Genomic DNA, 144179 nt, shown 5'->3' with positions numbered 1-144179 from the left:
AATTTGATAGCTGTCTACGTGATAGATATTAATTCTATATATCGTATTTTATTTTTTAACTCTCTTCCTTTTGTAGTTATCGTTTTAAAATATATTCTAGCAGCTGGAGAGTTTGATACAAAGACTGTATACCAAACTTCATCCGTCTAGCTCAAACCGTTTTTAATTTCCCTTTGTCACAGACATACAGACACAATTTCCACAAAGATGTTTTTAGAACTCAAGGAGGTCTAAAACATGGATATTAGTTAAAATCTCCAGCTTGAATTTTTTTATGGTTACAACACTTTCTCTATACTACGTATACCAGAGTGTAAAAATTATTAACAAAAATTTCAGTAAATAATTTAGCATTTTTGATACTTTAATTTAGTATTTTTGAATTATTCAATTTCTTTCAGTTTTATTTAAAATCTGCATTCGAAAATTTTGTTGATTTTTGTTGATCAGTGAAATTTAGAACTATAAGAAACATTTAACTCAACTTTTGAACAAATGCAGAGAAACTTCTAAATCCAGGAGAAAGATTCAAAATGAAGGACTCTACCGCGAAGTCTGGTAACACGAACTAAATTAGGTATCACCTGCTTGCAACAAAATATACGTTATTGCAAAGTCTGCTATTAAGTCTAATTAACAAGTAGGAAAACTTTTCATTTGAAGCGAAGATGCGTTTATTACGGATATTCAGTTGCAATTACAGTTTTCCCGGTGAATAAATTATTTTTGAACGACCTTGTCCTGGAACATTAGATTTTCAAACTCGTTAAATACGCATTTGAACGAAGAAAATTAAAAGAAAGGAATCAATCACAAATGATTTTTTTTCTTTCCTTTTTACTGATTCATAAAGCAATTACCTCATACTAATTGAGTAAAATAACTGATATTCGCATTCAGGTAATTAAGCCCAATTAATAAGAATGTCAGTATATTTAATGACTCATTGATAAAAAGAGTTGATAAGACATAGATTGTTTCTATGACTGTATTTAGAGGCAGTTACCATAGAAGCTGCAGCAAAAGCACAGCTTCTATGGTAGCGATTGCTAATGAGTTTCTATATTCCCTTTCCAGGAAATATTGAAATTAATTGGACCGTTAAGCAGACATATATATATATATATATATATATATATATATATATATATATATATATATATATATATATATATATATATATATATATATATACATCAGTCTACACAAGACTAAAAGGATAAAAAATTTTCCCTTCAGTGATTTTACTGTGAGATTTTGATTGGAATTTCTTTTGGCACGTATAGACTCAGGAAATGTAATCATAGGTATCTTTAAAGAATGTAGTCATAATTTATAGGGATTTTTAATCCTTCACTCGGAGCTTGAGAAAATGCCGAAGTCATTAGCTTCTAGAATGTGTGTAGAGTTAATTAAATAGAAAATTTAGAATTTTATCAGGAAATAACATTTTAGATTGATGTAATATGTGCTAAATTATAATAAAAATCATAAAATGAATTAGGATTTAAATTAAATTAATTAATATCATTGCATGCATATAAAAGGCCACGGTGGTCTGGTAGTAAGGTCTCGGCTCATGTGCCGTAGGGTTTCAGGTTCGAGACCCAATTCCACCGAAGTGCCGTCGTGTAAGGGAGCCTGTTGCACGTTAAATCCGTCGGGGCCTTTGGTGTGGTGTGGCGTGGAGAGGGGTGCGTAAGCTCAGGTGTCGTCCTTACTATATGATCGCTGTTACAAATTACGAGCTCCATCCCAAAATATTCCTAGTGTTGCTTTACAAAGGGGACATTAATATAACTGAACTAAACTAAGCATGAATATAAATAGATATCAGTTTTGCTTAACTAATATTACATGCAAACAATTTTTGCTTAAACTAATGGTACAAGAGTAAGAAAAAACTTGGTGGTCATTGACTAAGCTTTGATAGTCATTTAAATTATCCTTGAAGGAGAATGTTGATTAAAGATAGAAAATTTGTAAGTGCAGATTTTTGTGTTCATATAAACAGGTTACCAACAAATGATACTGCAGTTTCAAGAGCTTTCAAGCATCCAGAACTAAGAAAAATCCCACTAGCTATTCAAGATTTGCTCATTCATTCCTTGAAGTAACATCGGTGAAACTTAATCAAAAATGGCTTCTACACCAAAAAAAAAAAAAAAAAAACCAAGCCTAGCAGTAAACTTGATAGAAAAAAAAATGGAATTGTTAAATAACGAAATAATTAAATAATAAATCTAACGTTATAATAAAACGTTATAATAAAACGTTATAATAAAAAATCTAACGAAATAATAAAATAATAAATCTAACGTTTTTGTTAAATATAGTGGATGATGATTTTTTGCAATTTTTTTACGATTAATCCATAGCATTTGATTTATACACGAGTACTCAAAACTCAAATGTGTATATTAGACCCTTTCTTCCAAACCAATTGAAACCAAAATTTGATACAGAATTACAATTTTTTTCTTAAGATCAGATACTAAATGATATTAATTTAAGTCATTGAGTTATAAAATTATCGTGTTTATATGCATGCGAAAATACAAACTGACAAACGTTCCATCTTTTGATAGTTTTGATCCAATTTTGGTACGAATTTACAATATGGATGTTTAACCAGTGTACCAAATTTTATTAATCTGGCTCCTTATTTTTGTAATTATCGTCTTCTTGGACTGAGAGAGACAAATTTTTTCTAAGTGGATTTCGAAAAAATCTACTAATTTGTTGTGAACAATCATGTACCAAATTTTATTAGTATAGCTCAACGCAATTTTGAGTAGAAAGACTTAGGCATACAATGCCAAAAAATATGCTTTTCTGTCTGGAAGGAAGTCTGAAAAATTCTCGAGATCGAATTTTTCGCTGATTACACTATTTTCTGTTTGTATACATGCACAAAAAGATAAGAATTAACAATAAAAAAATATCGATTCGATTTATTTACCTCCAAATCCATTTGTAATTTGTGGAAAAAAAGGGGAGGGGAATTAAAGGAGGTTCAAACCTCATGTTCCCTAAAGTATAGAGTTTATATCACAATGCATTTTTGAGTAATTTTGGTTAAAAAAAAGGCAAGGACATACAATGCCAAAAAAATATGTTTTTCTGTCTGGAAGGAAGTCCGAAAAATTATCCAGATCGAATTTTTTGCTGATTATACTATTTTTTGTTTGTATACATGGCCAAAAAGATAAAAATTAACAGAAAAAAACAAATGCCGATTCGATTTATTTACCTCCAAATCCAATTGTAATTTGTGGAAAAAAAGGGAGGGGAATTAAAGAAGGTTCAAACCTCATGTTCCCTAAAGCATTGAGTTATATCACAATGCATTTTTGAGTAATTTTGGTTTAAAAAAAAAAGGCAGAGACATACAATGCCAAAAAAAAAAAAAAAAAAAGTGTTTTTCTGTTTGGAAGGAAGTCTAAAAAATTATCGAGATCGAATTTTTTGCTGATTATACTATTTTTTCTTTGTATATATACATGGCCAAAAGGATAAAAATTAACAGAAAAAAACAAATGTCGATTCGATTTATTTATCTCCAAATCCATTTGTAATTTGTGGAAAAAAGGAGAAAAGAATTAAAGGAGGTTCGAACCTCATGTTCCCTAAAATCATAGAGTTATAATGGTTTGGTTCACGAGTTTAGTTAATTTTATGATTTTCCTTTTTTTTTTTTTTTTTTTTTTTTAGAATTTATATTTAAATTTACAGTAGTGATAATGTGCGCAGGAAGAAACACATTTAATATTTTCACAATGTGCATGAATTTGAATCGATCAAAATGTGTAAAACCATGATAAGCGCCATTATAAAATATATTCAAAAATTTATTAAAATTAGAAGAAAAATTATACAGAATAAAGTTATTATAAATGGAAAACTTATTTTCTGAAAATATTTTGAAATAATATGCTTCAAAGCTTTTGGATAAAAAATATTAAAGATCTACCTGACTTTTAATTACTTTTGAAATGTTAGAAAATTCTATTTTAAATTAGCTTCTTCTATCTAATAAATATTAATTAATGTTTATTATTTTGTAGCTCTAGAACAAAGTCCAAGTAGTTCTAGATCTTATCTATAGCATTAATCAGACATTCAGCATCCTACATATTGCAAGCTACAATTTAAGTACATCAAAGAATTTATACTTGTTATCTTTTTTTTAAAAAAATAGCATATATATAAAATAATGGTAGCAGTATTGTCATGACATTTTTGATCTTTTCAGAAAAATTTGAGAAAAAAATTTGTTTAGAAATAAGAAAAATGATAAAAAGGTTTATTTTCTGAATTTCATAAGTGCTATAAAAAGATTTCTTTTGTGTGCAATAATATGTTGCTAAGTTATACAGTAAAAAAAAATATAATGAAACGTTTGAATTTTTTTTTCATTGACATCGATTATTTAATAAGTAAAAATGTATAGTAAAATTTTGTAGCTCTAGAACCAAACCCAAGTAACTGTAGATTTCACAGGTGGCATTCATAAAGCATGTAGCATCATACATATTATAAGACGCAATTTATATATAGTTTGGAATTTACACTAGTTTTCGTGTAGAAAAAGAAACTGGTTTATATAAGTAAAATAATGATCACAATGCTGTCATAATAGCAAGCACTTTTGATCTTTTCAGGGAAGGAGAAATTTTAATGGGAATAAAATTGACATCAATGAAACACGTACAGTACACTCCCGATTATCCGCGGAATTGGGTGGCGCAGGCCGCCGCGGATAACAAAAATCGCGGATAATCCGAAAAAAGCTAAAAACGGGTATAGCAAAAGAGAAAACAGTCATTCCAACTTTGAAAAATCGTTTTATGTACAATAAAACGTAAAATAAACAGCAGGAAATGTTTAACTAACGCTTAATATTTTAGTATATCACTCAAAACTAACCTAAAATGCATTTTGTTAATGAAAACAGAAAAGTGCTTTGTACTTACGAGAGGCGTCAAGGATACACAGATAAATTAATACATATGTACTGTTTTAATACTGTAATGTATTATGTAATTACAAAAGCATAACTGTAAAACTGCACCTTTTTGAAGAAATTAGTCATTTGTATTTGCTTCTTGCTTTGGAAGCATTTTCCCTTTGCTTGGTAGCAAAAAAGAAAACTTAGTGCGTCAGGCGCGGATAATCCGCACCGCGGATAACCCGCCCGCGGATAATCGGGAGTCTACTGTATTTTCTAAATTTTAAAATGGGACAAAAGTCTTTTTCCTTTTTGCAAATGTATATACTTTGTAGTTATTTAGTAAAAGAAGGTTAATATTATGATTAATTTTTAACTTCAAAATAATTAAATTTTGTAATTTTTTTTTCTTAATGCCTTTTTACTGTCTAATAAGAAACTATGTATCAAATTTATCTAAATCCTAATCATACAGTCCTAGATTGTACCTGTAGTTTCAAATCGCAATTTTAATATAGTGTGAAGTCTATAGACATTATTGTATTAAATAACTGGCTTATATTAATAAATGATTATATTGCGATGCTGTCATAATAACATTAATCGTATTGCACACAAAAAATAATAATAATAGCTACCTTTAGTTATTTTTAGCTTTCAAGAAATCAAGGGATATTCTACTCTTTTTAAAAAAAAAATCGAAGATTGGTAGTCAAACATTTTTGGACGTTATGCCTCATATCTGTAGTCTACGCATACGATCTTTTGCAAACAAAAAAAAAATGAATAAACTTGATATCTATAACGTTTTAAAAGAAAGAAAGAAAAATAAAGGTCTGAGAAAAGCGATTAAAAATAGTTTAAATTCAACAAGCTTACAGGCAAGAACTTTTTTTTACCTCACGAACTTTTATATATGGATATTTTAACGACATTCGGCGTTGTTAGAAGACATCAAATTTCCTGCTTGGAATTATTAACTACTAAAACTTAATTCTTCTGTATTCATTATAGTTAAGCCGAAGGCCTTCTTAGCGCGTTAGATGCACACAAATCATTAGAAGACTTTGACGTCTTTACTTGCTCTTATCACATTTCTGTTAGTATTTGACAGAAAGTATAATTTGCGAATTCGTTTTCACAGGTATTTGAATCTCAAGATGTTAAAAGTTATCTTTAACTGTATATTTTTATGGCGTAAGCAGGTGAGCTGGAATTTTTCGGCAGGATAAGAGATAAACATTTTTGCTTTTTGTAATTTATGTGTTTAAATCTGTGAGAAATTGAGATGTCTGTAAAATCAAATCTATTTCTTTCTTTTTTTCTTTCGTTAAAAGTCAGCCGGTTTACATAAATTATAATGGTAGTCATGTAAAACATATTATACTTTTGCTGGTTTAGGTTCAACTTCAGGGGCAGAGGATTCGAAGATTGGTTCCAGTAATGAACCACTATGTAAGAAGATCTAATGTATGTTTACTCCATCGAGACCAAATGTTCTCTCATAAACGTGGATTGAAAGTTTTGAGAGGGAGTATCGGTCAATACCAAAGGGAGTGATCTTTCCTAATTTTCACGCATATTCTTTTATATTGAAGAATTTGTATTTTAGGTGTGTTTGTTCCCAAACGATTGAAACAAAAGTTGACACAAAACTACTATTGTAAACCCAAAATCACGTACCAAATTAGATAAGGCATTAAGTTGTCATAGGGAGTGGCCTGCCCAAAACGTTCATGCATATTCTTTAATATTGAAGAATTTGTATTTTAGACATGTTTGCTCCCAACCGACTGAAACCAAAATTTGACACAAAACTACTAAAGTAAACCCAAAATCACGCACCAAATTAGATAAGTCATTAAGTTGCCATTGCGCTTTTGAGTTACCGCGTTTGCATGCTTCTGAAAGTACAAATCGATAGACATTCAATTCTTTGTTGGATTTCATTCAAAATGTGATAGGTGTCTACACTACAGATGCTAAATCTGTGTACCGAATCTTATCTATCTAGCTCTTTTCGTTTTGTAGTTATAGTGTTAACTTATATTTGATCAACCGGAAATACAGATATTCTCTAAATAGATTTTTACACAAAATGTGATAGAAAGTTTCAAATTTGGTGTAACATTAAACGGAACTACATTTTTAGTCACAAGACAATATAACGAATATCATTGATTATCGCAATACATGCATGAGAAAGCATGGACCGACAGATGGTCAACTACTTTATGGACTTGGTTCAAAATTTGATACGGATATCCATTTGAGATACTAAACCGCAAACAGACAGACAGGTGTGCAGTCGGACCGAGATTTTTCCAAAAACATGTTTTGCGAACTCAAGGTGGTCTAAAATTTAGAGATCAGTCAAAACTTCAAATTTATTTATTTATTTGACGATTACAATACTTTCTCTGTACTATATACACGAGAAAATAATAACTAAGCTACTACTATAGCTACTTTGTTGACTGATTTCCAAGATAGAAATTCATCTTCATCTTATGGTCCACCATCTGTCTTTCTTAGAATTATTTGTCAAATTTGCTGTGAAAGTAATCAACGACAAAAATCCAGTCTCAGTTTACCCCTCAGAATCTAAACGAAATTTCAATCGTTTAGCTCATAGCGTTTTTGAGTGATCTTTCTTTTTTTTTTTTTTTTTTTTCGCAAACAGATAGACGGACAGTGACTTTTCCAAAAACGTGTTTTTTGAACCCAAAGATGGTCTAAAGTTCTAAGATCCGTCAAAACTTCGAATTGGAATTTTTTTGAAGAATAATTTGTATATACTTCGTACACGAGAAAATAATAACTAACCATTTTACATTGTAGCTACTTTGTTGACTGATTTCCAAGATAGAAATTCATCTTCATTTTATAGTCCATCATCTGTCTTTTTTAGAATCATTTGCCACATATACTGTGAAAGTAATCAACGACAAAATCCAGTCTCACTTTACTCCTCAGAATTTAAACGAAATTTCAGTCGTCTAGCTCATAGCGTTTCTTGAGTGATATTTTTCGCAAACAGACAGACAGATGGGCAGTGACTTTTCCAAAAATGTTTTTTTTTAACCCAGTGTAGTCTAAAACTCTAAAATCCGTCAAAATTTCAATTTTTTTTATTTATTATTTATTTATTTATTTATTTTATTTTATTTTATTTTTTTTTTTTTTTTTTTTTTTTTGACGATTGCTTTCTTTATACTTCGCACATGAGAAAATAATAACTAAACATTTTACACTTGTAGCTACTTTTCCGACTGATTTCCAAGATCGTAATTCATATTCCTCTTATGATCCAGCATCTGTCTTTCTTAAAACCATTTGTCACATTTACTGTAAAGTAATCAACGATAAAAATCCAGTCTCACCTTACTGCTCAGAATCTGTGATTTCCTACTTTCTCGTAAATGCTCCCTGCCTACAAAGAAATTAGCAGATCTGGCCATCAGTTCCGAAATACGACTGATTGATTGTTTCAGATCCTCAAACACAGGGCGTGACGCTGTTTTCATACAAGCCCTCTCCTCCCAAGACGACTCCCTCCTCTTCTTTCCTCACCTACTTTCCCCACAACGGCGAGATTGAATCTTCTGATAACTCACCCCCGTTTCTCGGGGCATCCTTTTCGGATCACATTCAACAGGAAGTGACGTCCAGATGAAGGCAGGGACGAAACCTGTATCAGAGTGCCTTTGTTTGTTTAGAGAGATGAAGATCTTGATAAAGCGCACCTGTTCTCCACTCAAGAGCCAGATTTCTGTCTCTCTGTTGTTAATTATCTGTCTTCCCCTCCGTTTTAGATGTTAAGATGATGAAAAAGTGCCCTAGAATGTGATGACTGCAGAGGAGGAACACAAGATATGAGCTTTGTACCGGCTTAATGTCTGTGAGAGATATTTTAAAGAGAATTATTTAGATAGTGTTACATTAATGTGGCTCACTTCTTTGAATGCGTCGTTTTGTTTTTAATTGTTTCTGAGAGAGAAAAAAGACTGTCATCCACTTTCGGATCTTTATGTTGAACTGTATTTAAAACGAGACGATTAGCAGTTCCTCGATTCATGCGATTTATTTTCTAGAAATCATTGTTTTATATTATTAAAAAATGCTGTTATTTATTTTAATATCTCGAATCTTTGAATAAATAATTTTTATTAAGATTTTAAAGATTAAGTATTTTAAGATTTTTTTTTTTTATATAACATGAAGATTTTTTATTACAACGATTTATCTAAATAAGATTTTAAATTTTAGTAGTCCCTACCCTAACCCCCAACCCCTCAAAAAATATCTGTTAGTAAATGTGACTGTTGCGAAACTCTGACAGTAAAATGCTCAGTCTGTTTGTTTCAGAGCTTAAATATTTAAAGCTATTGATAATTTAAAACTTAATTTTCTTATTTCAAAATAAGAATTATTAAAATTTGTACATTTTATATATTTGGTTTTATTCAGATTAATTATTTATTGATTTACAATAAATACATTTTAAAAAATCAGTTTTACTTGATTACTTATGGAATTCTAGTGGACTGTTTTAAATAAAGATATTTTTCTTGTCCTTTATATCCATTGCGAATTTTTGAACCTTATTTAATCACATCTCCAAAATTATTCTTGCTTCAAGTCACGATATTTTGAGACAAAAAAAATATTTAAAAGGTGCGTTTCAACTATAGGAACCAAAAATATTTCTTGGAGTCAATTTTTGGAGGAAGCAATTTTTTACATTTTCAATTTTTTTTAATTTTTTTTTGTTATACTTAATTTAATAGTTCAATGGCTTAAAGTATTTCTTTATTTATATATGCATGCTCAAAAAGTTTTTTTTTTTTTTTTTTTTTTTTTTTTTACAAATTAAGAACTAAGCGATATGTGACCTTGTTCAGTGTGAGCCATTTGCTGTGATTTAATACCTACAGGTTAATACATATGAATATATGTATTGTATCGTTAGATTCATTGTTACAAGAGTCAGATATGGCTATGCTGCGCCAAGTTCAGTATGAGTTCTATACAGCATTAAATTATGGCACAATCACATGAATTATAAACACAAAAAAAAATTGAAAAAAGTGGTTTTAGTAACTAAAAATCCAACTTCCCCTTTTTCCTTTGTAATTTTACATGTCTCAATACCTCAAAATTTTCATGGTACTTTTAAAGTAACCTAATTTACAAGCTTTAATTTCCTTCATAACAGCCTTTCACTGTAACACATTGAAATTGAAATCAAGAAACATTTAAAGCTTGAAATATAAATTTTAAAACATTTTTATGTTTTTAAATTCGCTGGTAGATCATTATGACTTTTTTGTGTAAGTATGCGTGAGTCATTAATTATTCAACTGTAGCAAACTTTACTACTGAGTTAACAGAATACATTAAAAGATTTACGATTAATTCACATTTACTTATTAGTTAATTAATATTTTAGGGGAGATATTGAAACCAATTCTCTTTAAGGTGTACGCATACACTAAAAGATTTTTTTTTTAATTTTAACTTTAAAAATCCAGTTTTTTCACATTAGGTCATTAATATATATTTAAACTCATTTCAGTGAGAAAAAATCATATTACACTAATTATTAATTATTTAAATAATATTTAATGAGCTAATTAGTCTATTTTTTGAAACATGATATCTTAAATTCTAATTTTTATAGACACACAATTCTAGTTGGAAATTATGCCTTATTTTAGTCTTCATGTTGTCTGCCTCAATCAAGTTATAAAAATATATAGTTTTTTTTAAACAATTTTTTCATCAACAATGAATAGAAAAAGCGAGATTTATTCTGTCATTTTAACTTTTAAATAGCTATAAAAAATTTATTTCGCTAAATATAAACTTGATTGAGGCACAAAACATCCGCTATTTCATACAGATTATTTTGATACATAAATAACTGTATTTGGTTCATTTATTGTTGAGTTATGATTGTTTGAATGAAGCAACATAGTGGAAAAATATCATTCTTCGTAAAATGAGTTTTAAAAACACCGTAACTAGAATTTTTAATAAAAGAACCTTAAGAAAAATAATTATAACTCGAGAAATGTTTCGAATATTGACAACATCTTGGTATCGTTTGAAAGCTAAAGCATCAGAAAACGTTTTAAAGCAATAAAAAAATATTCGATATTTTGAACGATTTTCGAAGTTTCAAATGTGTACATACACCTTAAGTTGTTCGCAATTAAAGGTTTTTCTGTCACAGTTTGTAGAAAAATTTCAGTTAAAAACTAATCATAGAGACATTAAGTTCAAATTTATATTTAAAAAATCCGGTTTTAGTAGTTTGAAAGAAGAAAAGATGACCCAATAACTCGCTTTGTCTAATACTCCCTAGTGTTCTTAAAGCTAATTCTTACCCTAAAGTTCTGACTATGTTTAAAGCTAATTTCCAATCTGGCGACGTTTAAAAAGTAATAATTTAAAAACAGAAAAAGAATTGTTTAAAATGTGTCAAAAGTCATCGAATTTAAATTTTAAAAAATCATTTCATCTTAAAAAAGCAATAAAGATTAGAATGGTGTTGTCTTTTTATAAGTTTCTAAAGATTTGAAATTGACAATTAGAAACTATCTGACGATGACGAAAAACAATTGTGCAATCAATAAAAATACTATGCTGAGTAAGACACATATCATAATGAATAAAAGGAATTATTTAAGCAAGGAAAGACTCTTGCGTGTACGATACCTAAGAGAATTATAATGTCATTTTGCTCTAATAGAGCGCAGGTAACATACTAATTGACAATTTCACGAACTGCTGTAACTTTGTCATTAACTGGTTTTCTTTATTGTGTTTTAAGTGGAAACGTCTTAAAATATATATAAAAAAACGCAGCATATTTTAATGATTTTTTATAGAACCTTTTCATCATCACATGAGCGTCTAGTGCGTAGGCTAGATATTACAGCAGCATTATGTCATATTGGCACACAAGGCTGTGCAGCGATTGTTGGCTTCATAAGATGTAATAAACTTGGAATTTGTTCTTAAAATTATCATATCTTTTTAAACAATTTTTTTTATGATGTAATTTTGAAAATGAAAGTAATTTCTTTAATCAGATTTTTACAAAACATGCCATTTTTATGATGTATATTCTCTGGTTAGAAACGGAATTAGTTTGGTTATATTAACATCCCATTTTAAAGTAACTCTATGGCTATTTTGGAGAGGAAATCGTAATTTTGAACCGCAGTCAGATGACAGGAACGATACTCGAGCTGGCATTAAAACACATGTAAATGCAAATATAAAAGTCAGTGTAACTCCCCCTCGCCCCAAAAAATAGAATTAAAAACCAAATTCTAACGATTTTGTAAAGAAACATATTAAAATATTAGGAATATTAAAAAAAATTAACGATTTCCCAAAATAAAAAAATAAAAAAAATTCAAAAACAAGACTACTTTAGAACCAAGAGATATAAATTAAAAATTTGCACACAAAAAGGAAGAAAACACGCATAAACACAACAATATATATATATATATATATATATATATATATATATATATATATATATATATATATATATATATATATATATATATATATATATATATATATATATATATATATATATATATATATATATATATATATATATATATATATATATATATATATATATATATATATATATATATATATATCTTAGGACATATATGCTCTGAGAATCTTTTTTGTTGGCTTTCATACGCTATACTCCTATTTTATGCTTAGATGTAGCCCGTGATAGTTAGATAAAGTAAATAAAATAAAAGTATCTTTAAATACAGTACGGAAAAAAAATAGTTATGTCTTTAGTGATCTCATTTTTCAGCTTTTTCGTCGCCTCACTTTTATAACAGCAAGTTCATCTCACACAACTTTTCTTGTATACATCCTGACAGATAACTAATAACCCAGCGAGCCATTACGCAATAAAAAACCCCTCATGTGACTCGACTGCTTCACTTTCCCCCGAACCGGATACGAACCAGCAGACGTTTCGCGAGATGTCATTCCTTGATAAAACTGTCCAGATAAATAAAAGTGGATGTTTAAAAAGCGAAAGAGTGGAAATGGTCCCCGGCCTATTACACAGCAATTAGGGGGATATTAGCGCACACGCGACACACAGAGCTCACTGTTGCGTTTGCGGGGGCAACCCCCCAGCAATTAATTGCTTCGCCGGTTCGTTTAAATATGATCTATGCGCCGCGTGTACAAATACGCGAGTTGGGCGTTTTATCTCGCAGTCTGATCAAAGGGAAGGGAGAGAGTTGAGCTCCTTTTTGTGCATGGTATTTTCTTCCCGTTCCGGTTAGGGAAATAACAGTTTTGTAGATGAAATGTATATGGTACTTACCAGCAACCTCTCTGTAATAAATAATGAAGTTTCCGATTCGTAATATTTGATTGAACGAGACATTCAACAACGTAACATATATTCTTCCCGTAGAAGTTAGGGAAATAGAGAAAGTATCAATTAGCAATTTTTGATTGAATAAACTTCAGATGAAGATATATATGTTCTGCAGTCCCCGTTTTAGTAGACATTGAAAATATCGATTGGAGGGATTTGATTGAATTGAGAGTTCAGTACTCAAGGTGAAATGTGTATGATGCTTAATACCACTGAGGCGAGTAATGATTTTTTTTATAGTTAATATTTGATTTAACAAGGCATTCGATGATGCCCCACATATTATGTCAGCAACATTTTATGAAATGCTGAAAATGCTGACTAGCAATATTTAATTTAATGAGCATAATAGGAACATGCATATATTTTGTTCAGTCAAGATTGAGTGGACATTGAAAATATCAATGGGTAGTGTCTAATTGAATTATGTCAGTAATCATGTATAAAATGTATATGATACATTTCATCAATCTCGCTTCAACGAAAAATAAGGCATTTGAAGATAATATAAATTTTCTATCCGCATGTTTTAGGGAATACCAAAAGTTTGATTGGTAATAATTGATCAAATGGTTATATATTCTGTCAGCCCTGTATCATGTAGCAATATTTGAAATAGCTGAGATTTTGATATTCATTTATGATATGTATACATGCCTGCCATCAATCGCATTTTATCAAATAATGAAGTATGCGATTGGTAATATTTGATTGAATATATACTTTTGATGATAGGTAATAATACTTCTGTTTTGCTGGCACAGTTTTAGGGAATAGTGAAAGTGTTAATTAACAATATTCGATTGAGCGGGAATTAGATGAAAATGTATATGTGCTGTCAGTCCTTAAATGAAGATATGGATAGGTCGTATTTGATTGAACTTAGACTTTAGTACTCATTGATGAAATGTATATGCCATCAATCCCAGTCTAACAAATTATGAAGTTTCTTATTTGAATGAATTGGGCATTTGAGGATGACATTGCTGCATATATACTGCATGCACTGTTTTAAAGAATACTAAAAATATAGATTGGTAATATTTGATTGAACTGAGATTTCAATATTCACGGATGTTATATAGAAAATATAACATCAAATCACATTTTAGCGCATGATAAAATTCATAATTAAAAATAACATTGAAAGTATCGATTAGTAATATTTGATTGAATGGATATTAACTAAAGTTCTGACCGTTACATTTTGATAAAGATTGAAAATATCGTTTGATAATATTCGATTCATTTGAAATTTCAATATCCATGTTTAATTGAATAAAATGTCTGGAATGGATGAATATGAATTGCCAAATACGCAAGATAGCTACAACAGTGGGGGAGAGTATTTAAACTGTTTTTCTTAAACTGTTAATGGTAATCAAATGTTGGAGCCTCTAGAATAAGGATTTAATTACGTACAGGTTTTAATTTGATTTTTTGTTTTCATTCAGGTGTCATTGTAAGAAAAAAAATCATTTTGACTATTTAAAAGAGATTTAATCTAATTTTTTTAACATTTATTTAAGAATAATTATTGTTTGCACAAATCTCCTTTAGGAATTTTAATATTATATATCTTTTTCTCAAGCGGCAACGTTTGCAAAAATTTGAAATCGCAAAAACAAGGATGTTATTTACACCTGTAAGTTATAGTAATAATTTGAAATCAAATTAATTCAAAGACTAATATTAGTACTTTAGAATATAATAAAGCTCTTGGTAAAATACTAAATAAAGTGCTAATATCTTGAAAAAAAATTATAGAAATTTTTATCGATTCATCTTTGATATAGACTATCTAATAACTAACTTAAAAGTATTTGTATTTGCACAAGTATTTCATATCAGCTTTTTATAAGGATTTAAATAACAATTAATATCGTAAATAGGAATTTATAAATTCAATTTATAATTAAAAGAGTTTATGTTAATGATTTCATTAAAACTTGTAAATTAGCACACGTGACTGTCTTTTACTTCAACATTAAATAAACACAAGTTCCCCCCACCCCCAGTTATATGCTCATAATCAATTTTTAAAAAAATAAAAAAAAACTTTTATGGCTTAGATTTCTTAGATTTAATCGATTAATATTTTTGCATACACATCGGACTCACGAATGAAAAATCTTGATTTAAGATGCTTTAACTTAAGCCGTCCGTTTATAAGCTGAGATTTGCCAATAAGTACAAAATTCATTTTCATAAATGAAAGAAAATATATTTTAAAGTCTGACTAAGACAGTTCGTTATAAGTCGTTACTTACATAAAGCATAAAATCATTTTCACATATAAATGAAGAAAAAAGTTATTTTAAAGTCAAATATGAGTCGTCTTTTTATAATCCCAAACCGAGGGGGGGGGGAAAAAACCCCATAGAATTCATTTTTGCAAATTTAAAAAAAAAAAAAAAAAAAAAAAAAAACATTTTTTCAACCTATCGAGGAAATCACCCCCTAAACAATCAGAGACAGACTATCATCCATACATAGTTATTTTCAAACGGCATTGCCAAATGCTTTGCCATCGGTAATTGACGGTAATTTAGTCTAAAGAGTTTGCAGCCGTCGGCGTGGTTCCCAAACCATGTCTTTCTAGTTCCAAACATAAATCTACGCCAACAGTTGCTTGCCAGCACTTAATAACATCGCGTCTAGAGATCTGAGAAGTGTCAGCAACACGCAGTTGTTAAAACGGTTCCATCCTTTTAATTTGTTACTTCGCGCAAGACAACCATTTAGAAGCAAGTTCCTTTTGAAAGAAAGGAAAGAAAAATACACATAAAAAAATGCTTCTTCTTTAAAAGAGAGCGGCTTTTAAGAGGAGATGAGTGTAATTTGGTACTTAGAAAAAGGAGGTACGGGCAGTTTAAAAGAGTAGTTCAAAAAGGGGGTAGTAGGGTTAAAGGTTGAGCTTCGGAAAGGGCATTTTTGACATAATTGACTTAAACATTGTGATTTTTCCCCCTTTTTTTTTTCAGGGAATGGCTTTTTAAGGATATTTTTAAAAGAAGAGTTGTTGGAAAATGTTTATGTGCCATTAGAGATATTTAAGAATATGTTATGGAGTAGAAATAGGGTAGTGGTTGGTTGAATCTGTGTTCACCATACAGACAGCAGGTAAAGATATTGAAAAGGAAATAGACATAAATTATTGATTGTTTATGCTTTTAAGAAACGTGTTTGGAATGGTTATTTAAATTTAGTTGTGTATTAAACTGGCCATATGTCCTGATTAGCTTGGACAGTTTCGATATTTTTTCCTCAATGAGAAAAATACCCTCAGATCGTTCAAAGTTCCCTTTTTTCATCTCTCGGTAAGGACCAACATTCACAATCATAGTAATAATAATAATAATTAGCTTTTAAGATTATTAAACTTCTGAAAAAATTGTATTCTTGCTTTTTATCAAGCATAAGACATATGTTCGTACTAAAGTGATATATATATATATATATGATAGGAAAGGAATATAGTAGTAATCAGATATTATTTATTCCCTGTCTAATGTCTGCTTTTTTTTCTTCCCTATTTTGATATCTATTTTCACTGTTAACAATGTTCTAATTCTAAATTTATTTATTTTAAATCTTTTTAAAAAATTATTTCCTCTTCATGTTTTCGGTAGTTAATATCGGAAACTTCAATTACGAATTTTAAAAAAAAAATGACCAATGATAAATAGTCTATTAAAAAGGTGAAAGCATAGTAATCCTCCTTCATCCTTTATATATATTTTTTAAAATAATGATTTTTCTACAAAACAATGCTATTTTCTTCTGTTTAAGAAGATTTAATAAACATTACTGGAAGAAAGTTTTTTTTAGTAGCAAATTTCCTTCATTCCTAATTCGATCTTCTTCAAACCTAGGCAACTGCCTAGAGCTGAAGAAGGTCGCAAACATGTCTTTTCAAAAATATTATTATCCTAGCAGACAATTAAATATTTTTTAATTAATTTTTTAAAAAAAATATCAATTGTATGGATTATAAAACATTAGTTCCGCAATATGCGTTGACATTGAATTAATAAAAAACAATGCTAAATACATTGATTAAAGTAAAATTAAATTATATGTTTATAATATATTGGATTATTATTTATTTATTTAACTATTTATTATATTACAATTGACATATTGAGCAAAATAATATTTTCTAAATTTATAATTATTTGATGTTTATTATTTCTATAAAATCTATCACAATAATTAAACGCTTTTATTTATAGATATGGAAAACACTAATCAGTGATTATGATTAAGTTTTAATAATTTTATAACTTAAGTCCTTTATTACATGTATATTAAAAAAAATTAATAAGGCGATTCTATTTTCATAAAGCTACTAAATTAAAAATTTCTTGAAGCAACAAGTAATAACTGCATCATATAGTATTTAAACAAAAGTTAGAAATTCGAGTTCTATCAATTACGGCTCCATAAACTACCCACATCTTTTAACAGCAGCAAATCATTAAGTGACCTTGTTACTACTGCGCTCTTTCATACCTATTACAGGTAATTTGTAGAGAAATAGCGTTTCCCTGAAAATAGCGGCTGTCCCTGGAGCAACAAAACGATGATAAATAATTTGCGGTCTCGCATTTCTGGACAGGTAGGAAAGAGAGGTTGTGTCTTTGTACAGGAATGCAGGCCCCGGTGGGCGTGGTTTCCTGTTTGCGGAACCATAAGGGGCAGTCGAAGATCTTTTGTTGACCTTAGCAACAAAGGAGTGCTCAGGGAAGTTAAATAAGGACTATAAGTTTTTTTAATAGAGGTAAGGAGTTTAGCTTAGTGGTGTGAATGAGAAGTTTAACTTAATGATTGATATAGCTCCCAAATTTGGAGGGAGGGAGCACTTCCGCTCCAAATTAAGAAGTTGCAAGTTTTTCAAAATAAACATCTGATGAAGATTGCTAATACACCCTGGTATATCAGAAGGAAAATACTTCATGATGACTTCCAAATTGAACCTGTTTCGGAATTTATCAAAAGAACATCAATTTATTCTTCGAAAAATTGCAACAAATTCGCAACGAGTTACTTCAACTGCCAGCATATGATCTTGCTGTGCCCAGCTCTTGGAAAAGACCTACAGCTGCAATTGATAATGTTTACTTTAATTTTCTGTCTGTAAAAAGACTTAGAATTCTCTAACTCCGATGCCATTCTGGTGGATTAGTCTTTCAAAATTATTTTTGTTTCGACCTTAGATAACTACGGTGAGCTACAAGTGTGAAATTTTCTGGGTTTTTTTCAAAAATAACTAATCAAAATAGTTAATTAAATCAGTACCCAGAATAAAAGGCACGTGAAAAGGAATTCTATTAAAGCTCTCTATTCCCGCATAAATAATCAAAATATTATTTTTCTACTAATAATTAGATCAAACAAATTAATTCAATAATTCAACTAAATTTCATGACGTTTAAACTAGTTTCAATTAATTTTAATATTTCCCTAAACTAACAAATTATAATCTATTCCAGATTATAAGGACCACTTTGTCAAGAAGCGGAACTCCGAAATATCACGATGTTGCCTTAATGATTTGTGGTCTAAGAATATGAAACATTTTTATACTGGCAAATTATTTTGATTTTACGACAAATTAGTTTGGTTATATGACAAATTCTTTCCTTTCAAAAAATGATTGATGTGCCTTGACATTTTAAACGGAAAAATTCCCAAAACAAGTTAACATTGTGAAATAAAAAAATAAATATTTGATGAAACAATGAAAACGGTTTGAATTTCATTGCAACAATGAAATTTATTATTGAAATGATTCAAATAATTAAAATTTCAAATGCCTCTAAATTAAACAGCACAGCAATTAAATTTATATATCTAAATAAATATTATTTTAAATTTTAAAACGTATTAAAAATAAATTTGTGCTGTTATAGTTTTGGACGAATAATAGTCGGAAAATGTAAACATTTCGCTTTGTTTTTTAAATTTAATAAATTCTAATATATTTTTTTTTAATTTCATCAAGTTGCACATTTTTATCTTCTAAAATATAGTACCTGTGCCGAATTTCGTAGCTCTATAATTAGCAGTCTGCCGTATAAAAGATAAAGAAAAATGTCAGAAGAAAAAACTCTTCATTTCATAGGTATAGATTCAGAAAAAAAAAAGAAAAAAAAACTCAAAATTGCCAAAAATTTTTAACAAATTTACTTCTCAGAAAGAACTTCCTAAATCAGTAAATAAGCTGTAAATTCATTTAGAAATCAGTTTTTTTTTAAAAAAATAAACTTCTTTTAGAATTAACAGATTAATTATTTTTAAAAAAATTAAACTAATGAACTTAAAGTTAATTAATGATTATAATAATAACATTATGCAAAATTTGTTCAAAGTGGTAGCAAAGTAGACTTTCGGATAGAATAATTGTTTTTTAAATAATAGTTGCTTAATAAGAAAGGCTACTTTGAAATAATTTTAAAATTCATTGAATTTTTTTTTTAATTTTTGATAATTTCAGAGGTTATTATTTCTTAAAAGCCATTTTTTTTCCATTTTACAACTTAAAAAAAAAAGAGAAAAAAAATAGTTCTTCGGTCACATTAAATTTATTTCAGAGCAATTTTTTTCTTTAATTAAAAATAATTTAAGCTATTTTTATCTTGAAATAATTCCAGCTTATTTATTGCATTTACACTTCCGCTCATTGCGTCTACAACATATACTTTATCTTTTTGTTGTTGTTGTCGGCTACCACAACTCCATCAACAAGAGCAAATTTTAAAATGAAAATTAACATAGGCAACTTAAGCCAAACCGAAAGTCTAAATTGCCTTTCATCCCCCCCCCCCTTTTCAAGAGAGATTTAAGGTTTGGCAATCAAACCTGACAGTGCAATATAGGGATGGAAACCAGGAGGAGGTTCTAGACCCTTCGGGCGCCAGCCTTAGAGAATGTGAAGAAAAAATAGTAGTTTAAACATTTCGTTTTTGAACCCCAAGTATGAGGCAATGGGGGGGGGGATACTAATAGGCTTTGGACGCCAGCTATCCCTGCTATCCTACTAATTATTCTATTATGGAGTTTCATTATTATTTAATTTTTATTATAGAGTTTTGTAGCCTTAAACTCAATTTCTTTTTACCTGCGACAAATCTGAAACTATATGATGTTAACGCTCTTGTCAAAACTATTAGAAGACTATTTCACTGCAATCGCTTGTATGCTCTTAAATCCATTAAGCGTGAAGCAAAATCAAATCTTTGTAAAAAAGCGCATGCTAATGAACTCAAGCAAAGTGTTAAAAAAAATGCATTCTTCTTTCAAAGTTGAGTGAATGTTTTAATGAAGCGTCTCTAAATAGCGGAGTAATTGAAACAAACGCATAACGGTGCAAACCAATTACCCCGTCAAATGAATGGGTCTTAAACGAAAGGTGAATTCTTTTGAACTTTGCACTGTGGTAATGATTCCTCTAGGGCTTCTGCCATTTCAGCTGTCATTCCCAAGTTGCGAGGGGGTCTTGCAAAGTGTCCAATTATTCTGTCGACTTCTTCTTCCTTCCAGGCTGTAATCTCCTTAAACTCCAAACCAGCGCCTACTTTGAAATTCCTCGTGACTCTTAAAGTTAGAAAGGTTTGTTGCAAATCGATTGGTAACACTTTCACATTAGAGAAATCGAGGAATAAATGAATGATTTATGTGATTTGTTGGCATTTATTCGTAAATTATTTATTTAATAATCATAGAATAGAGCGTTCAGTATCCTGAATCAAAAAAGATCTTTAAACGGTGAAAATTTGAAATTAAAAGGATCGCAAAAGTAATTTTATCCAAAAATTCCGATTTTTTTAAAAATATGATTACAACAAAGAAAAAAAATTCAGTTTCTGATTACAATAAAAATTGAGGATTCTTACACTAAAAAAGCAAATGAAAATTTAGTTTAAGAATTCAATATTTCATTAATAATAAAGATGAATTCATGTGTGTTGGTGTTTCATAGCATGGACTAACCCAAATAAGGGACTATAGAAAAAAAGTACCAAATTAAGCGAGATTTCAAGTTTTACCGAAATAACTTACGAAAATATTATTGCAACAAACTTATTTTTTAAAATCATTTTTAAATATTAAAATATGTCTTTTTTAATGATGTATAATTTATTTGTAAAATTATTTCCTGAACATTGGCAGTTTTTAATAATATTCTTTGCCTAATTTTCAAAAACAGATTTCATTAATAAAGGGAAATTCAAATAATTTTCATTGTTTCGTCAAATATTTAATCGTGGGAATTTTTTTTCCTTTATTAATGTTACGTTTAATATCTATTAATACACATGTTACGTTTTTAATAGCATTATGATGCTATAGGATTTAACTCTATTAGGTTGGTTCATATATAGATAGAATAAAATATATTGAAAACATAAAATAGCAAAATTTTAATGTTTGCCAGCTTTTTATTTCTTGGGGGAAAATCAGGTACATCATTTCTATAAATAAGAGATTTAAATGAAAGTTCATACAATCCGTATTTCCATTGCACTAATTACTCAACAAAAGCAAATAGTAGTTATTAAATAAAGTAATTTTGATAAAACAAAGTGATAATTTTTACAATTACTTTTTTAATAATTTTAAAAGTAAATTCGCTACTTGGATAAATAATTTTTATAAATAAATAATTTACTGCACTTTAAAATATAAAATTGCGCAACTGACATTTATCGTTTTCACTTTTTGTTGATGGTAATATTTTATTGTTTTTTTTTTTTTTTTTTCGATTGGAAAAAAATGTATAAAAGCCAACATTTTTTCTTATCTTTGATTTTTTGAAACAACGATGAAAATCTTTTTCTAATAAATATTAATTTTTTCCAAGATCTTTTCTGCTAATTTTTTTAAAAAGATATTTCAGAACTCAAATTTAATATGTACCTGAAGAAAATCTATAATTTTTTTCCTCAGCAGACAGATAGCAAAAAGATTCATAAAAAATGTCTTTAAAGATTTAAATATCCATATACATAAATCTTACATTTTATTACAGCCCATATTTGATCGAGGATGATAATCAGTTATTTTTGCAAGAATCCTTGAAAAAAATATAATGTAGCTTAAAAATACAAATTATTGTATAACATTTTACCAAGGACTTAAATTAGCAGCTTTAGATTAAAATGTCGCAGAATTGAATTTTAATAAGGACTGTTATTATTTTCAACGAAACTAGCATCAATTTATGAGTGGCAGATAACATAGTATTTAAAGAAATAAAATAACATCTTAATGCATGTCATGCAAATATAAGAACATGTATAATTTCCATTGAACATAGAAACAAATCCAAGCAGTTTTATAAAGAAAACTGTTTAGTAAAAAAGAATTTTGATTTAAAATTTTTTCAATATTTTCATGAAAAATCGGTCTTTCCATTATAAATGTCTCCTAAAATTCGTTAGTTTTCTCGAATTTCTTATATCGAAAAATGAGTGCAAATAATAAAATTGCCGATTGCTCTTTCTTATACTTCAATTATAGCAACACCAATTCTAAAATGAAAATATTAGATTGCATATTTCTAGGCTTTTAATAATTTCTTTACTTATAACAAATACAATACAACAAAAACTTCAAAATAATTTTATATTCAACAGGCAAAAATTCAAAAAAAAAAATCCAAAATTTTTCACTGTTAGTATAGCTACTTATTCAGCACATTAACCTTATCAGATGAATTGTTAAATGCATCTTAAATTAGAAACTTAAGAGATTGAAGATCTAAGTTTCACTAAGCATGCCCCCCCCCCAAAGAAGATGAAACAAAATGTACACTGCATAACTTTTCTTGCATACTATATAACTGTATGATGGAAGCACCGTCTCATCTGCACGTTTTAATTCATTTGATATTTTAAAATTTAAAAAAAGAGGAAATAAATCGCAGAATAAAATAGTTTATTTTTCTCTTGCCTAAATATCCGATGTAAAGAACTTTCATAAAATTATTTTCTTGTACACGAAATATTAAAAAAAAAGGCCCAAAATTGTTCAATATTAATATAGTTACTTTTTCAGTACTTATCCTTATCAGATGGATTATTAAATGAAATTAGAAACTTAACTGATTACAGATCTAAGCTTCACTAAGCACGACCAAAAAAAGGTAAAAAGCAACGGCATAATCTTTATTCAAAATGAATTGGCCTCATGAAGCTCCAGAACCCCTCGGGATCAGCGTGTGTGTGTGCCCCACTTTTCTCAGAATACTTTTCCGACTACTGGCACGTCAGTTATTATTTTAGCTACGCAAAGGCGATTACTTAGCCGCTACGCATTTCGCAAATTACATGGCCTATTAGATCTCATCGGTCCAAATTATACCTCCCCGTAGATAAATTGTAGCAGCTAATTGCAGAATTAACGCTACAATTTATCTACGGGGAAATGGCAAATGCCGGAAAGGTTATTTATTGCATATAGTATATCTGAATGAGACAAGCAACATCTCGTTTGCACGTTTTAGTTCATATAATGCTTTAGAACTGCGAAGGAAGAGGAAATAAACGCAAAGTGAATCATTTTTCTTTTGTATAAATATTCGGCGTCATGCAGAACATCCATATAATTATTCTTTTGTATACAAAATATACAAAGTGAAATAACTGTAATCGTCAAAATACTCGAATTCAAGATTTTGGCGAACCTATGTTTCAATCTTTGAATTTGAAAATTTCATATTTGGAATTAAGTTTCGTCTGCATCACGTTCTGTCTTCTGTTTGTAAACATGATGACTCAAAAATATTTTGATCTAGATGTTGAAATGTGTTACCTTGTTTTACACAAAACTCATGGAATCTTTTAAATCAAATTTTAAACTAAATCTATACAAAGAAAGTACTTTTGTCCGATTTTTCCGAGTGGAAATCAACCTGAAAACTTCATAAATGCGATAAAAGAAATAGCTAAATCTCGAAATAGTTAGATAAATGAAATGCAATTCATAGATTTAATATCGAAAATGTATATATGTATCGAAATCGCAATCATATCTATCAAAAACTGACTATCGTCTCTACTTTTTCCATGCCTGTAAAAACGATAAACCAAACAAAAAAAATTAGCAACTTAGGAAAATGAAATTTATTCATAGTTTTAGCATTTAGAATGAAGATTATTATTAAATTTTAAATAAAATCCGTCAACCATGCAATATTGAAAAATTAGAAAGGAGATGAACCTGGAAATTGTGTTTTTTAACCCTTTGGCTGCATAATTCTGTAAAATCACTATTCAGATGCGATGTTTGCAAATAAGTTCAAATATTTTTCTAAGAAAGTGAACTGTTACTATATGTTACACGATAATAATATCTTAATATATATAAATTACGTGTCACGTTGTTTGTCCGCGATGGACTCCTAAACTACTTAACCGATTTTAATCAAATTTGCACACCGTGTGCAGTTTGATCTAACTTAAAAGATAGGATAGCCCTTTTTTTGAATTTTTAATTAGAATTTTAATTATTAATTAAAAACTGACTTTCCCACCAAAAAAAATCTTTTCATTTTCCCCACCGCCAAATGAGTACGGCTTCAGTTTTTTTTCCCAACAGTCATGAGCCTAGGCTTAAGTTTTTTCGGCTGATTTTTTGAAACGATTCTATTTATTTTCTTAATGTTTCATGCATTTAAAATTAAACATTGTTAATGAATCGATCTTTCAGATTCATTCTTAAGTACTTTTGAATTAAAATAAAACAGAATAAAGGAAATTAAAAATTTCTAATCTGCATAGCGTTACCCCAACTGGCGTAGAAAAACTCACGCATTTGCGCTACCGTAACTGGCGCTGAAAATTCACACATGCGCATTGTGTTCTGAATGTTGACAACGGATTCGGACTTGATTTAAATTATTTTTAGGTTAGTTGCATGTTTTTGTAATTAAATTGTATTTATGTTAGTTATATATTTTTTGTATAAGCTTATAGTTTTAAGTACATCGTTTTTTTAGTTTTTTTTAACCTGTTTTCAACCAATTATTTTAAACGATTCGTTTTATTTTCTTAGTGTTTGATGCATTTAAAATTAAACATTGTTAATTAATCGTTCTGGTCATAATGAATCTGAGAATATTTTGTTGACAAATTCTTGAAATATTACACAAACTAGGAAAGATATTCTTTAGTGTCCATAAAGTTTAAACGCTCAGTGACTGTTTTCAGTAATCATATTACAAAAAAATACTTTGTTTCAGTAAAAAATATTATTATATTAATTGCAGATTAATCCTTTCCACTTTAATTTATAGTATAAATTCTACGGGAACTAACAGAAAATCAGAGAGATACATATTACGTTATGTCTGAAGGCGTTTATAATATTATGAGAAAATTATATGACTATCAAAATTTGAAGTTTTAAAATATTTTGATGAAGAAGCTATTAAAGTAGGAATTGCATAAAATATTTAATTATTAAAATTTTAACGAACATTAAGATTGGCGAACCGGCTGGTCGCCAAAGGCGGCTAGTAATATAATAAAAATCTGTAATCATAAAATTAAGCACTCTAAACTGCGACAAACGCGGGACGCAACAGGAAATGGACTGATTGCTAACTCGTGGAAACATGGAATACTCAACTGGAAGGTAAATAACGCTGTGATGTCATGAAATTGACTCCATTAAAAAGTCCACGTTCATAATAAACAGAACATATAAAAGAAATTAGGATAACGCGCCTTAAAGGCCTGATAGTTTGATGCATAAAGTTATATCGAAACGATTTAAGTGAAATTAAATATAATCAATAATATCCCAAAGGAATCATTTGCTATTTCTCTAGTCCTTTCTCGCAACGAAACAGCGGATTCTATTACAAAAACTGCATCGTTCTTTTTGATACAGGGTCTTCCATATTACGATATTAAAAGGTATTTTATTAATCATATTGTTACAAAATTATTTTTCTATTATAAATACCGCCAATTAATCTTAATGATTCAACGCATTTAATTGCTAATAGTTCATTAGTTCATCAGCTTTCTTGCTATCTCATCCTCTAATTTCTCTTATTTGTCGGCGACTCCGACTCCTCTCTCACACACACAACTCTGACGATACACACGACTTCCTCGTAGCTTCTGAGTGCCCGTCTTTTATAATTCCGGGAGGCGGGGCTAGAATCTTCAGACCAATCAGGGCGTACCTTGATGTTTCTCGGTTCTTAGTGGATGGATCGTGAAAGTTCTCGAACTTTCCAGTATTATCCATTTAGTCGCCAATATCGCCAAATTCGTCGCCAAGTCGCTAAATGGTCGCCAAGCTCTCAGGTCATTGACGTGGCAGCAGCTCAGCACAGATCTTACAACGGTCTTTCTTACGGTGATACTAGCCATGGCCGAGTAGCAAAATTACAGATTTGTAACAATATTCTTTCTATCTGGCAATTGTCATGGGACTATATGATTCAAAATAAATTGCATTTCATTAAGTCTACTAATGATTTGTGGCCTTTCTTCCTATACATGAGGATAACATAAAATTGACTCGCCTCCATATAGTTATACTTACTTTAATCACTGACATCTCATTTTTTTCGAGGCGGTACCAAAGTTCCCAAATTGTAGCGTGGATTTTATTGTAAATCAAATTTTAATTGATTGTTCTTGTTTTAATTCGCATCGTGCTTATATTTTTTCTATCAACGTCCCTTACTTTGTAGGACTTAGTGGATGAGAGATACTACCCGAATATTTTAATTGATTGTTCTTGTTTTAATTCGCATCGTGCTTATATTTTTTCTATCAACGTCCCTTACTTTGTAGGACTTAGTGGATGAGAGATACTACCCGAATATTTTAATTGATTGTTCTTGTTTTAATTCGCATCGTGCTTATATTTTTTCTATCAACGTCCCTTACTTTGTAGGACTTAGTGGATGAGAGATACTACCCGAATATTTTAATTGATTGTTCTTGTTTTAATTCGCATCGTGCTTATATTTTTTCTATCAACGTCCCTTACTTTGTAGGACTTAGTGGATGAGAGATACTACCCGAATATTTTAATTGATTGTTCTTGTTTTAATTCGCATCGTGCTTATATTTTTTCTATCAACGTCCCTTACTTTGTAGGACTTAGTGGATGAGAGATACTACCCGAATATTTTTAACCTTTTAAAATCTGTTAATTTTTATATTTACATTTAGCATTCTAAATATTAGTTTTACTCTGGGGTCATTAGTTTAATGACACTGGTCCACATCACAAATCATTAATTCCCGCTTGTGCTGAAATTTTAAAGTTTTGATCTTTGAATATTGCCTTATTATACTATACACATTTTCATTACTATCTGCCTTTATATTTTAATAAAATTATTTGTTACCATCTACAACTATATCCTACTTTTATGTTTTACCATTTGCTTGGTGTAGCACTGCAAAATATGACTCTTGCGCCAATAAAAATCACACAACTAACCAACCAAGGCGAATCAACTAGTTGTGAACGACGACTAGTGTATTAAACAAATTTTCCTTTTTCATTATAATTATTTTAATTGAAAGAGTTCCTCAAATAAAGCTGTATTTTAAATAAAGAATTCGTCGAATTTTATGAAAGCAATAGAAAAAAGTATTTTTTATCATTATTCTGTAATTCTAACTTAAAATGAAATAAGCTGATTACAGTTTCAAGAATCGATAAAAATATCAGAATAATAGATCATCATTATATCAGCATCATTTTCCGTCACAGCAAGGTTTTTAATACTCTTATTTTTTCCAACGCTAGGTAGCCTTTTTTTAGGTAAAAAAAAAAGAAATTTATTCCTGGCTCTCCTCATTGAGCTTACCTTGTTGCAATACCAAATAGCTAATAGCCTTCTCAAAATACCAATTGCCTTTTCTTTGAAAAAGAGAATATTAAGTGATTGAGTTTTCATTGAATAAAAATATGATCTTTTGAGGGGTGCATAAATCTGTATATCATGTTGCGGTTTTTTTCCCCTCGCACTTTAAATAATGCGGTTGGTAGATCTATTTTTATCAATTACTTTTCACAAGATCATTTATATTCTGATGATATATCTGTCCTCGCGTATTAATCAAAAATATTTCCCAACATTCATGACTCTATTATCAATATTAGTGACGCAGTTCATGTATGGAACTGAAATAGTAATCTGCATAAGGAAGTTTTGAAGAAGCTGAATATATTGTGATAATGAAATGAAAGAAATAAGGTGCTTCAATTGGGGATTCTGGTCGTGCCTCCTGTCTTTAATTCAACCTTGGTAGCATTCCTAAAAGGCAACATATCTCTGGTGTATAATTCATAATATTAAAGTCATAAGTCTAATAATTATTGCAATAATTGCATATATTTTGTGATCAAGTATTTCATCTTTTATATATAATTACATTGCATAAATGAATAACATAGTAACTACAGAAATTTAAATTTTAAAATAAATAGAATTGAAGTGCAATGTTAAAAATATCTGTCACCTCAGAAATGTCTTTCTAAATAATGCAAATACATTTTATAAATATATCAATGCAAATTTAATTAAAATTAAAAATACTTCCTACAGATAGAGAGTAAGAGAAAGAAAAAAAAAACGAGCCTTCATCAGGTCATGAGTTTCCATATGACACAAAGCCTGGCAAAATCGGGCCAGTAGTTGGGGATGGGAGACAGCTTCATTGATTTTCCTTATTGTTTGAACATAAAGATTATTAAAAAATAATTATTAATCATTTTCTAGTTTTCTTAATGTATCTTCCTTTTATTAAAACTTTCTTAAATATATTTGCCCTTTGCAGTTGTCTATTTTCAGTATCTGATAATTCATTCCTGTCTATAGAAACAAAGTGCTTATTTGGGAATTTTTTTTTGTTTTGTTTGTAACCATTATTTATGGCCGATAATTGATGAAATTACATTATTTCATGGAATTGAATACAATTTTTCTTATATATTTGTAATGACTTCAGTAAGAATTTACATTTCAATTTGCCATTTTAAATATCTACATTATAGAATAAGTCATCTCGAATTTGAAATGTTTAAGGCGTCCATTCTAAGATAAGTATAATTTCAATTAATAATCGTATGCATGCATTGCTCACCAGCTTTTGGCATGGTTACAAATTTCTAGCACAAAAAATCTGATTAAATTTCTTAAAATATCAAAAAAAAAAAAAAATATTTATCGAGTTCGTAAGATAAAATTGGCATCAATTCATTCTCACACGTAAGATGCATTAAATTAGTTTCTCAATGAAATCGGCTGAGAATGTTTTTTATTTTAATCCCTTAACTGTTTTGTTTCCTATAAAGACAGATTTCTGAATAGGCAGTTGCCTAAGGCAGGAGGATTGAGAGGAGGTCACAGTTAGGTTCACTTAAAAATTATTACCCTAGTTGTCAAATAAATTTATAAAGATTCGAATTCTGTGAATTATGAAACAAAATTTATTGATATTAAAATGTGTGTTTGCATTGAGTTATTAAACTTACATTTAAGCAAATTATAATATAGTTATTCATTATCTAATATTGTATGTTACATTCCCATAGGCAGATCTTATAAAATAGCATTTTCTATTGTTTGCATATTTCAATTGAACTTTATTATATTCTCAAATTCTAATATAATAACCGAATGCTTTTATTTGTTAGTAAGGAAAATATTGTTACAAATCTGTAATTTTGCTACCCGACACGAATAGTGTCATCTTGGGAAAAGCCGTTGTAGGATCTGTCCTTTGCGTGCTGAGCGGGTGCCGTGTCAATGACCTCAGAGCTTGGCGGCCATTGGGCGATGAATTTGGAGAGTTTGGCGACTAAATGGATAATACTGGAAAGTTCGACAACTTTCACGATCCATCCACAAAGAACCGAGATACACCCAGGTACGCCCTGATTGGTCTGAAGATTCTAGCCCCGCCTCACGGAACTATAAAAGACAGGCACTCGGAAGCTGAAGAAAGTCGTGTGTGAAAGTAGTCGGAGTCGCCGACAAGTAACAGATATTAGAGGATTAGACAGCAAGCAAGCTGCTGAACTAGTGATTAAATGCGCGGCGTTATTACGATTGATTGGCGGTATTTGTAGAAGAAAATTGAAAATTTTGTAACAATATTAATAATTACGACTGGATTTTCAAGAATTTACATTTTTGTCATTTCTTCATAATTTATATTTTTACTAAGTTACGAACATAAAAATTAATTTACAAGCCAAAATAAATTATTAGCATGTTGATTAATTAAAAAGATATGTTGAAATGTGAAACTAAATTGATGAGTTAATAAAAGAGGAACCTCATAAGACCCCACAATGACAGACCGTACAATGCCTTAATCCTTCATTGGTTTTCTCCACAATTTCATTAGAGCTTCCGTTTCGAAAACATAAAATCCTACTTCTTAAACTAAAGTGTTTATATATTACGTGTAATTTTTGAATAAAGTTATAATGTCAACGAATGGTTATATTAGTGATATTTGGATGCATATTCGAAGCACGAGCACAGCAGTCAAGGATTAATAAAATCATAACACAGCAGAATGTTAAAGTGCAATTAAGTGTTATGTAACTATGATTTCGTTCCAATTGCTCTTTATTGTAACATATAACGTATTAATATGATATAAAATTATTCTTCTGAAAATAGTATAGATAAATTAATTTTAAAATTATTGTTTTCTAGTTTGTGAAATAATAAATTACTTCCGATGTATGCAGAGAGGCAATTCTACTTGGCAGATCTTTGGAGCACAAAATTGAACCGACTTCCTTCCAGCAAAATGGCACCAACTTTTAAAGGAATGATTCATTTCAATTTTTAATACGATTTTTTAAAACTGGCATCAAATAATCAGCGAGAGTCATTGCCTTTTAATTTTTAATATAATTTTAAAATATCTACTTTTCATGTCACCTTCATAGTGTATGAAAGGAAACGAATTTTTGTTTTGGAAGCCTTTCTTTCCAATTCCAAAATTTTATAGAGATTCACAATTTTGCTATCATGATTACTTCTAAATTTTACGCAGTATGTGCTTTTTGCGTTAGCTTCGTAAATTAGTAAAGCGAATCTGTTTTGTATTTCGGAAATTTTCGATTTGACTAAATGTTTTTAAAATTTGATATAAACCCATAATTTTATTCTAATGACAAAAAAGTATTCATTTTGCTTACTGTGTTTCTCGTATTAATTTTATGTGCACACGAGCAAATAAAATGAACAGATAATCTGTTCCAGAAAGGATTTTGTCAAATAATTAGATATATATCTATAATTTTGGTGGTAAGATCATATACTAAAATGTATCATTTTACAGCGTTTTTAGTTACTGCATTTACATGTTCAAAAATAGGAATATCGATTGGTGGGCTGTACTTATTCGTGGATCATATTTAAAATTTTGAAACACATATACTTTTATCGATTAAATATCAAGTTTCATCCATTTTGGCCACTAATCCTTTGAGTTAGTTTATTCACTCGCCCATAGATGAACACAGTACCATATTTTATCTTTCCATCAACTACTACAGGATTAAAAGAAATATCTAATACAAAATATCAAATTTTCTCTATCTTGAGGGTTACTTTTTGAATTTGAGTATTTATACGCTCTCGGATAAAGAAACAGTCTCCCATAAAGTAGATTTCGTCCAGAATTTGACAAAAATTTGAAAATTTGTTTTTAAGATTGTGTTCCATATTTTATCCTTCGAGCATCACCTATTAAAGGATTAAACAAAATACCAAATACGGAATATCAAATGTTATCTATTTTGATTATTCTATTATTACTTCTTTGAATTTCAGCACTTATATGCCAACGAATAAAGAGACAATCTTCCAATAAGCAGAATTTGACAAAAATTTGAAAATTTTATCTTAAGACTGTGTACCATATTTCATCCTTCGCGCATCAACTATTAAAGGATTAAGCGAAATACCAAATACGGAATATCCAATTTTATTTATTTTGTGTGTTACGTTTTTGAATTTCATTTTCATCCTTCCAGCATCAACTATTAAAGGATTAAGTAGAATACCAAATACGAAATACCAAATTTTGTCTATTTTGAGCGTTACTTCTTTGAATTTCAGCATTTATATGCCAACGGATAAAGAGACTGACAGTCTTCCATTAAGCAGTATTTGACAAAAACTTGAAAATTTGATCTTAAGATTGTGTACCGTATTTCATCCTTCAAGCGTCAACTATTAAAGGATTAAGCGAAATACCAAATACGGAATATCAAATTTTATTTATTTTGTGTGTTATATTTTTGAATTTCCACATTTGTATACCCATTGATAAAGAGACCAAAAATCTTCCATTAGGCAGATTTCCTTCAGAATTTGACAAAAATTTGCAAATTTGATGTAAATACTGAATATTAATTTTTGTCTTTCCACCATGTAGCATTTTTGAATTACAGTACTTAAAGACAGAGGGACACATTCCAGATTCGAGTTTTTCGAACACAGAAGTCTAATAGATGAAATACTGCTGTACTTCGGGATCGCATTTCTAGCAGATTATAATATATTCTTTTTACAGAATTCTAAGTCAAAACGAAAAACCAAATTCTATATTTTATGTAACATGAAACAACTTTTTATTTACAGTAACCAATGTTCTTACTTAGAAGCACCACTTACAGGCGGTTGAAGAAGACCCAGTAGTAAATACCCCATAATGAAAAGACAAAATTAAGACCACCTCTTTGAGAATGGGTCTTATAATCGGGCCCTGGAGCAACAAATCGTTTACGAGGAATGCCCATTTCTCCGTTTACCTTCCTTACTGTAACTGATACTTCCTACAGACAATTTGTAACAATTTACTGAATTCCATTTGATTGTCTGTCATTTCCACCGGGATGTAAAATTGCCGCTCCAATCACCGCTTGTTATAAATCATCCCCGTCTTTCCGACCGTTTGAGAAATAACTAAAAAATGGATTTTACAAAACAACTTCAGTACTTATGCAGTGTTTCCACTCTCATTAATAACACCCTTAGTTGAATCTAATGGCTATCTTAATGTCTTTAAGAATCTCTTGTTTTTGTGTTTGATGGAGAAAAGGTGATTTTTACAAGACCCGCGGCTCTGTCTTTATGGATTGATGGTAAATAACAAGGCTTTTAAAGTACTTGAAAAGTTTGACCTTTTCTCTGATTCTTTGCGGTAATTTAATGATTTACTAGGAAAGTTTCTCTCATTTTATCTTGTTGTTCGACGGTCTTCTGTGTTTTTCGTGTGCTTTCGCAAATTATGCCATATAATGTGAGTTAACCAACCGTTTATTGAAACCGCAATAGATAATTAAGAAATAGTTTGAGAATTCATATTTAAAAAAAATTAGCTGTGCAATATTTAGTTTTTAAGAGCGCATTATTTTATACACAGTTTAAAGGCCTTCAATTGTAATGAATTTGCAGAGAATAATAATAAAACCAAAGAGAGCAGTCTTGACAAAACTTTCTCGCATACTCTGTAATACCGATGTTACCCAGAAAACGCTTTGTATAGCTTTGGAGTTCGATTTGCATAATAACGAAATATTAACCTTTCACGTTCATACTTGGCGAGTCATTTGGCGATTAATCCCTGGTATGCGGTTAATAAAATCCGAAAATCGAATTTGTATTTTAGATGCGTTTATCTCACCGATTGAAACAAAGTATTGATACAAAACTGCACTTCCAGTCACAAATTCTCATACTAAATGTGATATATTATGTCATTGCGTGTTTCAATAATCGCGTTTACTTGGTTCTGAAAGTACAGACTAACAGGCTTTCAACATATAGTTGGATTTGACTCAAAATTTGACAGGAGTAATTTGACAGTATATAAATGTTGAATCTTTGTACAGAATTTTACATATCTACCTTCTTCGTTTTGTAATTATCGTGTTAACTTATATTAGAACAGCCGGACAGACTGACTTTCTGTGAACAAATTTTACCCAAAATTTGATATAGGTCTGCGAATTTGATGTCAAGACTGTATACCAAATTTCAACTGTCTAGCTTAAAGCGTTTATGAGTTATTTTTGTGACAGACAGACAAATATATATTTTCAAAATATGTGTTCTTCGAACTTGGGAAGGTCTAAAACGTGGAGATGAGTCAAAATTTGGGATTGGAATTTTTTGAAGATTCCTAAACATTTTTTTATATTATGTGCGCAAGAGTGCAGGTGTAAACTATTGTTTTTGAACATATTGGTACAGAAGAGAAAGAATACAACAATTCCAAGCGGGAATTTAAAAATCATTGCTAAATTCAAGTGCCCATGAATCATCGGATGCATTGATAAATCATGTAAATGCTAATTTACTTAACCACTTACCTGCCGAGGATAACTTGCGAGATTCGGTCCCCAGTGCCACGTATATATACGTATATAGTTGCGAGACGTATATATACGCCAGGGGCAGTTAAAACATTGACTTAGGGCAGCGTTTCTTAACCTTTCAGTATTCGTGGCCCAGTTTTTAATGATAATTTTCATCGCGCACCCCCCCCCCCCCCCGCTACAATAAAATGTATACAACAGTAATGTATATTGAGTATTTTGGATTCTGTTTTTAAATTATTTTTGACTAACTACCAAAACAAGAGTAAAAGCGCGCCAACGTTGGCGAGAAACCACATCTGTCATTTTGTCAAGCGGGCGGTGAACAGATGAAGCGAATGAAAGCGGGAAAAAATTTAAATATTATATTTGAAAGGAAAGCCAAACAGGTAAAAAACGTTAAAAGAATATGAAAGTAGAAAAATTCGTTAATGAACGTTAACCTAGATGGGGTGAGCTAAATTTAGAAACTGGGAATACATTTTTTCGAATAATAAAAGAAATAAAACAGAAGCAGGAATAAACAAAAGAGAAAAAAATAAGTAATATTTGTGGAATGGAATCCACACGACCGATGTCGTCTCCAGCATGCGCAGAGCAAATGTTTTCTCATAGGAAGAATGAAAATGTTCGATAACGCAAGTTTCAATTCCAGCCAGTCTCATTTGAGTCGATCCTTCTATCGCTATCGAACTATCGTGAATGTGTATGTTATATATGTTTTCGTGTTAATTGCAATTCACCATATTAAATATTCACGGCAGCAGATTTATGCAGACTCATGGATAAATTTTTAAGCGAAAGTAAGCGAGCATTAGAAGACAGTCAAGCATCAACAAGTACACAGACGAGCGTCGTTCCGAAAATAAAGTCAAGAAAATATTCTCAAGAATGCTTAAATTTTGGGTTTACTAGTACTGAAGTAAATGAAGAAGAAAGGCCCCTGTGTATCATTTGCTCAAAAATGTTGGACGCAGACAGCATGAAACCTAATAAACTTAAACGACATTTGGAAACGCTTCATAGTGAGTACGTCAACAAACTTTGTCTATATAAAAAGCAAAAATTATTTTTTAAAGGAACTTTGTCTGTGAATAAAAAAGCTTTAATTGCATCTTACAAAGTTTCATATAAAATAGCCAGGTGTAAAAAACCTCACACCATTGGTGAAGATCTAATTTTGCCAGCAGCAATTAAGATTGTAGAAACTTTGTTTGGAGATAATTTTTCAAAACAATTGCAGTCTATACCTCTTTCAAATGATACTGTTGCTTGTCAATTGGCAATATAGCTGAAGATGTACAATGTCAGCTTTTCTCCAAGTTGCTTGACAAATTGTTTTCACTACAGCTTGTTGAAGCTATAGATAGTAATAAAGATGCTCATTTAATTGCCTATGTTCGATTTTGTGATAATATGTCAGTAGAAGAACTACTTTTCTGCAAACCAACAGAACTCAAAACAACAGCGCTCGCATTTATTGCTATTTTAAATGATTTTATGAAAGAGGCAAACATATAATGGAAAAATTGCGTCGGAATATGCACCGATGGTATGCCAAGGTATACAGGCACATGTAAAACAAAAATCGCCCAAATGCGTCTAGACACATTTCATGATCCACATAGAAGCTTTGGCTTCGAAAGAAATGAACCCTGGTCTGAATATTGTGTTAACTACGGTTGTAACCGTAGTAAATTATATCAAAATGAAACCCCTGAAATCTAGAATCTTTTCTGCAATTTGTAAAGACATGGGTTCAGTACATTTAGGGTTATATTTTATTGCGAAGCAAGATGGTCATCACGTGGGAAATTTTTGCAACGGGTTTATGAATTAAGAGAAGAAATCTCCATTTTCCTAGAAGAAGAAAACAGACCGGATGCCGAAAATTTTGGCGATAGTTTATTTGTGAGGAAATTGAGGTACTTGGTCGACATATTCGAGAAATTAAATAACTTGAATCTTCAACTCCAAGGAGCAAATACACTTATGTTGGATACGAGTGATAAAGTTAATGCTTTTTGTAGAAATTGTGGAACAGAAATTTAAAGCAAAAAAAAAAAACCTAACAATGTTTGCAAATGTGGATGATTGTATTAAAATTTACAAGGCTGATGAAGAACATGTAAAAGTTGTTTTTGTAATCTTGAAAATTATTTAGCCATGTTGCAAAAGAATTTTAAAAAGTATTTTCTTGCTGACGACAAACTGATAGCAAGTTACGAGAAGGTTAGGGATCCATTTCATAAGACTCCCGAAGGACTCTCAATTGATGAGGAAGAAAAATTCATAGACTTCGCGACGTGGCGAAACTAAAAGAGGATTTAATAATAAATTACTATTTGAATTTTGGGCAGGAATAAGGAGGATTTTTCTGCACTAAAAACAAGTGCATTTCGCATTCTATTACCACTTTCAACACCCTACCTTTGTGAAACTGGATTTTCTCCTGTGGCTTCTTTGAAGACAAAATATAGATCTCGGCTAAATATAGAAAAAGATCTACGAGTGACTATTTCTAACATTAAGCCTTCCTTCGAAAAACTTTGCTCTGCAAGACAGGCCCAAGGAAGTCACTAATAGTTATTATTTTTTTTTAATTTAGTATATTTTGATTAAGTAACTTTTGATTTGGTAAATTGCTTTACTTTACTTACTACTTAAGTTATTAAATATGTCGAAATGTATTTTGTTTTCTATGTGTATGTGTGATTTCCTTTCAGTCAGTTAATCAATTATTTCAAATAATATTCTCTCTTGGATATTCTCGCGCCCCCCTAGGGGGGGCGCGCCCCACAGGTTGAGAATCGCTGACTTAGGGAGACGTATATATACGCCCACTGCAGGCAAGGGGTTAAGGTATCCTACTAGGATAAAAACATCAATTTGGATGAAAATTCCATTTTTTTTTCAATACAAATAAGTACGTTTCTAGTGATATCTTTCTTTTGTCTATATTGTCAATTAGATGCCAAGTTATAGCGAACTATTCACGGGTAAGTGATGCTTATTTATAAGCATTTAAGAACTTTAAATGTATTTTCTGAAAAAAAGATTTTTTCACGAATTTTTTTTCATAATTCTACTGCACAAGTATCGTCATTTCTCAAAAAATAATCAAGATATCTCAATAAAATTTATAATTAGTGTAAATTTATAATTATGTATTTGGTGTTGAATGCTCTAGAAGTGGATTTATGATTGTTAAATGTAAATATTATTGAAAAAATTCCAGAATTTCATAGATAATTTCAGATATTGCACATAGTTTTATTTTTGAATATAATTCTTAGATGATAGTTAGTTACACTCTAAGATACGTTATAAAGAAATATAGAAAACTATAACAAATATTTTCTCTAGAACAATCCTAGTTTTTGTAAATAAGTGCTAAAATTTACATCAAAATATGCTTTTTCTTCCAAAGCTACATATATATTTAAATAATTTCCCTTATATTCAGCATTTTATCCTTATATTAATAGAATAATATCATATAAACACTAAAATATTTGTTCGTTTAAAAAATCTCCACCGAACCAAATAGAATACTATAAGTGCAGTGATTAATTTTTTACGCCATCATTTCAATTTTTTCTTTGCAAAATAATTATTGTTGAATATTTTCAACTGGTGCAATATATCACAAAAGTTATTTATTCCATAGATACATGGATTCATTCCGCTGGAATGGAAAGTAAGTTTAAAAAGTAGTAGATGCTACCACATTTCGCTGTCGGATTTAAGCAAAATTCTCAAGAAAATAATTTTCACACTCAGTATGCGAAAAAAACATATAATTGGAGTGTCATTAAACTTCTTTTCGATTGCAGAGGATATTCAAGAACACAAAAAAAAATTAGTAAGAAATTTGTACTTATTTTCCCCTACTAAATAACTAATTTCCCATACTAATGATTAATGAAAAATCCAATAACACTCAAAGGGTTTTTCAAACACAGTCCCTACCTTTTCTGCTACCCTTGAAATTTAAAAAATGTGTTAAACTGTCAATGAGATAAAATCTGTGATTACTACTAAATCTGGAAAATTCAGCAGAAATCATAGGTTATCCAAGTTTATTACATTACCTGGATTACTACTTGTATCCCAAGTTTGCTCAATAAAAGTATTTATTTTAAACGATCATTTCATAAAAATGAATTAAAGCTTTTATTTTATTTGTATATGTATAATATTTAAACGAATTTAATGACATAAAAACAGAAATTTTTTTGAAAAGCAGTAAATTTTCCCCAAAAAATTGTAAACCAGGAAAAAGTCTATCGTTAAACATTAGGAAATGTTTTTAATCTATATCAGAAATTGGATAAACCGTCTGTATGTAAAAATGATATATGCTTCTCATAACAATTTAAAATTCATTCTATAGCTTAACCATATAACAAAGCATTTAAAATAAGGAAAATGTAAACCTAGATTACTGCTAAATCTAGGAAATTCAGCAGTAATCACAAGTATGTAAAAATGATATATGCTTCTCATAACAATTTAAAATTCATTCTATAGCTTAACCATATAACAAAGCATTTAAAATAAGGAAAATGTAAACCTAGATTACTGCTAAATCTAGGAAATTCAGCAGTAATCACAAGTATGTAAAAATGATATATGCTTCTCATAACAATTTAAAATTCATTCTATAGCTTAACCATATAACAAAGCATTTAAAATAAGGAAAATGTAAACCTAGATTACTGCTAAATCTAGGAAATTCAGCAGTAATCACAAGTATGTAAAAATGATATATGCTTCTCATAACAATTTAAAATTCATTCTATAGCTTAACCATATAACAAAGCATTTAAAATAAGGAAAATGTAAACCTAGATTACTGCTAAATCTAGGAAATTCAGCAGTAATCACAAGTAATCCAATTTTACTGAATTACTCGGTTTACCTACTTGCATCCCTAGTTTACTGAATAAAAGTATTTATTTAAAATTATTAATGCATAAAAATGGATAAAAGCCTTTATTTTCTTTATATATGTATAATATTTAAATGAATTTACTGATTAAATTAATAATTAATTAAATTAATGAAACTGAGGAGTTATTAGAAAGTAGTAAATTTACAAAAAAAAATTGCAAATCAGTAAAGAGTGTATTGCACAACATGAGGATTTTTTTTGTTTATGTCAGTAGTTAGACAAACTGTTTGTAAAAGTGATATATGCTTCCCATAACAGTTTAAAATCCCTTCTAGAGCATTATACGTATAACAACGTATTTAAGGACTACGTTCGGGATGGATTTTTTTGAAAAACATTTGAAAATAGTTATATTTTTTAACATTTGCTGAAAAAAAATTGTAAAAACATCGATGAAATCAAAACATATTAGTTATAACAAAAGTTTTTTAAAAAATGCCCTTTTTTTAAACTAAGAAGAGGTATAAAGCAGTTTTTAGGTTAGAAGTTTAGAGGTCTCTCAAATATTTTGTTTAAAATTTGACAGATAGCTTAATGAACATATAATCTAGTTCCAGAACAAAAGAATAAGCTGTATTTCTACCCATTCTTTAAATATTGGAGTTCAACTGATAAACAACACTGAATTTTAAGTTTTTTTTCACATTATGAAACACGTTTATAGAATATTTCTAAATATTTTATAATATATTTTTTTTAATTTTATATTATATAAATATTTTATTTTATAATTTTATATAATATTATTACTTGTTTTCTAGTTCAAAAACTGCTGAACATATGGAGAGATTATTATATCAAATTTGAACAAAAATGATACATTTAGTTTTGATTTACTAATTTTTCGTAAGAAAACTTTATCAAAGATTAGAATTTGAGAAAATAGCACATGAATATAGCATTAAAACGTGCGTAAATGTAAATATAAAAATAATCGTAATTTCCCAAAAATTAGACTGCGAAACAAAATTCTTTTTTTTTTTTAGCAATACCGGTTAAGAAACATGTTTAAACATTAAGAAAATGAAGTACCAAAACTTTCGTAATTGCGCAAAAAAAATCGACTTTTCTGCGTAATCACCTACCTTAAAATAAGGAAAATGTAAACCAGTTAGTACTGGTTATTAGTATTAGGAAAATGATCCTGATTAGTATAGGAAAATAATAATGCTCGCATGGTTTAAGCAGCCCTAGCAACGTGTTTGCCTTGTCTGGAAAAATTTATGTGAGACCGGTTTGTAAGAAATTGCATTCAATTTAGGCCATCATTCCAAAGAGTTATCTGTAATTTGGTTCCTCAATTTGTATTTAATTAATAGAATTCACTTTTGAAAATTTCCGTTCTCATTTATTTCAGCATATTCACTTAAACACACACCAAGCAGGTATGTTTTGTTTTCGAAATAGTTCGGGAAGATTGATTTGGAGGCTATAGTGTTGCAAGAACCAGATTTATCTATATTGCGTGAATTGTATTGTTAAAATTAAAATAAAAGCATATATATGGGAAATTTAGATTGTGAAATAATTCAATTATAAAAGTTTGGAGTAAACGCCTTTTTTAAAACATAAACTAAAAGTCGCATGCTTTAACTTTTTTAAAAGTAGATTAAAATGTGATGAAGAGATCGATTTACCGTTCGAGAATAGTAAATATTTCGAAAAATTGAAAGAAACGGACGCTTTATTGTTAAATTTACTGAATAAAATACTTGGAAAATGTTGTATTTCTAACTAGGACAAGACTCTAAAGGTAATTTTTAAATACAAATAAAATAAAATAAAATGAAATTACTCACGGTTCGATTTGTCAGTACTTTAAAGTGCATCATAATTTCAAAAAATTAAGGCCGTATAATTGAATGCATGACAACATTTATTTTCTTTTGAATAAACACAGAGACATTTAGTGTCAACTACACAAAGCTTAGTATATTTAACTACACAAAGAATGTTAGTACACAAAACTTAGTATATTTAACTACACAAAGAATGTTAGTAGACAAAACTTAGTATATTTAACTATATAACGAATGTTAGTACACAAAGCTTAATATATTTAACTACACAAAGAAAGTTAGTATTACTTCCACGAACGTGTTAAAAGTAGGGTCGGCCAGAGGATTTGCGAATAGTACGAGTACACAAAGCTGCGTTTTGGAGGACCAGTACTACTATCTGATTCTGCAAAAGGAAAATGCTTCATTTTCTGTATTGTTCTAAATTTTAATCCAAAACTATATAAATTTAAATATTATCACAATATTTTCGAACATTTCACCTGCATCATTCAAAGAAAGTGTTTGATGCTTCGAATCGAACTGTAAGATGTTCAGCAATAATCAAGATTGGTTTAACCTTTCAGATATTTTATGAATCGAATAGGATTAGACAAAAGTAAAAGTGATTTACGGTGATATTGTACTCGAATTGCTATAAAACTAATAAAAAAATTAATCAAAATTTCCGCATTCTAATAAATTGCATATGAAATTATAATCTATAAGTTTTTGAAACAATCCTCTTTATTTTTGATTTATTATCTATTGTTTTTGTGATTGAAAAATTAACTTTATAAAAATAATTTAACTATTTACGATTCCTATGTATTTCTTAAGTCCTCATTGCATCAATTTGTACAGAATAATAAATGGCAAGATGTGTTAAGTTACACTGCCTATAACTGAACTTTGCAGTTATAGGCCGTGTTTAAAGGGTTAAAGCATAGCTAAGAAAAAGCCAAGTTTAATGAATTCTGATTTAAATAAATATTTTCTATTTGAAATCGGGAAACATTTGACCAATAAAATGTGGTCAATTTATATATTTAAAATAATAAGATTAATCAACTAATTAGCCCCAAAATCCAACAATCGGTTCACTTTTTGTTTCATAGAAAAACTTATGATCTCTAGTTATGGTCACCTTAGCTTAAAAGCTTATGATCTCTTGTTATGGTCACCTTAGCTTAAAAGCTTATGATCTCTAGTTACGGTCACCTTAGCTTAAAAGATTATGATCTCATCAATGGTCACCTGTTTCCCTGTACCGCTATTTTCAGGAGAAATTTCTAAATACTACTTTCTTATATATATCATCTAAGTATTGGCAGAGTTACGCAAAATAATTACTCCACTGATTTCAAAAATATATAAATACATGAAAATTCATAGCCCTAAGATGGCTTTTCTATTTTGAGAGAAATTTCGATAATACTACCTTACTGTACTCTATGTTGAGAAAGTCCAACATAATTCTTAAAATAAAATCCGAGAAACCAGATTTTAGCACAATTTTTATTTCATTTGGAAGCTTCTGACGTTTAGATGCGTCATCAATGGTCGCACCATCTTCTTCGCCTTTTATTTTCTAAAAAATCCGCAAAATAAACAACACAACTTACAGCTACCACAACTGGACGCCACTTATGTTAGCTAATTTGATTGTATAGATAACTAATCATACTGCTCAATTTTTTTCGTGCGGCAATAATTTAAAATTTTACTTTCATTTGGACTGATTTGATACAGCTAATCTAAACTGGTTTTGAAATCTCTATGGCTATCTCTACTAATAAAATAAAGAAGAATGCGTGTGTATCTATATGCATGTATTGGCGCTCTATAGGACAGATCTTTTGATCTAGATCTATGAAATCTGGCTCATATTTACTTTAAAGGATGGAAAATACACCTTAGAGTGATGTTTGAAATTTTAATTAGACTTTTAATTAATTAAATTTTTATGGGCTTTTTGGGTTTTTGCAACGTTATATCTCGAGTTTAATTGCTTTCGTTCACAATAATATTTTTATTGTTGTGAAAGAAACCCATTTCGTGTTCTACTAATATTTACTTTTGGTTTTTTTTTTCCTTCCATTATTGAGGATTACGATTCAATTATTTCACCAGATTCAATAGGTTTTTATTTAATATATGTTTTTAATAAATTTTTTGAATACTGCGGAAATTGCAACTAATGTTTGACTTCAGAACTGGACAAAACGTGCAAATTTTAAAACATTTTTATACAATCTCTTTATTTCATATATTCCAAAACTTCAATGTTGAATTATTTTTCTTTCTGTTCTTATATTTTTGACGAATGTGCTTTGATTCAGCAAGCATGCTGTTAGATTAGTTGAATTTTATTTACTTTCGTTTCAAGACTTAACTTCAAATTTTAAAAGAAACGATTGAAAAGTAAAAAACACATTTTAATTAGCACAATAAACATTACTGTATAAGTCTTCTAAAATTCTTTCATGTTAGCATTTTAGAAGACTTTTACAGTTATATTCATCAGTTACATGACCATTAAAAATTGAAATTTAATTACTTTGTAGATTAAGCCATTGGCCTTCTCATTCCTAAGAATATACGTGTTCAGGTTTCTCATAATACTGGAACATCTGAGCTTCTATTTAAAAAAAATGCCTACCCCATCAAAGATCCCATTGATAGTTCATTTTCTTAATGGGTTATATACAAAACGGGATCGTGTTTAACTGAGGGGTTGTTAAGCATATATATATATATATATATATATGTTTGTACATATTTTGAGTATTCTCAAGAAACTTCCCTGACCCTCAAAACCACCTGGACAAGAATCACTAAAAAACGAAGTACGCATCTCGTGTATTTAAACTATCACTTTAATGAAAAAGGGGATGATCGAATTTCATAGTGATACTCAGGCGTCTTTTGCGTTTGGTATAATTTCGCTGATTTGGGCATTAGGGGATCTTCAGTATTGATAGAGTTAAGATTAATTTCTTTCAAGACATTCAATTGAAATTTTATGAAATCAATAATATTGGCGAACTAGCCGATTGTCAGTGACGGCTAACTACTAAATGCTATTAATATGTGAGCAAACAACAAAAAAAAACTATTACAACTATTACTAATTTATTTTCAATTGTTAATTTGAACAATAATTGTTCTTTTGAACCAAACAAAAAGCTCATTTCGTATTATAAGGAATCTTTAACATTTCGCCATTACTTTGCAACCAAAAGAAAAACACACCTGCTTGTGCGCATTCTTTCCTCTCAACAAATCACCCTCACAAACACATAAAAATTTGGTTTCCGACTGTTTAGAGTTGATTGTGACGATTCCGAATGTCTCGCACGTTCCAAGAAATCCCATTTTTGAATCACTGGCGGGAGGTCGCCCACGCAGATTTCCTCGGTAACAAATGGGATGTGGACTCGCTGCAATTCAAGGAGTTCGTTTCCGTCCTTTGTAATTTCTTTGGGGGATGACATGGTACGCAATAAGAACAGAAGTAGTCGTTGTTAAATGCAATAATCGAAAAGAGTAGGATGTGCCGACACTTCTTACGCGGGGCAGTTGCGTGGGCGTACACTTGGAGCCCCCAATCAATTAGAAAGTCAGAGTGGGCAGCTGGAAGTGCCTAGTGTGACAACGATATCGTTCTTCATTTCTTGTGATTGTTAGGGTTATATTATTCATGAAAATGGTTGTTGCGTTGAAGGAGGGCAGATAGCGTGCGCGGGTTCAGCAGAAAAAGCGTTGAAGATGTCAACAAATTATTTATTTGTTTATTCTTAGCGCGCTTGCTTATGTCTTTTTTATGTTCTTTTAATGTTTTTATAACTTAGAATGAGTGTTTTTGCATTGTTAAATAGATTAAAAACATAGCTATAAAAGCATTATTGTTTATCACTTGTGATGCAATTAAATGTTTATAGAATTTAAGAAGGCATGACATGATTGATCCATTAACATAACGAATAAACCATACTGACAATCATCTTGATAAATTCTAAATGCGTCGGATATGTTTTTATGTTTTATGCGCCTTGACCCACAAATCTATTCAATCTCCTAAATAGCATTTCAGAAAGGAGGCACAACAATATTAAATAAAATAATTAATAATTACAAAAAAAATTTTATGACTGCCATCTGCTAATTTTCGAATTTACATTTTTATGTACTCATAAATACTGTCAAGAAAATTGGTTTTATTACGGAAAGATAAGCTTGATTAAGCGGAACAAATTGATATGTTTCTGTATTTAACTTCTTGATGTACGAATTTGTTTCATTTCTTAAATGTAATAATTGTTGGAAAAAGGTAAAAATCTTCATAATTAATAAAAATAACTGAAATAATTTAATTAATAATTTAATATGATTAATTTCTGTTATCTTCCGCTTCCAATCGGAACTACTATTTTCATGTTCTAAAGAATATTGTCGGAAACCAGAAAGAATGGTCCTCCCGACACATAACCATCTTCTTTCTAATAAAGATACTGTGGTGAAAAGCTTATAAGCCAGCTAACAGCTGCGAAACACAGGCAATTACTTTTGTCTTGTGGTCTTGTTACTCGGCTACGAACCACAAGACCCGAGGTTCTATCCTCATTCAGGTAATCCGCAACATTGGTGTCCTCGGACGATGAACCTTCAACCTTCGTACAGCTGTTGTGGCGCCAACTACCCACAGCAAACCAGACTTACTTGACGCAGCAACACAAAAAAGGCAGCAGCAACAAAAAGTCGTCAGACTCACTTGGCGCAACAGCAACCACTCACCCACATACGCTCGCCATAACGCTTGGTGCTACTCTAATGGGTGCAGGCACATTAGACTCAACAGCTAATAAATATATCACCACTCAACAGCCATATTGTTCGTCTCACCTCCGACTCACTGGAGGGAGAATACTGTGGTGAAAAGCTTATAAACCAACTAACAGCTACGAAACACAGGCAATTGCTTTTGTCTTGTGGTCTTGTTACTCGGCTACGATCCCAGATCCCAGGTCCCAGGTTCTATCCTCGCTCATAACAATATTATCCAGAAACCCCTCTTCTTCCTTCTTCTGCATTAAAGTATATACCATGGGCATGATCGTGAACGCCAGATTTTTATATTCAGAGTCCGGCACATGAAAGTTTTGCGCTTTGTAGTGTAGTAAAGAGAAAATTAAATTTTCAATTTGGGAGCCGTTTTTAGGATCGAAGGACGCTAAAATTTGGCACAAGATTGAAAGTTTAATAACAAGATCTTATAATATCGTTTATTTAAGTCCTTGCATTTTTTTAATTATCATTTTTACATGCATAGGAAAGTATAGAATTGATTGAAGAATTAAAAGAATTGATAATAACAGTTTTAACAAACTGTTAAATATATTATATTTGTTAGAAACGTATGTAATTAATTTTTTCCAACCGCGTACAAATTTTCAAAGAAAACATGAACATCGAAATATAAAGCATCGATACTGTAATTAATTTTGTCAATTTAGATACTTCTGAGATTAAATTAAACATTTTTTTTAAAGTTACATCTGTTTGATTTTTTTGTTTGAAAGAAACAACGTTAACTCATAATCCAGATAGAAGGGTGAAATTTTGTGTGTGATATTTTGACTCATGTCAAATTTTGATCCAAGTCAATTTGTCTTCGTTGTGCACTAAATATCTTTCACAATGCCATGAAAATACATGATGAAGGGAATAACACTTGAATGTGTAGAGCATGTTATACATAATGCAAAGGTTGATTTGGTTTCCTGATTGCCAAAATGTTACATTTAATGAATGTCAAAATACTTGAGAGCTTCAATGAAGACTTGAATCGTGTTTGGTTTAAAGAATTTTAATTGCAAATGCTTGAGACAAATAAAAGGAAGACGAAATTTTGGATTGAACAGTGTTAAGTTTTGTCCATAATACAGCGTTGTGGGCTAAATATTTTTATGCATTTTGATAAGACATAGAAAATGTTTTTGACTTTTTTGCGATTAATGCACAAATGCGTCAAAGAAAATTTTAATTTGTGAGGGAAGACTGGTACTTTGATGTCCTGGCGAACAATTAAGGATAAGAGAGCAAATGTATTTACAGATGTTTCTAACTTAAAACTTGTTGTCATTCAAATAGAATGAAAAAGTTATGCACGATTCTAATTTCATTATTTTTCCGCTTTATTATTCGTGTTCATATGAATTATTATATGCATTTTTCATGACTGTGATTATGTGTATCTGTGTTAGAACTGGCAGATAAGAATATATATTAAAAAGTAATTAAAATTTATTATTATTTAAAATTAAAAAAATATTAATTAAAATTTATATATTTATTTTATTTCTAAAATAAAACATAATCAAGAATTACTTCCCTTGCTCGATAACTCTCGCCAATTGCCAGGTAGATTGCTTAGCTATCTCAAGAGTTAGATTTATAGCAATCCTCACAAGTTTATTACTCAGACTCTCCTCATTTCATTCACTACTATAAGGGCACTGTTGACCCTGGCGCAGTTAGTGTAATTATAAAAAAGAGCTTTAACTAAACTTCATTTATTTGATTCTGGTGAATAAACTTAACTCAGACAAATTCAACAATCAATTGAAACCAATAGAAAAAATCTGAGTGTACAAAAAAAAATAGTAAATTAGAGTTCCAATATTTATAAAGTGATTTTTAAAACAAATTATTTAAATTCATTGATAAAATAATTTGCTGTTGATATTTTAGAAAAATTATCAAAAAAAAGACTATATAATAGGTTATTAAAAATTGAAATTTCCTTTGATAATTTTTCCTTTATTAAAGTAGAATATAATTTATTGACTTTGATAAACGAGTTTTTTTATGTAATGAAAGCATTCAGAATAGCAAATTCAACGGGAAATATAACTAAGAAAATTACAAAGCATTAGGGGAGTGATATTACAAAATTTGTAAGATAAAGATCTATTAAATAATTAATAAATTAATACTGCACATAACTGCAGAATTCTTTGAAATTAATGATGTGCATTGAAATAATTAATTTGTTAATTGCAAATTTGCTTATTTTATTTTTCGCTGGATAAGTTACATATATGCGCAAAAAGTTGTGTCACAATATAATTATTTATTAAATTTATTAACTTAAAACAAATTATTTTTGTTTTGAAAATATTTGATATTTTTAAAAAAGGTTATTTTTTAAAATAATCAATAAAATTAATTGAATAAGAAACAAAAGATTGAATAAGTTACAGATAGTTATCATATTCTTTGATACCATTGATGAGGGCCGCAGTGGCCTGGTGGTAAGGTCTCGGATTAGGAACCGGAGGGTTTTCAGGTTCGAGACCCGATTCCACCGAAGAACCGTCGTGTAAGGGGGTCTGTTGCACGTTAAATCCGTCATGACCAAACATCCTCCCGCTGGTGTGGTGTGGAGAGGGGGGTGCCAGCTCAGGTGTTGTAATCGTCATCTGACCGGGGTTCAAATTTACGAAGTCCTTCCCAAAATAGCCCTGGTGTTGCTTCAAACGGGACGTTAATATAACTAAACTAATCTAAAAACTAAACCATTGATGAAAAAATTTTCACTTCATAAACGAAATTATGCAAACACATTGAGCTTTCTCAACAGTTTTAAAATTCAAAATGAAGATTAGTATTAAATTACTTAAATAAAATCCGTCAAATGATTGTCCATCTGTCTATCTGCATAATATCGTGATTACGTTAAAATCGCGATGCTTTAAATAAATGAAATTTATTATGTGATATTATAACTAAAATTGTAGTTCTGTTTCAAATTTTAGTTTCAATTGGCTGGAAATGGCATCCAAAATGTTTACTGATTTTTTGTTCATTCTACGAAGCACAAAACTTTTAATGTATAGAACTCTGAAAATAAAAATTTGAGTATTCTTGGTGTTCAAGACCATATCCAAATCCCATACCTTTAGGTGAAGATCAAAGAGTAACGACATCTTTATTAGAGAATGTGAGCAAAAATTCAGCTGGTTTTAAATGAATTTATATGAATGAATTTCAGCTATACTTTTTGTGGTAATTTGAATCTAAACTCCATTAAATTATTTCACAGTTTGAAAAATAATCACACTTTAAACTTTTGAAATATCCTTTTTGAAAAAAAAAAAAAAAAAAAACTTCTGAATATTTTTCAAATGAAACGCATTTTGAATTCGTTTTCTTTCATTCGTTTCGATGATATTTAGCAAGCAAGCCTGAGATCTATTTTTAATAAATTGGAAAATAATAATCTCTTTGTTTCCATTGGGGAAGAGAAATCAAATGATCCATCAACTTCTGTTGATGTTGCCACATTCTATAGCTAAATAACACGTTTGTTAGCTTCACTCAAGAAATATTTTAAAAGATTTTTCTTCTCGTTTGTGGGAACTAAAGAAAGATACCACATAACTGTCATTGTATAGATAAGTTTTAGAATTTTAAAATGACGATAAAAAAATTTCACATAAAATATTCTTTTAGACGGTTGGATTTGTATTTAAATTGTTATGTTTCACATTTAAATTACGAAATAAAAATGGCTATCTACTATCAGATGAAATTTCAATTTCGTACACTTGAAGTGCTTCTGTATCCAATGTTATTGCATAGATAAAATCAGTTATGTTTACAAATTACAAATTACATATTTATTACGAAAAAGTAGAAGGACGAATATCTTGAATTTCTACATCAACTTTAAAAAAAATAATATCTCTCCAATGTTTTTTTCCCCTTCTTTTCTTTCCAGAAACAAACTGATATGCATGTAGATGGTATCTGTTCCATACGAACGTATCAAAAGAAAGACTGGATTCGTTGATATTTTTGGATTTGCTATACAGTATCACAATTTTCGTTTCATTTTTTTTTTTTAAGTTTCGTTGAGTATGGACGAGGTAACGATATGGTAATGCCATTTTCATGTCATCAGATAAATGCCAGATCTTGACTTGGTTGTAAAGCTGAAGACATCGGGCGACAATAGTATCTGGAAAAAAAAAGAACATTGAACTTTCAAGTTAGTACGAGAATTGGCTGAAAAGTACATAGATTGTTGATAAGATTTACATTAGGCTAAAGACTGTAACTAGAAGTTCTATACGAAACAAGCGGAATCATAAAATGTTTTATCTTTACGATACTCCTAAATACCGGTCTTAAAAATCGTAAAACCTTTGGAAAAGAAAACGAGAAATTTAGAAACTGTTGCCTAAATAAGAATTGATGCTTTAAATTCTATAAAGCTTCTCCATTTTAACTTTTTTTTTAAATTCCATTTCAAGATTTGCACTGAAATAATATTTTGATGAGTTAATATAATGTTATTTTTAAATTTTCATTAGTTTATGTCATCCCTAATCTTGCTTGAAGGCGACCTGCAACTGAGGTTTTATATCTATTTTGAAATTTACAAATTACATTATTCACTTTGGAATTCTAGAGCAGATATTTACTTGTGCCTTCCAGTTTGGACCAATAAACCGATGCAGATTTATATTCAGTTCGTAGTGCGAGTAAATTTACATTTATATCTTTAAAGATGAGAAAAAAAAAGTCACGATAGAGATGTTTCTTTCAGATCTAAATGTGGGAATCAGAGTATCATATATGCATTAATTAAAAACTAGTTTATTCTATTATACAAAATAAAATATCAAAATAATATTTAACCTGCAGAAGCGCGTTGTGAGTCAATGTAAAAACTAGCCTTTTACTAACGTGTTGCCATTCTCTTTGATAAAAGTTCAAGTCATTCTATATTTATAATCAGTCAAATCTGTAGTACTGGCAAAGTTGTGTATATGTATTTGAAATAAGAACCACAACAGAGACGTACCTTTTTAAGTTAAAGCATAATGTTGCATATTCTTGAAGTATGAAATTCATCCATGCATTAGTTAAAAATTAATTGATTCTATTATACAAAATATAAAATCAAAATAAAATTGAACTATCACGATTATGTTAAGAATGCATGGGAAAATTAGCTTTTCCTTAACGTAGCGCCACTGAAATTGATAAAAATTCAAGTTGTATTACATTTATTGTTGATCAAATTAGTAGTATTTGTAAAGATACTCTTATGTGTTTGATTTTGAGAAGAACACGATAGAGACGGTCGTTTTACATCAAAGAGTGTTGTTGCGTGTCATTGGAAACAGAAGGTTACCCATACTTCAACATAAAATTCAAAATAAAATTGAACTATCACGAGTATGTGCATGAGAAAATTAGCTTTTCATTAACGTAGCACCACTGATATTGATAAAAATTCAAGTTGTATTACATTTATTGTTGATCAAATTAGTAGTATTTGTAAAGATACTCTTATGTGTTTGATTTTGAGAAGAACACGATAGAGACGGTCCTTTTACATCAAAGAGTGTTGTTGCGTGTCATTGGAAACAGAAGGTTACCCATGCTTCAACATAAAATTCAAAATAAAATTGAACTATCACGAGTATGTGCATGAGAAAATTAGCTTTTCATTAACGTAGCACCACTGATATTGATAAAAATTCAAGTTGTATTACATTTATTGTTGATCAAATTAGTAGTATTTGTAAAGATACTCTTATGTGTTTGATTTTGAGAAGAACACGATAGAGACGGTCCTTTTACATCAAAGAGTGTTGTTGCGTGTCATTGGAAACAGAAGGTTACCCATGCTTCAACATAAAATTCAAAATAAAATTGAACTATCACGAGTATGTGCATGAGAAAATTAGCTTTTCATTAACGTAGCACCACTGATATTGATAAAAATTCAAGTTGTATTACATTTATTGTTGATCAAATTAGTAGTATTTGTAAAGATACTCTTATGTGTTTGATTTTGAGAAGAACACGATAGAGACGGTCCTTTTACATCAAAGAGTGTTGTTGCGTGTCATTGGAAACAGAAGGTTACCCATGCTTCAACATAAAATTCAAAATAAAATTGAACTATCACGAGTATGTGCATGAGAAAATTAGCTTTTCATTAACGTAGCGCCACTTATATTGATAAAAATTCAAGTTGTATTATATTTATTGTTGATCAAATTAGTAGTATTTGTAAAGATACTCTTATGTGTTTGATTTTGAGAAGAACACGATAGAGACGGTCCTTTTACATCAAAGAGTGTTATTGCGTGTCATTGGAAACAGAAGGTTACCCATGCTTCAACATAAAATTCAAAATAAAATTGAACTATCACGAGTATGTGCATGAGAAAATTAGCTTTTCATTAACGTAGCGCCACTTATATTGATAAAAATTCAAGTTGTATTATATTTATTGTTGATCAAATTAGTAGTATTTGTAAAGATACTCTTATGTGTTTGATTTTGAGAAGAACACGATAGAGACGGTCCTTTTACATCAAAGAGTGTTATTGCGTGTCATTGGAAACAGAAGGTTACCCATGCTTCAACATAAAATTCAAAATAAAATTGAACTATCACGAGTATGTGCATGAGAAAATTAGCTTTTCATTAACGTAGCGCCACTTATATTGATAAAAATTCAAGTTGTATTATATTTATTGTTGATCAAATTAGTAGTATTTGTAAAGATACTCTTATGTGTTTGATTTTGAGAAGAACACGATAGAGACGGTCCTTTTACATCAAAGAGTGTTATTGCGTGTCATTGGAAACAGAAGGTTACCCATGCTTCAACATAAAATTCAAAATAAAATTGAACTATCACGAGTATGTGCATGAGAAAATTAGCTTTTCATTAACGTAGCACCACTGATATTGATAAAAATTCAAGTTGTATTACATTTATTGTTGATCAAATTAGTAGTATTTGTAAAGATACTCTTATGTGTTTGATTTTGAGAACACGATAGAGACGGTCCTTTTACAGCAAAGAGTGTTGTTGCGTGTTGTTGGAGACAGAAGCTCATCCATGCTTCAATATAAAATCAAAATAAATTTAAACTGCAAGAGTTTCTTACGAGTCTCTAATAAAATTAACTTTTTAAGAATGTTGCCACTCATAATGATAAAAGTTCATGCTAAATTTACAATCAGTTACGGATAAAGTTACCTTCATATTATTGGATATTAGAAAAACCCCTATAAAGAATATCCTTTGGATCAAAGCATGATGTTGTGCGTTGTTGAAATATGAAATTTATTTACGCATTAATCAAAATTTAGTGTATTTTATTTTAGAAAATAAAAACCGAAATGAAATCTAGCCAGTTCGAGCGTTTTACGCTTGCACAAGAAAAACTAGCTTTTTATCAACGTAGTGCCATTCATATTAATAAAAGCTCAAATTAAAGCTTGTAGCATGTAAGATTGTATCATTCTTCCTTGGCAAAATGTTAATATCATTTCTAATAATACAATACAAATTATTTAGAATTATAAATTCAGTCAAATAATAAAAGAATTAGTTCATATTTGTATATTTACGAGTTTATTTTTTCTTGCTGAAAGTCCTGCAGAATATGCGCAATGGAGTTCAAACATGCAATTTAATAAGCTGCATATGTTCATTGCTGCATGAAATAAAAAGTTGGCAAAATGCCCATTTTTTTGAAGAACTGCAATCTCTCTATTTCTATCCCCAATAATAATAATGAAGCTAATAATAAATAAGTAGCTCCTGTCTTGTCGATCTAAGCTAAATCATTTAATCTACAGCTAGTAAATTTGATAGCTATATATTTTGGAGGGCCTAATATTCACCTTGGAACGATTTCCAAATTTCTTAATTAATGAAAAGTTAAGTGAGATCTCCATGTTATCCATTATAATATTCAAAAAATATCATAATACAAAATTGTTTTTTTTTTTTTCATTTTGACATTAAAAAAAAATCCCTTTTCAAATCACATTAGGGAATTTTTCAGTAAATTTCTGTTATCTTTTAAAAAATATTTTTTCTACTTTTTTTAAACCTACATTCATTGTTGGAATAAAATTCAAAACCTTTATCATCGCGTCATTTAATTTCCAACCGTGTGACATTCTTCCATTGTGAAAATTGAAAAAGAAAGTCTTTGTTCATTATCTATGGAGTTTACATGCAAAATAAGACAGTAAAGTTGCAGCGCCTCAAAAGAAACGAGCAATTTAAAATAGATTAACTAGACACTTTTTAACACTTAAATGCAAACCGATGTAAATCTGCATCGTATGATTAAAACCTCATATCTCTTTAAGTAGTAATATTTGCATAGTGGTTTTTTTTTAAATTTTACTAAAGCTATTTTATTGTTTCCGAACGCAATTAGAATCTTTGACAGTTTATTTCTTTATCTGTGACAATTTTCATTGTTGGCGCGCTATCTGAGTACTTCATTTCGGCGAGTGTTACGAATTACGATTATTTATATAAAAAGTAATAAAAAACATACAGGAAAAATTGTTTTGGGATAGAAACAAAGTAAAAGTAACGAATAATATTTATATTTTTATATATACTGATAAATTTATTCAGAAAAAATCTAGCTTTTATAGTGACTTAAAAATACATCAAATGCAAAATTGGTTATGCAGAAATTCACTAAACCTAAAGGGTCATCTCAGCCTTTGTCGTTTATGAATGTATAAAATGACGGCGTTGGTCTCTGGCCTATATTTTCAAACGATTGAGGTGTCAAATTCCACTATGTAAAGATACCACATAGTAATCGTGAAGCAAATGCAATGTTCTTTTATGTTTATGTGCTAAAAATAATTCTTTCATGAATTTTCATGTTTTGTAATACCCTGAGGCTTAAAATACCTTCCATGTATTTTTTTTCTACGTTGTAGTTTCCCCAAAGATTAAAATGTATGCGTTGAGGGTTGAAAATTGCCTTTAAATCGTCAGTCATCGTCAGTCATTTTAATTCGTCAGTCATCATTTTCATCACAAAAAGTTCGTCACATATTACATTTATTGAGCCAAAATTCATTGTGGACAACGAATTCTTTTAGGCAATAAACTTGCCATGCTTGGTGTAGGCTCTGTTATACCCAGTTCTGCATGTTTTTAAAATGCATGAGTAAATTCAAATCGAGTGACGGGAGAAACCTCACAGCCATTAATGCCTTAAATGTCACCATCATAAATTTGTATTACCAAATTCTTGAAAGAATCAAGAAATAAGAATGTTCGCAATTGATTCAGGAGTGCACATATTACAGCTAGCAAATGACCATCGGAACTAAAATTTATTTGTTCAAACGTAGTTTATAATGTATTTCTCTGTATTGTAATGAATAAAAATTGATCTTAATTAATATCGATCAACTCCAAGAAACCTCGATCAACTTCAAGAAATCTGTGACATTTCCCGTACTTAAGCATTACAAACTTAAGGCTTGTGAAAAACAAAATATTTCATTTCTGAAGCAGAATGCGTCATCATAGAAGACTACGTCTAATGTCAAGAGATTAAAGTTTTGTCTAAGTAAGATAAGATGATGGACCTTTAAGAAGTATTTTTAAAATCCTATGAAATATTAATGTCCATAAAGCTTTTTTTATTCTGTATAATAGAACAACCTTTGCTGGAAACTTAATATCAGTGGGATTTTATCATTAAGAAAAATAATTATTTCCCGAAAGTTATAAACGAAAAATAAAAAATAAGTCAAAAAATAGATACATCCAATTTTTTTTAAATCTTAATGACATTCACTTGTTTATAAGAACGCAATTCCGTGAAATCCCCTGAAAAAAAAAGCGAATGCGCACACTTCGGATTATTCAAAAAATAAATCGTCCCTCTTAAAAGATAAAGGGTGATATCATTATCACTAATCATTATCATTTGATCAACGAAATGAATATCAAATAATCACCAAGGTTAACAGATTATTGCGAACAAAGAGTTGTCTGGCGGCTATTAGTGTTAGAAAACGTTTAATTTACATTTGCAGCTGCTCTTTGTATATTTTTTCTTGCAGGAAGGGAAAAAATACTAATCATCGGAATGGGCAGGTCTGATTCTATCCCGGACACCGTTTACCAAAACTTAACACGACACCACGATCCCAATTACAGTCTGGCTGAATTTGAGTAGCTCTTTTAGCTATCAAAAATCTGCCCAGTTCTGGCAAACAAATAAGCAAAAAAAAAAAAAAAAAAAAAAAAAACCATTGCAGAAAAGTATGCTGGAATCTACTCAAAAACCGTGAACGGTCACACCTCTATAATGAATCTAATTAAATGCAAATGGTTGATCCTTTCTTCGCGATCGCTACCAGATGCACCATCACAAAAGAAAGGAAAAGGCCTTCTTTGGAGCTTTTTGTTGACTAACCTTGGGTTTTTAGGGATGGAATTTTTAAGTTAAATGACTTGGAAATGAGGAAATAAATAAATAAATATATCGTGGTTGATATTTTCAGGGTAAATGTGTGAATTGCTTCGCTTTCGGAAAATGAAACTTAAAAATTATAATTCACGTCAAAATTGAGAAGGTTTATTATTATTATTTAGGAAAGTCTTAGAATATGAAAGCAAAGCTAGAGGTGATTGTCCCATACATTAAGGGGTAGTCAATGTTCTAGTTTCCTTTGAAACTCTAATAATAACAAGGGAATTTTTTAACATCAACATATTCAAGGTAATTTCGAAAATGATTAGATTAATAAAAATTATTAAATGAATAATGTTTTGATGTTACCGAGCTCGTGAGATAATTCTTTAAATTTTATGGAAGTTTTTGATTTAAAGATTATTAAAATTAATAATAATATTCACAATAAATTTTTATGTTCCTTAGTTTGATTTTGTTAGTTTAAGATTTGGATCGCCACTTCTTACAGAACATGAAAGGCTTTTAGAAACTCATTCATCAGACTATCAAATTAATCTAGTTAGACCATTTAACTAATATAGTTATTTCATTAACCTAGTTGAAAACATAATACATAAGTTCTAATAAAATTGAAAAAATCAGGCTTATTACTTATAGCTTTATCATTTTTACAAAACGCATTTTAGGTTGAAAAAGAACTTGCTTTAAAACACAGTATGGCAAATGCATCAAGGTCTTGCAAATTTTTTTTCTTCCTGAAATTCTTAGCTAAATTAATGAAACTGGATATACAAGCCTATCAGGTGAATAGGTTATTTGAATTAAATATTGGATGATATCTATCAAAAGGGGATGACCAATTGTTGGGCTGTATAATAGCGTGCATGTTTACGTGATCACTCAAAACTGCAATGAATTGGATAAATAAAGCGATATTTAATATTGTAGTTAAAATTGCAGATGTACATGAAATTGTTCTCCACTCGATGGAACAAAAAACATCCGAAGTACGGACTCAAATGGTCATTGGAGGAATCCAATTATACTTAAGGACTGTCATGATCTTCAATTGTTGCCGCCTTCTTTCCTAAACTAACCGCCTGCCCCAAGCATTGGAGGATAAAAGTAGAATAAAACGTAATAAAAGATGATGGGCTATAAAATTAAATTTTAATTGCGCATTTTATGTTTCTCATCTGAACATGAATCGATCACATGATATTAGGGATGCTACTGTGTGACGACACTATATGATCATAGCACATACTGCCTATTGTTTCATTTACATGAAACACTATGAAAAGGCTTGAGTCTTTTCTCTCTCGTGATAAATCTATCATGCAGCATTTGCCATTTTATAGCCATTTTTGCCATAACTATATTTGCCATTTTTTTGGCATCATGTAGCATTTGCCATTTTATAGCCATTTTTGCCATAACTATATTTGACATTTTTTTTGCCATCATGTAGCATTTGCCATTTTATTTATCTCTACTTCCTACAATACTAAACTGATTCAACTCATGAACATTAATTGACTCGATCAGAAACTATTTCCATCTTCAAATACGGTTGATTTTTTTTACTTGTAAACAAAGTCCACGGGATATGGTTAGAATGAAAATGAGTTAAAACGAGAGAAAAAAAAAATGAGTTTTATTGCTGAAGAAAGTAAACACGATAGGAATTTTACAATAACTTTATCTGTATCCAGAAGTTCTATTTTTCGACATGATTACCTCTATAATTTAGATATTTTTTGAAGCGTGATACAAAAATTCCTTTCCTAGAAAGAAATCTGGCCCAACTTAACTTCAAACAAGCAGCAATCTCATAATTTACCTCAGAAAAGGGTCTTCATTTGCAATTAAATTGGTTAAAATTTGTCCATTCTCAAAGATGTTGCACCACTTCGGGATAGCTTGACGTGGCAATGCATTTTCACCATACACTTCATACAACTGCCGATAAATTTCGGTGCAGTATCACCTTTCTATCCTCTGCATCGAAAAAAAACACAAACAAATCATTGCACGCATGTTTAGTTTGGGCCCATAATTTGCAACTGCTGAGACATTACAACGGGTCATCAGTCATATTAAAATGACGCATGAAAGCCACTATGTTACTTGGTACAGACAAATATCTGAAGTGTTGCAATAAAGTTTCATTGAAATAGTTATTCACCAAAGGATTTTAAGAAAAGAGCATATTTAATTTTTTCAATGGTCTACCTATCAGTCATTTAAATAATTGAATAAAAAGAGTGCCGGCACCCTGTCCGAGGAGTAACGCGTCTTCCCCGTAATCTGCGCGTCCCGGGGGTTGTGCAAGCGAATGTGTGAGTGTCATCTTCATATGAGCTAGAAGTCAGACTTCTGCCTTCAGGTCTCGGAGGTCTTTACCCTCAGAAGCTATTACTCCCCCTTTTCCGTGGTAACGCAAGCACAACATAAACATCATCAATAAATAGAGTAGTTTTATGATGGTAATTCATCATTTTTTTTATTTCTTATTTTTGACTCTCAAAAAATATACGATTCCGTCCTCATATGAAATTCTTTTATTTTCAATAATTTAAATGGAAAAATATAGTACGAAAATGTAATACTTTAACTATCAAACGAAAAAACTTGCTTCAAGATGGGGGTTTTTTCCCCCTTTCTTTTTTGGAAAGATCATCTAAATAATCTTGTTTACTTACAAATACTCATTATATTAACATTCTCAATCGTCTTGAATATAAAATATGCAAAGAGAAATTATTATAATTGTTCTCTTCGAGTTCAATTAAAATAACTTTTAACGGAAATTTTTTTGAAGGAGGCGTGCAATTAACTTTTTTTACTGGACTACGCATAACAATCCTAACTGAACAAGTCACTTCATTTTCTTATTTCCTTTAATGGACTTCCAGTTCCTCTGGGAAATTGCTTAATAAACCCACGATAATCGAATAGACTCACTGAATCAAAATCATGTAGCTGAAATTAAGAGTAATAACGCCATTAAAAGTATTGCTACACCATACCGTATTTAACAATCTATGAACTGTTATACCAAACACTTAAAATCAAACTCCAAACAGCCCATCTGTAATCATTAAAGCATAATTGGACAGTGAATAGGTTATTTTTTATCGTTAGGTGTGGCTTTACCAGAATTCTGGGCATCGCTCATTGCCAGAACATTGGATCCGTGGAACTTGTCATATAATTACTGGGAGGAAATTGGTCATTTTAATTTTTGTCTTCGGTTTTCAGTTTATCGGGCCATTATTTTGTCATCTGTCAAAATTTCTCTAATTTTCCTTTGAACAGATCAAGGTTATATCAGATTGAAAAACAAATTCTGCTTGGAATTGCTCAGACGTAAAAAATTCGAAAAAGAATTTCTTACATGTGTATGGCGCTTATTTAAGAAAATGGAATTTATCTGGAAAAAGCAGTAATCATGATTTTGTTGCAAGATGCATTCATTTGGAATTGCAGATCTTTTGCGTACAGTTTTAAATAATGTCTTGCAAAAGAGCTACATGATTTCAGTCATGATCTAGAACACAAATGCAAATAATGCAATGGCTAAGAAAAAAAAAAGAGAATGAGTTTTGCATAAATTCAAAAAAGCAGTTAAAAAAACAGAAACAATAAAATATTCATTATAACAATTTTTTAAAAATAACAAAAAAATTATATCTTGGCTGCCAAAGCGTTCATTAGAGAACTATAAATAGTAGAACCTTTGAATAAAAATGGTGGAAGTAATGTTTTCGATGGAGTCTCAAATGTTTTAGGCATGGAATAAATGGTTGCAATGTTATGGAATGATATATTGGGTCAAATATTTCATTTCCATTATTTTGCAATTTTTAAAAGCCGAATTCAAGAAAAGTATATCCATCATTCAACTTGGAAGTATGTCCTCTTTAAAAATATTCAAACTACATTCACATAAGAGAGCATCTACATATTTTATTGACCTAATTTTTAAACTTCCCAATTTCAATCTTAATTTTTCGTCTTTTAAGTGGTTCTTAATAATAAGAAAATCCACGATATAAAATTTTACACAAAACGGTTCAAAATAACAGAACATACAGTATGCCGTATGTATACATACATACATGTGTGTGTGTAATAAATTCATAATATATAGATAAATTATGAATTTTACCTCGTTAACATTTTTCTTTTACTTTATTTGCTGCTTTCCTTTCTTTCACTCTATTCAATAATGTATATTTTATCTGGTGTATTCCCTTCTGTCACTCTATTCTATCATGTGCATTTTGTCTGGTATATTCCTTTTTTTTCACTTTATTCTATCATGTGCATTTTGTCTGGTGTATTCGCTTCTTTTACTCTATTCCCTAATGTGCATTTTATCTGGTATATTCTTTTCTTTCCCTTTATTCTATTCCTTATATTTCATCTGGTGTATACTTTTCTTTCACTTTATTTGGTTCTAAGAACTTTATCTCATTTTCTTTCAGTTTATACAGTATCGTGTATACTTTATCTGTAGCATTTTTCCCCTTTCATTTTATTGCGTTGCACAATTTATATGCTATAGTCATTTCTTTCACATTAATTCATGCAATCATTTTATTCTCTGCTGTGCATTTTATTCCCTTGTATCTTTTTTTTCCCACTTTATTATTTGATGAATCATTGATCATAAATGATTTTCACTTTATCTGATGAATCCTTTTCTTTCATTTATTTTATTGCCTTTCCCACTATACGGTATATCCATTTTGTTCCTTTTATTGCTTTGTATGCTATAAAGTATATTAATTTTATTCCTTGTTTTCACTTTATATGGTGAATTCTTTCCATTCACTTTATTTCATTACACTTTTCATAAGTTGTATCGAATTCTTTCACTTTATTCTACAACGTACACTTTATCTTGTATATCCTTTCCTTTAGGAAAAAACCCACTCTAATACCACTCTATATGTTTCTATTCTCAAATTCAGTTATACATAATGACTTGTATCGTGCCTGACTTGTCCAGTTGATGTTAAGTCTGTCAAACAATAAAAAAAGAGCTAATAAAAATAGTTAAAATATTCTTTAAATTGGAACTGAATAATTTCTTTAAAGCAAACGTTTATTTAAACATCACAACGAAAGATCTTCAGAAAATGTGTATTGGCAACATGTTATATCTGAGAAGCAAACAATAGCTTTCATGATCATGTCGTCGAAAAAAAGATTTGTAATGCTAATAGCCGTTAAATACGAAGTTTGCACACATGCGTTGCCTACTCCATTTTTGATGCTATCGGACAACTTTAATATTGACCAAAGAGCTTAAAAGATCGTGGATTGAACAATGGTGAGTGTGTCTAACAGAAGCATTGTAAGGAAACAATGCGTAATAATGCAAAGAGGGAAAAAAACGTTTTACTGTTTCACAAGTTCACTTCCTTTCTTGTATATTTATTAGATTTATGCAAAGATATAATAAGTGTTTATAGAATATTAAAGAGAAAAAACAACAAGAAATGTTTATTAAAAATAAGATTTTGATTCTTTTTTGATGAAATTCAGTCTATTCCAAATTATTAATGAGGAATCAGAAAATGAAATTACTTTAAAGAAAAAAAGCAAGTTTGGTTAACGGTTCAATTATATCGGTGCTAGGATGTATCGAGACTTCATTTCTTTAGTAATATTCATTAATATAATAAAAGGAATAGTTATAAGGATTTTAAAATAATACAGCTTTAATGTCACCAGAAGCTATTGAAGCTTAAAAATACTCTGTAAAAGAAATTATGAACATTGAATTAAGAGGTCTGATTGATATAGAGGACACCACTTAGTGCAATTGATCCCATTGGGTCGAAGTCAAAATTATCTAAGATACCCAAAATACTTTCAAAGTAATACAATTCTACAGTTTACAAGGACAACAGAGAAAACAGACCATATAGTTTCATTTGTATTATCCATTCGATTTAATTAGAAGCAAACATATCAATACAACGTACAGATTGAAATATTTATACATATATAATTTTTGTACCTTTTTAAAAGGTTATCGAGACTGTTCGTTGGATAAAATGTTCATTATATCCAGTGTAAGATTCAGCACGATAATGGATTATCTTCTTAAGAGTCGAAACACTTGCGGATGGTGGTTTCTTTTCTTGCTCGATTTTATCGTTCTTGTCGTAATGCTATATGCCGTTATTTCTTTGATTCGTCCACTCATGACATATTCTTTCTCTATACATTTAGTTTTCTTCTAATTTACGTTAACTCTGAGCCAGACCTCACAATCTTCATAGGAAAGCTCTGCTGGAATTTCAATATATCAGGATTATCCTTTTGATTGGTCCTAATAAAACAGCCATGCCGGATCACAGGGGCATAGAAGTTGATCTTTACAAGTGAATTGTTGATCATTAGAACCGACGGAGTTTCTATGTATATAAATATGGGTGATCCATTCTTCGGTATTTTCATCAATATAATCGATTAATCGATACATCCGCTGTCACTACAAGCAGCGACTACTGTATCAAACACACGAACTCTGACATAACGGCTGGTCGCCAAAGGGATAAGGCAAGTAATATTTCTATGCAGATATATAATCCGTTTTTGTAGAATATTAATAAGAAAAATAAATCATAAAGTTTGTTAAAAATAAGATCATCTTTGATATTTTTAAAATAAATAAAATTCATAAATATATCATTGATAAATTAGCAGGATAATTATTTGGAATACATTGTTTTCAAATAATTATCCTGCTAAGTTATAAAAAAACAAAATGCTGCTTTTAAATCTGCTTTGAAATGGAAAAAAAATCAAATAGAAGGGTTTCTAAAATAGGGATGCTAAATGGTGTAATCAATATAGAACACATTGTCCTGAATATTTTTCTGCGATTGGATATTTCAAATATTTTAAAATTTACAAGAAAGTATCTTGATTGTCAAAAAATTAATCAGCTTATTGGGAATAAGAATTTCAGTTCATTTTTGATTAATTTAAACAATTGCTATTTTTCTCAAAACACTTTAAAGTGAAAGTATTTCTCTCTCCCCAAAATGGGAATAACGAACGAAAAACGCCAAACCTTAGTTTTAAATTAAGTACATAAAACTAAGCTAATGCTTAGTTTCATGTACTAATTTAAGATATTTGTGAAAACGTTGCACTTATATATTAAAAAGCTTAGATATTTGCCAATTGAACGACTATAGTAACTAAAATTAAATTTCAAAATATGCAATGAAATTGTTATTTCTGAAATTAGCTTGTAAGCAAGAAATATTTTAAATAAGAAAATGATATGCATATTTATTTTAAATATGTCAATGAAATATTTCAAAATTCAGCAAAATATTTTTAAACTTTAAATTTTTATAGTCATACAATTCTTACTATTATGGAAGCTTTTATCAGTTCTCAATAAATTTGAGCTTTAAATTAAAGGGGAAACGAGTAAACTCCAATTAATGAAGAAATATTTTTTGCTGAAAGCAGGATGTTGTTAAAAAATATATATAAGTAGAGAAAACAGAATTGTTCGGCATTGAAGACTTATGTGCACTGCAGAATAATTTTCATAATTTATGATAACTAATCTAACTTAATAATGCCTAACTAAGAATTAATCAATAAGAAGTTCTCTGATGCATCATAAAATTCAATTTTTAGTTTTACTTTCAAGAAGGATTTAAATAATAATATTTATTTTGTTTCGGTCAATAAATATACAAGTACTTCAAAATATTATGAAGCTGAAATCTTATACAGTTTGTTAAACAATTTTATAGAATCGAAAACTTCAGGGTAACAATGTAAACTATTGTTAAAAATCAAATAATTTTTTTAAACATGTCAAATTACAGTAAAACTTTCCACGAGCATTAAATATGTATCAGGTAAAAGATAATTTTTTTAAATTTTGAAACTATTTAAAATTTACGTTTTTGCGGTAATATTTTCAGAAGTTAACGCGAAAAAAACATCAAAATCTAAATCAATTTTAATTAATTAAAATTTCAAAAAAATTGCTCAGAGATGCACGTTTCTGACCTCCAAGTGTACCAAACTTAATAGCTGTAGGTCAAATGCCTGTAGAACACCAACGCATATACACACGCGCAGATCTTTATATCCGTATACATAGAACTTATTAAATATGATATTCGTCAAATAATAAAAACCTGTAAATGCGTCAAGTAATAAATGTCTGAAATAAAAACCTCTTATCTACTAGTTTGGTAAAACTTCCAACTTTTTATTACAAGTTTTATAGCCTATATTCTCAAACTATTCTAGATAAAATACTCTTTAAACTATCATTAGAAGTGATTATTATTTACGGTTACGGTTACGGGACACTGAAGAATCTGATATAAAATGAAATTTATGTCACACTAGTATATGAATATTAAAATTTTACTATTTTATATCGTACTGTTAATTACATAAATTAATTTCTTGTGAATTCAAAGCATCTAATTTGAATCGTTCATTATTCTTTTTTGCTATATTTTGTAGATGAAAGAAAAAGATTGTAAGGGATGGGATGATGGGACAATGTAAAGCTCTCATTTTATAAATATCATTTATAATCTTCTAATGCCGATTCATCAAAATTTGATGGAATTTACAATCGTAAAATAAACTTCTTTTACCATTTGTGTGTATTCTTGATTACAATTATAAGGTTTTTCTCGTCATTTTTGTGAAATAAGTAATTTTGTACCAAAAATATTTATTGGGGGGGGGGGGGGAAGTGCAACAAAAATGCCACTTTTGTTCCTAAAAAATTGAAAAAAAAATATTACTTTTTACAAAAGACTTTTAGAATTGAAGTTGCTTTTTTATCTGGATTGTTTCCAAGAAAAAAATGCTTGTAAAAAGAGTTCCAAAACTTCAATTTATAAGTCGAGAAAATATTTTTCCCTCTTTATCTAAAATAAGTATTATTAATGAGAAGGAGTATTTAAATCATCCGAATAAAAATAAAACATTTACTTCAGTTAAGATTTTAAAATAAATCAGTGAATGCTTCAAGTAAATGGAAAATATTAAACGTGTGACCTATGTAGTTATAAATAATGCTCTGCCACATTTAGAAAAATACTTCCTATTTCCCGGGTAGCTATTATATGCTAATAATAAAACAAATCTACCAAATTTTAGTTATATATTACAAGAAAATGCAAGGCAAAAAACATCTGCTTGGATTTCTCTCTTATTTATACATTTTTCATTCTTTAGGATAAAAATTTGAAAATATAATTATCTAAATAAAAAAAAAGAAAATAATTGCAAAATTGGTTACTAATTTTCTTGCTTTTTCTAACAAGAACAATAAACAATAACAAGAGAAAATAAAGAAGTCCGAACTCATAGAAAATTATGATTGGAAATGTTTAAAAAATTCTGGTTGTGAAACAAAATAACGAAACCTTTCAACAAAAATAGAACTTTTAACTTCATATCTGGTGCAGTGTGGTATGAAGAGTGGGGTGCCAGCTCAAGTGTCGTCCTCGTCATCTGACCGCAGTTCAAAATTACGAGTCCATCCCAAAATAGCCCTAGTGTTGCTTTACAACGGAAAGTTAATATAACTAAACTAAATTAAACTTTGACTTCATATGTAGGTTTTCGGAGCATTCTTTTTAGTTAAGAATATTTTGCTGCTTACGAATTTCACTTACTGATGGTTAAAAAAGTTCTCTTCACCAAACACTAATAACGCTTGCGCCCAATCGAATTACTGTTCAGTAGCAAAATTATAAGCCATTAGATACAAAAAAAAAGTTTCTACTGGTAGAAATATTCGAACTGATGAAAAAAAAATTATCTTTTATTCTAGTCGCCTTTAGCAAGAAACTTGTTCTCCTGGGATATTTATTATATTTAATTTCATTTAAATCATTTATATATAATTTCATGCCCATTATTCCACCAATTTGACAAATATTAAAACCGTCTTACGTATATTCTTTTTATTATATAAAAGAACCTTTTAGTGGAGTCCAGTTCCTGGCATCACAGCGCTCCTGAAAACGATACTATTAATCTCTTTTCTAACTTCCGCGGTATTGAAAATTCTCTTTTTAATCGTCTGGTAAATTACACAGATATCAAACAGAATCATTATAGCTTAGCTTTCGACAATGGAAGAAATCCCGCTTTAAATATTTGATGAAACAATGAAAATGGTTTGAATATCATGATAAAAATAAATGTGTTGTTGTAAATTATGTAATATAATTTAGATAAGATATTTTAGCGCTATTCAAAACGTAAACATGGGGCACATTTAGCTTCTAAATTTCTTGAATTGCTACTTCGTTCTTTTTTTATCCGTCTTGTAAACTATGCAATTAATAAAAACAATCCTTCTTGTTTAATTTTCAGCAATGAAAAAAAAATCGTGTTTTTTTTTATATTTGCTGACACAAGGAAAACTGTTCGATTTTCAGTAATAAAATGTAATCGATGGTTGGAAGATAGGCAAAGAAATATTTTAAAAAATTATCCTAATTTAAGTTTGAAACAGTCTAAAATTCATTATTGTGCAATTATATTTTTTTGAAATTATCGAGAAACAAACGGCAAAATTTAACTTAAGTTCTAATAAATTAAAATTTTAAAAAATCGCTCCGACATGTGCATTTTCACCATTCCAAGGTAGAAATGTGCCAAATGTGATGCCTGTAGGTCAAACAGTCTGCCCTGTAGAACGGACATACACACTATCATTATTATTAAGACGAGGTAAAGATTGTTTGATTCAATATAGTATATATAGTCTGAATTTTTTTACTAGATCTCAATCTTATGAGGTCACATTCAGTAGAATATTTTTGAATGACATTTCAAACTGAACTATTTTACTGATTTGCTATTAAAATTGATCAATTTATAAAACCCTGAATATCACAATTTTATACCATTTTAATAGCTGTCTCTAGTAATAGTAATAATCTCCTTTCAATAGCTGAATCAAAAGCAAATATTTCCATGTATTGATTTCTAAAGAAAAGGGAAATTTAAAGCCTCATAACTCGTTCAATTTTAGTTACATATTAAAAAGTGACTTCTTTTTTGTTTAAAACATTAGCTAACTAAAAATATTTTATTAAACATACTCTTAGAGCCGAAGGGATAAATAAAAATATAGCAACAGATGTTTATTCGCTCAAACATATAAAATATAATTCTATAGACGATAGAAAATATTTTTTCCCTTACTTGGAAGTATATGCCTGACTCTGATGATTTAGATTATGATAATACGATTAGAAGATTAAACTGATCACTTATCCAGATACAGGAGAATCTAGTCTTATTCTTTATCTCTATTAATAACTATGATGAATGTGTATGCGTTCGTTTTGGCTCTCTGCAAGTCAGATCGATTGCCTATGGCTACCGAATTTGGCATACACACACCCACCCGTATATATATGCCTTGGAGGGTGTTGAATGTGAACCTCGGAGTGATTTCTTTTTTCAAATTTTGTTTGGAGTCTCAATTAAGCTGAATTAAAAAAAAAAAAATGTTTTCAATGTCGCGAAATTTAGAAGTTAAACAAGCCGCACATTTACCTTTTTTTTTAAATAGATTTACACGCTATGTACTTTACGTATTTACATACTTAATGATGTCATGCGACTGGTCTCCATATGTAAGACAGAATAACATGGCTTTTTTGCTTGACATTTGGATGGAATCATGTAGATGGTGTTATATATAAACGACTTTAAATATAGCCAATATCCCCAGAAACTCAACTGGTCTCTAAAAGTAACCAATTATTAATACATTAATACGTCCTTATTGATTATAAAGTGTAAGATAAAAGCATCTTTCTTTTTATATTTGTGTAATATTTTTTTTATATTGCTCAAATCTACAATACTCTTAATTTTTTCTCTGATACTGATTTTATTTATTTGCAGTTTAATTTTAAACATTTCAGTGTAATTTTTTTTCAATCATAAATTTTTCTTTTCGTTTTAATAGATGTATATTAACCACATCACAGCGATGAATAGCCAAACAGCGCATTCTATTAAGCTCTTTCATTATCATTCTCAGTGACGTATAGTTATTAATCAATAAGTATATTTATTAGAAATTAGGCGAAAAAGTTTCGGGAAGACTACTCCTTTTGTCTCTTTAATAACGTCGGAACATATTATTAAAAAAAACCCTCGTTTTTAAAAATTCACTTTTTTAAAATGTCAATAATTAATTTTCAAGCTGCCATAACTCGACCAGTTTTAGTTGCCAATCAGTGTAAATTTTTGTTTAAAGTATTAGTTTTTTCTTTTTTTTTTCCATGAATTTTACTGAAATATTCAAAAATTTTCTAAATATATTTTACTGCAATAATTTTTTTTCAATTACTGGATTAATACTCCTGCATGTAACAACATTATGTATATTTTTGTGTAAATGCTATCATTGTTATATAATTAAGAATATAATTTGAAAAATAATACAAAGTCTTGTAAAGTATAATAAAGTAAACATGCCTAAAGCTGTATAGTACACTAATATTTCATTACTAGAGTGGTTAGTTTGATTTAATTTTTCAGTTTAATTAATTTTCTTTGCATTTACTATTCCTATTTACATTCTTTGTTTTACTATGTTATATCTCTTCAAATTATAAAGGCGGAATTGTACTGTATATGTATTTATGTGTGTGCTTGTTGAAATTTTACCGGACAGATCGTTTGATCCAGAAATATCAAATTTTTTCACAAGTAAACTTTGTAGGGTGGGAATGTACGCATGGGAATGACTTTTTTGAAATTTTAACCAATGTTTTATCGAATTAAAAATTATTGAAGTTTAGTATTTTTCAATAATTAGTCCCAAAAAAATATTGCAAAGAATTTACGTTGGGATTGTTCATAATTATTTTTAATGATAACAATTTAATTCTCGTGCAAATGTTTCCTCAATTATTCACATTATATATAGATATATATCATAATTGAACTTAATTTTCAAATAGTCAGTCCTATGAATTTCTTCTGTTATTATAAGCTAAGGAAGAAGTATTTTATTTATTATCTATGTAGTTCACAAGAGAAATAAGAAAGTGAAGTTAAAATAAAGTGAAAGTTAAAAAATATATTATTCTGGAAGTTACTTTTAGAATAGTACTATGATCTATTACTCTGATCTATGATCTATTACGGTCTTACTCTGTTAGGATAATTCCAATGCCAAATGGACAGAACAGATGTAAAGACTTTAAAATCACTCGATTTAGATGTCTGAAACGGTTTAATTATGAAAATTATTTCCTTGAGAGAATAATGAGCATTAAATCATGTATAATACACTTAATTACAAATGAAAAAAAAATTCCGACGACCTAAGTGGTCGCCAAAGGCTACTAGTCTTTAATAAGGCATCAAATCATGCACCTCTCCCTCAGTAATAGTGTTTAAAGTTTATGCTTTTAGAAACTTTCGAATCTACCTCTTGAATAAATAAAAAGTTATTTTAGTGCTTTGATTTAGGATTTAGTTAAGCTTCTATTTGAGAACTATTTTTTGACGTGCCTTTAAAAAATCTAATTTCTATTGAAGCTGACTGAATGCATGACGTAATATTTTAATTGTATTTAAAACATTATGTACATTTTAAATCCAAATAGAGATCATAGCATTAAATTTGCTATTGCTAATACTATTTTTGTTTTTTAGAAGTCCCTTAAGAATTATTGTTTTACCAAATACGATTAAGTTTTGATTAGTGTATCATATATCACTACTATATACCATTGTCTAAATTTTAAGGTTGTGGTAAAATTTTTAAACTTTAATTTAAAAAATTTATAAAATCTTAAGTTACAATATTTTATATAAAATATCAATTTATTTTATTTTAAATTAATTAATTTTAACTAATTTTTAATTTTAATTAATCATTAATTAAATTTTTAATTAAGTTTAAAAATTATTTTAATTTATAAAATCCAAAAAATAAAATCTATTTATGTTTAGACTCCAAAATATTAACTGTTTTTGCGTACTATCATAAATAAGCTAAATTCTATAATTCTGTTAATTTATTAAATAATAAATCAATATAATAGTAAAAAATTTCAAAGGATTATTTGAAAATTCAAACAGATATAATCATATTCATATCTCAATTAATTACAAAACAGTTACCAAATTTGGTACTTTTGAATAGTATAATTCAAATTTAATATATAGATGGATAAAAATTTAATGAAATTCACTATTTTTATTTCATTTTTAGTGCATTTAAATGTATAATATTTTATTGCATTAATTCAGTGAATTAATTATCAAAAATATTTTAGCATTATATTAGCAAAAAATCCAAGGGAAGAGAAAAATTCGAATTACTGATTACTTGGAATTAATAAGGTCGAATTAACGAAATTTTTCTGTACTTTTGAACAAATTTACAATTTTAAATTTTATTACATGATACAGAGTATGGTTGGTGTAGTATTCAGGAGTTTTAACTGAATATTTTGCGTTCTTTATATTAATATATTGTTACATTTTATTCTAAAAGAACATTCTTAAAGTTGAAATTGCTCAATAAAGATTAATTTATTTTCTGGAATGTCACATTAAAAACCGACGTATCTGTGACATCTCATATTAATTGCATTTTTACGATTCTGCTGAAATGTCCTTGAAGTGGCAATGTTGATAAAAGCAGACCTTATTTGAGATAATTTAAAATCAAAGTATACCTTCAAGGGGAACACAGCAAAAATAATTATACTATGTTGAAAGGATGGCGACAAAAAACAAAAAGAAAAAAAAATTAAGATACCAAGCACAGCAGACGATCCTAAAAGAACAGAAATCATCAAGGAAATTTTGAAAAGCAAACGACATTGCCCAGTCACATAAATTGTTCATAAGTAGGACGAATTTGGGGACAAGCTGTCATAACTGTGACAGTAATGCAATATTTCATATTTTCAGAACGAGAATTAAACATATTCGAATGGTTCGTATTCATTGAGCTTATATAATATATTTTTCTTTCATTTATATATATATATATATATATATATATATATATATATATATATATATATATATATATATATATATATATATATATATATATATATATATATATCAGTTCTGCAGTAATATTCTATACACATACATACATCTCTACTAGCTGTTAAATAATTTAAAAAAAACGATTTTTTAAAATCTAGGAATAAGTTATAAAATAATAAAAAGTTATTTATGGAATAAATTAAATTTTAAATTTTAATCTTTGGATGATAAGTAAGTGATGCAATTTATTGCCCATTTCTATCATGAATATATTCATTACTTATTATTTTTTTTTGTTTTAATTTTTAAAGTATGTTAATATTTGTATAAGTATATCACAAAATTTACTGTTTTACCATGCATTTCCCTTTTTTAAGAATTAAAATATTTTCTTTCAAATGTTCGTTTAATTCTAAAATGCATATTATTGCCAAAAGAAGGCTCTTTATTTTGTCCAATCATCAATAATTTTTTGTGTGATTCTTTTTATTTTTAATATCTCGAGTACAAAATATGCAAAAGAAAAAAGAAAAAGAAAAGAAGGAAATTATAATGGTGAAAAAAATGTTGTCTTGACTTCTTAATAAATCTTCACATTTTTAGTTCACCTCGAGACTTAAAGTACATTTTCGAAATCATGTCGATCTGTGAGAATAATTATTAAAACATAGAAATCAAATTTGATATATTATCTGTACACCAAATTTGACAATTTCCTTCAAATTTTGGACAAAATTGTTTTACGGAAATTTATTTACCACGCGCGATAACCCAAAAATGTAAAAAGATATATAAATGAAATTTTACATATGACTTTTTAACCAAATTTCAAGATATGCATTAATTATGGAATTAATTCTGTATGGATTCGTGTATCTGAATTCTCAACAAACAAGAGCAGGATAATATCTTGTAATATCTAACCGTATATCTGAGAACGCGGTAATTCAGAAACGCTACATGAAGTAGGAAAGAAATTCGATAAGATTTTAACACCAAAATTGTCATTTTATATCGACTGTTGAACGCAGTCAGTCAAAGGGAAGAGATAAAATGCATACTAATTTTTTTTCGTTAAAATATAGAATGAATCATAAAATCCGTAGGAATTCATTGTTATGTAAAATAATTTAATGCGGTAAAATAAGACTATATTGCGATCTGCGATATGCCAAACGATTATTTTAAAACTTCGTTACGTGTTTAAAAAAAAAAAAAAAAAAAAAAAAAAAAAAAAACTAATTTTTTTTTTTTATTGGTTGAATTCTTCATTGAAATTCTCCTCCCGAATATCAAGAATAATTGTATGTCAAGAATAATTGCACTTACTTTAAGAATTTAAATATTTTCCACAAGGATTATGAATGTGGCCTCGAGTGATGTATATTTATTTAAAGGAAACGTAAATTTATGTGTATATTTATCTTTCATTTTCCTCTTAAAATGCAACTCCAAGCAGTAGATAGTTTTGCAAACGATTCTGAAATACGATTGCAGATGTTAATGAACAGTTGATAATACAAAAAAATATTTACTAAAGCAATTTTTTTTTTGTTTATTTTTGTGTTACAAAATTATCGCAATTCGTTTATTGAGAACTGGAAATATTTGAAGAAACAAAATATTCTAAGGAAATATCAATTTTCTGTCGGTTGCACGGTTTTAAAAACTCATGAGATTTTCTAATATTTTTGGAAATAAAAAGCATATTCGTTCTAGGATAAGTTCTGTGAAATTTAAATTGTCATATTTATTTTAAATGATGTAACTTCTAGAGCAAATTCTTATTTTACAATTTAACAGTTTTATTCTGTTAATAATTAATACACCAAGTTGCTTTTCATCTCAGATAATTTGGATCTAAAAAATATATTATATGAAGTATTATAATGCACATAGCCTTCCTAGTCTTTGCAGATTTTTAAAAATTAGAATGAGTATATCCTTAACACTTAACACTACACCACACCTCCGTTTCGAGGATTCATGTGACCCCTTTCTGGTTTGGTATAGATGTAGGTGGACTTTATTTTTTAAAAAATTACGCAGCAATCAATTTGAAAGAAACAAACAAATGACAAAATGCGTTTGCATATAACATAACAAGAAATAATAAATATTAGAATGAAAAATATCTGGATTACAATGAATAAAATGCGAGGTGTAATAAGTGATGCCCTAAAAAGATTGATAGGGTTAATCTAATTGGAACAGTTCTCCATCATCAATTAGAAATCGAATCATGTTTATGATTCTTTTTTTGGAAAATGGATTGTTAAGGACTCTTTTGTACCAAAGACTTTCTAGCGAGGATGAGGGTTTTCGGAGGCGCCGTGAAAGAGTACTCCCGACTTCTCCACAAAAGCAATACTCATTTTCTAATAAATGGAAACAGCGAAGAAAAGAAGGGAATGGACCATGCGTTGTGACAAACAGGATTTTTTCACGAGTCCAGGAAAGTGGTTGCAGTTTCTGTTTTTTGAATGACTTTATAAACAGAATGACCCGTATTTCCGCTACCCCAAAGATTTTGTCATTTTCTTATAAATATTTCCTGGAGACGCTGTTTGAGATGGCACCTGGGTTTTGGAGTTTCCATTGAAACATCTTCGATAAGAATGAGTATACCAACTAAATGGATTTTTATAAAAATAATTCTTAGCATAAATTATTAATAATTTGTGAAGAAAGACAAAAAAAAATAATTCATCATTGCCATGACAAGTCAAAGGCAAATAAATGAAATGATTTCAAAACGTCTCTAATATTTTCAACAATTACGAAAATCAACACTAAGTATAAGTAGCTTTTCTTGAACATGGAAATATAGATTTTGGTTGATAAAGAATTAGCTATTTAATTAATAACTATGGTACCTTCTCTGAAATTCTTTCTTAAATTTCACAGAATTTTAGAGAAAAATTTGAAGATAATTTCTTTAATAGTTTAGATTTCTGCAAACTATTTATGATTTTTCTCTTTTGTTTATTTAGATTATTTCCTATGTCAACTATAACTTTTTTTTTTTTTACTCAATGGATTTTTAGACGTGTTTTTTTACAGCTGAAAAATAATAATAAAAGAAATATTTTTTGACAAAAAAAAAAAGATTAAAATGAAATTCATACAGTGTTTTTAACTTCTTTTTTTAAATCGTTGATGACACTGTATTTGAGCATTCGTATCCCTCTTGCCTGAGACACACTTGTTTAAACGTCTTGTTATACGTTAACTTGTTTATACGTTAACACATTTGTTTTTACGTTATTAAAGAATATACGAGAAAGTTCTTGGAAGACTGTTCTCTCTGATTTCTGAACTAATGATCCGTCTCTATGTGGAAAGATTTCAAGGTGTAAATTTGTTATTTTTAAAATGAATTCTTTTCATATATCTTGCGCATGATGAAAGTAAAAATTAAGTGGGCATTTTTTTCTAAAAGAAAAGGAATAGTGCTACTTTGTTAAGAAGCACTAATGCGTCGCATTTTTTTACAATCCAAAACTAAGCTCTACTTTTTTGAGATAAAAAGAAAACATATCTTAAATTGAAGCGCACATTTTTTCAGACTTGATTAATTGATTCGGACATGAAAGTAATTTTGCATTTAATAGAAGAAATACTTTTAATCGTGTTGATGCTTTCAGTATAGATGAAATTTATAAACTGCGCGATCCAAAAATCGTTTGAAACCATCCATACAACTGACTTGAGGATATGCTGAATTTGTTACGCATTTATCTCTTAAAATATGGATATTCAGTAAGAAACAGATTTTCAAAATTTTATTCAGATGTTAATGAAAAGCTAAACTACAGTTTAATTTTTTCTTTGATAACTTTGGATCTTATTTCTGCACAATTTGAAATGCATACCATTATTATTTGAATAATGCTAGTTTTATTTCGATGATTTTTTTTAATTATAATTTAAAAAATATTTGTAAGCATATTTTACAATTTTTTCATTGTTGATATATGATGCAAAGTTGAAAAATAAATGTTTTAGGGGTGCGGTATCAAAAGTCATAATGATGTATAGCTCATATGATATATGAGGGTTAAAAAAAATGTTTAGTTGCATTGCTTAAGAAAACAAAACAGGATCGAAATTTTGCTATAACTTTACTAGAGAGCTTCGTCCCCTGCTTGCTTTCGCTCTCCAACCCCGATGTTGTCCGATACTGCTTGTGAAGTGGATCAGGAAGTTTTTAAATTCTACTGGCCATTCGTTTACCGCTGGAAGCGTATTCTTTCCGTGAAGAGAACATACATTTTTCCGATCAGCCTACTTCCGATTCAAAATTTAAAGCCCCACAATAAAAACCTCCCTCTCTTATATCTCCAATATCTATTGAATAGTGATAGTAATGAAAATAGTGATGAAATGTTTAAATAACGAAGCTTGAATGCTTAATTAACTAAATGAAAAAAAAACTTGATGTCGGATTCAAAATAAAGAAAAATTGTGAAGGAAAATATTAGCAATAATCTTTAGTGGAGATTTATTGATCTTTTTTAAAAGTTACGGTTTATTTGTATTCAAATAAATTAGTCAGTTTCTTGTTTTAACTATAAAATAAAAAGAAAACTCACAGCTGCAAGACGCCGAAACAAAATAAGATTTTTCATAAGAATTTTGCAAACCAAAGAAATAAGGATATTTTTATCTCTACCAAACATTACAGACGGCATCGGACGATTATATGTAATGATTCTATCCTACGTTGAAAGCATATTTAAGCGTAAATTTTATTAGATTGCCTCCCTGACAGTGATTTAATAATAGCAATAATAATAATTATCTTCAAAGTATTACCAAACTAAACACAAATCTCACCGTATTATGGAGTGTATTTTACATTTATCATGCGTTTGGCGCATCATGAACATGTTTATCTTTTGTACCATTAAAATCCAACTCCATCCAACCGAGTATGGAGTGTATTTCGTCTTATTGTTTACAAATCTCGTTTTATTGTTTAAAGTTGAAGAGAGAATAATCACGCCAGCATTTTTGTATTTAAATATCCCCCTCAGAAATAATGTAAAATTAAAAATAGCAATCAAAATAAAACTTTATAAAGGTACAAAGCAAGATCGTCTTTTGCAGATGCATTTTAACATTTTCGATTTATTTCTAATAATTATTAAAACCTTTTATTTTTGTTTTTATATTTTGAATATCACATCGCCTTTGCATCCAGGTTATTAATTTTCAAATTAGAATTTATGCTCCTAAAGCCATTGTTTGCTATAATCAATTTAAAGTAAGAAAATGATAAGATTTTGTATCATGTAACATTTATAATAGACGCGTTTCAAAAATTTCATCTACTTTCTTTGTTTTTAGCAAAAGCATTTCCTATTAACCGCTAGATTTAGAAGTGCATTTCGTACGGTCTAATTTCTCTTAATGAATTCTAACCTTGAGATCTAAAAACAGCCAAACATATTTTTGAAGATAATATCAATATTGCATATTCACTGTTACACTTGAATTCTGATATATCCGCGCTATTTTTTCCGCAGTAAAATTTTTCTTTTTCTCACCGGGAAATGCCTGTAAAATGTCAAGAATAAAATAAAAAAATTAAACGAGGAATCAGTCTACTTAAAAGGCTTGTAAATCAAAACAATGACTGCTCGTCTCAAGGGCATTTACATCGAAGGTTAACTTCGTGGTGATAATGCTAATGTTGCTCGATTTAAATACATGATAGGAATGGGTGATAATCCATCTGATAAAATGCATTCAAGTTTCACCCCCTTTTTCAACAGATATTAGAAACTTACTTACAAATATAGCAATAATTATAATTTCTAAGTTACACAATAACAAGTTAATGAACAACAAAGCCTTATAAATGGAGTCAAATTTTCAAATGCCGATATCATTTTGTAATTTTTTTTAAGGTGAAAAAATCACTTGACCCGCAATATCGCTCATATTCAGTTTCGCCAGTTTTTGAAGAGTATTGTAAGATTAAGATTTTAACAACCTATAAGGAATAGTTCTGATTTTACTAGCATGAAATTAATAACAATTGATGTTAAATTCACACCAGAAGTGAAAAGAAATGAGAAATATTCCTTATTGTTGAGAAAATCTCAATTGTGTGTGTGTGTGTGTGTGTGTGTGTGTGTGTGTGTGTGTGGCATATGAGGTAGGTGGGACTTTTTTTTAAATTTGCTGTCTTTTTCCTGTTTATAAGCAAAAAATTACTTAGCAAAACTTAACAAACTCAATTTCGCAAATTTTAAAAGGACAATAAACAATTAAATTTTTGGTAAGGTAATATTGCTTCCATTTGTTGTATGTTTATAGAAACATGTTTTTATGCTGTTTTTTGGCAATCTATAATGAATATTTCGGTGACATTAATTCCATTTGGCGATAACCTTTTTTTTTCATTTATAGCATAAAAAATCGTCTTAAGAGTGATTCTTCATATTATATAAGAAAACTCGTAAAAATATTCCTATTTGTTGCCAAAAATTCAGTTTTTCTAAGATTTACAAAACTGAGACATGCGATGGTTTCTCCATTTGATAATTTTTTTTAAATTTCTTTCCAAAGAAAAACTCGTTACTTAATAAGGGACGCACCTGAACAATTTTGCAAATTTTAGAAAAAGAATGAAAATTTGAATTTTTGGGAACCTATAGCGAATTTATTCCATTTGGTGTCCTCTTTCATTTCGTTTCTCTCTGGAAATAATTCTCATAAGATCACATATTCATATCAGGTATGGAAAAAAAACGAAATGTTCAATATATTCACTGAAACAAATTCATATTTTTTTTTTCGTCTTATGAAATTTGCAAAAGTGAGATATATAATGTTGGTTTTATTTGATGATTAGTTTTTCCGTTCATTAAGAGACAATTGTTACTTAATAAGCAATAAATATTTTTATTACATAGCCCTACCTAGCTCCTTGCGATTACTCTGTAGGATAGATAGCCTACTAAATGGATTTTGCGCATAATTTGATAGAAATCTACATATTGTTTTCTAAAATCACAAATTTTATATCCTTCTATCTGAAAGCATTTTTGATTCATGGTGTTCACAAGCAAACAATAGGGGGACTAACGAACAGACAGATATAAATCCAAAAATGTATTTTTTGAAATTAGGAAGATCTGAAAACTGAAGTTTCGACAAAATATCGAATTCAAATTTTATGGCGATGACAATACTTTTTCTATACTTCGCGTATAAGAAATAAATAAAAAGAAAGTTCGAATATGATACTCGCATCTTCTAATACCCAGATTTAATTTGGTATATTATTATTTATGCTGGACTGCATCATTTTACATCAAGATACTTTAATCAGCTAACTGCGTTCAACGTCATTCCATGACTTCATTTTAGTCCGGTCGAAATGTAACTTTTTATCTAATATAAACGTAATCTTATGATGATGATGTTCACAGAAAAACGGATAAACCCTGCACCCCTCGTCAAAAAAAATTAATTTTTTCGTTTAATTTTAAAAAGATTAGAATCATGGAGATTCGTCAAAAACTCGAATTCAAATTTTTCTATGATTACAATATTTTGCCTATACTTTGAATACGAGAAAGTAAATATAGCATTTAAATACCATATTTGTTAGCAGAGCATGTTGGAAACATCATAATAGATATAAAAAAATAAAACATCATAAATAAATAGCAATTTAGTCTGACTTTGTAATATTTTACTACTTATATAACTACAAGAGCAATTTAAATTATCGCAAATATAAAATGTTTCTATAATTAAAAATGTATTTTATCGAAATCTGAAATTAAGGTTTAATAGCTACCGTGCTGCCATCTAGTGTCATATTTAAAAACGAATTTCCCATGCCTTCTTTTTCGAACCTTTTCTTGCCTGGACCCACTGGTTTGCATATAATTGATCTCCATTAAATGAAATTAATGTCAAAATTTTTAATTTCAAAATGTTTATTAATTCATTTTTTAATAATTTTTAATTTTATATTAATGTCAAAATATTTACACCCTTTTTATTTAATTATCTAATAAGATTCACATTTTTTTATTATAGTTATTTTCAATCCAATTTTCCATTAATAGTTTTTATAAATTATTAGAAAAAGCATTTTGCTGAACATACTAATGAAATTCATCCTAATTAGTAAAGAAATAAGCATTACAGTTCTGTCACAATTACAATTGCCCCCAAAAGGGAATACTTTGACATAACACTGACCTTTAGTCGAAATTCATGTATTCTGGATAATATAACCTTCCATAATCGCCCAATGCTAGTCTACCAAATAACTGACTTGGCAGATTTTGGAATATTTTCGTTCGCTATACATTATAATATAAGACGGAATGTCTAGTTGACTTATTAAAAGTTTTAAAAATAAAGTATTGAGTATATTAACTCCGATACTATGACATGACTATATGTTTAATAAGCCCATAGTTAAAAAATATATTATCCAAAGTTTTTTACTGAGAACTTTTTACTGCAATATCTTAATTACATATAACTAGAACTTTACATAATATTTTAGTTAGATTATTCTATATCTATTGTAAGAAAAAGTTGGAGGGAAAACCAATTTTGGAAAGATTTTTTTCCCAATGTTAATTTTTTTTCTTTCTTTTTTCTCTTCTTATATTTCATTTTATGTCGCATGAATACTTGATAATTAAATAAACTTTATACATTCATTTGTTAAAGGAGGTTTACAAAAATTACAACGACAATTTATGAGAAATTTTTATTTAAAAATTTCCTTAAGTGATAAAGAAAAAATTATGTTCTATTAAAGTCGCCAGAGTTTAGATTCATAGTTTGAACCATTGAGGATGAGTACTGATCTCACATATTCAAAAAATACCATATTCCTTCATAGCAAGTAATATTCACAAAAAAGCTATTTATTGCCTAATACGTATATCAAAAGAAAGTTAAATTTCTATATATCGAACTTGAAGGCAATTGGAAGCATTCAAATTTCTATACATCGAACTTCGATGTAAAGAATTTTCGTTATGATACATATTACAAACTTTTAACCATTTGTTTTCACTAAACATAATAATATGTTATGTCTTTTATTCCTTAACACAATAAATAATATGTGTTAAGGATTAAAGAACAAAAGTTAAACTACCAAGTAATGCACAAAAATGTATAGACAGAAAGAAAATATACTAATAAAATGTTATAAGCAAAATTACTGACATTATAATAAAACTATGTTCCCGAACATAGTATGAACCATTAAAAATCATCATTAAAAATATGATGATGAGCAAAGATATCACCAATTCAGAAAATTTCTTATACATTCGTAGCGGGGAAAAATTCACAAAAAAAAGCTATTATTGCTGATTACATTATAAAACTAAGTTCCGTAACAGTTTTCCATGAATTTCGTTTCAATAAGAATCGGCGAGACAAATTTTTTTTCCCATTTAATTTACATTCTTTCTTAAGATCACAATCCATTCAACATATATCTTCCATTCATTGCAATAGATATATGTTAAGTTTTTAAAGGGAAATTTGTATGATATGTAGAAATTTTATTCAATATGCAGAAACTATTTTTCTAATGCAAAATTAATTCATTATATAGAGATTTTCGATACTTGGGAACTTTTTCTATGAAGTTTTAACTATCTTAAAACTTTAAAAGGGCAACTCTTGCTTATAAATTTATTTATTTCGTGTATCTCGGAAGCGGTTCTAATGATCTGGATGAAATATCATATTTAGATAAGGTTTTAATTTTTAAATTTATCTACATAGGTGTCTTTGCTGGAAAAAAACGCGATTTTACACAAAAAATTTTTATAATTAACTATTAGTGGAAGTATAATCAACTTCCGCATCAAAGTGTAGACAGTACAGTATAGTGGTCGGAACAAAATGAATGACGTGTGTACTGAGGGTCCACGGTTCGAGGAGCACATTTGGTCTTGTTTTTTCCTACTTATGTATTTATATTTAGTAATGTTGCTTATTAAATTTTTCTACATATGTGTCTTTCCTGAAAAAAAGCAATTTTACATACACACACACAAATAAAAATATAGCTAACTGTTAGAGCCTTTTTTGGCTCTCATGTTGACAATGTCATATGTCGGATCCGATTTTACCATGGTAAAACGGAATGTAAGTTGAAAAATATATGATAAATAAACTGTAAAATGAATACTGTAATATAGCAGAATGTTTCGAATAACATGTTCAACTAAATGCAATCCTGATTTTTTTTATTAATCAGTTAAAATGCAGGAAAGATTGAAAAATATTCATGTATAGTCTGTATGTGATTCATATTTTCACAAAAAAAAAAAAAAAAAAAAAAAAAAACTGCCTAGCTAAGTTTGATTTTCTAGATATTGCGTTAACTGATATAATATCATTTCAAAATTTTTGGTACAAACTTTAATGTTAGGACAGACAGATGGTTTACTATCAGGATCTATCTTCCTTAGCAATTTGTCATGGGATTAAATATGTAATGAAGCAATGAAAACTGTTTGAATTTCATCTTAACAATGAAATCTATTATTAAAAGTTATCCAACAGATATATATATTTTTTAAATTGTCAAAGGTCAGAAAATTTTTACGACAATCAAAATGGCATCATTAAAATGTCAGCTACTTTTAAAATAGTGTAAAAATCATTTTTATGCAATAATATTTCTAAAATTATACATGAAAATCTCATTAAATCTTTAATTAATTAACATTCAAAATAAAATTTTAAAATATTGTTCTGCGTAACGCATTCCCCATTTCTAAATCTGTGTTAAATTTAGTAACTATAAATAAAATAGTCTATCTTGTAGAGTGCAAGCACATACAAATATTCCAAATATTATACTTTATTTTTACCCTAGATTAAACCAGTATTTAAAACTTATCTAGTGCATCCTTTTCTTTTATTTAACCTGACAGCTAACCTCAAAAATAGTTTGAGGAGGTCTCTGCACGTCATTAGATCAGACACATTCAGCATTTACATTGCTAGTTAATTCGTTAATGAAATACAAGCATTTTTTTCTCCGTGTAGCTATGCATTAACTACCTGTAGTAAAATGCAAAACATGCTGTCTCAGAATGAGTGATAATGGGACACATAATTATTTTTTAATTTTGCTTTCATGTAAATTTCTAAAGTATTTCATAACAAATATTTTTCATATTTATATTCATTCAAAAATGTGTAAAAACTTTTTTGCATAGATATTTATTAATTCTCGAAATGAGATTTGCAAATATTAAAATTATAAGCAATATAATACAATTTCATTTGTGTAATTTCAACAAATACAACATCATCAGCAGGGATTCTTATTAATTTTTCTAATTCTTATCTATATGCTTTTGTTATCAATTATATCATAAACGTTGATTTCATCATGTAGCATTGTTATTATTATAGAATTTATCATCATTACTAATAACAAAGATGGATGCACGTGTTGACATTTCATGGACCAGAAAGTTTTCCTCAACACGATCCATATATTTTGGAGGTTGATAATATGTTTCTCGAAGAAATTATATTCTTTTGGACTTTTAATTTTAATTAATTTCAAATAAAGCTTGGTATTTTTTTATGATTAATTCCAAAAGTACTACAGCAAGTGATTTTTATTTCTTAAAAATTCAGTATATTTTTTCTATTTTTAACCACTATTTAAAAATATTTTACAACAATATATTTCATTATTAAAGCAAATCTGATACTCTTATATTATAAAAACCAATTTTATTAAGATGGTTGAATGAACAGCATGGCGGTTCAGATATTGAATAGATATTAGTCTACTAAATCAACTAATCTATTCAATCAACAAAGCAGATATTAATCTACTAAATTAGTTATGCTTAACTGTTTAGAATAATTTGACACTTAAAAATATTTTCTTAAAGTAATCATGATTTTTAAGTTATGAATAAGTAATTTAATTAAAAGTAAACGCTTCCGAAATCCCCTTCAAATCATCTTGTCTTGAAAGGTAGCTAGTAAAATAAAAATTGGAGAAATGGCTGAAGTAATCGTAGCTGAAGGATATTGTCGAAATGCATCAGGGTGCAGTAGAGAGCGCTGAGTGAAGTATAGTTTTTAGAATTTGTTTCAAAAATGGAGTGGGGGAAAAGAAGGTCGTCATTGATGAGAAATTTAGTCAGCAGTTTTCAGGTAAAATAAAAAATTGGTGAAATCGGATCAGTTGTTGGCGATCATTTGGCAGAATCAATTATTTTAAAAATTTAAAAAAAAGCGATTTTTTTTAAAAAAAAATTAATACTGGAATTCTATTTATGTTTAAACCAACATTAAAATTATAACTAAGCCAAAATATAGTTTTTTAATTTTAAAAATATTTGCTCATCTGGAATAAAAATTATTTCGAAATTAATTATTTCAATCTATATTGTATAACATTTTATGATCGAAACAAAGCGGACAGGAAGATAACATCTTTATTGGAGAGAAGCGAAAAAGTTTCGAAGAGACAACTCGAGCTTGTTTCTTTACTTTCTCGCTCAAAAAACATACAGGCACAAATTGCAATGATAAAAAATAAAAAAAATCGGCAATGACATTTTTGTTTGATGTTGACTCAATGTTTTGTTTTCAAACTTAAACAATGGCATAATGAATTTCAAAAAGTATTTTTGAAATTCATTATGTCATTGTTTATCCTTCTAAAATTGAAATGACTGCTATTCAGTCTTTTAAAATTTTTAATTATCGAATCGATAAATTTCTATCAAATTTTAGATGAAATGCATCTATGAAAAATCCTTTTTTACAGTAAAGCTCATACAGATTCCATTCAAGTCCAGAAAAAGTTTGTCTGTCTGAAGAATTATATATTCATGACTTTTTTACAAGAACAAAAACTCAAAAACTCAAAGAGTAAGATATGTGAATTTTAGTGCACCATTTTTGCGTCAAAACCGTATGCCCAATTTTGTGCAAAATTTGCACCCAAGTAGATTGACTGATTTGAGTATGAATACGATAACTCAAGATTGGTTAACCAAATTGGCGAATGAAATTTAATTTGTGCTCTTCCACTAATATTGTATATTAGACGCCTTTTGAAATCAGTTGGTTCGGTGAGATAAATAGTTGCTGAAAATGTTAACTGTTTTCTAGTAAAATTAAATTTCAAATTTTGATAGACATTTATTTTACATTATTATAAAATGGCAGAATGGCAACACTCACGCTCACACACACGCGTACACGAGCACATATAAACGCACATTCCTTTTTGTTATTTATAAATATAGATATTATCTTTTATAAAATTTTGGACATAGTTGGAGAAAGAAAAGAAGATCAAAGTATGTACTCCATTTTTATAACTGTATTATTAGGCTATTCCATAAAATTCTTTACTGTTTTTACACGAAATTAATATATGATACTTGTTTTTAATGACTGATTTATTGCTATATATGAACCATTTCTATCACCTTTTCCCATGTCTAAGGAAATCTCATCATTCTCTCTTTCCAAACTTTTTGGACCTTACCTGCAAAAAATTATTCTTGGTAAGTTTTTCTTCCCGTATTTAAGGAACCATTTACCGCGGATTTGATTTTTAAATATCAGAGACAGGTAAGATAGTCGGATGAATTAAGATCGGGAGAGTACGGGAGATCTCGCAAAAAGTTCTAATCAAACTATAACAGCTTTTCTCTTACAGCTAATTCAAAATGCATTCTTGCATTGTCGTAAAGAAAACGACACCAAGGTGGTTTACAAATCTTCCCGTTTTGCTGGAACTTTTATTTTATCAAGCTTAATGCAGAATAGATAGTTTCATCTTGAGAAAGGAGCTCATAGTAGACTATACCTTTCCAGTTCCACCAAATGGCAAAAGTACTTTCTTCGAGTAAAGTCCAGGCTTTGAGACAATCGAAGGTCTATTGTCTTTAGATCAAATGCGTTTTAGTGTTTATTTGAATATAAAATCCAAAACTCATTCATTTTGGAAAGCTTCTTTAAGATAAGTTCTTTTTCGTGTCTTTGGAGAAGCAAATCACACATAAAGACGGGACGGTTCCCAGATGTAGTCTAGATTCAACAGATGATGAAATCAAACACTTTGATTGATATATAGTATCCTGATAAAACGATTATGTACCGTTGTTCTAGGAATGAATGTTAACAGCTCTTTTTTTTATATCGCACACATTATTTCACGGATTTCTCATAGTCACGCCTTGATATGGTCTTTATTCATCGTTGCTGGATGACCACAATGATCTTCATCTTTCAACTCCAAATTGCCAAATCTAAATCCTTTAAACAAATTTCGGATGGTCATAAAATAGATACAACGTTCTAGCCTTTATCAAAGAAATGAAGCATAGTATACTGCAAAACCTTTTGCTTGCTATCCATATTGATCTGGGCAGAAAAAAAATTAAATAGATTATGTCACCAACGAGAAGTACTTTAAAAGAGCTCTAGGATGAATTAAACCGATGCCTTAAATTTCAAATCGATAAGTTTGCTTTTTTTATATAAACATAGTTAAATTCAGCGCGAAAGAAATTCATGTGATACCTTAATATGAAAAGAAATTAAAAGATTTTTGTATATCCAAGGCACACATGGTAGCTGAGGTTTGGAGGACGTACCAGATGCATTCAGATAATTTTGAATGATTGAATAATTCATTAGTGCATAATTTGCATTTTATATTTTTGACACAATTAACGAAAGGGTTAAATATGGTTTCTCCTGTTTATCAAAGTAAGAACTTTCAGTATGTGTGGAATGTGCATCTGCAGATTAGATCATTTGAATCAATATCTACCACATTTCGCAAAAATTTAGATTGGAAACAAAAATTTAGAGTGCTGAAATGGGTATTCAGAGTGATTTTTTTAAAGCTTTAATTAAATCTTCAATTAATTAAAATCTAAAATAAGCTTTAAGATTTTGTTCCGACATAACTTCAGAAAATATTATTGCATGAAGATAAAATTTGCATAATTTTAAAACTCAAAGAATTTTATTTTAGTTATTGCAATTAAGTTACTCTGAAATATTTTCTTCAATTTTGTCCATTAAAAAATATTTTTTGCGTAATTTTCAACAGTATATTTCATGGTTGCAATAAAACTGAGATTTTTTTAATGTTTTATCAAATATTTAATTGAGCGATTTTCTTACAATGTTAACTGTTGAGGAAGGATGCACCTCTTTATTTTATACTTAGTTTACGTGTGGAATCATAAATGAAGTACAGAGAAAGACAGCATGCAATCTGAAGATGAATTTTTTGAAGAAATACTCTTTTAACCGTTATGTTGGTATGGGACCAAGAGAAAAAATTAAGAACACAATAAATAGATCAAATATAAACTTAATTTTATAATAACATAGCTCCAACATTCATGAACAAAAAATATCGATATCGGCCCAACTGTTAAAATGAAATCATAGTCTTTCATTTCGCTAAAAACTGGGACGATGAGACAAATTACCGCTATCTAGTGGTCATGAGATTTCATATGAAATAAGTTGCCAGCTCTGTCGTTGTGTTTTTTTTTCCATAAAGAATGTATAGTTAAGTAATGTTTTTTGGTATTTCTTTAGAAAATGGATTGATGGAGAACATGAGACTGCTTATGAGCTATCTAGGCTCCATTAGTTTCATATAAAGAAAAATCGGCGAAATCGGTGCTTTGAATGTGGCTGAGCGACTATATTTTTACCAATTATTTAAAACACATTGATGCTGGGCGAAAGGCTGTTTGTTGAGGGCGGCTAGTTAGATTTTAAATCATATAAAAATAATTAAGATCTCACACACCTCTTCTCGTTCAGCGTCCAACCTCAAGAATCATATAATGACGCTTTTGGAATCACTATGTGATCCCTGTTTAATCTCTCTCTTTCTATGTATGTTTGATAATAATAAGAAATTATGAGTGAATTAATTTCTGAATGTAAATTTAAATTATTTTAAAATTTTCAGATAGTTAAAAGATATTATTTAAATGTTACAAAGACGTCTGAAAGTTAAAATATGTAATTCTATGATGTCTAAAAATCCCATTCACATACATGATTACATTTTACATACATACATTTTCATACATGAATCAGAATTCAATTATTTAAAGCTTCCTGGCTGCGCAACTGAGCATTTTTTTTTCGTACTTAGAGAGGAAATAGTCACCGAAATAAAAGATTTTATTCCTGAAAAAACAGCAAATGACTAAAAACAATCAGCATTGAAACAACGAAATGAACTAGAAATTACTTTTGTCTGAATTTAAATGCCATATTGCTATCAAAAGAAATGAAGTGATCTGTGGGATAAAATATATTTCACCATATGTAATTTGCAATTTGATTACAATTAAATGAATTCCTTTGCACAGACATTTTGTTGGAGTTAAATATTGTATCCTGAATTTAAAGGAAATATATAATGTGAATGAATGTTTAAATCTTTTTTTTTTTTTCCAATAATCTAACTCGAAAAAATTTCATGTAGCGATGAGAACACAGAAAGAAACAATAAAGGCCGTAATTTCCTATTTCTTAAATTAGACGGCTTATTAGGCTTTAGAAATAAGAGATAACAGTCTTTATTGCCTTTACTCATATATACTTATGGTTTCAAAGTACGACATTTTTATTGCCTTTTAGCAAATACTCATCGTTTCAAGAGACAAATTTTTTTTTTGAATTAAGTATAATTTTGCATCCTGATTTTAATTTTAATTTATAATCGAAATTACATTATTTTTTTTTCTCAAACTATCTAACTCGAAAAAAATGTCGTTATATCTTGAAATGATGAGTACATAGAAAGAAGCAATGAAGGCCGTTATTCGCTATTTCTCAAATTATGACGGTATTAGGAAATAAGAGATGACGGTCTTTATTGCCTCTTCTCATATACACTCTCCGTTTCAAGAGAAAAATTTTCGAATTAAAATAGAAATTGAGCCTCAATATTAAAAAAAAAATTCGGAAATAGTAAATAATATTTAAAAAATTTCAAAAATTAGAAAAAAATTATTTAAAGAAATTATGCAAATGGAATTTCACAAAATATGATTGCAAAAAATCCAAAAGGATCGCGGAATTAGAATGCAGGAATTTTAGTTTGAATTCTTAAAATTTTTAAATGACTTTTTTAAAAGCATTTCTCACAAAAATTCAATCAATTATGTCAGGAATTGAAAATGAATATTTTAGAACAATAATTTTTTTTGTTCTTTTTTTACAAAAATTTGAAACTATATTGCAAGCAAATACATGAGAAACACCATCCAAAACCAAACCAAATTTTAAATAGAAATTTTTCTACATTAAATTATGTCAGGAATTGAAAAAGAATTTTTTAGAACGATAATTGTTTGCTATTTTTGCAAGTACAAACATTATTTTTCAGTCATCTAGAACCATATTACTAGTAAATACATGAGAAAAACCATCCGAAACTGAACCAAACTTTAAGTAGAAAACTTTTTATATTAAATTATGTCAGGAATTAAAAAAGAGTTTTTAGAAGGATTATTGTTTAATCTTTTTTGCAGTGCAGACATTATTTACAACAATCTGAAACCATATTGCAAGCAAATACATAAGAAACATCTTCCAAAACTAAACCAAACTTTAATAGAAATTGAAAAAGATTTTTTTACAATGATCATTGTTTGCTCTTTTTTTTAATTCATACATTTTTTTTTACAAACCTTATTGAAAGGAAACCATATTAACACATTTTTATGAAACTATTTTACAGGGAAACCATATTGATACATTTTTCTGAAACCATATTGCAAGGAAATCATATTGATACATTTTTCTGAAATTATATTGCAAGGAAATCATATTAATACATTTTTTCTGAAACCATATTGCAAGGAATCCATATTAATACATTTTTCTGAAACTCTATTGCAAGCAAATACATGAGAAACATCATCCAAAACTAAACCAAACTTTTTAAAAAAATTTCTACATTAAATTTCAATTTTCATTTTAATTACCTGTATATCAAATGTCATAGTCTAAATGTGGTAGCTTTGTCTAAACATTACAGATACATACGGACAAAAACACTGCCTTAATTAGTATTAATAAGTAGATATGTGCGATTGTTTGTGGAGAAAGATGGGTACTTAGTTGACAAGAATTATGAACTAAGAAATGCTGTAATTCCCTTGAGAGTTAATTATAGCGACGGAGCTTTGCTTAATTCAGCTTTTTATTATGCAGGGTGTGCAGGATTTCGGGAGTTTATCAGATAGGAGACCGAAATTTATGAGAAATATTTCCGACAAAATGAAAGCAACAGGTGGTAAGATGAAGAAAAGGAAATCTCATCGCATAAAACCTGTACGGTGTTTGTTTTATTCATTCATTTATAAAATGCATTTATTTAATTTTTTTTTATGAAAATGGTATTTCGTTATCGATTTTGTACTCGTTACTTGATATGGAAAAGTTCTGAAATGCAATGCACGCATGCATGGTTTATGGCAATATTTTGAAGATTTAACTATCAGCTTATTGATTGATTTAATCAAACTTCGATTCCGTCATCTATTGTTGAATTTCCGAAAAAAAAATAAAGATTTGGGGGCTCCATAGATCCCCCGTTGTTCTACTTTTTAACCACAGAATAAATAACAGAAAATAATTAGAATAAAATAATTACTTTTTGAGCATTTTTACATTATAGAAATGTGTCTTTAAAAACTGTTTTTAATATTTTTTCAAACATAATCAGAATTTTAATTTTGTACAGTTTGATTCTGTCAAATTTTCGAGCATTTTATAAATTGTAGTTATATAAATAAATACTGCATAACAACAAATTATGTAGTAATTAATATTACAAAATATAACTGGAAATTTGAACGGTGACCTACCATTTACTTCGCCTTAAAATCACTGATAGAAATTAATGTTGAGTAACATTTTTCTTAAAATCTAAAAGATTTATTCCAGCATATTTAGAATCACATTTAAAACCCAATATCGTATGCTATTTTTCTAGTAAACCGACATTTTCAAATAGGTGAACAAGAAAAAAGAGATATAAAGGGAAATTAAATCACTGACTGTCAATATCAGTGATCTTGAGACGATGTAAATGTAATCTATATCTGAAAGTTTGAATTATATTTGTAATATTTATTAATTATATTTATAATAATCGTCTTTAACGATCAAATGATACGCTAAGAATATTGATTATGTCTAAATGTTCAACAAATTGTCACATATTTGACTTGCAAAGTAATTAAGTTGAAATCAAACTTAACCTATACTTCTAAGAAATTACAAAAAGTATCTTCAAACTTTCCATGCAAAAATTATTTATTATGAAGATATGATAATATTTTTAATTTCAATTACATTTTTTTAATCAAAATTGTCTTTATAAATAATAATAATCTATATCCCCGTCTATATAAACACTTTTACCTTCTGAAGAATTTTTTTATTGTTATTTTTAACTTTTTTTCATCTTTCTAAAAAAAAGTATTCGAAATTGCTTTAAACCTCGTGTTCACAATGCAAGAGGAGTAAAACTTTGTATGTCACTGACGAAGTTTAAATTTGATATTTTATAAAATGCCTAAGCATTCTTATACAAAATTACAAATTATTTACATTTCACATATTTTCTAAATATTTTATATAGCTTCAAATGACAAACCGACAAAGTAACGATTCATAAACGATTCATTTTTTTTTTATATAGCTTTCACTTATCTTCCCTTATTTTAAACTAGCAGATATTGACGACCGGGTAGGTTTACCGGAATTAATGGTTGCTAAAAAATTTAATTAAATATCGCATACAACGTCTTAATAGATTAATCAACAAAATATATAAATTTTAAATTTTGTAAACATGTAACTCATATTATCCCAGAAGTCTTACACTATTCTGTGCATGGTGTTATGCATTTCCTTAATTTTTTTAATCCATTTTCATTCTTTTTCTATCTATAATAGTGCTTAGCAGCGTTTCAAAATAGATGCATTTTAAAAAGTTTTCACTAATGCTTAATTCTGAGGTTCAACTTTAATTGCAAGAACAGCAAAGTTTCAAATTTTTATTAAAAGTATATTTTATGCTGAAATCTTCTCAGCATGATAAAATTAGCCAAATCTTCATTTCCTGATGGAAAAAAGTCTGGCTGAAATATTAGTAGAAATAATGAAAAAGATTTGAATTTCACTTCAAATGTATAATATATCGTTGTAAGATATTCGCAAAATATTTTTTTAAAAATTGTTTAAAAAAAGGATAAATATTAAAAAGCAAAAAATGGCATCTTTAAAAATGTGTGTGTTTTTTAATGTTAAGATGATGTAGAAGTCATTTTTTGTGCTGTAATATTTTTGAAAAGTTATCATAGGAAACGGTAAAAAAATCGCTTAATTTTTTATTAATTAAAATATTAATTAAATTTTCGAAGAATTGTTCCGTTTGTTTTCCAAGGTGTTCGTTTTCACTTTTCAAAGTCTATATTTGCCAAGTTTGGTCGTTTTAAGACAAATAGCCATGTACAGAGAGAGGCACCACATACAGAGAACATTCTCTCTTTTTTTTATCAGTAGAAATAAAAGATTTTTGATAGATCTAAGCATTTGTACTAAGCATTTTATCTGAGCATTTGTACTCCTATAAAACGAATGTGTTTTAAATAAAAGCTTTATCATGCCCTTCTCTTCAGACGTTGCCTAAATAAAAGTGTCGGAAAGAAGCATATGTAATAATGTCCAGGAAAATATATCGGAAAAGTGTAAAACATATGTTAAAGATTCAGATATTTCACAAAGCCGCCTTTATACACTGCCGGGAATATAAACATTCAGTGACTAAAATATTAGGAACAGTTTCCTTCTAAAGTGTTCCTGAGATGTTCTAAGAAGTTAGTGTTTCTTCCAATCTTTTTCTAACCGGATCGTAACCTCGGTTCATGATGACAGCAGATATTCTTCCAGTCATAGATTCTACACGCTGTAGAAACATTTGAGGCCGAATATTAACTCATGATAATAAATTGGTAATCCTTAATTCCACCAGAGAAGATTTTGGAGTTTTAAATCTATGAAATAATGAAATCTGTCCGCCCTGCGATTAGAATGGTGAAGGAATCTGGATCATTAGACAAGATAGCTTTTTTCCACTCATCATGTGAATGTATGCATATCTCCAGTCACTTTTTTTCTTGTTTCGAAGCAAAGTCAAAGAAATCTTTGATGGTCACATGCCATTGAAATGAAATTTTTTTTGTAAAATTCTTCATGTAGAGGTCATGGATATGCTTTAATATGATCCTTAGTTTTTTTCAGCTGATATTTTTAAGTGTTTTAGTTTTGACAGCCACCACAGTGTCCTGGGGATAATGTATGAGCTTTGAGGTCCTTGAATTCCTTTAATTTCAAAACTCCATTCTGTTAAAGAATCGTTGTACTGTATTAGTACATGCCAAATCCTTCAGGATAGGATGTCCTCGGTTTGTGAAAGGAGGAGCTTGGAGATGGGTACGCCAGTTTTGGTGCCGCCTTAGGTGTCATCTAACAACTATACAAAATTATTTTGCTTGTTCCGAAATAGTTCTACTACAATCCCTCTATCTCCCCCTCCATCCTCACCCTACATTTCAGCTAATATTTACTATTACTTCAAAATAAAAATTTTAAAAAAAATTATAATTAAAGCACCAAAATGTGCTGACTGTGCTGTTGTTCCGTATAAAGAATTTGAGTCATCTGGCTTCGCTTGCCTCAACACATGATCTTTGTTCATGATTTGGGAATCGGGGTGGGGTGTCTCTGAAGACTTCACTATTTTACAAGAAACGTAAAAATTAAAAAAAATATTAATGATTTCTAAAATAACAATAACAGCCTTTTTGGAATTTGTAACAATAACAGCCTTTTGTGATTGTAGATTCCAGAAGTTCTATTTCCAAAAGGAAAGTTTCTTTTTCAGAAAGAAAGGAAAACTTTGTTCTAAATCATTAAAATGCATTTTCTTTAAGCAGACGAATTGAAAATTAAGGGATATTTATTAGACAAAGAAAGAGCTTTCTATTTGCGAATTCAGTTTATAATACCAGCGCATAAACAGTGGAACAGTTTCGAATTTCAGAGCAGACATTTTCTGCAAGTCCCGTCAAGAGAAACACAAGAGTAGGTAGTAGCCCTGCAAGGCATAAAAATGCTCTAATCAAATAAATCAGAATCTATTCATCATTCCAATAGAGATTGGCTATCATAAACCAGCGGAAATAGTCTGCCCGAAACTTTCTATCATTCCATTCTCTTTAATAAAGATATCCCTGAGAAAGTTTTACATGGCATTGTGATTCAACAGCTAAGAAATATTAACCTTTGGCATGAGTTCAGCATTTTTATTGAATGTATTGTGTGGTCTTTGACGAGTTTTTAGCGATTAATCCCTGCCATGAGCTTAATAGAACATGAAAATCGTATTTGTGCTTTAGGCGAGCTTTTTCCAACAAATTGAAACACACAACATTTAACACAGAACTAGTAGTCACAAACTCACATACCAAATTTGGTATAACTAAATCATTACTTGAGTTAGCACGTTTACGTGTTTCTGAAAGTATATATCAACCTAGTATATGTCAACCTATTATCTTTAGGATTTAGCTCAAACTTTGATGCGTGTCCACATTATAGATGTTAAATCCGTGTATCGAATTTTATTCACTGAGTTCTCTTCGTTTGAAGAGATCATTTTTATTGAATGTATTGTGTGGTCCTTGGCGAGTTTTTAGCGATTAATCCCTGCCATGAGCTTAATAGAACATGAAAATCGTATTTGTGCTTTAGGCGAGCTTTTTCCAACAAATTGAAACACACAACATTTAACACAGAACTAGTAGTCACAAACTCACATACCAAATTTGGTATAACTAAATCATTACTTGAGTTAGCACGTTTACGTGTTTCTGAAAGTATATATCAACCTAGTATATGTCAACCTATTATCTTTAAGATTTAGCTCAAACTTTGATGCGTGTCCACATTATAGATGTTAAATCCGTGTATCGAATTTTATTCACTGAGTTCTCTTCGTTTTGTAGTTGAGTTCAGCATTTTTATTGAATGTATTGTGTGGTCCTTGGCGAGTTTTTAGCGATTAATCCCTGCCATGAGCTTAATAGAACATGAAAATCGTATTTGTGCTTTAGGCGAGCTTTTTCCAACAAATTGAAACACACAAAATTTAACACAGAACTAGTAGTCACAAACTCACATACCAAATTTGGTATAACTAAATCATTACTTGAGTTAGCACGTTTACGTGTTTCTGAAAGTATATATCAACCTAGTATATGTCAACCTATTATCTTTAGGATTTAGCTCAAACTTTGATGCGTGTCCACATTATAGATGTTAAATCCGTGTATCGAATTTTATTCACTGAGTTCTCTTCGTTTTGTAGTTATCATGTTAATTTATATTCGAACAGCCAGACCGACAGATTTACTAAGAATGCATTTTGCTCAAAATTTGGTTAAAACCGACAAATTTTTTTTCGAGACCCTGTACTAAATTTGCTTCTGAAAGCACATGCCTATATCAGCCTATAAATGAATTTAGCTCAAAATTTTATTATACATGTGTTAATTCATGATACATGTTAAATTCATGTATTACTGGATTTCGTTCAACTTGCTCTCTTCATTTTGTAGCTACCGATTTTACTTATATTTGAAAAAAAAGGCAGATAAATTTTCGCATAACGTGTTTTGCTCAAAATGTGACAGATATTTACAAATTTGGTGGTGTAGCAAGTTTAATCCGTATAACTCACAGGAATTTTGAATTATCCTTGTCAAAAACAGGTAGGCAGGCATAATGCCAAAAATATGTTTTTTCGTTAGCGTGGAATCTAAAACGTGGATATTAGTCTTAATCTCGAGTTTGAATTTTTTAGAAATTACAATACTTTATATCTCTTATACGAGAAAGTTTAAATAAATCGATTGAAACTAACCATAGCATCAGAAATTCTACTGAGAACCTAAAAGAATATTACTGCGTTATTTCGTGAATTTAATGTAAAAGAATCTTGGCATGCAATTGAAGTCAGACACTAATCCAAATAAGGCAGTAAAGAAGACAAAAAAAATCAGAAATAAACCACGCAATTTTAATATTCGAATCATTTTTACATGGATGATGCAAATCAGAAGCTTCTAGAAACAAGAAGCTGATTCCGCAGAAAAGGAAGCATTTCAGTCAAATAATTCAGGGTCTTTGAATATTATCAAAAGAGGATAATTATCATAAACACAGCATAATACCTGGATTCTGAACTTTGCTCTATCTGTATCAGTTTTCAAGAGGTATATTAATATCAAGAGGACCTCCATCTTCCACTAGATAGGCGACAATTTATGATTGCTGCAAAGGAGCGATTGTACTCGGTGAATGATAATTTTGAGTCCTATTTTGCCCTCAATCTGATAAAAATGGCCATCTCAGCTTGTATGACAACCTGAAATGATGAGTTACTGATAAATGATTATCTTCGAACAGGCGAAATCTCGTTGCTCTTTTATCTGAGGCAAGGCACTTGGGGACGAAAAGTAGGAGCTACATCATTTGCTATGCATTCTCGTTCCGTTTAGTAATAAGCAGGGAAAAATCCTGACAAAGATTTGTATCATTACATTCTATTTCGTTCTTTCCATTTTCATCACGTTATGGCTACTATCTTTCTCCGCTATTAAAGCTGTAGATTCTAGGAGGGAAAAAAATTGCTCAGCTTACTTCACATGATGTTTAACCGAGTGTGATTTGTGTTTGATGCTCTCGGCATGTGAAATGAGAATGACGCTTAGCTTATGTTAGATTATATTCTCCTCTGTTGTTTTATTTAATTATTTAAAAAAAACAAGTAAAAAAGATTTAACGAAGCATTTATAAAATATTTTGTTGTCGTTTTTGTATCGGGAAGATTCATTTACAATGTTATTAAAGATATTTTGCGACAGTAATAATTTGAAGGGTTTGTTTTTCAAAAGCTTAAGCTTTTGATAATAGTAAATGTATTAATTTTTAATGTAAATTGATTTCTAATAAATATGTAAGGTGACGATCATTAAATTTATATACAAAGCAATTTTTTATTCATGGATAGGTTTTTAGGTCAGAAAAAGGATTTATATAGAAAGATCTATACGGGATACTTCTAATGAGGGAAAACTGATCACCTATATGTAAAATAAATGGGACAATTCAAATAAATAGAATAAATTCAAATAAAGTAGAAAAGCCTTTTTTTTTAGTTAGATATTATTTTTCTAGTATACTCGAAGAGATGAAAATCAGTAGTTTTCCGGCTAATGTAGGACAACTAATTTCTTTATATATATAAAAAAAAGATTCACCAAGTCATAAAAATTAAATAAGTAAAATCTTTTTAAGAAGGATATCAAGGACAACTTTTTCAGGAAGGAAACGCTGTCAAAGGTCGAGTTTTTCTGATTAATGCTAAGCTAGTAACTATCTTATGTGAGTTAACAAAAGGGTAAAAAAAAAGACTCACTTTTACTTAGTCGCATTTAATATTTCATTTTTATTTTAAATTAATTATTTTAATTCTTTTTTTTCTTATATATAAAGAGAAAATGCAGTGAATAAAAAGAAGAATTTTCTCTATTAGTTTAATAATTTTTTATATTAGTTTTATATCTATGTTATCAGTATTTTACGATTTAAATTTCATTCGCGCTTGAGTCTTCTTAACGCAACCAGGCTAAAAAAATGACTAATGACTGCGGCTAAAAAAATGACTAATGACTGACCACTGTGAACCGAAATCATGTAAATATGATGATTTGTCTTCCCAACGTAGACGCACAGGTCACACTGCATCATCTCAATAAATTTGACAATTTGACACATGTATTTATTGACTCAAAACAATACAAATATAATTCTTCTCGTCATTTAAAGTATTTTTAAAAGTGGAAATTAATGATTATTTCAAATAGTAAGCATATTATACATGATATTTGTCTGGTTTCCCTCCGGATTCCTGGATTCACATTTCATTTCTGTTTGACTAATCACACTTAGGTTTTATAAAAAAAAAATTATAATAAATCTATTTTAATAAGTATTTTCAATGGAATTTAGAGTGGATGGTTTTTACTGAATGTTTTTATAAATCTTCTTTTCTGGAAAATTGTTTTTAATGGAGTAAAACTTCTGTTTAGCTTCTAACTTGCATGTTTAATGTCTAAGTAAATGATTAATATTGGTCTTGTTTTACAGCGTTTTATAGCGAATTTACAATGAAATACAGTACATTCCCGAATATCCGGCCTAATGTGGCGGAAGGTCAGGTCGGATAAAAAAAAGGCCGGAGAGGTTGGAGTTTTGTGAACTCTTTTCTTTACACACCAATACTAGAAGACAAAGTTTTTATACCAACACTGACTTTTATAATAATGCGTATTTTTTCACTTGTTATTGAGTAAGTATTAATCCCTCCATTTATATTAAACCACGTAGAATATGAATGAGGCTGGGGCCCGATGAATCATGTAAACTTCCTCAATTTCTTTATGCACACTTCTCAGCATGGTTTTTCTTACTTTTATTCTACTTCCACTAGCTTGTGCAACAAACCACTTCTCAATTTCTGCTCAATATTTTTCCAATCCCTCATTGTACTTTTTCCAACTCATAACTCCGAATTTATGTTTTTTGCTGTTACACCAGGGTATAGTCGCTGTATAGAGCGTATTTTCTCCTCTATAGTCACTACAACATTTTTTCGTTTGTCATCCATTTTGAAATCTTCGCTGTGGTACATTTAAAAAAAAAAACATTGAGCATAACCCCAAGAACAATTTACGAATACTATATTGTTAAGGAACTTCAATTCCACTAAGTCCGTAAAGTCACCGGGTTCGCTTACAGTGGGTGTATGGTGTGAAAACAATCAATCGACAGGCCTCAGAAGAAAACTACTACGACGTTTATTAAACACGAGGACACTAATAAAAACAGACAAATGCAAAGCTGACACAGAACAGCACACAGCAGCACACTACAATAGACAGCAGCCAACAAGTAATAATCAATAGTAATAACAATAATAGCACACAAAGCGGCCACACAAAATTCAGCAGAAGGACGGAATCTACGTAACATCAATATACGGCCTTTCCAAATGTCTGCAATTCTTCACAGTCTCTTCCTTTAGCCGTAACCAACTGCCGACTCACTACTACACGACTGGCTACTCCTCCCACAACTCGATGGTGCTTTCACAATAAACATCAGGACTCATCACACAGCTCAATTCAGCAATAACTTGAGTTCCACACAATGCTTACGCTTCGCCGGACTATCCAACTATTCCGCCGTTGCTTCGCTATCCTCTCGACGACTCTATACTCGACTAAGTCTGGCTGTCGCTACAACTGGCTTAGACTGCCGGCCGTTTATAGTTACCGGGTGGCGGACAAAGAAGGTTCTAGACCAATCAGACGTATCTAATTCTTATTGGCTAAAATTCTCGAAGTTTCTAGTATATCTATTTTGTCGCTAAAGTCACCAAACTCGTCGCCAAGTCACCAAGTTTGTCGCTGCGCTCTGGGATCATTGACTCAGCGCCCGACCAGCATCCCATAGAGCTAGCTGATCGTAAAACGGTCTTTCCAGTGATTGAACTAACCGTGCTGAGAAGCAACATTACAGGTTTGTAACAATATATACTGTGCAATTACAATGAGGAACAGCGGTAATAACACAGATTCGTTACACGCTGACGAAACAATGAACAACGAGCAGAACGCTGCTCTTTTCCTGTCACAAACAATATTTTGCACATGGTGCATCTTCGTAGATGCCTGCTTCTAATGCTTTTGCAATGTTGCCAATACAATGCCTTTCCTTCCTCATTTAATTGCGGTAAAAGAAAACTCGGCCGGATAGTATAGAAGCCGGATAGTCGAGTACCAGATACACGGAAAGGTATTGTATATGCATTTTGCAAATCCACACGGTATTTTGATCACTCTCAAACTCTCAAAAACAATTTAATCAAAAGGAAATAATTTATTCTTCTGTAATATTACACCAAATGCTAAAATTTGTAACATTCAAATACTTCAAATTGACATAAAATAGATTTTTTTATAGAATTTTTCAATATCTGATAATCATAAATAGAGGGAGACCATTTTAAGATTCCAAATACTAAATCAAAGCATATTTTATCAAGAAATATTTCAGAATATAAAATTTGAAAAATATGCAATATTATTACTATTCTAGGCAGAAAGCAAATAAAAGGATTTTTAGATACAGTACTTATAACAAATCAAATTTACAAAGTTTTATATGAAGCACAGTTATATCGGTGATATGTGGACAGAAGCAACTCAACTTAATTTTCATTTGATATAATTCGTCCTGTTATTATTTCTTTTGTGTCTGTCTACCAAGATGCTACATTGTATGAATTATTATTTTATACTTCTATTCTAAGTAAATTTATTATATTTATTTATAAATCTTCAAGTTAAATAGATAAACATTAACACTGTCTGCAAAAATAATTTATGCAATATTTGTAACTAATTGGCATAAATTGTGAAAATTATTATAAATTATTAATTGCGTTTTCCAAAAGTTAAACTATTCAAATTTGTATTAAAGTAACTAACAAAGACGAGATGAGCATTCCATTTTTGAGGGGGAGGAAGGGAGGTTAGTGAATAAAAATGACGATTTTTGAGATGAATATTGCCGATTTAAAACGATAATATTTTTCTCATCCCTAATTTATAATTGTAAAGTATAACTATTAAAGTATAAAGTTAGTATTGTAAAGTATAATTTCATTCTAGAATGACTACATTTTTAATTGAAAATTGGGAATATATATTGTTTACAATATTTATTACTGCATTATTTACGAATGACGAACTTAAAAAAATTGAGATGATAGAAAACGATTGATGAACTTAGAAAATATTGCTGATAATAATGACAGCAAACTTGAAAAGTATTAAGCAAAATTTAAAAAATGAAATCCCAAAAATCTATTAAGATATTACAATCATAAGAAGTTTTTTAAAAACAAATTTTGTTCTACAACTTTACTTTAATTAGGATCATTTGTTTATAACATCACGAATAGTCACGTATATCGTCGTGTCTTTTAAAGAAAAAAATAACGTCAAATAATTCAAACTCTCATAACTTATATTCATTTGAATAAGGTTGAAAACCAACTGCAGCGCCATAATTTATCTTTTAAAAGATTCTGCAGATAAAAGTGATTAATTTTGAAAGCTGAAGGTGAATCATTATATAATTTAAATATTACTTTTGAGTAAATACAAAATGTAAGCGATGTTTTTTTTTTTTTTTTTTTGCAGAAGTTAAAAGCTTTTTAATTCAACATGTAAACATTCACATTTCTCTTAAAAATTGTTCTAATGAGATCCTGCATTGATCTTACTGCTTAAGTTTTGTAAATGTTACTTTTTGTTGGAAAAGACAATTATTTTCAAAGAATTGAAATATAAAAGATCTGAAATAGATTTATCCGAATCTTAATAATTGTTTTTCTATTTTGCTTATATCTTTGTTTATGCATTTTATCTAAATGCATTCACTGTACAGGAGTAATAAAGTTTTTTATGAGGATGCCACTCAATGCATTATTTGCATAAATTAAGAAAAAATTTGCAACTCTTTATCTAATACAGTACAGCAAAAAGAAAAAAAAACGATTAGAAAATGTTGAGTTAAAGGAGAAATAAAAAGCTTTAAAATTTGAAGAAACTGAGTTTTTAATCATTAAATTTTTGTTTTCGCAAAAGCTTATAAAACTTCATGCGGTTATTTGAGTGAATTAAGAATTTTAAAAAGTATTGTCTTACGAACATTGATGACCTGATGTAGGGATATATTTAAATAGTAAAAATGGAAATAAAAACAGTTTTAATTTATATATTTAACTAACCATACGACGGCGTCCTTGCATAGGGGTAGCCCATCCCTCCCCCCCCCCCCGTGATCTGGGCATCCCGGGTTCGAATCCCGGTTAGGACATGGTTGTTCTTCACCTGTGTTCTATCTGTGAGGTGTGTGAATGTGCCCCCTGTAAAAAGAGGTTATGCAAGCGAATGTGTGAGTTTTATCTTCATATGAGCTAGAAATCAGATTTCTGCCCTCGGGTGCTCAGGGGTCTTTGCCCTCAGAAGCTACTGCACCTCCTTTCCGTGGTAACGCGGAGACGACATCATCAACCAACTATATGTTTAAGTTTTATTTTTCCATTCGCATTATAGACAATATTTTGACATTATTTTAATAAAAAAATCCATTGTATCAGAGAATAAAGATAGAATTATCCATGAATTTGATTTGAAAATTTCCCAGTCAATACAGGGGTTAAATATTATACTTTGTATAATTTATATAAATGGAGAGATATCTGGGCAATTTTTAAGAATTTAAGGAAGATAATGCTTTTTTTTTTAGAAAACCTTAGATAAACAACTTCCATTAACTTGTCTTTCAAAACTGGCCTCCAGGACAACAGTAACCTCTCTCACGGAATAAGGGAACTTTTTTATTTTAATTCTAGCTTTAACACTTTCATCGTGTTTGTAAAATGTAATAAATCTGCGAACCTGATTATGTCTGTTATTTTCAAATTAAAGTTCAATAACCGAACACTCGTCCAGTTTTCCATATTTTCTTTCTTTTGTTGGGTCTTGGTTTAACATTTTCATTGCATCCATCGCTTGTAATGAGTCGCCGAATCTGATTATTTCTGTTATTTTTAAAGGAAAATTTGGTAACCAAAAACTGATTCTGTTTTCCATGTTTCGGGCATCAAGCATAGATACATCACTTCCGCAGTGGCAACAAGTTTTTCTTTTGATTTATTTAAATACATTTTAGCGTATACTTCGCAAAAATACATACTTGAGAAGTAAAATTTGACCATTACTTTAATTATTTTTTTAAGTTATTTTCATTATAATCATACTTATCAACATGTCAGGTCATGCTGAAAGAATATCATTTTGTATTACCCTTTCACATATTTCTAATAACCAAAATGTGCCAACTCAAGAAAAAATATATTGGAGTATCGCAAATTTAACATTATTTCAGAACACGAAAGATTTGTTAGTATAATAAATCTTCGCCACATCCCATCACAACTAGTTGCAAATATCTTCTTCTATACTACTTGTTATGATGGCTGTAATAGAAATTTTTTTCAAACTGATTTATTCAAACCTGAATGTTTTTTTTTTCTTTTTTTTTTTTTTTTTTTTTCAAAATTCAACTACTTGAGATATTTTTTTCTCTGTGAAAACTATTGTCAGGGAAGTTGGATAAATCCTGGTTTCCAAATTGATTAAATCAAGCACAATTTGTAAACATTTCATGAGCTATTAATATATTTTCAAAGTGGTTGAAAGCAGAATTACCTTAACAAAGAGGAAGATAATAGATGATAAGATAAAACGACTATCCGTTTTTACTTATTATACTTAACAAAAAAATCGAATATAATAGATATTAGGATAAGACATCTATGAATTTTACATTAAATACTTAAAAAAAAGTAAAAAGATAAATTTCAATAAGAAAACTAGATAGTCACTTTATTATAATAAAATTAAATAACCCTCCAGGTAAAAAGAAATGTTTGCATGCAAAGACAATTCATTGGGCAGTTAGAAAATACGCCGGTATTGATAAATGATAAGATAGCTATCAATTTTACATTAAATACTTAAAAAAAGGAAAAAAAAATAAATTACAATAAGAAAAATAGAGAGCCATTTTATTATAATAAAATTAAATATCCCTCCAGGTAAAAAGAAATGTTTGCATGCAAAGACAATTCTTTGGACAATTAGAAAATACGCCGGTATTGATAAATGATAAGACAGCTATCAATTTTACATTAAATACTTAAAAAAAGGAAAAAAAAATTACAATAAGAAAAATAGAGAGCCATTTTATTATAATAAAATTAAATATCCCTCCAGGTAAAAAGAAATGTTTGCATGCAAAGACAATTCTTTGGACAATTAGAAAATACACCGATATTGATAAAGGCAAAATCAAAATTCTGAGAAGAGTTGTTCAGAAAGAAATTCAAAAACTCTTAAAAATGAACTTTAAATAGCAGTCACACAATACTTAGAATCTTTATATACTTTTTAAAAGCAAACAAAAATTATTTATATTACCTTTCATAAAGATACAATGGTCTTACATCTTTACCTGAAGCAATTCTGTAATCTATTTTTAGAATTTTATCTACGCTCTATCTAAATTAAAAAATCCAAGGCCTTATTACTATTTTATCCATGGATTCTTAGTCCCTATTGGAATTCCAATTGCATCCATAAACATTCCCTTACATCCAGTTTAGTGCCTTAACACGATGAGCCTTAGTTATCTTCCTATTTTTATTTTACATTATTTCAGAACACGAAAGGTTGTGTAAGCACAATATCTCGAAATTAACCTTGGCACAGACTATCAACTACACAAGATCTGGAAATGGAGGAATATAATTGTCATAATTCCTCAGTAGAGTTATCACTCAGAATAAATTTCGTGAAAATAAAAAGAAGAAAAGAAAGATGTATTCCCAGAAAAGAAAAATGATGGCGAAGCAGAGGCTTCCATTCGCTTTATATTTGTTATTTTATTCGTTGCTGTTATTTTATTCATCAGTAAGTACTTCCTCTGCTAGAAGACAGGGAAAAATTTTAATAACTCTCATAAATACGTGCTAATCTTCATCTAATATTTCATCTTTATGAGGTCTACCGATTTTTAACAATAAGAAAAAAACCATCTGCCTCAAAAGAGCATTGCCTGAAGCCACGCATTAGAGGAAGTATGTCTCTTTCTAAGAGTTAAGCATTACCAACTATTTTCTTTTTAATGTAATTGCACTGAAAAATTGATTGCGTTATATAAAATTAAGCGAGCAACTTTCTGGTTGGTAACAGAATTCCTAAGAGATATGATAATTGTGAATTTGCAAAAGGTATGATTTTTTTTTTTTTTTTGATTAAGAATCTGAATCTTGTTGCTTTGAGGGTAGAATGTTAATAAGTGTTCTGCTTGTGTCTAATTGCCGTTTTGTTTGGTTAGAAATGTTTTCAATGTTAAAAGAAATTCTTTATAAATCGGAACATGTGGTGCCATATAATGAAGCAGCATCGACTTTTGTTCTTAAAGGGTCTTAAAAGTTCGACTGAAATATGGTGTAGTTTAATTTTGTTTTACCTAAACTGCTTCTCAGCTAGTTATATTCTTAACAAATGAATTAATTTAGATGCTTTCATAGTTATTTATTTAAAATTCAGGTCGTCATTGTGAGAGCCATTTACTAATATGATATAACATTTATTTCGTTTTACATTTTAAAGCAAATTGATGTCTTGGCGATAAAATGCATAAGTAGTATAAGTGTGAATGCTGATTTTTCTAGTTAAATATCGTAGATTTCATTATTTTGAGGGTAGAATGTTAAAAAACTTTTAGATTTAGTTTACTTCTAGTTTTACTTAAACTGCTTCGCATCTAGTTAGTTCTTAACAAATGAATCAATTTAGATGCCTACATAGTTATTCATAAAAGTGGTGCTCAAATCATCATTATGAGCGCCATTTACTAATATAGTTTCCATTGGTCATTTCACCGAAACTTTCATTGTGCTTTATAAAATAAAGCAAACTAATTTCTGGTAAAAAAAAATCTATAAAGTGTGGGTTCATGAGTGGAATGCTAATTTTTCTGATAAAGAACCCTAGATTTCATTATTTTGAAGGCAGGTTTTGATCTTGCTCATGGAGTATGTAAGGAAGTAACATCACTTTACGACCTTAGATCGATTGAAATTTAATCTTGTTTTACCTAAGTACTTCACAGCTAATGAGTTCATTTAGAGTTACTATTTAGCTATCAGATCATCAGATTGCTTTGCTCACAAATATGAGCATCATTGCACCGAAGTACGTTATATAACATAAAATGAACTGATTTTTTGATTGATGATAAAATTTATAAATACAATTGTGCATTCATTCAGATGTATGCTAATTCTGTTGATCAAGAACCTAGATTTCGTTAAGAGCAGAATATTAAAAAGCTTACTTTTTCCTCTGAGTTATTAAAGTTTTGCGTGTTAAATGGTTCCCAATGTTAGAAGATATTAAATAAGTCGCATTATGCAATGTTATGTAAAGAAATAGATCTACATGTCTGACTTAGCGGCCTTGGCTGATTTAAATATGCCAGCTAAGCTGAGAACCACATGCTGCATGTATCTGTTCAAACATCGCTTTTGAATTCCATGTTTATCAATATTAAAATGTTCATCTCCTCTCATGTGACATTTTTATAATGGTTAATTTCATAAATCTAGACATTTAAATGCGCTGTATGGCGCAATATTCTATTTCAAGCATCTTGTGTGGCCTCATGATCATAGCCTTGCTAATTTAAATAATGTTATAATATTATTTAAGTGAATACCATCTGCATATGAATTTTCAGTTTTCTTATAATTATTCAGAGTTCTTTTTTTATCAGTATCTCATTGCTTTATTCGGTTATGAATAAATCCTAATGATTTCTCAGTTTTATGATACATTGATGGGAAAAAAATCCCAGCACCAAGAAGGACTTGTGCTAGATAAGCAGAATTTGGTAGGCATGTTTATACATCTGAAAGATGCCATTGACTCAAATTTCGCGCTTCCCGCATAAGTGTGGCGCTAGTAGCGTCACTCAGAATTTACATATCAGGTTTGCTTTAAATGCGCGCTGTAAAGTCTATTATCTTTGAAATCTGACGTATTGAGTTGATGTTAGCCAAGAATGCCTTTAAGAAGACGAAGAAGCCAATACCAACAGCTCTCCGAGTTTGAAATAAGTGTGTAATGGGGCTACGAGAAGGTGGATTTTCTTCCAGAGATATTGCAAAGTCTTGGCCGGAATGTATCCATTGTGAATGATTGTTGGGAGCAAGTTTCAAGGAATGATACTGCCTCAAGAAAACCGGGTTCTGAGCGGCCAAATAGCACTACTGAGAGCGAAGACCGCCATATTTGGCGTACGGCTGTAGCGAATCGTACTGCGTCTGCAGCAGAAGTTCGAGTTGCAGTTGGTACCACAGTGACACAACGAACTGTTAGAAATTGGTTACTTCAAGGACAGCTCAGAGCCAGGCGCCCTGTAGCATGCATTCTACTGACTCCAAGCCATTGCTGTTTGCGATGCCAGTGGTGTCAAGCCAGAGCTCATTGGTGGATGGAGTGGAGATCTGTTGTGTTTTCTGATGAAAGCCTGTTCAACCTCGGCGCCAGTGATGGCCGTGTGTTGATCAGGAGGAGGCAATCAGACTGTCTGCAGCCCAGACACACTGGACCTATACCTGGAATCATGGTCTGGGGAAAAATTTCCTATGACAGCAGGAGCACTCTCGTTGTTATCCCAAACACATTGACTGCAAATTTGTAAGTCTGTCTGGTAATTCAACCTGTTGAGCTGCCATTCATGAGCAGCATTCAAGTTTTCCAACAGGATAACGCTCACCCTCATACCGCTGTTGTAATGCAACGTGCTCTACAGAGTGTCTTCGTGTTACCTTGGTCTGCAAAATCATCAGAATCTGTCTCCAATAGAGAACGTATGGGATATCATTGGGCGACAACTCCAGCATCATCCACAGTCAGCACTGACCGCCCCAGTATTGATAGAACAAGTACAACAAGCATAGAATTCCATACCACAAAGTGACATTCGGCACCTGTATGACACAATGCATGAGGCTTGCATTGAAAATTCTGGAGGATACACAGGTTATTAATGTAACAACATTTCATATTTGAAATGCATTTTCTTGAACTTAAATTAACCTGTGGTCTTAAAAATTTAATCAATTAAAAATTTTAGATAGACAAATACATTGTCCAAGTTTCATTACTCTACAATAATTTTTCTCAGTGTTGGGATTTTTTTTCCGTCAGTGTATTAAACAGAGATGAGTTTAGTGGCTTCAACAGCTCGTGAACGTGAAATCGATATTCGATTCTATGAAACTATGGAGTCCCAACCCTTGCTAGTTGCACTCACCAGTTCCTAAGAATCAAGTTATGATCGTTTAGGGATCAGTGAGACATCATAGCTCGGCCTGCCATACAATTACGCTTTTCAGCTTGTAATAAGAAATTATAAATGCATTCATTTCTAAAAGGAAATTTAAATTATTTCAAATTACATCAGCTTCTAACCTTAATTTTTCATCAATTATTAAAAATTATATATATATATATATACACAAGAAGAAGTCCCACAATTATTGTGATTGGGGGAGGTGATTCAAGAGGATCAAAGAGCATATCAGTTCAGTGAATCGGTCAGTGTTATGGTCGGGTTATGTTAAAGAAAGCAGTCGATCACAACAAATCCTGTCGATACTGCTTCGTTTAGTGGTGGTGGGGTGGACGAGTGTACACAAGAAGTCCAACTATTATGCTTCAGCAATTTAGAACTTCACTCCCAAAGCTGTTTTATATTTCTGTTTCGTTCGTTCCGTCTGCATCTTGTTATGAATGATTATTCAACACTTTAATTTATCCTAATATCTCGCTTTCAACGAATTCAGTTCATATTTGAAACTGTTCGGCTCATACTTATTTTTCTTACTAACCAACACACACAACCACCACCAAGAAATAGCATTGTCTCAGATATTCGGCCGAGACAAGTATGCAAATAATTCGATTGCGCTAGCTGTTGTGATTAACAAACTCGGTCTGCTTTTACATCCACATAAGCGTTGTGTGGAAGCGTATGTGTGTGTGCGTGCCAACGTGAGCGCAATAACACGAGGGAATCAAACGTTTTTCCTCTGATGCATGCAGCGCTGAAGTCCATATAATAAGATGCCTGCTCAGCTAAGAGCCGTTAGGCTAAGAAGGGGGGAGGAGTGAATGAACGCCCATTTAAAAGATATGATATTTCTAGTTTACAAATAAATAATTAAAAATTCACATTAGAATAACTTTAAAATATTAGGATATTGTTGACAACTATAAAACTATAACTATATATTGTTGTTAACTATAAAATATTAGGTTATCGTCAAGTATAAATGATCAAATCCTTTGATTTTTGTTATATTTATCCTTATTACCATGCTTATAAATACAGATATCTGCTTGAATAATATCATGTGCAAACATAAATGGCTCACAGACTTAAGTCATAATCATTAAATAAATATTGTTGTTCATTTTTACAAAATTATTAAAGTAAAATAATTATCCCAAAATAAATTATTAACATGTTAATTGAGTTTAAAAATGTAATAATGTTTTTAACTGAAATAACTAATTTATTAAAAGAGAGCCTCATAATGTGCACTACCAAGGAGCCAAAATGTCTGAATCCAACGATGTAGTTCCTGTCATCAGACCTTATTTCGAAATAAATAGATCTACCTCCAAGATCGCCTTTAATAGTTTTAAAGCGGGATATTAATCTAACTATACTAAACTATACAGAATGTTCTGAGACCAGTTATCTCTGGCATTAAAGATTAAGAGTAACCTAGAAATTAAGCTGATTCATTAACTAATGATTACAAAATCGAAATTGCTAAAAATTGAGCTCAAAATTAACTTTTAAAATATGTTTCCTCTTTACCAAACACTCATTTTTAAGATATACACAACTTTTGCCTTAAAAGAATTGCTCAGAGTAGAACTAGTTTTATCCTTCTAATAGCTAAGAATATCTCTATAATCAAGAACCCCGCTTAGTTTAACATTTTAAATACCTGTTTGTAGTTTAGTAATACTATACCAAAGATCTAGCTAAATATAATAATAAGTCTTACGTATAAAGTTAAACATTTGAGGATTAAATTGGGTTATTACTCATTTGCATACAATAAGCAATCATTACTCTAATGTCACTTTTTTAATCTGATTTTGAGTCCACCTGTGTTTCGTCTTATGTAATTCTTAAATCTCATGGCAAATTAGAAGCTCATATTATCATTTGCATCTACACTACACAGGGTTGTCTTGATTATTAATAGCTATATTTATTTTATATTAATACATACGATTAGCATTTTGATGTCACAAGTTAATTTGCAAGTTATATAATAAAAAATTTAAAAAGAGCAATTACCCTTGAATTTAAAAAAATAAATACAAAAAGAAGAGATTGAAAAGGATAGAAAGGAAAGTCTACTTCCAATAAATAAAAGGGAAAAAAATTACCCGACAAGTATATTAAAATGGGAAAACCTTATTTGAATAAGTTTAATAAAAATATGCTTGAAAACACATTAAAAACGCAATTATATTAGGTCTCTAAAAATAATAATTAAGGCATTCTTTTTATTTTAATTATATTCGGTATTTTATACTTCCATTACTGATTCATCATTATAAATATTATGGAATTTTAAAATTAATCTTCTGAAAAATCCCTATCAGAAAGTACGACTGGTATGGATCCGGAATTTAATTAAATTTAGAATTAAGTTCAAAAAATATTTTCATTTTAAAAATCCACAAATGAAAAAAATTTTCGAAACTTCAATTTTTGAGAATGTGAATGAAAAATTGAAAATAAAATTCAATTTACAAATACAGAACAAATCAAAATAAATAAAAGATGAAGGAAAAGTAATTTCGAATTATTTTGGAAGATTTTTATCGATTATTTATTATTGCCTATAAACACAATTATTTCTTTTCAGAATTTATATGTGACATTTAGAAGGGTATGAGAAAATCGGAGATAAAACAATCCCGATTTATATGATGCAACTTTAAATAAATTTAACTTTTAAACTGAACTTTATTAAAAATCAGTTATTGTTTTACTAACTAAATATAACACTAACTCCTTATTTACATTAGCCTGAATCCTATATAAAGCTATTTCTGGATGCTCTGTATTATAGCTCACAAAACAAGTAAATAACATATCACATCTTTATCAGGATATTCATTAATAAATATGTTTCAAAAACATTTATTTGAACGAATAGCTGAATCAGAATTAAAATTTCTATGAACGAGCCTCGAGTAAGCCTGACAGAAACGATTCTTATTCACAATAACAATAATTCTCTTTTTACATTAGCCTGAATCCTAGATAGTGTGATTTCTTTAAAATTCTGTGTTAAAGTTCTAAAAAACATATAAATTATCAGGATATTCATTAATAAGAATATTTCAAAAACGTTCCAAAAAGTAGCTAAATCAGTATAATAATTTCTATAAATATGCCTCGAGTAATCCAGATTGAAACAGTTCATATTCACAATAACAATAATTCTCTATTTACATTAGTCCGAATCCTAGATAGTGTGATTTCTTTAAAATTCTGTGTTAAAGTTCTAGAAAACATATAAATTATCAGGATATTCATTAATAAGAATATTTCAAAAACATTCCAAAAAGTAGCTAAATCAGTATAATAATTTCTATAAATATGCCTCGAGTAATCCAGATCGAAACAGTTCCTATTCACAATAACAATAATTCTCTATTTACATTAGTCCGAATCCTAGATAGTGTGATTTCTTTAAAATTCTGTGTTAAAGTTCTAGAAGACATGTAAATTATCAGGATATTCATTAATAAAAATATTTCAAAAACGTTTCAAAGAGTAGCTAAATCAGCATAATAATTTCTATAAATATGCCTCGTGTGATCCAGATTGAAACAATTCATATTCACAATAACAATATTTCTCTATTTACATTAGTCCGAATCTTAGATAGCGTGATTTCTTTAAAATTCTTTGTTCAAGTTCTGGAAAAGGGTAAATTATCAGGATATTCATTAATAAGAATATTTCAAAAACATTTCAACGAGTAGCTGAATCAATACAAAAATTTCTATGAACTTGCTTCGAATGAACCTGATTGAAACGATTCTTATTTACTATAACTCTTATTCTCTATTTACATTAGCCCGAATCCTAGATAGTGTAATTTCTTTACATTCTGTATTAAAATTCTGTAAAAGGATAAATTACCAGAATATTCATTAATAAGAATATTTCTAAAATGTTTCAACTGGTACCTCAATCAATACAAAAATTTCTATGAACATGCCTCGAGTGAGCCTGGCTAAAATTATTCGTATTCATTAGTTGGTTTCTTTTAAATTAAAACATATTGCCTTTCACAGGACAATCGAGGAATTATAATGACCAGGTGCTCTATTTTGCTCGATATCTTATCATGCGCAAAACTGTTCGGGATGATGTTACAAACGTGCTTGGGACAATTAAAATTCGTAGTCACAGTTATGTAAGTAAACATCAGAAGGTTACAGTTATAGGCTGAATTTTTGATAAGCTTCACAGAGAGACCGCAACGAATTAAAAAAAGGCATAGAAACATTATCTTTCCAAAAAAAAAGTCATAGAAACGTATTTTTCCCGTAATATGTATAAGTAATAAAACAAATAATTAGAGCAGTGGTAATTATCCCTTATTTTAAAAAAATTACGAAATAATATTATGTGCTTGTTATTAAAACTACTGCAGAATGTAAAAAGTATAGCAGTATTTTAAGCCTCGTTTCAAAAAATAAATAAATAAATAACACCAGAGAATTATCATTTCTCTTCTTTTTATCCAGAGAGCTTAGTTCCGACTGAAAGACTACAAATTAAAATTAGCATTGAAAATATTGGAACACTTTCAATTTTAATTGATTGTAAAAATTACACAATAAATATGAAAATTCTATCTAAATAAGTAACATCTTTTGCTCTATCTCTACAAATATTAAACAAAAATACGTATATATTAGCCGCCAAAATCCATATAATTTAAAGTATCAAATTTGGCAAACATTTGCGCTATTAGAAACATTAATATCTAATCTAACTATCTTTTAATATCTGATTTAACTAACTTTTATTAATTTCGCAATATTGTAACTTAATTGTTTTGACTTGTAAACAACACAATGTTTTTAAAAAATCCTTCTTTTTTAGCATTCAAGAATAGAAAAAAATCTTCCCCGTAATTTGGGCGTCCTGGGTTCGAATCCCGGTTTGGGCATGGTTGTTCTTCCGTTGTTCTATCTGTGAGATGTGTGAAGGAGCCCTCCTGTAAAAAGAGTTTGTGCGCGCGAATGAGTGATGCGTGTGTTGCTAAATCCTACTCTTGGCCCTAGTTGGCGCTACTAACAAAACAAGAAACGCTCCTCCACAGGCTTAAAATCGTTGTCTTCGTAATAGCGGGTTTGTCCATGGTAAGTGCCATAAGAAACAAAAACAAACCGCTTTAACATCAAGGCAACAATGTAATCGATTGTCAGAAATTAGACAAAAACGTATTTTTTTAAAATTGCGAAAATTTAGCAAAACTTTGTCCGATTATTAAATTAGCATCATTAAAAAGACAAGGTTTTTAAATTTCGAAACTGAAAAAAAAATTATGTGATAATATTTTCGGACGTTATCGCTGGAAAACGCCAAAATTAAAATTAAAATTTCAGAAAAAAAAGGTTCTGGATATCTACTTTTTGGATGTACTTTTTTCAACCAATTAAAGCCAAAATTTGAAGCGAATTACATTTTTATGAAAAGGTCACATACCAAATTTCCTTTATCCAAGTTGTTATACTTTTGAGTCATCACATTTACACGCATGCGAAAGTACAGATCATTATATTGTTACCTTATAAACACTTATCAAATTTGTGTACCAAATTTGATCCATATAACTTTTGCAGCTATAGTATCCAGTTTCACACGGACAGCCAAATACACAGGCTCCCTCTGAAAGATTTCATTCAAAATTTGATGGATATCTTCAAATTTGATTGATATATACAAAATTTCATCCGCATAGTTCAAAGCATTTTTGAGTTATTGTGTTAATAGACGGAGTGATAGACAGATTTAATTTCAAAATTTGGATTTTTTTCGACTCAGGGAGTTTTGAACGTTAAAACGTCAAAATCTTGAATACGAAGCTTCTGATCATTTCATTACTTTCTATTTCTACATTTCGTACTAGCGAAAGTAAAAATACTTTTGCTTTAATTGTACATAAAGAGTTTTGTTGTCCAATCCGGAATACCAATCTCAATAGATAGGCCAATTCGACAGTATTTTATGCTATGTTTTCCCTCTTTAAAGTGCATTTATATAATGTTAATATAAATTAACTTAAATGCAAATTTCATGCAAAATTATAAAATTATAAAACTAAATGCCAATTTATGATTAATATATAATATCATTTTTAAAAATAAAAATTTTACATAAAAATTTATTTATTTTATTTATTAATATTTTTTTTCACTATACATTAGAAACTGTCGGGCGATTCTAGTTCGTCAACCTTTCATAGTTTTCTTTCTAAACATCTGAAAGTTCAGAATGTTGAGTGAAACATTATGTTACAGAGGTTTTCCTTTCACGTAGCTTTTTACAGATTAGAACCCAAAATATGCATATTAACTGGTGTTGGAGATGAGTAATAGTAGGGTAGGACTGATAGTAGGGGAAATAGAGCTTCATGAAATATTAATTACTTCAGTAAGCTATCTGGCGATTCAATATATATATATATATTCTTAAAATCTTTACCTACAGGGTCTTTACATAGATTTTTTGCCCTCAAACTGTGATTATTTGCACATTAAGCGCTAATTTATACTTAAAAAAAGAAGTGTTTCTATCTCTACTTGAGTAGGTCTGTGATATAATGTCAAATTACTTCATTTACAGCCATGACATTCAGCTCATTCAGGGATGTGTCTCATCATTTAGCTGGACAAAATAGCAATGATAAGAAGGCATAAAAGCTAATAAAGTTGAACTGTAAAATAAAGTTGAGTTACGAAAGATAAAATCAACGTTACTGCATGCGAAGGGATTAATTCTACAATTATTAAATTTTCCTCGAAATATAATCACTTATCGTGATTAACTTTGAAATGCCAACATAGTAATTTCATTTTAATAGAAAAAATGTTTAGAAAATATATACAACCAAAAAAAAAAAATTGAAGACATTTCGTTTTCATATTATTCTAATTAATATATATAACTTACGGACATTTATAACGGCAGATTTTTAACTAATTAAACGCCTCAGGACTAATACTTTTACATAAGATTTTTTGATGTATTTGTCGCCTAGTCTTGTAGAAGTGCAATCTTTTCTTGTATTAAAAGTGTGTATGTGTGCGTGCGTGTGGGTGGATGTGTGCTTTTCTGTGTGTGGGTGTCTATGGTATCACATATCTATGTACTTATAGCCATGAAATTCGGCTCATAAATAGTCATAATGACTCAGTGTAACTCGAAGATAGAATTAAAAAATCTATATAGTTTCTTTACATTTTTTGGGTGATTTTTTCCCATGAATTTGCTCGTAGTATTGTTTCTATTAAATGTGGGAAAAGGTCAGTTCATCCTTAGAAGAATCATTGAAAAGAATAAACAATTGTTGCTCTATGAATTTTTTAATTCCTGATATAATTCACAGAATTTTGAGAAATTCATTATAAAACAGTCCATTAAGTAGAAAGAAGAACGACAGAGCTTCTTTTTCCCATTATTATAGAAACATTTTGCTTGCTAATGGCAATGCAGAAAAATTAGAAGGGTCCAATATAAGGCTTCTAGTGAGAGCCTGAAATTTACAGTCTTCATCTGTCATGGAGGTATATAAAAAATATTAAAGTTACCCATGTACTGCTGTGTATTGTTGACCATTAAAAATCAAATTACTTTTTGGAATCATTTAAAAAAGAACATATAATGATGATTATTTACTTCTTATTTTGTGCGTGCTAATTTAAAATAGAAAATATAAACTCCTTTTTCCCTGTATTGTTAGAAAACTCTTGCATGATAATGTTAATGCAGGAAAATTGGAATAATGTATTACAAACTTTCTAGTCTAAAATTTTTCATTCAAATTAATATCCGTATGTATTAAAGCTATTATTTTTATACTTAATGGGATACTTTAAAATGAAATTGCTAAATTTCTGTGAAGTTCGTAGACGACATTTTTATGATTCTTTTGAAATAAACCAAATAACTATGTAAATCAAAAAAGAAACATCACAAAAGTTTCCGTGAAATAATATATGCCGATTGAAACTAATTTAAGTCACATATTCAGATAAATTTCGAAGCAAACTCTGGAACACTATGCCCCAAATTGTTTTAGGTGTCAAGTGTACAGAATAAGCTGAAACCAGATTAATAGACGTTCAGTTGGTATAAAGTGCATTGCGTCGACAATTGTAGTATTGGAATTTGGAATTCAAGCAATTGCAGTGGTATGTAACACAACAAGCAGTTTCTGAGTACTACTAACTTAAGTAGGCCTACATTTGAACATAAAATTCTGTAAAGCTATTTCATGTTGATGATACTCATATCAACTAGTAATTTCTACAAATAAGTACTTTTATGAAAAGCACAGATACAAGATAAGCCCGAAAGTTAAAAAATAAGACAGACGAAAGATTCTTATCGTGTCATCTGCGAGAAGAAATGCACAATTTGGCTTACCCACCACAGTTTGCAATAAAAATCTACTTAATTCGAGTTTCACTTGCAGTTTTTTTGCGATGTAATCGCGTTTGAAAACTATGCCCGATAACACTGGTTATCAGATGTAATAAACAACATGATGTTCTTTCACTTCAGCATTTGTAAATGTTAATGGATTTCGTGTCTGCTTAAAATTCTTCTCTTCGGAGATTGGATTCTTGATGACATTTTTCCGGAGCTGTTTCCATGTTGGTAGCCGGGGTAATTCTCTGACTGAGTTATAGTAATTTCCATCCTTTTAGACATCGGGAGATTTTTAACGTGATTCGGTAACTTAGTTTGATATCGAAGGTATGTTTTTACCTTCTCAGAATTTCAATCGTCCTTAAATACCAAGATAAAATATCTGTTTTCTTATTTTGATGCTGTATAACTTTCAAAAAAGATATTGCATACAAGAGAGACGTAATAAAAGCTGAGTTTCAAATACAGCTGTTTCATTTAGTCATAAAAAAAATGTGCATTCCACCTTCTAGTGAGAAACACCGCTGCATAATGATGTTTTTATTTTGATTCTATATTGATTTCAAAAAGATATTGGATACTAAAGAGGCACTGTAAAACAAACGTTTCAAATATGGTTGTTTCACTCAGTCATAAAAAAAAGTGAATTCTACCTTCTAGTGAGAAACATCATAGCATAATGATGTTTTATTTTGATTCCAAATAGGTTTCAAAAAGATATGGCATGCAAGAGAAACATTAAGACAAGCGTTTCAACTATGGCTACTTCACTTAGTCATAAAAAAAGTGAATTCTACCTTTTAGTGAGAAACATTTTAGTGAGTGATGTTTTTATTTTGATTCTATATAAGTTACAAAAAGATATTACATACTAGAGAGACATTATAAAAGAAACGTTTCAAATATGGCTGTTTCACTTGGTTGTAAAAAAAAGGTGAATTCTACCTTCGACTGAGAAACACCGTTGCATAATGATGTTTATATTTTGATGCTACATAGATTTCAAAAAAATATTGCATACTAGATAGGCATTATAAAAGAAATGTTTCAAATATAGCTATATTATTTACTCATAAAATAAGTGAATTCTACCTTCTAGTGAGAAACATGGCAGCATAATGATTCGTTCGGCTTCACTCGTCAATCTTGAATTTGTCTGTATTGATTTAATTAACTATTACATTATACGGGTTATGATTTTAATATCACACAATTTATACAATAGCATAAGTCAGGAACGATCAAGATAAAATGTTTTTTTTTCTTTTTGATACTATATAACTTACAAAACCAAATTGCATACTATAGAGACATTATAAAAGAAACTTTGAAATTTGGCTGTTTCAGTAAAACATAACAAAGCAAAAAGGACAATAAATATGATAAAAACATTTCGGCAGCTGCAGAATGATAAAAAGGTGATCCAAAATATCATCGAATAATAATGTTTCAAGTTTCAGTTTCTTGTCTTGAATTCATCTAGATTGTTTGCATCAGCTGTTACATTTTAGCTTAATGAATTGTTACATTACAATATGCCTAGAAAGTATGCAGTTTAAAACATTTGCCATATAAATGAAATAAGTGAAAGTGAAAATTCTGCTTTGAAGTTAACCTCTCCAGAAAATACTTTTTATTTTAGTTCTTACTTTTAAATCAGCAAAAAATATGCGATTGGAACAATAAAATTGGTTTGAAATTCATTGCAATAATAAAAAGCATTGGAACGGATCGTCTTCTTTTCTATTAATTAAAAAAATATTAAAACTGCAGACCATTACCGTTTGAAATGAAAATTGAAGATGCAATGATTCAGAATTAGAGAGACTCTTAGCACAATAAAAGCTAAAAGTTTCAAAATAATATAGATTATGAACTTATCATTATTTCAAGGTTACTTTACTGGGATAGTTATTAAGAGCAAACTACATAAAATATTTACTTGAAAATTTTAGTAACCATTACTCTCCACGAATCATTTGATCGATATAGGCGATTAGTAAATAATACTGTTGCTGCTGGCGATAGGCGAGGATCGAACTCGCAACCTTTGGGTTCGTAGCCGAGTAACAAGACCACTAGACAAAAGAAACTTCTCATGTCTCGTAGCTGTTATCTGGCCTATAAAGCGTCACCACAATACTATGATCAAGCCAAGGGGTGACCGAGACCGGATATTCAAAACTGAACCCAAGAATTAAAAACAATATGTGACAAAAAAAAAAATTCACAAAAGTGGATTAAAAGCTACCTATTATTAATAACATTTTCCAGTTTTATTGAATACAATTTTATACTTCTAATTTATCAAAAATAAAAGTCCAACACCATTCTAAGCTCTAAACCTGGCAACCCTGGCAAAAAAAAAAATTAATGCAATGTTAACCTGTGGCGTCACCCACACCATAAAAGAAGACCTTTTCTCTCCAAACTAAATCGTACCCGTGAGATCTTCATATGACAAACCCTCCCTCCCCCCTCAATTTTGATGGACTCTATTGCTCCTTTATACACTCCCCCCCCCCAGCCCACCTGTCCCCGTCTCATTCAGTTCTCCCCACAACACAATTGCGCGGTGAGTTAGTGTTATTGCTGATGGAGATATTTTGCGTGTCACACTCTGGTCGAGGTGAAAAGGCGGTTCTGTGAAAGCGGGGCGGCATGGCGCTCTGTGGTGCAGGGCAAGTAATGAGCCTATTTAAGGCTCTAGGCGGTGGTATTTGTGACTTCATATTTTGATATAGAGGCTGTCTTGAAGACAGATGTAAGATATGTAAGGTATCGTTTGTCCTGTCAAGATCAACAATTGGCCTTAACTACCGTGACTATATACCTTTCACGTTTGGAAGCGTGAATATCAGTTTTTTTTTTTTTTTTTTTTTTTTTTTGTTCCTTTTTATTATTTTTTGGCGTATAATAATGTGAAAAATATCTCTCTAAAAAAGACCTCTTAAGGTCTATATTTCAGTTTTGGGGCAACTTTAGGGAAAAGAGGAAATGAGATTTTGAGAGCTGTAACGGGAAGAGTTTTTATGCCGGAAGTTAAGAAGTTTTTTTTTTTTTTTTTTTTTCTAAATCTAGACATATAATAATTCAGTTATTGAAAAAAAATCCATGCCAGAAAAAAAAATCATTTATTGAGATGATAAATGATATATAAATTACAGAAATTGTGATTAAAATATCTAAAAATTGGGGAAAAAAATGAAATGAGTATTTTGCACAATAATTCAGTTATTGAAAAACAATTCCATACAAACGAAAAATAATTTATTGAGATGATAAATTAAATATAAATTATCAAAGTTGTGATTAAAAATTTTTTAAAAACTGAAATGTGTGTTTTGCACAATAATTCAGTCATTGAAAAAAATTCCACGCAAGAGAAAAACCATTTATTGAGATGATAAATGAGATACAAATTATAGAAATTGTGATTAAAATTTCTAAAAATTGGAAAAAAAATGAAATGAGTATTTTGCACAATAATTCAGTTATTGAAAAACAATTCCACACAAATGAAAAATAATTTATTGAAATGATAAATTAAATATAAATTATCAAAGTTGTGATTAAAAATTTTAAAAAAAAACTGAAATTTGTGTTTTGCACAATAATTCAGTCATTGAAAAAAATTCCAAGCAAGAGAAAAGCCATTTATTGAGATGATAAATGAGATACAAATTATAGAAGTTGTGATTAAAATTTTTAAAAATTGAAGAAAGTATTTTAAACATTGAAGTAAATTCGAACATAATTTTAGAAGCAAAAATTACCGTACATTAATTTCATTTCTTAAAACTTAAATATTATAGATTTAAAAAAATATTTTGAGAAAACTGCTTCTATTATTATTAAGAAATATATATATAATTAATGAGTAAAATAAAGTTTCACTGTATGAAATCGGAATGTATGCTATTAAATAACAATTACAATAAAATTTATAATCGAGCATAATTTGAGAGTAGATTATTCTTAAGACAGAAACAGAATATTTCAGATTGTCTTCTTAGAATCCAAGAAATCTTTCTTTGATTCCATAGAAGTTGCCTCCAAAATAATGAAACATTGAAACATTAAATTGTAACATTAATATATGAATATTTGTGAAATAAACTGCATTGTACAGTAAATGCAATTAATCCGGTGATTATGAATAATCACCAATAAGCTTATTGGAGATTATGAATAATTACCACAGGTAATTCATAAGGTATAGGTAATTATTCATTGAGATATAGGTAATTATGCATAATCATCAATAAGCCTAGTGGTGATTATTCATAATCTCCAATAAGCTTAGTGGTGATACCACAATGCATAATCATCAAGTTATTGCATTTGCTGTAACATATATAATACATAGTTTGAGCCACTATAGCTAAACGGAAATAAGTCTCTATTTCATCACCAGGGAGTCGCGAACTCGAAAAAAGATTTTAAAATGATATTGTTGGCTTCAGAAAATCACAACTATCATTTGAACAATTTTATTTCACAGAGAACACATTTTTTTATAAAAACTAGATAACCGAACGAATAGTTACACCTAAGGGACGGATTTTGTTTGGATTTTTCACTAATTATTTTAAATATGTTGAGTCAGGAGAGAAGGAATTCATTTAAAAAAATTGAGAAATAACTTGATTAAGTAATTTGTATTTATTATATTTACATTGATATAATTTAATAAATTTAAATAAATTTTAATTAAAATTGATAATTAAGTTTCATTTATTAATTTTACAATTTTTAATTTGTATTTCAAAAAGCTATTAATTTGTATTTTTTGCAATCACATTAGATTAAAATATTAATGTCTAAACGTATCAAAGTCAATTATTTTACTGAATTTTATCTTAATTTTACAATTTTTTCCAAAGAGACTTTTTTTTTTTTTTGAATAACTAAGTGGGCTAGTTAGTCGGTGAGCGAATAATTAAATTTTTACAGTATAACTAAAATAAAAATACATTTTCAGAAATAAAATAAAAATACACTTTAAAGTATTTTAAGTTATAGCGCAGTTAATATAATTGAACAAATTTAAATAAATTTTTATTAAAATCGATAATTAAATTTAATGTATTAATTTTGCATCAAAATAATTTGTATTTCAGAACTCTATTAGTTTGAATATATTACAATCATATTACATTAAAATGTCGCTGTTTGAACATATCAACATCAGTTATTTTTCTAAATTTTAACTCAATTTTTGCAATTTTTATCAAGGAGATTTTTTAAAATTTTTTTCTTTATTATTTTTATTTTTATTTATTTATTTGAATGTTAAATGGTCTGGATAATCGATGTGCAAATAATTGAATTTTTACAACATACTAAAATAAAAATATAATTGAGGAAATAAAATAAAAATTCACTTTAAGATATTTTAAGTTACCGCGCAATTAATATAATTTAACAAATTTAAACAAATTTTAATTAAAATTGATAAATAAATTTCATTTATTAATTTTGCATCAAAATAATTTGTATTTCAGAACTCTATTGGTTTGAATATATTACAATCAAATTACATTAAAATATCGCTGTTTGAACATATCAGCGTCGGTTATTTTGCTAAATTTTACTTCAATTTTACTCGAAATTTTTTTTTAAACAATGCTTTATTTTTTTTTTCTATCGGAAAGATCTGGATAATTGGTGTGAATAATTGAATTTCTACATTATAACTAAAATAAAATTACACTTTAGAGTGTTTTCAGAAGCTTAAGTTGCCGCGCAATTTCATTCTCGAGCGCAATATCGTCGAGGATTTAGTATCCTATAAACAAAATGCAACTGTGTCATCTGCATTCGAAAGTGGTATTCACTAGAGGAAAAAGCATTCGAATCCTGCCTCCAGCCACTATTTATGTCAGCTCCGTCATCGAGGCGGTTAACAAATCTGCCTCCGTTCTTCGCATTCCCGTGATAAAACGACCAGTCTCATTTGATATCATTTACACAACAGTAACCTCCTACCGTCATTAACCTTGGCTCGAAAGATTTACGTTTGTTTATGCTCGTTTCCAAACAGTAGCCCGGTCCAAGGACCCTAATGATCGACACATACAGTGACGTCAGGAAGAATGAGGAATTACCAACTAATGAGGCTGAGAAATCAGTTGTCTCAAGCAGTAGTTGAGAAATATTTGACTTTCAGGAAAGAAATATCAGTTTGATCTCTGTGTTTCCACATTTTAATACACTTGCAGAGTAAAATCATTATTTACAGACATAAGGTCGTAAAAAAAGTGTATGAACCGTCACAGGTTTGTTGTAACTACGAATATAAACCCTCATAGGTTTGTTGTAATTTCGAAGAAAATTATAAAAAGAAATAGGCCGGTGGTAGATATGAAAAATCATTCAAGTGGTTTATATTGAAAAAAAAAGTATCTTAGACATTAGCATTTGGAAATTATTTGACTAAAAATTGTCGAGAAATGGCAGTTTGATTACAGAATTTCAATATTTATTGCAAAATAGAGTAATTATTTATATAAAATAGGAGGTAGATTATAAAATTGGAAAAGAAAAGTATAAACCGTCACAGGTTTGCTGTAATTATGAATTAATCAAAAGAAATAACTTGATGGTAGTTATGAAATCTTTTCAAATGATTTATATTGGATTTTTTTTTAATTAACAGAGATTAACAGTCTTATTATCAACTAATGAAAGTGAGAAATCCTTTATTTCAAAGAGAGAGATTGGAAATTATTTGACTTAAAAATATGTCGAGAAATGGCATTTTAATTACAGAATTTCAATATTTTAACATTTTTAAAGTTGAGTAATTATTTATATAAAATAAGACATAGATTTAAAACAGGGGTTATAAGATCAAAAAAGTATATAAACTGTCACAGTTTGTCGTAGTTACTTATTATTCAAAAGAAATAACCTGGTGGTAGTTATAAAAATCTTTTCAATTGCTTATACTGGAAAAAAAATAAGGAAAAAATAATAGACATTAGAACTCTTATTATCATCTAATGAAGGTGAGAAATCATTTATCTGAGGCAGCACTTAGGAATTATTTTTAAAAATTGTAGAAAAAGGGGAATTTGATGAAAGAAATCTCCGCATTTTAAACATCTGCAGAGCAAAGTAATTATTTATATAAAATAAGACTTATATTTCAGACAGGAGTTATAAGATCGGAAAAGGAGTGTATAAACAGTCACAGGACTGACGTTGCTACATATTATTCATAAAAAAAAAAGCTTTTTAAACATTTGCAAAGTAGAGTCATTATTTACATAAAATAAGACATAGGCTTAAAACAGGAGTCATAAGGTCGGAAACGGAGTAGTCGCGCCATCTGAAATAATCAACCCGTCAAAATTTGACAAATATCTCAGAAGTTAGTGGTACTTCTATTAAAATTTTCAAGTGGTTTAAATTGAAAAAAAAAAATTTAAATGAGATTTGTACCCACCCTCATTACTCTGTAATGTATGTCATAGACAGAAATTGAGAGTTATTGATTTCAAATAAATTTACTTTATCCCAAGTAAAGCAGCTTGTCAATTGTTAATGAATAACTTAGACATAAGTTGGTTGTGATTTTGAAGAAAATTTCAAGTGAGTTATATTAAATTAATGAGAAAATTAAATGAAATTTGATTATTTGTTAGATACAGATAATCAAATAGATGGATATCATAACGATTATTTATCATAGACAGAATTTGGGACAGAATTATTTGATTTAAGACAAATTTGTCTAGAAATGTCAGTTCCATTACATTATCTTGTTGGATTTTAAATACTTGCTAAGTAAAATAACTAATTATCAAAAAATCAGGTTTTAGGCATAATTCATATAAAAAAATTCGTGTATCACCTGACAAAGGTTTGTCGCCATTACGAATAAAAGAAATAAGCTCATGATGATTATAAAAAAACCTTTCAAGTGCTTTATATTGAAAAGATTAAGAGAAAGAAAAACAAATGAAATTCAAGCCATTATTACCAGCTAATGAAGAATTAGAGGCAATAGTTAAAAAATTTTCGATTTAAAAGAAATTGTCGTAATTTATAGTCTCCTCTTATAAGCATTCATGGAGTAGAGTAATTTTATTTACATAGAATAATGCATAGATTTTGACATGAATTATAAGGTAGAAAATGCAGTACTCGCATCATCTCAAGTAAGTCAACCCGTCAAGAGATAACGAATAAAAAGAAGGCTGGCTCAATAAAAAGCTGGCAGTGATTATGAAAATTTTTTCAAGGGACTTGTATTGAAAAAAATTTTTAAGGGCATTCGAACTCTGGCCAAAATATTATAGCTGCCTGTAAAATAACATAAATGTATTTAATTTTTAAGAAAAAAGGTCAAAATGTCAATTTGATGCTGTGTTTCAGGATTTTAAGCATTTGCAGATTAGATTAATTATTTACATAAAATAAGGCTTCAGATTTGTTTCATGAAACCGAAAAGGAATATATGAACCATCGCACGTTTGTTAACGCGTAATAAATTATTCTAAAGAAATAAACTGGTGATGTTTATGATAAAATGGTCAAGTGGTGTATTTCGAAATGAATTTTTAGGGATATTCGATAAATCTAGAATTAAATATCTAAATACGATGATACCTTAGGCTTGATTCACCCATTTTTGTCCCCATTTACAATAAAACATTATTTATATGTCCTTGAATTGATTAATATAAAAAGACGTATAATAGAGATTTAATAAAGAATTTAAATTATTTTAAATTTAATTATGGAAATAGAAATTTATTTCAAAGTAATAATTTTAAAGCATTTAAGATAATTCTAGTATATTGTTATTACCGTTGAAAATAATAGTTTAATTTTTAATTTACATGTTTATCATAAAATGATAAAAAATAAAGTCTTTGTTGCTTAATAAACTACGTTTCTTGCCTTATAATTATACAGGGGGGGGGGGGGAAGTCTGGAAAAACTTTAAAAAATTATAAAACTCAGAAAATTAAGCAGAATAAAAAACTGTTTGCAGGTTTAGCAGGTGATAAGTCACGGGATTTTATTTTAAGATAAGAAGAAAAAAAATCAATTCAAAAAACGGCTGATAGGGGGCATTTTGTACATAAAGGGAAAAAAAGGCAAGTAACTTAAAAAAATTACCAAATCATTTATTATAGCAATATGTGCTTCATATATCCACCATCACAGGTGATAACACATTGCAGGCGTGCCACAAATCCAACAGCTATAGAGTGCAACATGTCCGGCTGTATACATGACAGCTTTCGGCGAATTGGATGAACGGGATGTAAACTTGCAATGTCTACTAATGTTAACTAACGTCGCCATGGAGCGAAAATTGAACTTTATTTGTCCGCAAGATTTTAAAGACTCAGGAGGGATCGTGTCCAATTTTGGTGAGTGCCCAACTCGCAAGTGCTTCTTTCTTTACATCCGATGGTAAAAGTTCACGGCAAGACTGTAATTTGTATGGATATTGATGAAGAACTCCATGAATAATGCTACATATGGAGGATGGTGGTAAGCCCAAGAGTCTGCCATTTTGGCTGCAATGCGCGCCAAACGTGTCTGCATTAGACTTGATAGTCCGGACCTTATAAGATCCACCTGCGATCCAGTTTTCTCCAATCGCTGAACAAGCTTTATGAGGCCCGCCACTATTAAAGACTATTTTCCAGTCTTCACACTTTTCTGGTTGGAATTTACGTAGTGCAACAGTTCAGGGCCTGACTAAGGCAGGGACATACGGAGCAGTTGCGCCTGGCCTCCACATCAGAGGGAGTCCCCAAATCGAATAGAAAGTTTATTTTAATTTTCTTTAATGAACGTTCTTCATTACTAAAGTAGTGAGGCAGAGGGAGGCCCCCAAAGAAGTTTTTACCCCTGGCCCCAATTAGGTTAAGTCGGGCCCTACAACAGTTGCTGATTCCTAGTTCATTTACATGGAAAGCAGCGGAGGACTATTAGTGGATCAAGAGCGTTTCATTTGCGTGTTTCTAAGTCGTTCGGGCCAGCGCCATCTGTCAGCGGTTTTTTTTTAATTTGTTTTTCTTATTTTAAAAAAAAAGTCCCTTAGCCTATGAATGCTAAACCTGGAAACCATTTTTTATCTTGGATATTTTTTCAGGTTTTATGAATTTTTAAAGTTTTTACGGACATTTTACCCATTCTGTAGATTTACTATTTCGAGAATTTAATTAAAAAGATTTTATTTATAGCTAATGTACTGATTTTCTCAAAGCATAAAATGCAGTATTATAAATCTAATTATACCCGTTGAATTTTCGTACATATTTTGATATACAAAATAAGTGTGAAATTTTTTCAAAAGAATCCTTGCATCTCTAAAAGGAAATTATTAAAATTCGAATAGCTTTTTTAAAATTCTTTTTCAACGTCGCTTTAATTAATGTTAAATATTTTTGGTTCTCTTAGTTCATCAATTGTGCATAATTCCCAAGTCAGGATATCTGTATTTGTAATTCACATGCTCCAAGAAATTGGTCTCAAAAACTAGAGTGGTAAGAAAAATAAATATATAAAAAATTCTTTCTTCCTTTGTTTCACGAAAATTTTTCGTCTCTTTATTATTTTAATTGGAATTGGAATGATCTCTCACTATTTCTATGCATATTCTCTAATAAAAATGGTTTTTCCATTTTCCCCACATAAAATTGTGAACCATAAATAAGGCTGCGGATCCTTTGCATGTCATTGGTTAACAATAGTTAAGAAATATTAATCTTTGCAGTGAATCTAGCATTTGAATAGATATATAGTAATATATATCTATTCAATTTTATTCCTGAAAGTAGTGAAAAAAACCATACGTTTAGTTCTCAACAAATTTATATTGTAATAAAAGTATTCGTTTTTAAAGCAAAACGTTTCAAAGCTTTTTATGTAAAACGATAGTAAAATGTCACCAAGTAAAAATGATATGAATGGACAACATAATGCGATTTTCCAAATTCCACCACCATGTCCTTATTTAGTCCGTTAACGTCGTCGTATTAGCATTATCGATAAAAAAGAAAGATAATCGATCATTGAGATAAGGCATAAACTTGAAGGCAAAAAAGAATTTAAAAACTCGCAGACTTACAGAGAATAACTATGTCCCTAACCCCAGGTTGCAAACCATTACTCTTCCGAGGATTCGACAAAAGACAGCAGCAACCTGTTAAAAAATCCCCACTAGAATGGACTTCACGTTTCAGTGATCACTGAGTGTATTAAATGTCACTTCTACCCCATAAATGTGAGACTTGAGTAAGACCAACAAGACTTTACTGGTTTTCCATCAGGGGGCCACTGGCTGGGTTGACGCCACAGAGCGCAGCAGGAGCATAAAAGTGAACAATCCCTTCCATAACAGACTCTACTAACTTATGCTCTGTGTGTTTTGACGCAGGAAGTTTGATGGATTACTTCACGCCTTGCAGCACGTTGTTGTGCTCGGAAGATTATAAACTGGACGACAGAAGGGGAACAGATTTGCGAATGAAATTGTATAGCTGGTATGAATGAAAAAATTCAAATACAGTGCAGGCGCCGACATGGCTGAATAACATAAGAAAAGTGTAACCTGTATTCAGTTGTGGGAATTGAATGGGTTTCATGTTATATCTCTAGAGGATATGATTTCCATTCTCAAAAAGAATGCAATCCAGATTAACTCAGAAAATTACCATATGAGGAAATTCTAGAAACATATATCCGTCAATAAATAAACTCCAAGTACAGCACAAGACAGACTTATTGCACGTGTGAGTAATAAAATGATCATAATATCAGGCTTTTTGTACAAATCCTGCTTCTGTGTGGTAGCGGATTTCTAGACAATTATCTACGGCCTTTAAGCTAAGAGGCCTTGTTGATGAAAAATGCAGTATTTTAAGTTTTCAATTAAATATGTTTTTAAAAAATACGAATTCCGTTTATAATTGAGTTTAAGAATTAGGCAAAAAGAATTCAATCCAAATTAACTCAAAAAATTATTAAAGGAGGAATAAATAGAAACTTACCACCGTCACTAAATAAACTCCAAGTCGAACACAAGACAGACTTAATGCATATTTAATAAAATAATCATAATATCAGACTTTTTGTACAAATCCTGCATTTCTAATAACCTTCTGTGCAGTGGCGGATTTCTGTCTAGACAGTTATCTACGGCCATTAAGCTAAGAGGCCTTGTCGATGAAAAATACTGTATTTTAAGTTGCCAAATAAATAGGTTTTAAAAAAATACAAATTCTGTTTATAATTAAGTTTAGAAATTAGGCAAAATGAATTCCATCCAAATTAACTCAGAAAATTATTATAGAAGGAAAAACTGGGAACTTATCGCCGCCACTAAATAATCTCCAAGTAGAACACAAGACAGAATTATTGCAGGTGTGATTAATAAAATAATCATAACATCAATCTTCTTGTACAAATCCAACCTTTTTGGTAACCCTCTGTGCAGTGGCGCGTTTTCGTCAGGACATTTATTTACGGTCATTAGGCCAAGAGACCATGTCGATAAAACCTACTGTACTTCATTGCCAAAAAAATATTAAAAAATACAAATTCTGTTTATAATGAAGTTTAGGAAAATATTAACGCTTTACCAAATGTAATTGATCGGATTCCTGTATTTTTATTATATTCGCTTAGTTATTAAAATATTTATAAACTGGCATCTGTTTCAATTATAGCGTGGATGTTGGCAATTCTGGAGTCATAATAGAGAAATAAAAGAAAATTGCATTCTCAGAAAGTTAATAAAATATTAACTTAAAATGTATCATCAGTAACCTGTAATAAGCATTTTAAAATGTACAAAAATTTGAATATATGTCGCCCATCTATTAAAAGAGAGGGTCTTCATAACTATGATTTGACTAAGACAGCAAATATCTAAATCCGTCGCTACCTTTGAGCATTAATTGCAAAGAAATCAGCGCATATCTTGTTAAAAAGCACAAAATGTTCAGCTCACAGATTTGTGCTCTCAAAAATCTTAAAATGTTGCATTCCAATATTTGGATGTCCTTTGTTATTTTGTCTCAAGCTCTTGGCAATAAAGGTAACCTGTCAACTTTCATTCAAGCGCTCAAGTATCTAACATTCATAAAAATGGAACTTTGTATGACTAATTATTTAACTGTAACTTTCTTTGCTGCAATATACCCCATGTTCATTATCATGTTACACAATGAAGAATCTCAAACTTTTTCTATTCTTGGCACTTTTGACAAAATCTAATTTCTCCAAGTCCTCCTCTATTTAATACTAGTAGAATTTTTTTTTTCCAAAACTGGCCAAGAATATTCTACCTATAAAGAGAAATCTGCCTAGAATAGAACGGAACAAAAGTTTAAGAATCTCTGATCTATCACATATATTTGTAGAAAATTATGAATGAACGTGATCAAATCCTAAAGTGGATATTTCTTAGTTGATAAACACTGTTACGATGCGCACACGGCAGCTTTCAGCAGAGTTTTGCATAATGTTATCGATAAGGAAAATGGCGAGTAAAACTGTCAGATATGAATGGAAACAAAAACTCGGTACAAGGGTTTCAGGGTTCTTTAGATAAGAGTCCCAACCAAACAAATAAAAAATAAATTTCTCTGAATGAGTCAGAATTATCAAATAGAAAAAGAAAATAATAAATACGTTATTAAACATATCTTTTATCACCCATAAGCGTTTTATAATTTTATCTCCTAAATTTCGAGAAGCTGCACCATAAATCTGTGTCTGAACACCACTTTGTTAACAGCTCGTTTTCTTTCTTTTTTAATTTGAAAAACATCAAGGGAGATTTTTGCGAGAAATCTTCGCAATATCGACATATCGTTTTTCATCGCCTCGCGTCACTCGTTCACGATGTTTATCCGTCGATGACTTTTGATTTCTTCCGATCTTCAAGCGGCAGTCGTTAAACCAGGGCTGCCAGATCGGAACCTGAATAGTGCCAAATCTCAGCAAAAATAAAGCCAAAAAATTACCTCACCGATGACGCAAATATCATGACAAAATTACTTTTTTTTAATTTTCTGAATTTTTTAAAAAGTTCTCGCAAACGTTATTTTGAATTTAAGTTCAGATAACTTGCTCACAAATAGATTAATAGGTTTTAAGCAAAAAAATACCATTTTATTGCAAGATTCTTTATAAAACCTGCCGGATTGTTCTCCCCAGCCTGCTTATATACTTCTTTGTTTCTATTAATAATAAAGACAATACATGTATGTGAGCTGCGAATTATTCCTGGATTAAATTCCGTCATTGTTATGAAGAGAATTTAACGATTTCGTATAACGCCCCCATCGATTCATGCAAGCTTCGGTTCTTGAAATATAAGAACTAACGACACTAGAAGTCCAACATTACCACACGTTTCGTGCTAGAATATTTTAACCAAGTGCTTAGAGCTTAGCTATTATCCAGAAGCTATAAATGCTGGATGCATCAACTTGTTAAAAAGAAAGGCAGATATCATAAACAAATTTCACTTTTGCAAATAATTGTAAAACAATCTCTATTAATAATAAGAATGTGTGTGTGTGTGTGTGTGTGTGTGTGTGTGTGTGTGTGTGTGTGTGTGTGTGTGTGTGTGTGTGTGTGTGTGTGTGTGTGTGTGTGTGTGTGTATTTTGGTAGCCATTCTTAAGGGGACCATGGGCTTAAGGAACCCAGATGTCCTATAATTACTTAACATACAATTATGTTAAAATTACATTGCATTCTTACTCTATGTGTATGTGTGGGAGAGAGAGAGAGAGGGGGGGGGGGAGTAAGTACTCGTGTTGATACTCTGTAGACTTACAATTATAATGATATTATTTTTGAAAATATTATGACAAAAGTTATTTATACAGCTTCCGAAAATTTGAAAGGCTTTTTAATAATATCACTTCTTTTGCCGAGGTTTTTTCATTTAATTTCTACAATTATTTGAATTTATTTTTTGTCTAATCTTTGAACACTGCATTCTGTTGTTGTATAAGGACTCAAATAGAGGGAGGGGGATTTCGCTTTATGATATATTTTTGCAAAAATTAGCGAAACAATCTCTATAAATAATAAAAATGAGTGTGCATGTGTGTGTTTTTCGAGGTCAGAAACAAAGGAAGAAAGTCTGTTTTTATTATTTCTGTAGTTTACATAAGGAACTTGGAAACGAGGTTACAGGATCGTGTAAGTTAGCGTCTATATAAAACAGACTTTTCATTTACACAATAAACATAGGTTCATTTACACAATAAACTGAGCAGGTGTAAAGTTATTAAAATAACACGTTTTTGCTGTCTTTTGGATTTTGGAATACTTGCTACAATTTAATACTTAAAAATACTTTTTTGAGGGAATTATGATCATCAAAGCTATGCATAAAAATTTAGTAAAAATAGTTACATTTCTCAGTGAACCAGCTGGTCACCAAAGGCAACAAGTACACAATATGACGTGCTTTGAATTCGGCACCGTAATAAAGCAGGTGTGTATTTTTAATGAAATTGATAACAATTTTGATACAGAATCTCTAATCTGCTAATGAAATTTATGAATCGATAAATTCAAGGAAATGGAAATTTTAAAGATTGAATTAACTGCTTGAAGCATCTGTGGTTCAGATTAGTTCAGTAGTATTTACATTCCATTTCAAAGCAACAAGAGGGAAATTTTGACTTGAATCTCTTAATTTTGAGCCGTAGGCAGACGATGAGGATGGCACTTGAACTGGCACCTTTTCTCCAAATTTTTGCTCCACATCGGTGTGAGAATATTTGGTTCCGAACAAATTTAATGTGCTGAAGATTTATCTATATGACAGCTGTTCTGTGGAATTGGATTTCGAACATGGAACCTTTTAATCTCGAATTACTTTTTTTTTTTTTTTTTTTGGTTCCGGAATAAAAAGTTAAACATTCCGATGACTTTTGTTATAACTCGACTTTTATTCATTTTATATGCATACCAGAAAGTGCGAATTTTCAATGCACTTTTTCATGCATCTTATTAAAAATTAAATTTAGTGAGTCATTTCGATCTATTTACTTTTAGATAAAATTCTATTCCATTCTGAAACAATTATTCAAAAATCAGGACTGTCCAGACTAATATGGAACTTCTGCTTACCTGAAAGAGCGAGTAAATGATCCGAAAACCAGATTCACAGAAAAAAAAATGGTTGATTTTTCCTAAATTTCGTCTTAAAAGGGCCAAAATGGCAACCCTGCTTTAAACTCCAATCTGTACGTTAAAAAAACACGTGCAACCTCCGATAAGGATCAGTTGGTCCAGGGTTAAGGATCAGTAGATATCAGTGGCGGAAAATTATCCATAATTTGACTACTGATATTTCCGGTGTTGTGGAATGCCTGTTTTGAGGGACGAAAAATAATTACCAATTGCGAATAATCGCTGATTGATAATGATAAATGGTCGGACGCAAATTAGGTTTATTTAGGTTATCGCGTGGCGTAGTATGGACTTATTTGGCGATGGAGGGAACGGGAAGCGAATTAAGTTAATGAGAGGAAATTAAGTGTTAAAATGTTTGAAATAATGATCGATTCGCTTCATGTGCGTTTTAATGTAATGTCTGCATGAAATCAAATTCCTTTTTTTCTTCCACATGTATGCGTAACAAAGAAATGGTATTTAGTAAATGCTTTTTTAATCGAAAATTTTTCAGCATTTTCCATTTTTTTTCAAAGTTGTAAATTATTTTAAACGGTTTATTTAATCTATAAATGTATCAAATGGCTATAAAATAACTTCCCTGTTTGGAGGCATTTGAAACTAAAACCAAAAAAAAAAAAAAAAAAATGGAATGAAAACAAATTTCATGCTTACACTGAATTTATTTCGTCATGTCTGTAGAAGACATGACGAAATACATCCTTATTTCAAAATCTTTTGGGTTAACTTATTAAAAAATGTAACAAATGACAAAAAAAAAATTGCATAGAAATTAAATTGCTATCGTTGAAAAGTAAAATTTCGAATTACCAGTTAATGAAGAAATATTTTTTCTAAAGTAAATTCTTCCGATTTTACTATAGGAAAAGTAAATGGATGTTACTTTCTAATTTATGGCATTTTTAATCAATTTCTGTACTTTTAAAAGTTGCCAGTATTATATCTTTTGACTTAAATAATAAATATACAAGATTTTGGTTATTCCATGCCAGTTTTAGAAGGAGATGTGGAACTCACATACATGGTCACAATGACTTTTATTTATGTTAAAACAGAAAAACAAAATCAAAAGATGTCTTTGATAATACATTTTAATAGCTTTTTATAAATCAAAAATGCTATTGTATTTTAAATCAAGTTCTTATTTGCCAAACTTAACGAAGAGGAACGCTTGCTCTCTCCCACAGAAGTCATTAAGTACGCTGGAAACGAGCGACGTAAATAATAATTGTACGTATATAATCAGAGGATTTTGTTATCAAATTGTAAACATCCATAAAAGTGTTTTTTCTTGCAGATTTTTATCTCAGTACGTGCTCTATAACTTATTGACGTATGTGAGTATCTGCCTGTAAAAATGTCTTTCTTTTTACCAAACTCATAAATTCATATCATAAAAAATAAAAAAAACTTTTTTCGATTCTTTATATTATCCAAATAGATAGTATGAATATGGAATTTGAAGTTAGTTTTTATGAACTTCATCAACAGGTAGTGCCACTTCAACAGGTACATAAATTTTATTAAATCAATAAATTAATTGAGGAATAAGTTCTGAAAATATTAAATAGGCGCATCCTCATCAAGACCAAGAAGTGCAGGAAAGCTCAAAATACCGGAATATCAAAAAGTGGAAGAAGGTTACAAAATTCTATCTTTAGAAATATGAAATCAATCAAGTAACATAAGGGTTTAAAAAATTCTGAAATATGTTTTATTTAATTAACATTTTGTACAAACTGAAAAGAGCTCAAAAATCAGGATTACCTTTTTTTTCTGGGGGGGGGATTAATGTGTGCTTATTTATGGTGAATTATCTGGGAAAAGTTAACCCTTCAACATCAGTCATACTTAACAATTTTACAATTCAGATGCACGATAAAAGCTATTGTAAAATATTCTCTAAAGAAAATGTGAGTGCGTGTGCGTGCGTGCATGTGTACTCTACAGGCTAAATTGATTCATTTTATTAAATTCCATAACAGATGTAAATTTCATAAAAATTCATAGTGTGTTGTATTATTAAAATGCCGAAATTTTATTTTTATTTCCTAGATGCAGTATATTAATTCAATATCTTCTTTAGAAACAATTCACTAGAAACAACAGTTTTAGAAACTAGATCACATTCTAGATTTAAAATTAAAAGTACGGAAAAATTTAATTTATCTAAGTATTCGTGGTTTGTATTCTCGCATTCATACGCGTGCAAAAGTACAGACTGACAGACGATCAATCCCTTGATATTTTTGGTTTCAACTTGGAAGCATTTCAAATGTTTAACGTGAGTACGAATTTTTATCTGTCAAACTCTATACGTTTTCCATATCGTATTCACTTGTACTCGACAACCGAACAGGCAATCAATAGGTTTCAATAATAATCTCAATAGTTTTCATTTAAAATTTGATGGCGACCTACAAATTTGATATTTTGTTCATGTACCAAATTTTATCCATCCAGTTTAATGAGTTTGTAAGTTATCATGTTCGCAGACATAATTACAACTTTTTTTTCGGATTTAGAGAGGTTGCAAACCTGAAAATTCATCAAAATCTGAAATTCATTTTTTTTTTTTTGGCAAATGCAATACTTTTTTTTTATATACTTCATACACGAGAAAATAAAAACTGTCCAAAGACTTTCAAAAAAAATTAAAAATTTGTTTAAAAAAAGTGTGTGTGTTTTAATTTTATTTCGGGTGGTATAAAAAAAGGCAAGTCTTGAAAATTTCAAGATCAAGTTTTTAAACTATTAATATCCTTTTTCTTTGTGTAAGAGGAAGCAAAACCGGCGTCATTGCATAGGGGTAGCTCGTCTTCCCCGTGATCTGGGCGTACCGGGTTCGAATCCCGGTTCGGGCATGGTTGTTCTTCATCTATCTGTGAGGTGTATGAATGTGCCCCCCTGTAAAAGGAGGTTGTGCAAGCTATTGTGTGTGTTCCATCTTCATATGAGCTAGAAGTCAGACTTCTGCCCTAAGGTGCTCAGGGGTCTTTAGTCTTTACCCTCAGAAGCTACTGCTCCCCTCTTCCGCTGTAAAGTCGGCACGTCATCATCAAGTTAAAAAAATGCTTGCCAAAATTTTATCAAATTCCAAATTTTATTGCTAATTTCTCAGGAGTAACGTGAAAAGGAGTCTTGACCCTCAGAAGCTATTGCACCCCCTTTCCGTAGTAACGCTGACACGACATCATCATCATCAAGAGGAAGCAAAAAGATTCTATAACGAAATATCATAATATTTTAGACTGGATTTATTAGTTTTATTTTATCTGCTATCACACTCTGTGCATGATGATTTTTACGTAACTTAATTTTCTGAAAGAAGGCCAACCAAAACACATTATCAGATTGATGAAAGCTACTTTGAATATTCACTTAGAATTAATATCCAATAAAAGCAATTATTTCTTTCTTTATCTTTAACATCGGTCAAAGAGCATAAATGAAAGCTTTGAAGCAATGAAATTTAGTTTGAATTTTGTTATAGCAATAATGAACATTTTTCTCTTTCTCGCATACGCCAAAAAATTCTAATTCGAGATATTAACGAATATCCACGTTTTAAACCTCCCTGAGATCGAAAAACACATTTTTGGAAAATGTCCGTCTGTCTGTGATAAAGATAACTGAACACTTTCAGCTAGAATGATGAGGTTTATTATACGGTCTTTATACCAAATTTGCAGATTTCTATAAAATTTTAAGCCAAATCCGTTCAGAGGAAGTCTGTCTGTCCAGCTGTTCGAATATAATTTAATACGATAACTATAAAGTGAAAAGAGCTAAATGGATAAAATTCGATACATAGAATTAACATCTATTGTCTAAGCACCTATCAAATTTTGAGCCAAATATAAGAAAGTGTTGACCGTCTGTCGGTCTCTACTTTCAGAATCGTGTATATGCAATAATTCAAAAACACGGCTTCAATATATAAAATTTGTTATGAGATTTTTTTTTATTTCAAATTTTAGTTTCAGTCGGTTGGGAAACATGCCACAAATTCAATTTTTGTTGTTTATAATGGCACTTGCCATGCAGTCAAGCGATTTTAAGCCGAGGGAGCGTCTCTTGTTTTAGTAGCGCCAACTAGAGCCAAGAGTACGTCTCAGCTACTCACACATCTCATTCGCTTGCACAACCCCTTTTTACAGGGGGGCACATTCACACATCTCACAGATAGAACGGAGGAAGAACAACCATGCCCGTACCGGGACTCGAACCCAGGACGCCCAGAACACGGGGAAGACGCGCTACCCCTATGCCAGGACGCCGGCATTCAATTTTTGAATACTATTAACGCATGCCAGGGATTAATTGCCAAATAAGACCCCAAATATTAGACGATAAATTCGATAAAGATGCTAAATTCGCGCCAAAAGTTAGTATTTCGTAAAAATTTTACGCCAATTCTAGGCAAGGTGTTTGCTGGGATAACACTTTTATTAGAGTTTGTACGAGAAATTTTTTTGACGGACCATTTTCACTGGTTACAAACTATGTTTAAAAATAGTTTTTGAAAACTTATTAAAATTAAATATAAAATTGCACGAAAGTGAAACCAGTGTCGCTGAAAAATATTATTTTTAAATGTTGGAATACTATGAAAAAAATGATGTATATAGTGATAAGAAGCTCCAATGCTATTAATGCTCCATTAAGATTCCGATAAATTTTTAATTAATTGAAATTCTGATTATAAATTATAAACTTACTCTAAGAGGGCATCCATTGTTCAAAAGGTCGGAAAATCTCTGATTAACAATTTCGCTGACTTCTGCTGCAAAAAAGAAAGAAACGCTGATTATTTAGATCTATTTTTTTCCCCTTCCTGAATCTACTCATTTGACTCACAATTCGTAAATTACAGAAATCATGAAAGAAAGAAGAAAAGTGAAAAAAAAGGAAGAAAGCTTTTTTAGCTGAACACTTATCACCAGTTAAAATGCAGAAAGCAATTTAATCTATTTATGCGGCGTTATAAATAAGGATTAAACATATAATTCTGCAATGCTTTTCCAAAAAAATACATCTACGCTCATAATATGAAGGTTTTAATGATTTCCTATGGGTCAATTAATTAACCGGAGCTTCTAAGCCTATTTAGTATAAAATAATAAAAACTTATGAACTACATTTATGCGCATTATTTTGAACTGAAGTTTTATGTATTTCATGATATGCATCAGTAATAATTTAATTGTCGTGGCCTTCATATTAAGCATGGAATATTAAAACTTCTTATTTTTTGCGATAAATTTAAAATAATGAACACAAATGGTGTTTTGGAAATAAGATAAATCTTAAGAACTGCGCGATGAAGCTGGGGTCGCCGCGTTTATAGTCTCTTCGCAAAACGAATATAGGTGAATTACTGGTAAGGGGAAGGGGATGGGGAAAGGGGGAGGAGATGGATCATGCGATGAATAGTGGAAAATTTACAACTATGTCATTCGCAAAAGGCTATAAAAATGAAAACATGAAATATATTATCAGTAGAAAGCTAAAAATATCTATGTGATGAAATTTTTACGAACAGTAAATCAAGATCTTATCATCAATTGTAATTGACCAGATGATACATATTTTCTTCAACAAAATAAATTATGAAAATTATATAAGAAAATAATTTATCAATTCGTATTTTGTGAGGCAAAATTGATCACGCAAAATATTAATCAAAACAAGCAGCTGAGGATTCTTTTTTAAATCATTATCCCAAATTATTCGAAATTAATTATTCCTAATATGAAGTTCCTTAACTTGATTCCTTAAAAAATAAATGATAATACCTTGGTTTACGGATGATAAATCAAGATCTTATTGTCAATTGTAATTGACCAGATGATACATATTTTCTTCAACACTATAAAAACAAAAGAAAATAGAAAATCTTAGAAAATAATTAATCATTTCGCATTTAGTGAGACAAAGATAGTTATGCAAAATATTAATCAAAACAAGCACGTGAGAATTCTTTTTTAAATCATTATCCCAAATTATTCGAAATTAATTATTCCTAATATGAAGTTCCTTAACTTGATTCCTTAAAAAATAAATGATAAGACCTTGGTTTACGGATGATAAATCAAGATCTTATTGTCAATTGTAATTGACCAGATAATACATATTTTCTTCAACAAAATAAATTATGAAAATTGCATAAGAAAATAATTAATCAATTTCTATTTTGAGAGATAAAATTGATCACGCAAAATATTAAACAAGCAAGCAATAATACTTTTTTAAATGATTATCCCAAATTGTGCGAACACTAATTATTCCAGATATGGGATTCCTTAACTGAAGCTTTCCTCAATATATTAAAAACAAAAAAATTAAGGCTGAAATTTTATTAATTTGTTTAAAAAATATTTATTCCATTAAAATTAGCCAATATTTGTTCCATTAACCTGATTGCCTTAGCTGTAAAATCATCAATTCATATGCAATGATAGTTAATCTAACGTTTGTATTCTCATGAAACAAAATCAACGAGGAAGATCTCCACAAAAATTTCTCGCATACTCTACAATAAAGGTCTTATCCTCTCCCCCGCACCCGCATAAATTGTGGTTTTTGGACAAGCCTCGAATATCTTTATTGATATTGGGGAATGATAATTACGAAATATAGATCTTTAGCGTGAGGACGGGATAGCCTGGTTGGTAGAACGTCGGATTCGCGTCTCTTAGGTTGCGAGTTCGAACCCCGCCAGCCGAAGATTCCCCGCGTGCTTGCTGGCTGACGCGCGTTAAATCTGTCGTGGTCACAAAGTCCTCCATGTCGAGAGTAATACCACTAGGGGGCACTGGATCAGGGGTGATCACTCTCTGATTCAGGTCTAAATTACGATCTGTGGTTGAGTGAATGAAATGCGTGAATGAAGTCCGCCCCGTAAAAAGGGTTGTGACGTGTGTGTAGCTAAGTCGTTCTCTTGGCCCTAGATGGCGCTACTATAGAAACTAGAGGCGCTCCTCTTCAGGCTTAAACCGGCTGTCTTCGAACAGCGGGCTTGTAAATGGCAAGTGCCATTAGAAACAACAACAACAGATCTTTGGCATGAACTCTTACATTGTAAATGTGGTAACACCGATTAGATCTTATTAAGTATGTATTTACTATTTCCTTCATAGCTGCTTCTTTCGAGCTTATAAGCTCTAAAGGAAGTTTCATTTTTAGACCTTTGATGACTTGATCCAAAATGCTATATTAAGGAATATCTCCAAATATTCCTCACAAGACACAGATAGAGGGTTTCGACGGTTTGTTTGTAAGAGCACAAGCCATTGTGTCTTTAAATCAACACCAATTTCTCAGCTACTTTATGTACTTTATAACAGAGTCCATTGAAGAAGAATTCTGAATTTTCTCGCCTTTCTTCAAGTACACATAAGGTATCTTGCATTTCTTGGTCATTCCCTCTTAAATCGAGTGTTGTGTTTGTTTGAAAGAGGCAGCTGAATGTTACGGTTACTTCTAAAATATCACGGAGACACAATTTAGATAAGAATTTTGAATAATTTGAATAAAATATATGGCATCAGATGTCGTCTTTTTACTCTGACACCTAAAAATTTCTGTTAGAGCTTTTTGACTTTTATAATTGATTCTCCTTAGAATTTCAAGGTGTTCCTCAAGCCTCTCAATTCAACAGTATTGCTAATGTTTTGAGCAGAAGCACCCATTTTCTTCTTCGAAACATCATGCCCCTTTGGAGAGGCGTTATAATTCACCGACGAATTATTCAAAAGCGGCTAGGGAGGGGGGTTGCAAGGGCAGCGTTGGGTGTGTGTAACTGTTTTCTTTAAATGTGTATAGTACCTTTTGTTTCTGATGCATAACTGAATAGCTTTTTTTATAGACAGTTTTTCTGGATTAGACTATATATAGAATGTATAGCGAGTGGTGTTCAAAGCAGTAACTTTACACAAGAGTTCCTGAAGGCGAAAAAAAAAAAAAAAAGAGGGAGAGAGAGAAAGAAAGATAGAAAATTAGAAGACCACACAAAGTTAGATTACAAATATAAACCAATTTATTTCATTCTTGAAGCTAAACAGTTTCAATCATAGATTTTTTATCAGACAATCATCATATAATAAATATTCGATGGTATTTATAATTTATTACGCGCTTTTTTCTAGACTACAAAATGTTGTTAAAGTTTTTCGGAGGTCATGATACAAGTCGGAAACAAGCACCTCTTCTTTGTATCCAACCCTGCTGCAAGTGACATCATCTCCTCAGATGATTTCACAATGCATAAAATCAAACACTTACTTTAACAATCGTTCATTCAACAACTTATATGCATTTTATTCAATTTATATCACAAAAACTGAAGAACTCACAGCCTTCTGGGTGAGAACATTTTGCGTTATTTAATTTTTACTTTCTTGTATATGAAGTATACAAAAAGAAAATATTGTAATCGACAAGCATCATCAACTCAAAATTCTGATGAACGTCCAGAACTAGTGAGGACGATTACCGATTGGAGTCCTTAGGATTTCAGGACTCAGAATTATTGAATCATCTGGATTTCAGGACTCAGAATGACTGAATAATAGGGATTTCAGAGCTCTCCTAAGCCAAAAAAACACATTTTTAGAATCATATATATTCGTCTACGAATACGATGGATCAAAAAAGCTTTGAGCTGGTATATGGAGCATGGTATTTGCATTAAACGAAGTTTTAACGAAAGCATTAAGAGGAAGTATGTCTGCCCTGCTGTCTGAATGCAAGCAAGCATGAAAACTACAAAAACGTTAAGAGCTCGATCAATAAAATTTGGTACACAGGTTTTGCATCTAAAATGTAATTCCACTCCGAGTTTAGAACCAAATTCGTTAAAGAGATGACAATCTGTCCATTTATACTTGCTCATGTAAGTAAACACAATAGCTCAAAAGGGTAACACCTTAGGTACATGAAATTTGATTTACAATTTTGTCATCTGGCGTTTAGGTTTTTTTAATCAGATTTTGAATCACACAGGTCAAAGAGTTTATCGTCAATCAATATGTTATTTCGAAAGAATCCAAACGCGGTAACTAAATATCACTGGACAGTGACTTAAATACATGCAATTCGGTAAGTGAGCTCTGGACTTTAATTGTAGTTCTATTTCACATTTTGGTTTCAGATCAGAACCGATCAGAGAAAATAGCGATTAAAATACATATTTGGTCTTCTGGCACTTGTGCATCATGCACGTTTTAGCGATTAATAGTCCAAAAATCGCAAAATGTCACATGCTATGGAGCTGGTTCGTAGCTAATATTCGCAAATGGTGTGAGGTTAATAATACACAAATACTTTATTAGAGAGCATGCAAGAAAGATTCAAGGAGACCATTCCTACTGGTTTATTAAAAGATTTTTTTTTAAAATCTATTAAGAAAAATTTTTAAAAATCATATAGTTTATATTTATATAATGTAGCCTAACACAAATTCTTAATAGTTTTTAACAACTGCCATCAATGAAAAGCATTTGCAACTACACTCAATCGTGATAATAACCAGTTAAATAAACTTTTTAGCATTTTAAAATGAAAGCCGAACACATAAGCAGCAGCTAACCCGTCAATTACAGGCATTTTACTGAGTTAACGCTATTGACTAACCTTCAAATGTGATGATATTACCTCAAAATTGTCAGAGTAAAAAAATATATCCTTAAAAACAAGTCAGATGATTTTAAATTCATTTCAGAGAATAAAAATCATTTGACTAAACTATCTTTATATACCATTATGATATCACACTATGATGTCATACAATATTGTTACAATGTTTTTAAAATTACATGATTCAGACATTATAATAGTGTAAAGTAAAAAAATCTTTGGGAGAATTCTCATCTACTATATATCAATAAAATAAATTCCATTATCTACAGCATTGCAGATTTATAAAATCATATGACTCCATCATCATAATTGCGTAACTTATTGCAATTTTTATGATAATTTTTGTTCACTAGGCATCACATTTTCTTCAGTTCTGAAATGTTTACGAAAATCATATGAATCAATCATCATAATAGTATAGCATGGTGAAATCTTTTGGATAATTTTCAATTACTGGATATCAATAAAACATATTATCTACTAAGCTGCAGCGGTTATAAAATCATATTGTTCAGCTATCATAATAATGTGATGAGATGCAATCTTCATGTCAATTCTCACCTTCTAAGCATAAATAAAACATTTTCAGTTATCTACAGCATTGGAGCGGTTATAAAATCATATGATTCAATCTCTTTAATAATGTGGCGAAATGCAATATTCAGGACATTTTATATTTACTACATATAAAAACATATTCAGTTTTCTACAGCGTTTCAGTATTTATAAAAGCATATGGTTCAGAATCTAGTTAATGTAGCGAAATACAATATTATCCAGGACAATTTTCACCTTACAGATATCAGTAAAGCGTATTCAGTTATTTATGTCATGACAGCGTTAATAACATCATTTGGTTCAGCGCCTATAAAAGCGTAGCGAAACGCAACCCCCGGAAAAAATGGTCACATCATCAAAGTATATTCAGCTATCTCAATATTAGAGCATTTATAAAATCATATACTAATGTTTATAATGTAAACGGAATCTTCGGGACCATTTTCAACTTCTAGATATCAACAAAATATATTCAGTTATCTCAATATTGCAGCATTTATAAAATCATGTAGTAATGTTTATAACGTAAATGTAATATTCAGAACAATTTTCAACAACCGGGCATCAACAAAATATATTCAGTTATGTCAACAATTCAGCATTTATAAAATCATGTAGTAATGTTTACAATGTAAACGCAATCTTCGGGTCAATTTTTACCTAATAGACATCAACGAAACATATTCATGTTAAAATTTGTCCGTGAGTCAACACTGCAAGTAATAACATCTCTTCAGATAAATTCACAATCTCCCAAAACCAAGCACCAAACTCCGTAACCAATATCTCATCCGGACACTTATATGCATTTTATTCTGTTTACGCAGCGGAAATTGAGGACTAGCCTTCATTCACATGTTAACAGACTACCAAGATCGTATAAACTCATTCAGATTAAATGTCGAAACGACGGTCTGAAACGACTGTGCCGACAGATATACAGTCAAGTTTCCAGGAAAAAATTCCCCTCGTGAAAGTAGTTTCGTTCCTAGCGTTCTTCGTTCATTTTTTTTTTTTTTCGCATACATATTTATTTATCAGGCGATGCATGCGACTAGTCCTCTGTTATCTCTACGGAGAGGCTAATATGTTTATTTTGCGGTCAAATTAACGATAGACCGCGATGACACGTGAAGGATTGCACATTTATCAAAATTATTTTTTGAGTTGTATTTTATTTTCTTAAAAGTAGAAGGGTTATCTTCGAA

General features: G+C 29.8%; 1 long non-coding RNA gene across 1 annotated transcript; it reads right to left on the bottom strand.

Annotated features, from left to right (window-relative positions):
* Nucleotides 1–50197: 50197 nt before the first annotated feature.
* On the bottom strand, nt 50198–132767 carry LOC129987887 (uncharacterized). The gene is made up of 2 exons (XR_008785607.1): nt 132706–132767; nt 50198–50553 (listed from the first exon to the last, which is right to left on the bottom strand). It is a non-coding gene; the product is annotated as an uncharacterized LOC129987887 (long non-coding RNA).
* Between the last annotated feature and the right edge of the window lie 11412 nt (nt 132768–144179).

The sequence above is a fragment of the Argiope bruennichi genome, chromosome 10 (assembly GCF_947563725.1).
Source record: "Argiope bruennichi chromosome 10, qqArgBrue1.1, whole genome shotgun sequence".
Lineage (NCBI taxonomy): Eukaryota > Metazoa > Arthropoda > Arachnida > Araneae > Araneidae > Argiope > Argiope bruennichi.
This window is presented reverse-complemented; position numbering and strand designations above follow the sequence as displayed.